General features: G+C 42.4%; 1 protein-coding gene across 1 annotated transcript; it reads left to right on the top strand.

Annotated features, from left to right (window-relative positions):
- The first annotated feature begins 58449 nt into the window (after positions 1 to 58449).
- On the top strand, positions 58450 to 114600 carry LOC115112551 (synaptotagmin-9-like). Its single transcript, XM_029639635.2, has 7 exons — positions 58450 to 59136; positions 75657 to 76161; positions 77549 to 78107; positions 108024 to 108144; positions 108432 to 108603; positions 110498 to 110627; positions 112377 to 114600. Exons 1-7 carry the CDS (start codon positions 58989 to 58991, stop codon positions 112443 to 112445), a joined length of 1704 nt encoding a protein of 567 aa, XP_029495495.2. The 5' UTR covers positions 58450 to 58988; the 3' UTR covers positions 112446 to 114600.
- The last annotated feature ends 29579 nt before the right edge of the window (positions 114601 to 144179 follow it).

Genomic DNA, 144179 nt, shown 5'->3' with positions numbered 1-144179 from the left:
GGCTTTGGGGGTGACCAGAGAGATATACTTGCTGGAGCGTGTGCTACGGGTGGGTGCTGCTATGGTGACCAGTGAGCTGAGATAAGGCGGGGCTTTACCTAGCAAAGACTTGTAGATGACCTGGAGCCAGTGGGTTTTGGTGACAAAACAGATGGCACTGTGATAGACTGCATCCAATTTGTTGAGTAGAGTGTTGGAGGCTATTTTGTAGATGACATTGCCGAAGTCGAGGATCGGTAGGATAATCAGTTTTACGAGAGTATGTTTGACAGGTAGAGTCAGTAAACCAGTAGGTGCCCATCTAAGCCTGTGCCATTTCAATACACTTTGGTCATACATAATACTGTAACAGCATACTTGTCTATCATGACCCATTTTTCTCAACCCATAACCAGAGATATGTGAGTGTCTAGGCAGGGAGCTGCATAAGCAGCACAGTAACACTGGTCTGCAAAAGGATGCGTGATGCAGTACATACACACATTGACCAGACGGTGGCAGAAGATACCTATTTAGTGTTGAGCCTTGAGGCGTTGAGGGTTTTATTTCTTTAGACTTCAGGCAACACTGTGATTAGTGCTGAGTGTGTGTAAAAGTCCACATATTAGGCCACTTCACTCTGTCAGAAATGTATGGAAATCCAACATCAGTCTCATACAGTGAGACATGTGCCTCGTCCCATCGCGAGGGCCATGCTCAGTATCCAAACATTAGGAAACGCTGTAGATATAAATGTCATGAATAGAGCCGACATGATTCCTTATTATACATGTCAGAGAGGCATGTTTGTTCTACATGCTATATTTCTACATGCTATCTGAAAGTTGCACAACAATGTACCTTGCTGAATGCACCCAGGTTGCTCATAGTCTGAGCTTGTCTTCTAAAGATATTCACAGTGACACAATCAGGGACAGTTAGTTGCCAGCTTTGCTCATTAAAGCAACATGCTTTGGTTTCAATTGGTGTCTCCATTAAGTAGTATTTCCCTTAAACCAAGCAGAAGTAAAGAGAGGGGAAATAAGTGAACATAGCTGTCATCCACTGGCAGCCATCTTGAAGAAATGAGTCAGACTGATTTAAATCAACCTTTGACAGCCTGGGGGATATGATGGTGTTCTATGGGTGGTGGACTTCAGAGGGAAAAGTTGAATAATGCAACACAAACACACTTTACAAAGATATACACAATGCCATTGCCATAACAACCACACATTTGGTTGACACTGCAGCTTTGGGAGTCTTCCAACATGAATTGTCAAGGTGATATTTGCTGACATATACACTAAATATCCATGGTGATAGTGGCTAAATGGGAGAAGAGAGATGTGATATAAAGAGTTGCATAAGATCGTTGTTGCCGTCTTTGTACTCAGATGAGTGATGCTGTTGATGTGTGAGTGTGCGTGCGTGTTTGCATGTGTGTGTGAGTGAGTGAGAATGCAGCACACGGCGACTCGCCTCAAAGCGCTGCCCCCGGACCTCATCAGGCCTCGTTTTTTGCATTCACTGTTGCCACAGCAACCACTCACAGCAGATCATAAGCAGCTCTCCAGGACTCGCCACTGCGGGCCTATTTGAAACGTTGCCCACAGTAAATAGGGGCGGTGCTACAGCTTTACACACACAGACTGGGGGCAGTGCAGTGGTCGACTGTGTGGGAGTGTTCCAGAGTACCCATAAGGCATCCGTCAACATGAACGGTCTCTTCTCTGACAGAGGGCCGGCTTTCTTGCCTCTCTCCACCTTCTCTCCTTGTTGGCAACAAGGCAGGATAGGTGGGCTCAAAATAGATGTGATGTCTACCTCTCTATCTCAGACTGCCTTTAGGCTACTGCTGCTGAGATCTCAAGTCGACTGATGAAAAACCTTGAGTCCAATGAGAAGTATTGCTTCGGTATGTGAAGTGCTCTGTGGTATAAACATTGATAAAGCCACTAGTAGGAAGGAAATGGAGCTGGAAGAAACAAAATAGTAAATCTGCCTAACATCATGATGCTGTACTGTAATTGATGACTTATGGTGATATATCATCCCAGAGTAATCTAAAACATTCATTATGAGACATTTAATATGAAATACACATCTTCCCCGGGGTCTTTTGGTGTTATTTGAAAAGTAATTGTGCGCATTGAGATTCAGGCAATAAAGTGTTTTGGTCCTGCATCTGTTTTCAGTGTCTTTCCGAAAACACATCTAAATAAACCCAACACTTGTTTTAAAACACAGCAGGTGGCTGCTTGTACATATGGAGCTTGTACATATGGAGCTTGTACATATGGAGCTTGTACATATGGAGCTTGTACATATGGAGCTTGTACATATGGAGCTTGTACAATTCCTGATATGGAGTCAGTCCGAAAATGCCAAAAGCCCTAGAGCTGAAAGCAATAACTGTTGCTATAGGAGCTGTGATAACACATTGTGATATGGTTTTATTTAACTACCACACAAAGGGGAACCTAGTAGATAAGCAATGGAATTCCAATTTGGCCAATTGCATTATGCAAATGTTGCATGCTTTGAGTGAATATTCATGTGAATACTAATTTATGACCAAACATGGCTATTCTTATTGGGTACTTGTATGAGCTCCGGTCAAATATATCAAATGACTGGAAACCTAATATTACAGGTATTTTACAGTATAAGCACCTTAGACCCTCTCATTTGGCAAATGTGTATTTTCTTTCATTCTCATTTAAAGGGTGTCTGAATTCTCTTTTTAGCTGCAGTGATCAGAATGGCTTGAGCTGCAGAAGCAGGGCATGGAAAGGGTTAACCACATACACATCTCAGTCTAGTGTGTCTAAAAGGAGAGATGTGTCTCTGAGATAATTGTCCTGTGATCTGCCTCACAGGACAATCAGCTGACAGACTGCTGACAGACTGCTGACAGACTGCTGACAGACTGCTGACAGACTGCTGACAGACCGCTGACAGACCGCTGACAGACTGCTGACAGACCGCTGACAGACCGCAAGAGGAAAGAGAAAGAAAAGGAAAATAAAAAAACAATAACTTGATTTTCAATTTTCAAACTGCATTGGGAAATACTGCAGCTCCTTCCTTCCTTCCCTGGCCAGGCTCTCTATCCGTCTGGACAAGGAGTCAGAGGAAATATAACATTTCATAAACCAATAAGCCAGGGTAGTAAAAATCAATACGAAGACCAGACCTCCGGAAGCTCTTTTCCACAAATGTATAGACCTCAATTGGGCTCCATGGCAGTGATATAGTCATATAGGGAGGGGAGGTGATGGTGGGCAGTACGGACTACTGCTGTTCATATGAATATTTTTGCATATGAAGAGTGATATGTGGCATGGCAGAACAGGGCCGATGTCTATAGACTGGCACAGAACTACTGAGCTGCAATTCCATCATTTAATGACAGTGGTGTAAAGTACGTCGTTCTTTTGGTATCTGTACTTTACTTTACAATTCATATTTTTGACGACTTTTACTTTTAATCCACTACATTCCTAAAGAAAATAATGTATTTTTACTCCATACATTTTCCCTGACACCCAAAAGTACATTTTGAATGCTTAGCAGGAGAGGAAAATGGTCCAATTCATGCACTTATCATGAGAACATCTCTAGTCATTACTACTGCCTCTGATCTGGCAGACTCACTAAACACAAACACTTTACTTTTCAAACTTAAGTATATTTTCACTATTACATTTACTTTGATACTTAGGTATATATAAACCAAATACTTTAAGACTTTTACTCAAGTAGTATTTTACTGGATGACTTTCACTTTTACTCAGTCATTTTCAAATAAGGTATCTTTACTTCACATTTACATTACATTTACATTTAAGTCATTTAGCAGACGCTCTTATCCAGAGCGACTTACAAATTGGTGCATTCACCTTATGACATCCAGTGGAACAGTAGTGCATCTAAATCTTTTAAGGGGGTGAGAGGGATTACTTTATCCTATCCTAGGTATTCCTTAAAGAGGTGGGGTTTCAGGTGTCTCCGGAAGGTGGTGATTGACTCCGCTGTCCTGGCGTCGTGAGGGAGTTTGTTCCACCATTGGGGGGCCAGAGCAGCGAACAGTTTTGACTGGGCTGAGCGGGAACTGTACTTCCTCAGTGGTAGGGAGGCGAGCAGGCCAGAGGTGGATGAACGCAGTGCCCTTGTTTGGGTGTAGGGCCTGATCAGAGCCTGGAGGTACTGAGGTGCCGTTCCCCTCACAGCTCCGTAGGCAAGCACCATGGTCTTGTAGCGGATGCGAGCTTCAACTGGAAGCCAGTGGAGAGAGCGGAGGAGCGGGGTGACGTGAGAGAACTTGGGAAGGTTGAACACCAGACGGGCTGCGGCGTTCTGGATGAGTTGTAGGGGTTTAATGGCACAGGCAGGGAGCCCAGCCAACAGCGAGTTGCAGTAATCCAGACGGGAGATGACGAGTGCCTGGATTAGGACCTGAGACGCTTCCTGTGTGAGGCAGGGTCGTACTCTGCGGATGTTGTAGAGCATGAACCTACAGGAACGGGCCACCGCCTTGATGTTAGTTGAGAACGACAGGGTGTTGTCCAGGATCACGCCAAGGTTCTTAGCGCTCTGGGAGGAGGACACAATGGAGTTGTCAACCGTGATGGCGAGATCATGGAACGGGCAGTCCTTCCCCGGGAGGAAGAGCAGCTCCGTCTTGCCGAGGTTCAGCTTGAGGTGGTGATCCGTCATCCACACTGATATGTCTGCCAGACATGCAGAGATGCGATTCGCCACCTGGTCATCAGAAGGGGGAAAGGAGAAGATTAATTGTGTGTCGTCTGCATAGCAATGATAGGAGAGACCATGTGAGGTTATGACAGAGCCAAGTGACTTGGTGTATAGCGAGAATAGGAGAGGGCCTAGAACAGAGCCCTGGGGGACACCAGTGGTGAGAGCACGTGGTGTGGAGACGGATTCTCGCCACGCCACCTGGTAGGAGCGACCTGTCAGGTAGGATGCAATCCAAGCGTGGGCCGCTCCGGAGATGCCCAACTCGGAGAGGGTGGAGAGGAGGATCTGATGGTTCACAGTATCGAAGGCAGCCGATAGGTCTAGAAGGATGAGAGCAGAGGAGAGAGAGTTAGCTTTAGCAGTGCGGAGCGCCTCCGTGATACAGAGAAGAGCAGTCTCAGTTGAATGACTAGTCTTGAAACCTGACTGATTAGGATCAAGAAGGTCATTCTGAGAGAGATAGCGGGAGAGCTGGCCAAGGACGGCACGTTCAAGAGTTTTGGAGAGAAAAGAAAGGGATACTGGTCTGTAGTTGTTGACATCGGAGGGATCGAGTGTAGGTTTTTTCAGAAGGGGTGCAACTCTCGCTCTCTTGAAGACGGAAGGGACGTAGCCAGCGGTCAGGGATGAGTTGATGAGCGAGGTGAGGTAAGGGAGAAGGTCTCCGGAAATGGTCTGGAGAAGAGAGGAGGGGATAGGGTCAAGCGGGCAGGTTGTTGGGCGGCCGGCCGTCACAAGACGCGAGATTTCATCTGGAGAGAGAGGGGAGAAAGAGGTCAGAGCACAGGGTAGGGCAGTGTGAGCAGAACCAGCAGTGTCGTTTGACTTAGCAAACGAGGATCGGATGTCGTCGACCTTCTTTTCAAAATGGTTGACGAAGTCATCTGCAGAGAGGGAGGAGGGGGAGGGGGAGGAGGATTCAGGAGGGAGGAGAAGGTTGCAAAGAGCTTCCTAGGGTTAGAGGCAGATGCTTGGAATTTAGAGTGGTAGAAAGTGGCTTTAGCAGCAGAGAGAGAAGAGGAAAATGTAGAGAGGAGGGAGTGAAAGGATGTCAGGTCCGCAGGGAGGCGAGTTTTCCTCCATTTCCGCTCGGCTGCCCGGAGCCCTGTTCTGTGAGCTCGCAATGAGTCGTCGAGCCACGGAGCGGGAGGGGAGGACCAAGCCGGCCTGGAGGATAGGGGACTTCTACTCAAGTATGACAATTGCGTACTTTTTCCACCACTGTTTAATGCCTAGTCAATCTTTGCTTTGAAAAGCGTGAATGACCATTTGCATCTGCCTTTAGACTGGAGAGAAGCACGATGGGCACATCTAAGGTGGGTCAGTCTCAAAGAAAGTAGAAGAATTTTGGACATTTTCATGGAGTAATGAATAGAGACACTGGAAATGGTTTTGTTTTTCCATGTTCACTGGCCCAGCATATTACATGTATATAATATGCAGTATATCTGCTGGCAAGTGTCATGTAGAGGCTCAGTCAGTCAATATCATGGTTGAGTTTAATTTATCATTTGATATGTATAGTTTGTTTAGTCTTGTTTACATTTTTATATAAAATGTTCTATTTTATTTACTGTCTTTCTTCCCCCATTGCAGAAAGAGAAAAGGAAAGCCCCATCCTGGCGATAGCAGAAAACAAATTCCCTGTCATGTTATCTCGCTGTTGCTTGGGAAACGCATTTCACGGGAATTCACCACGCACTAATCAGAAATTGACTGCCGTTCCACAGCAATGCCAAAGGACTCCAAACAATGTGGCCGTTGCCTTGGTAGCCGCTGGTCATTGTTTAATTAAAGCTAGAGGAATGGATGAGTGCAGAAATAATAAAAGAGTGTTTAATAATGTATTAAATAATAAAGATGATCGTTAGACATAACATAAACCCAAACGATCATTTTCTCTCCCTCAAGCCTCAATCAAATCTAATAATTGAGTTGTTTCCTTTCCACTCGCTATTTGTTTGTCACTCACTCTTTCTGTTAGCCATGATATCAACAAAGTGGAGGTCCATGAAGTCCACAAATATAGAATATTCCATATCTTATTGGACAAGAGAAAACCCAACATGTGGGTGGTCAAGCCTGAGAAAGAATGTATCGGTTAGCCTGAGGGTGTACCCATATGTTGGTGTGTTGGATTCTTCCCCCCGTGGTGTGACACCTCCTGCTCTCACACACACACACACACACACACACACTAGAAACCCACATGTACAGTCATGGAAAGAGTACACACACTCACACCCATTCCTCCTCTCTCCCACACTAACATTCATCCATCTGCTCTTCTGCATTTAGATAAAGAGTGTTTGCTATGTGGCTGTAGGGTCTCTGCCTTACAGCCTCTCCCCACGGTTCTCACTTATACATACCCTCACACTCTGCTGGCTCACCGCTCTTATCTCACCACCCCAACACATAACTGAAACACCAAGAAGGGTGTCTGTTACGGATACAGATATTTTGTGTGTATCCTGTGTGTGTGTATTTATTTTATCTCCGTCTCCCCTCACAGGTGGCAATCATCAATCCCCAATCAGTCATCAATCAGTCGCTAATCAGAAGACACACCTCCTCCTGTTTCCATTACCCTATCACATTCCCTTTCCCTTGGTTTAAAAACCCTGTCTGTTGTTTCCTCTGGAGCTCAATTTCTCTGTCAATGCCATCTGTCTGTAGAGCTCTTGTTTGGTTTTTGCATCTACATGTCACTTTGTCCCCACCTGTGAGTATTGGTTTTGTTATGGTGTTTGTTTGACGGTGGGAAAGGGGGGTACCAAGATAAGTCGCCCATGGGCATAACCTACCCGTAGGAATACTTTGTATAAAAGCACTAGTTAGAACTGGGCGGACCACCCACTGTATTTTTGGTTAGTTAGTTAGCTGTTGGTGAAGTAGGCTAGTCTAGCTTAGGGGTGTTTTTGGATACTTATTATTTCTTTCCTTGGGTCCAGCTCAGCCCCTTTTCCTGCTCCCCCCATTACTGTGTGTTTTCAAATAAACCATGAGTGTTTGACGGTAATTTAATTGTCTGTGATTATTTCGTTCTCACTCTTACTTTTTCACTATAATTTGCATGAGTTATGTTACGGGTCTAGTTACCCCCCTAGACTGTCCGGCCAAAAGGGATTCGTAGCAGTGTCTATGCCCAATCAGGAACCACAAGCTAGTCTGAGGGATCTGGACTCACACCCAGAGTGTGAGTCCAGAAAGTGTAATAGTTTGGCCTGCATATATACAGTATAGATGTACAGTGCCAGTCAAACGTTTGGACACCGAGTTTTTCTTTGTTTTTAACATTTTTTTTACATTGTATAATAATAGTGAAGACATCACAACTATAAAATAACACACTTGGAATTATGTAGTAATCAAAAAATGGTTAAACATTTTTTTATATTCTTCAAAGTAGCCACCCTTTACCTTGATGACAGCTTTGCACACGCTTGGCATTCTGCCAACCAGATTCACGAGGAATGCTGTTCCAACAGTCTTGAAGGAGTTCTCACATATGTTGAGCACTTGTTGGCTGCTTTTCCTTCACTCTGCGGTCCAACTCATCCCAAACCATCTCAATTGGGTTGAGGTCGGGTGATTATGAAGGCCATCGTATGCACAAAAGAAGGTGTAGGCCACTTTCTAAGCATTTATCATAAAACAAACTTGACGGGAGAATATGCGGTCCTCCACATACACTTTGACCTATATGTATGCACAAACTGGAGATACCATTGTGTTAAATAAATCGAAATATTACGTCTCACGTTCTATATATGAAGAGTTCCCTGCAGTGCACACAAAACACACAACATGATTTAGGATCAAAAATACAAATGGAGATATCTACTTTTGCAAAATAACCCCTCAAATGTTGTACAGTTTAATCGGGAAGCACATTTAATTGGATCTGTAATTATTAAACAATACCTGCATGTTATGACATGTATTCTCATAAATAATAAGGTAAACAGTGAGACATATTACATTTAAACTGATGCCGTTTTCGATGCCTCAGACAGGCAGATAGGAGTGCACAGTTTCATATATTGTTATCACATGTTCGTTGCTGTCACACCTTGACCATAGTTTGCTTTGTATGTTTCTATGTTTTGTTTGGTCAGGGTGTGATCTGAGTGGGCATTCTATGTTGTGTGTCTAGTTTGTCTGTTTCTGTGTTTGGCCTGATATGGTTCTCAATCAGAGGCAGGTGTTAGTTATTGTCTCTGATTGGGAACCATATTTAGGTAGCCTGTTTGGTGTTGGGTTTTGTGGGTGATTGTCTCCTGTGTCAGTATTTGTACCACACGGGACTGTTTCGGGTTTTCACGTTTCTTGTTTTTGTAGTTTATTCATGTATAGTTTCTTTATTAAAGAACCATGAATTATAACCACGCTGCATTTTGGTCCGCCTCTCCTTCCCAGGAAGAACACCATTACAGAATCACCCACCAGAACAGGACCAAGCGGCATGGTAACAGGCAACAGCAACAGCAGCGCAAAGAGGAATGGACATGGGAGGACGAATTGGACGGTAATGGACCCTGGGCACAGCCAGGAGATTATCGTCGCCCCAAAGAAGAGCTGGAGGCAGTGAAAGCGGAGAGGCGCTGGTATGAGGAGGCAGCACGGCGGCATGGATGGAAGCCCGAGAGTCAGCCCCAAAACTTTATTGGGGGAGGCACACAGGGAGTATGGCGAAGCCAGGTAGGAGAGCTGAGCCAACTTCCTGTGCTTACCGGAGGGCGAGAGAGACCGGGCAGGCACTGTGTTATGCTGTGAAGCGCACGGTGTCCCCAGTGCGGGTGCATAGCCCGGTGTGGTACATACCAGCTCCACGTATCGGCCGGGCTAAAGTGAGCATCGAGCCAAGTACGATGAAGCCGGCTTTACGCATCTGGTCTCCAGTGCGTCTCCTTGGGCCAGCTTACATGGCACCAGCCTTGCGCATGGTGTCCCCGGTTCTCCTGCATAGCCCAGTGCGGACTATTGCACCTCGCCGCACTGGCAGGGCGACCGGGAGCATTCAACCAGGTAAGGTTGGGCAGGCTCGGTGCTCAAGAGCTCCAGTGAGCCTGCACGGTCTGGTCTATCCGGTACCACCTCCACGCACCAGCCCTCCGGTGGCAGCCCCCCGCACCAGGCTGTCTCTCCGTCTCATCCCTACAGGTGCTCCCGCCTGTCCAGTGCTGCCAGAGCCTTCCTCTCCAGCGCTGCCGGAGTCTCCCGCCTATCCGGCGCTGCCAGAGTTTCTGCCACTCAGTCCAGAGGCGCCAGAGCTCCTCCGTCCAGCGCTGCCGGAGCCTTCCTCCTCTCCAGCGCTGCCGGAGTCTCCAGTCTGCCCAGCGCCGCCTGAGCTACCCATCTGCCCAGCGCCATCAGAGTCTCCCGTCTGTCCTGAGCCGCCAGTGCCACCAGTCTGCAAGGAGCCGCTAGTGCCGCCAGTCTGCAAGGAGCCACCAGTCTGCCAGGAGCCGCCAGTGCCGCCAGTCTGCCAGGAGCCACCAGTGCCGCCAGTCTGCCAGGAGCCGCCAGTCTGCCAGGAGCCGCCAGTCAGCCAGGATCCGCCAGTGCCTCCAGTCAGCCAGGATCCGCCAGTGCCGCCAGTCAGCCAGGATCCGCCAGTGCCGCCAGTCAGCCAGGATCCGCCAGAGCCGCCAGTCAGCCAGGATCTGCCAGAGTCGTCAGCCAGTACGGAGCTGCCCCTCTGTCCCGAGCTGCCCCTCTGTCCCGAGCTGCCCCTCTGTGGTTAGGAGGCCACGGAAGCGGACAATGTGGCGGACTAAGACTATGGTGAAGTGGGGGCCACGTCCAGCACCAGAGCCGCCACCGCGGACAGATGCCCACCCAGACCCTCCCCAATAGGTTCAGGTTATGCGGCCGGAGTCCGCACCTTGGGGGGGGGGGGGGGGTGTACTGTCACCCTGACCATAGTTTGCTTTGTATGTTTGTATGTTTTGTTTGGTCAGGGTGTGATCTGAGTGGGCATTCTATGTTGTGTGTCTAGTTTGTCTGTTTCTGTGTTTGGCCTGATATGGTTCTCAATCAGAGGCAGGTGTTAGTTATTGTCTCTGATTGGGAACCATATTTAGGTAGCCTGTTTGGTGTTGGGTTTTGTGGGTGATTGTCTCCTGTGTCAGTATTTGTACCACACGGAACTGTTTCGGGTTTTCACGTTTCTTGTTTTTGTAGTTTATTCATGTATAGTTTCTTTATTAAAGAACCATGAATTATAACCACGCTGCATTTTGGTCCGCCTCTCCTTCCCAGGAAGAACCCCGTTACAGAAATGTCAATGTGATAATGGCCCTGTCATTGTCAGTTACAATTGTCAGTTATAGGGTAATCAGGGTAATTGACAATCAAATGGGTGGGTATTAAAAGGCATGCAATAACAATGCGTAATGACACACAATGGCTGCTTTGGCACTGTTGGAAGATTTGGCGAATGGAATAATTCGGGGAGAGTGAATTTTCAGAGACCAGCAAGATTTACTGGCCAATGATGATGAGTGGCTTATAAGCCAGTTTCGATTACCAAGAGATGTTCTCTTGGATCTCTGTGCTGTAGTGGGCTCAGCTTTACAGAGAAGCACCCGCAGAAGCCAAGCCGTGCCTGTCCCACTTCAACTCATTGGCAACCTCTAATAGCACCGATGGTGTCTCTTTGCGTTTGCAGGACTACATCTGTGAGGATGACCCCACCGACCCCGCTGGAACACTCAGCTCCTGCTCAGCTGCAGCACCACCGACCCCACTGGAACACTCAGCTCCTGCTCAGCTGCAGCACCACCGACCCCACTGGAACACTCAGCTCCTGCTCAGCTGCAGCACCACCGACCCCACTGGAACACTCAGCTCCCGCTCAGCTGCAGCACCACCGACCCCACTGGAACACTCAACTCCTGCTCTGCTGCAGCACCACCGACCCCGCTCAAACACTCAGCTCCTGCTCTGCTGCAGCACCACCGACCCCACTGGAACACTCAGCTCCTGCTCAGCTGCAGCACCACCGACCCCGCTGGAACACTCAGCTCCCGCTCAGCTGCAGCACCACCGACCCCACTGGAACACTCAGCTCCCGCTCTGCTGCAGCACCACCGACCCCGCTGGAACACTCAGCTCCCGCTCAGCTGCAGCACCACCGACCCCGCTGGAACACTCAGCTCCTGCTCAGCTGCAGCACCACCGACCCCACTGGAACACTCAGCTCCTGCTCAGCTGCAGCACCACCGACCCCACTGGAACACTCAGCTCCTGCTCAGCTGCAGCACCACCGACCCCACTGGAACACTCAGCTCCTGCTCTGCTGCAGCACCACCGACCCCACTGGAACATTCAGCTCCCGCTCTGCTGCAGCACCACCGACCCCGCTGGAACACTCAGCTCCTGCTCTGCTGCAGCACCACCGACCCCGCTGGAACACTCAGCTCCCGCTCTGCTACAGCACCACCGACCCCACTGGAACACTCAGCTCCCGCTCAGCTGCAGCACCACCGACCCCACTGGAACACTCAACTCCTGCTCTGCTGCAGCACCACCGACCCCGCTCGAACACTCAGCTCCTGCTCTGCTGCAGCACCACCGACCCCACTGGAACACTCAGCTCCTGCTCAGCTGCAGCACCACCGACCCCGCTGGAACACTCAGCTCCCGCTCAGCTGCAGCACCACCGACCCCACTGGAACACTCAGCTCCCGCTCTGCTGCAGCACCACCGACCCCGCTGGAACACTCAGCTCCCGCTCAGCTGCAGCACCACCGACCCCGCTGGAACACTCAGCTCCCGCTCTGCTGCAGCACCACCGACCCCGCTGGAACACTCAGCTCCCGCTCTGCTGCAGCACCACCGACCCCACTGGAACACTCAGCTCCCGCTCTGCTGCAGCACCACCGACCCCGCTGGAACACTCAGCTCCAGCTCTGCTGCAGCACCACCGACCCCGCTGGAACACTCAGCTCCCGCTCTGCTGCAGCACCACCGACCCCGCTGGAACACTCAGCTCCAGCTCTGCTGCAGCACCACCGACCCCACTGGAACACTCAGCTCCTGCTCTGCTGCAGCACCACCGACCCCGCTGGAACACTCAGCTCCTGCTCAGCTGCAGCACCACTGACCCCTCTGGAACACTCAGCTCCTGCTCTGCTGCAGCACCACCGACCCCGCTGGAACACTCAACTCCTGCTCTGCTGCAGCACCACCGACCCCACTGGAACACTCAGCTGTGTTAAGACAAATTACTCACTCAATTCAACTTGCCAAGAAACCTACAATCACATAATCTGGACTGATATAGGAAAGGCATATGATCCATACTGTACTTTCTCAGCCAATACAAAAAAGTTCCCATTGTGTGTTTGCATCTTTATTTCCATCTAACTTTGATTTAAACAGGACTTTAAGGTCTTGACTGTTTCACAGCTGGTTAGTGGTCAGGTGTTGAAGTGATTTATACTTAGAATTGGAGAGCTTTGAGACTCTGATATTCAGTTTTAGCGCCAGGTTTTTTCCATGACAACATAACCTGTGTTATACTGTGTCATATCCATGTTATTAAGCACTGTACATGTCCCATGTAGCTCAGTTGGTGAGCATGGCGCTTGCAATGCCAGGGTTGTGGGTCTGATTCCCATGGGGGACCCGTACGAACAAGTATGAATATGTATGCACTCACTACTGTAATTCGCTCTGGATAAGAACATCTGCTAAATGACTAAAATGTTATGTAAATATAATAATCAGGCACTCATCTGCAGTACTTTTCTGAGAAGAACCTGTATGTTAATACAATCATCTGCAGTACTTTTCTGAGAAGAACCTGTATGTTAATACAATCATCTGCAGTACTTTTCTGAGAAGAACCTGTATGTTAATACAATCATCTGCAGTACTTTTCTGAGAAGAACCTGTATGTTAATACAATCATCTGCAGTACTTTTCTGAGAAGTCACCCTATATTAATACAACTTCACATTCACGCATTATTCATAACAAGTCTAAAATGAGTCCTGTCCAGAATAATTACATTTTAATAATTGGATCTAGCTACTCTATAACAAAAATGTATTCTTATGCAATATTGTGATTGCATTTGCAATTTGAGTCCAACCCAATCATGGACTTTCTTTGAGGGAGAGAGGTTGAACATCCATTGTTATAAGACATTGCATCAGTTATGAAGACATTGCACCATGCATCTCCCATCAGTCATCCTGTTATGTTGTGATGAATGTCTTCTTTTCCAACTGATTCATGTTCCTGAGAATCATGTTGTCTTGAGCGTACTGCACAATCAAACAAGCCCAGCTCTCCCCTGCGGCTTGCACCCCTTGGTTTGTGTTTCCGTGGCAACAGCTTCCCTTGTGCCAGAAATTGCGGTGTGTGGGTGTGTCTGTGTGGGTGTGGGTGGGCGTATCAATGTGTCTGTGTGTGGCATGTTTCCGTGGGTGGGAGTGCATGTGTGAGTGGAAGTCCGAGTACCTGTGTGTGTGTGTGTGTCATTGAAGAACACATCTCCGTGTGCACTATTCCACACAGAGGGAGTGTTGGAATCCCACACACCCATATGGAGGCATCGATCGGCTGCTTCCTACGGGCCGGGCTGCCATAGTTCTGAGACAAGGTCACAGTGAATCAGTCCAGCTCAGAGTAGGCAGGAGAGAGAGAGGGAACCAGAACACACTCATCCATCAAACTGATCCACTTAAATGGAGCGGAAAGAGAGGGTTAACCTCTTAACTGGCCCCCACGGCCTGTAGTGAAGCCATAAAAAGACATTCTCATGGTATCATCCCTCCTTCGATAGATTGCTGTTGCTGAGGAAGATTAACAATATATAATATTGATACATTGAAGGAGGTGGAACTCTCTCCAAAGTTAAGTTACCCTAGGTCATTTGGAAACTTCAGTACTGGGATTTTGCTAATCCTTTCCATCTTTTATTTCCATTAATCTGTGTCACAAACTGCCAGGCTCAAGCTCACACTCTCTGTACTGTCTTTGTAAGTCACAGAACACTCCAACAGGGAACTAGCAACAGGACACTACAGAGACAGCCTTTGGACAGAGTATCACTCCACCATGCTGTTACTGTACTATCTTCTATGAGTCATTCAACACACTCCCTATGCAATAGAACACTCTCCCTATGCAATAGAACACACTCCCTATGCAATAGAACATGCTCCCTATGCAATAGAACACACTCCCTATGCAATAGAACACACTCCCTATGCAATAGAACACACTCCCTATGCAATGGAACACGCTCCCTATGCAATAGAACACGCTCCCTATGCAAGGCCTGTTTCTCCCTCTCTAAGTTCTCCCTGGTTGTGTTCCCCTGCTGTGGTTCTCTCTCCTTTAGGTTGCCTCTTCCAGTATCCCCTGTCTCCATAGTGTTTCCCCCATTAACCCGTAGTCTCTGCATACTGCTCCCACCACCCCTAATGTCCCCTATTCTCCCCTACTTTAACCCAGCCTTCCTCAGCCTCACCTTGCCGCCCTCATCCTCCCAGTCTCCCCAGTCTCCCCTACTGTCCTCCATCCTCCCCCAGTCTCCTCAGTCTCCCCTACTGTCCTCCATTCTTCCCCAGTGTCCCACTAGCATCCTCCTGCCTCGGCCAGCACCCCAGCCTTCACCCGCCTACAACAGTCTCTCCCAGCCTCCCCTCTCCCAGACTGGGTAGAGACAGACGGATGAAACATGGACCATGACAGCTCATGCCAGATTGCATCAAGGCTCTGTCAATGTGGATGGCAGGCAGCACAGGGACGGGAACGGAACCACACACTCAGCAGGTAGTCTACTGAGTCTACTCCTTACTACACTACCAGACAGCATAGTAGCCGATCTATGGAGCTGTGTAGGGAATGGCAATGGCTGTGTCTCATCGATCACAAGATCACCTGAAGAAGGCTTTCATAGTGAGATGAGATACGTGCAAAGAGTTCAAGTGAGACATTTTGGAGTTTGGGGATTTTTAAATACATTTCTAAACCAGTAGTTATACGGTACCTGGCAGCCTGTTTAGGTGATGGTACTTGATCACGAATGAACAAGTGTGTGAGGTGTGTTTTCAGTAAATGTGCCATGGAACATCAATGGGGTTAAAGATCCAACCCTTTAGATTGTTTCAAGGATTTCTGTTTAAGTTTTGTGTGTGTGTGTGTGACTTAATACAAAATGACTTATAATAGGTTGGTTGCTATACAGTTATAGTACAGTCCTTAAGTTCATAGTCTGATTTGGAATGTTCTGGATGTTCGACTACATGTGCGCCTGGAGGGAGGGAGTGGAGAGAGATTATCTGTAAATCAAGGTGCAGAGCTCTGTGGAGGAATGGACTATTTTCACAAGGTAATGGCTCCCTTAGCAGAGCCCGGGGACATAAAGCTCTCACTAATGTGTTACTCTCTACTGTGGATAGGTCACTGTCTGTCCATCTGTTAGTTCCATGCAATATCTCAGACAGCAATGGCACAATTTTTATGAAACTTGGGTGAATGATGCGTATTGCCATTGTATTTTACACAAAAGTACACTCATTGGCCCAATGCGAGAGCTATTGTAATTAACAGAAATGTGTGAGTCACACCAGAGAGGATAAGGTGAAGCGAGAGCGATAACTGGGCCCAAAGTCTGTCCTCTCCAGAAGGTGGCAGTTTTTTGTCGGCACATGACATGGAGTACAGGCATTGGAATAGCTCAAGAAACTGCAGGGCTCGACATTCAGGGCTGCCTGCTGGCCCGGCAACATCTGCCAGTTAATCAAGCTTTTATATGGGCCAGTAGGCTACATTTTCAAACTCCAAAACAAATATATTTGTATTTAATCCTTCACAATCTTCCCGACATCTGACACTTCACACGTGTTATCAACCAGCATTCCCTCTCCCTCTCAAGTGAGCCCCGCCTCAGTATGTTTTGACCAGATCCGGCACCTCCGCATGACAACACCTCGCTCCAAAAGATTGACCTCTTCGTGGGTGTGTGCGTAGGCGTGAACCTATTCAAGTATGTACAGGTATTAATAGCTAGCTAGCTAGCTACAACAGACCACTGTGTGTAGGCCAATGAGCTGCTAGCTAGATAGCTAGCTAGCCAACTTTACATAATGTACTAAAGCTAAGTAAAATATCATCAGCTAGCTACACATTAGCTTGTTATCTTGACGTAAGCCTATTTATAGTTGTAAATTATAAACGCATGATCCAAATGCATTTGTAGATAACAGCAATGTAAAAGGATGAAAGGATTTGCTGTTCGAGCTGTCAGAAAAGGAAGTAGGTGTACTAGTTAGATAGGGCAGGTTGTGGGATGACATTATGAAAAGATTCTCAAGTTCTAGTCCCTAGAGAAGAAAACTATGAAGGCAGAGAGAGATAATAGTCAGAACTGTCTAATTGTAATTCTTATCATTTTTAAAAAACGTTTTACCCCTTTTTTGTGATATCCAATTGGTACGGATGGACTCGGGAGAGGTCGAAAGCCATGCGTCCTCCGAAACACGACCATGCCAAGCCACACTGCTTCTTTACACACTGCTCGCTTAACCCGGAAGCCAGCCACACCAATGTGTCGGAGGAAACAATGTACAGCTGGCGACCGAAGTCAACGTGGATGCACCCGGCCTGCCACAAGGAGTCGCTAGAGCTCTATTGGACGAGGTCATCCCAGCCGGCCAAACTCTCCACTAACCCGGACGACGCTGGGCCAATTGTGTGCCGCCTCATGGGTCTCCCGGTCTCGGCCGGCTGCAACACAGCCTGGTATCAAACCCTGGTCTGTACTGACGCCATTACCATGGTGATGCAGTGCCTTAGACCGCTGCGCCAGTCGGGAGGCCTGTCTAATTGTAACATAATGAAGCCTGTTTCTTTGTGATGTTGTCTGTTCTCAGACATGGAGACCTGTGAAAGCCTGTCTGCAGATGAATGTGTCACAGTGAATGCCCCAAGAGACTGCTGGCACATCATTTTATGCAATGGGTTGTATGTATACTTACAGTGCATTCGGAAAGTATTCAGACCCCTTGACTATTTCCACATTTTGTTACGTTACAGCCTTATTCTATTTTTTTTTTTTTTAAATATCCTTCATCAATCTACACACAATACTCCATAATGACAAAAAAAACTGGTTTATAGAATGAACATTTATAAAAACTAAATAACCCTTTACGCAGTACTTTGTTGAAGCACCTTTGGCAGAGATTACAGCCTCGAGTCTTCTTGTGTATGGCACTACAAGCTTGGCACACCTATATTTAGGGAGTTTCTCCCATTCATCTCTGCGGATCCTTTCAAGCTCTGTCAGGTTGGATGGGGAGTGTCGCTGCAGAACTATTTTCAGGTCTCTCCAGAGATGTTCGATTGGATTCAAGTCCGGGCTCTGGCTGGGCCACTCAAAGACATTCAGAGACTTGTCCCAAAGCCACTCCTGCGTTGTCTTGGCTGTGTGTTTAGGGTCGTTGTCCTGTTGGAAGGTGAACCTTCGCCCCCAGTCCAAGGTCCTGAGCGCTCTAGAGCTTGTTTCCATCAAGGATTTCTCTGTACTTTGTTCCGTTCATCTTTCCCTCAATGCTGATTAATCTCCCAGTCCCTGCCGCTGAAAAATGAATGGAATGGTGCCAGGTTTCCTCCAGACATGACATTTTGCATTCAGGCCAAAGAGTTCCATCTTGGTTTCATCAGACCAGAGAATTTTGTTTCTCATGGTCTGAGAGTCTTTTGGCAAACTCCAAATGGGCTGTCATGTGCCTTTTACTGAGGAGTGGCTTCCATCTAGCCACTCAACCATAAAGGCCTGATTGGTGGAGTGCTGCAGAGATGGTTGTCCTTCTGGAATGTTCTCCCATCTCCACAGAGGAACTCTGGAGCTCTCTGAGTAACCATCGGGTTCTTGGTCATCTCCCTGACCAAGGCCCTTCTCCCCCGATTGCTCAGTTTTGCTGGGCGGCCAGCTCTAGGAAGTGTCTTGGTGGTTCCAAACTTTTTCCATGTAAGAATGGTGGAGGCCACTGTGTTCTTTGGGACCTTCAATGCTGCAAAAATGTTTTGGTACCCTTCCCCAGACCTGTGCCTCAGCACAATCCTGTCTCAGAGCTCTACAGGCAATTCCTTCGACCTCATGGCTTGGTTTATGCTCTGACATGCACTGTCAACTGTGGTACCTTATATAGACAGGTCTGTGCCTTTCCAAATCATGTCCAGTCAATTGAATTTACCACAGGTGGACTCCAAAGTTGTACAAACATCTCAAGGATGATCAATGGAACAGGATGCAGCTGAGCTCATTTCGAGACTCATAGTAAATGGTCTGAATACTTATGTAAATGAGGTATTTCAATTTATTTGTCTAAAAACCTATTTTTGCTTTGTCATTATGGGGTATTGTGTGTAGATTGATGAGGATTTTCTATTTATTTAATCAATTTTAGAATCAGGCTGTAACGTTACAAAATATTGAAAAAGGGAAGGGGTCTGAATACTTTCCAAAGACACTGTATGATAGCAAATGTTGTACACAACATAAAAGTCACACAGTGTAGGCTACAAGCGTATCACAACTGTAGCAGTTCAGACCTACTCCTGGAGGTATGCTGGGTTTGCAGACTTCTATTCCCAGCACTAACATACCTGATTCAAATAATCAAACCTAATGAGTTGACAATAATGTGTATTTTTGCTGGGCTGGAATAGACATCTGTTCACCCATTAGATCAGGTAGTGGTACCTGAACAAAAACAAATTATGTTCACCTGAAATTATATTTTAGTAATAATAGCCTTCTTACTAAGATGTTTTAACGTTGAACTTATTTGTCCATTTTGAAATGATATGTTGATTCATTGAAGTCAAGTGTTTAAACTTGTTTTAATTGTTAACTTAAAAATAGTATTTAAGATAACCTAGTGTCAATACTCATTAATCACAGATCACATTTCTGCAATAAAAAGGGTGAAGGGGATCTAATCTTTTTCTGTGTTCCTTTCTCAAATGAACATGACCTTTTTGTCCACTTGTGAGCTCTCCAATCTGTTTCATTTTGTCACTCTGTCTCAGAATATCAGCCATGTGAACCCATTTTGCAGCTCATCATAATGTCATGCATCACCAATGCAGCCATAGGCCTACAGTATGATGGCATTTCTGGCATAATGGTCATGTGCCCCTTGTCATTGTACATCTGAAGCAGAGACTAGCTAAACTCACACGTAATTTGCATATTGTTGAGCTAGCTGCTATATGTCCTCAATTGAAAATGATACCAGTAGATAATGTACATGAAGCTAACCATAAACTACATATTCTACATGATTTTTCTGACATATTAAATTGTTTAGTGCAAATCCAACCCTTGTATTCTAGGTACAGTACTGTACATGAAAATAAGGAGCTGAGAATTTGTAGGATAAAATGACAACAAGGAAAATAATGGGGCGTGGGTAGCGTTGTAATTCAACCTTGTTTATTTACTGAGAATGATTTTAGAATACAGAAACAAAATCAGAAGGTCAGTTGCATGGAGGAGGATTGCAGATTGTTGGTGTTGATGGTGTGTGAAGAAAGATTTCCACAACCATGTTTGCAATTCAAACCACAATTTTCTTTACCCAAAGTACCCATTCGTGTGCATTTTACATGCAGGCCTATGTATTTTACAGGAAGTGAGGTATAATCATCAATGTCATGACACAGGTATAGTGAAAGAGCCATAAGATATAATATATGAGAATCATAATGTTAAAATACCACAATACAATTGGTAGCATATTACATGGGAAATGTATGCTTAGTGTATAATTTGCAATGTTATAATGTGTGCTACTGGTGACCTTTGGTGGTCAAATGTCACAATTGAATTTAGTCAACACATTCACAATGGTGGCTTTGATCACAAGCAAATCTCTCTTCACCCTTCATCAACAACAACAATCTCTGCAATCCTCCTCTGTGTCATTGACCTTCTGATTTTGTCTCATTCTAGCAAAGCGACATTGTTGCTTTTCATCAATATGTTATTGGGCTCATAATTTCAGAAGGGAATATAACATTTTAAAACAGTTTAATATAAGCTATATGTCAACATTGAGAGGGGGATGGTTTCATTTTTGTTTTCCAAACAATCAGTGTAAATATCAGATTTGATGGTTGGATATAATAATATAATGTAGTTGCCCAGACTGCAAATGAAACATGAAATCAACCATGATTGAAATTCTTTGTGCATAACTTGCTGTGATCTTGGCCCAGGCCAATCATTTTCTGGTACTGGCCTGGTGTGCCACTGACAAATTAACCTGAATGTCAAGCCCTGGAATGGTACCCTGGCTAACTGCCTTCCATTTGTAAAGACATTTATTTTAATTGTTAGAAAGTCACATGTGATATCTTAATTGGGGGGGGTGCTGAATCCTTCGTGAGGGACGACACGTTACTTGTTATCTCTGTCTCTCTCTTTCTCTCCCTCTCTCCCTATTTCTCTCTCTCTCCCCCTCTCTCTGTCTCTTTCTCCCCCTCTCTCTTTCTCTCTTTCTCCCCCTCTCTCTGTCTCTTTCTCCCCCTCTCTTTCTCTCTCTCTTCCTCTCTCTCTCTCTCTCTCTCTCTCTCTCTCTCCCCCTCTCTCTCTCTCCCTCCCTCTCTCTCTTCCTCTCTCTCCCCCTCTCCCCCTCTCTCTTTCTCTCTCTCTCCCCCTATCTCTTTCTCCCCCTCTCTCTTTCTCTCTCTCTCCCCCTCTCTCTGTCTCTTTCTGCCCCTCTCTTTCTCTCTCTCTTCCTCTCTCTCTCTCTCCCTCTCTCTCTCTCTCTCTCCCCCTCTCTCTGTCTCTTTCTCCCTCTCTCTCTTTCTCTCTCTCTTTCTCTCTCTCTCTGTCTCTCCTCTTCTCTTCCTCACTTCCCTAGCGCGCATACTGTAATATATATAAACATATTACTATTATTATTGATATTTCCCTTTTTTATGTCCTTATTTGGTTGTGTAATGAAATGCAAAGGGGAAGTCAAAAGAAATGGAGGGGGTTTACGTGGGCTTATAGCCACATTCTTAATCTTATTTTTTATTGTTGGAGGTGTTTATATCCTAGAATAACGTTGAAGTTAATGCCTCTACATAATGGCCCCCAGCACACACTCATTTGTTTATCTTTTATTTATCTGGAGCTACAATTTGTCACTTTGAGGGCTGGTTATTAACAGGAATTAAGAAGTGTGTGTGTGTGTGTGCGTGCGTGCACGCACATGCATTCCAGTGGAGATAATTCAGTGTTTGCCATCCTAGCCCAAGGGCAAACTAGTTCCTGCTATACCCCCTGGGGAGTCTGTCACACACAGGTCAGTGTGAACTGGAGAGTTGTTAAGCCAGGGTGTTGGGCATCAGCAAAATGTCATACAGTCCTCGATCCATCCACTGACTGTCCTCAGATCAGTTGTGATACAATATTAATGCCCTGTTCCTGTGTGTGAGGCATGCTGCCTAATGTGTGCTGTGTTCAGGAACATGGCCAAATTATTCATAGGCCTATGTTTGTCTACAGAGATATATAGTGACATGAGATATGCAGTATCATCACATGATAAGGGAAGTGCGTGAACCCTGGCAAAAGGGCGTCATGTATCCTAGCGGTTAAGAGCGTTGTGCCAGTAACTGAAAGGTTGCTGGTTTGAATCCCAGAGCCGAGTAGGTGAAAAATCTGTTGAGGTACCCTTGAGCAAGGCACTTAACCCTACTTGTTCCTGCTATGTAAGTGGCTCTGGATAAGAGCATCTGGTAAATGATGTAAATATAAGGATACAGGGAAAGGCTAGACATTAATTCAGTGTCAAACTCAAATGTTGCCTGACCGTTGTTTCGTGGTTGCTTCAGTGTTACACTATTGTTGTTGAATTAATCAGACACAGCACATCATGAGAACGCCACCTAAACATACAGGTTGTCTTTGTTCGTCAAAGCAAACTGCAGTGGCCTTTTGTTAGCTAGAACAGATCTGTGAAGGTGGGTAAAAACAAGGACACATTGTCTTCCATTAATCCATATGGTTCTCTCATCTTTTGCAATGTTTTGAGAGGAAAGTGTGTATTTTTACATGCTATGTGATGTTAGAAACAGAAGGCTTGTTGTTTAGAGGAATGGTTCCTTTAGTTCCTTTATGAACATAATTGGTTTCCGCCAAATGTCTCAACAAAGCAAAGAGTGTCAAAATTCAAAGTCCCTAATCGAATTGCGTGTTTCATGCTTTTTCCATCACAGCATGTAGACTATGTCCTGCTGTATGTGACGATAACTAATCCATTGGGTCTAACAATGGAAAACACACACAAACACACAACTCCCTAATCACATGACATTTTACATTTCGCCAAGCACTCTCAATAGCAAGGGAGCCCAAGTAGCCATATTTGAAATATAAATTACACTGCTCACCTCTTGCACTTCTTACACAGCCAGGAATGGCTTGTACCGAGCCCACACTATTCCATAACACCAGGGTTGGAAACATATTATAGAGGCAATATCAGACAGTATGATTTTATCAGTCAACACCTCTCTACTTCAATCTCATATGGTGCCCATTCCTGAGCATTCTGCATCAGTGGTAACCTGTCTACCACTTAGAGAGTGGGCCAACAATCACTTCAACTCGGGAATGGAATGAGACAGGCTTTACTGAGGGGGGGGGGGGGGGGATCTGGAAGACAGACTTTACTGAGGGGGGAATCTGGGAGAGTGAGTGAGGTGCTGATGGGGGTGGTGGCTGCTGGGTTACTATGGCAACGAGAGTGTGGGAAACAACATACAGCGCTATATGGAGTTTTACATGGGGTGTTTGAGGAGATGTGTGAGTCCCCTACACTCTTAGAAGAAAGGGTTCCGAACGGGTTCTTTGGCTGTCCCCATAGGAGAACCATTTTGGTCCAGGTAGAACTTTTTGGTGTTCCATGTAGGACCTTTTGGGGTTCTATGTATAATAGAGGAAAATATGGTTGAAATGACTAATTATGTATACATTCCAATCAGAAACTGACTAGTCCAAATGTTATAATGTACTGTACATGTGAGTTTTCCCTCTTGCTCCTTTTCCCAATTGTATATAATGTAGTCAGGAGTTAGCAACAATGTACGTCTGTTCCTTAGTTCATTCAGTTGTACAAATCTCCAGGTGGTGGGAACGGGCCATCTCCAAATGGTCGGGAATGTTGATTTATTCTGACTGGCCTTGACTTCGTGCTGATAACGCGAAGACTTGAGAGCTAGAGGGGCCCTCTGTTTGTGAAACGGAACGTTTGGAAAACGCTGACGTCATTTTCAGTTTATAACCTGTGGAAATGTGTGTAAGCATTCAGTACTCTCTGGAATTAAACGCTCTTTACCTGGCTTTTAAGACTGGTCTCGATCTACTTCATGCATAATTAATGAACTTACAATTCATTAATGAATTAGAAATGAGTGCTAATTGATTTTGGCAATTAAACCATAAAGGAATTTATAATTCCTCTATCAATTTGGTCCTTCGAAGAGCCGGATCTAAAATATCCCTCTCTGTGCCTGTAGGTAGTATGCTGGAAAATCGTGCACGGACGAGTTTTGACTCGTTTTACTAAAGACCTGACCTCTGAATTGAGGTTAAAATTGAAACAGGCCTGCGTATTATCACAGAGGACAGAGAGGGTGACTAGATTCAAACTAACAATGCTTATCCCAGTCGGCAGCAGGTAAAGTAGCCTTTATTCTCGAATTTGGGAGGGATTATTTAGGATATTTATTGATTAAAATGTTATGAAGGAGTTGAATTTGATCAATAATAGGTGCTTGAATATTCCGAACAAATAAAATGGGTTTCTACCGGGGGTATTAACCAGGATATCGATAAAATGGAAGCAGGGCCGAAATTGACCTGAGGTAAGGTGCGCTACCAACAAATAAACTAGAGCTTAATACGGCCTGGTTTTGCAAGCCAAGGATTATTAAGAAGTGATATAGTACGCATTGGAGAATTAGGACGCTTGTTCCGTACAAATAGGATGGCCAAAAATTCAATAAACATACCTAAATAAAGTTTTTACGTAATAGTCTATCTGTATATGGGAAGCTGACTGTGGAAAGTAGCAGATAGATATGTTAAAACAGGTGAGGATGAATTAGGCTTGGTGAGAAGGCAGGGTAATTCTAGGCGAACAGAATAAATGAACCTGTACAATGCTGAAATAAATTAATATCAAATGATAAGTGATTAGTCTAGAGTAGTGAGATTTGAGACATTTTACGTTGAAAGTCCCAAAAGAAATATCATATGGGTGAAATTTGAATGTCCGATCAAAAGTCTTCTATAGACGTGGTTCACAGGAGAGGTCAACTTAGTCTAGAGAAGTGAGATTTGAGACATTTAACGTTGTCCCAGAAGGAATATCCTATGGGGGAAATGATGTCCGATCAAAAGTCTTCTATGGACGTGGTTCACAGGATGGAAAATACATACTGATTATTTTTAAAGGGACACACACATAGGCAAGCAGAATAGTAACTAGAAGTAACTAAGTAACGGTAAATTACAAATTTATAGAACTGCACGCACATAGAATTTAAAATGATATAGAAAGGCATAGATAAGTGTTTAAAGACCATAGCTACTAGTAACGGTAAGGATTAAGAATGGGGAGAAATGCCTCGAAAGAGGCCCCAGAACTGACGGGAGATCGAGCGATGTATGTATGGGGGGTCTTTCCCGGTTTTTAGTAGTCAGTGTTCTTGATAGTGAAAAGTGATCGTGTGGGTGAGTTAAATGTCAGATTGAACAAAGTATCCAGCGGAGAGACAGAACAAGTGACCCCATAGATATATAGATCTTGGTAATAGATACTGCAGGTTGGTGGTCTTTATTTAGATTATGGGGAACAATTGAGTTGCTTTTCCGTTGGTCATTTTCAATCAACTCTACAGATTAAGCTATATTTGGGTCGATATTTTAGTTCAAAGTCCTATAGGAATAGGGATTACTGTATATTACTGCAGTGATCGCTGTATACGGGTGAAAACTAGTATCAGATTGAACGACGAGTGGACGGAGACTCTTGAGACTCGGTCTATTTGTCTTCGGTCAACCCTACAAGTAGGCTGATTTGGAGCGGCAATCTTAGCAAAAGTCCTAAAGGAACAGTAATGTATTGTATACGGGTGAGACTTAATGTCAGACTTTGGTAGATGAGGATTCCAATAAAAGAGATATTACCCATTTTTATTTTACCTTTATTTAACTAGGCAAGTCAGTTAAGAACAAATTCTTATTTTCAATGACGGCCTAGGAACAGTGGGTTAACTGCCTGTTCAGGGGCAGAACGACAGATTTGTACCTTGTCAGCTCGGGGGTTTGAACTTGCAACCTTCCGGTTACTAGTCCAAAGCTCTAACCACTAGGCTACGCTGCCGCCCTGATTATTGTTTTTTGGTTAAGGTAACCATAAAGTGTTAAATATTGGAATTACTAGACGTAAGTAAATAAGGATTCCAATAAAGAGAAATTAACATAAAGGGTTGAAGATTGGAATTATTAGGGGGGGCAGGAATTTATTATAATGGGTAGTAACCCTTCTAAACTGCTTTCTGCAAAGACGGAAGATTACCGTTATATGAAACAAAAAGATAGAAGGAATGTAGATTTCTGTCCTAAATGGGAAAAAAGGTATGGTTTTGACGGACGCCTAGATGTCGAAAAGTTAGAATCCCTTCTAAAACAGATACAAAGGGAGCGAGATGAATGAGAATCCTAAACTGAGAGAAAACGTTGGGCGTTTAAATTTGGGCTATTTTCTGTTGTCTAGATGTCGGAGTAACAAATACAGATAACTGTGAAAATGGGTATATTTGCGGAGAGTCTCAGTCAATTCCATTGTACTAGTGGGGGAGTGGTGAGCGCGGCAGTCTCACCAACGGTAATCCACGGTTCGGTTCCCGTTTAACTAAAATTGATTTTAGATCGTAATTGACCTATTTGCATGTTTTGCCTGAAAAATACGGTCGCCAGTGTTTGCAAAATATATAACTGAACGGATATTATGTGTTCTAGATAGAATTGATAAAAGAAGTCATTAAAAATAACGGCGAAACATTTTCGATGTAAAACGCTATTTCGCCCAAAATGATCTGGTGGAATAATGTATTGAGATGGGAGTCGTAATTAAATAGATGTATCATAGAAGAGAGTTACCTAAAGTTAAATGGAGGGGATACCGGAGAGATACAATACAATTCCAGCCTGCCTGGACGTTATGGATATTTATGAATCAATTGACATGAGAAGTTAAACACAAAAACATGGTACGTTTAATGTTAGGGTATAGTAAATTGAGAAGTTCGGTTGGGTTTACTCTGATGATTAGAATTTAAAACTGAACTCAATCTGAATAGGGAATATATATTTTACAAAGGCGGGCAGATTTGTGTCTACAGCCAAGCAACGGAATTGCTAGACACTCAATGGGGCTATATAGTGCAACGCTTTGGGCTATAAATTAGGTAAGAATAGTTTAATCGTAAGAAGTTGTGATTGTTTTTCTGATTATTGATTTTTGGTTAAGGTAACACCTGTGAATTTGAACAAAAAGTTACGTATTCTAAAAATGATCTGATTTCCGTTCTCGTTGCGGGGAACAAATGAAAAGTCTTATCTTAAAGGGACAGTGCACGGTAATCACAGTGGTTTGAGTGTATGACAGTGGGAAAAAAATATTGTGGGACGACAATTCGAAGAGAGAAAAATAAGTTACATGATACATCAAGAGATTTAAAACGAACGATGTGAAGGGATCATAAGAATTATTGGGTGTCGTTGTAGGAGTAAATGTTTGGGTTAAGGGGATTTCCCTGTTCCCAGAGACAAGGCATTTTTAAGGCGAGCACTCACTAATGCTGGTCTGAGTTTGTAATTAGACAAGTGAATAACGTATTGGGAATAGAGTTGTAATTAAAATACTAAGTCAAAGACGAGACAGGTATTTAGAGCAAAATGGATTCTACATGATAACAAAGAGACCATTATGATTTATGCCCATCGAAAAGCTTTTATAAAATTGGAGAATTTAGAGATGTTGGTTGGGGTGGTAAATTATAATTCAGGATTTGAACAGATGTGAAAAATTAGGTTTGGTTAATCGAACAAGAATTATTTACAATTAATTTGAAGTCGCTACGAATTGGCAGGTTGAGCGCTTGATGATGACGTCACTAGCGAGACACTTTTGTCACCAGGGACTGGGGATAAGGGAGCAAAATGTATGGCTGTTAGTGTGTGTATCGGGGTTTCGAGTAACCTTTCAGAAGTTGAGATAAAAGTGTTTTGTTTTTTTGTTTATTGGTTATGGTCAATTTTAGGGTTTGATTTAACTTAGTTGAACAATGTGTTCTGGCGGTTTTAGATAGAACTCTTTGTTCCGGAACGGATAAGAGTTACCCAAGATAAGTAAATTAAGGGAGCCATGAGAGAATGCGAATGCATATTTATTAAATATCGGGGATTAAATTACGGATTCCTTACACTGTGAAATGTACGACATTTGCGGCAGAGAGAAAAAGTAATGCATTGGATAATAATGTTATCGGGTTAATTGTATCTAAAGGTAGCATGGTCATTTAAGTAAACATATCCGTAGACGATGTTTAAAACTTATGATTAATGATTTGAGTCAAAGGGGAATTATCATTAGGTTTTAGTTATAGTTCACTTATTGAGTTTCTGATTCGAGGTAGCATTAGTGAATGATAGTTAGGGATGTGGTGTCTCACTTTTAGAGGCCTCCTGGGATTATAATTTTGGGGGAGAGAGCAGCTTTAAACGACCAAATTGAAAAAGGTCTGCAAATTATATATATATAAAACAACTGTTAGAACGATTTGTTTTAGTGCAAGGAGATTTTAAAGAGGCACGCTCACATATGGAACCTTATGAGATGTTTTTTTATGGGTTTGAATTATACAGGTGACTATTTCTATTGTAAGGATAAAAGGGATCTTTATGTCTAATATGGTATGACCCTTTGACCTTGTCATGACTGGCTTCTGAGGTCTGATCAGCCTCAGGGGAGAGTCATTTGTATAATGAATGGGGTCATATTGAGTTACTAGTTTTAAGGTAAATTCATTAGAAATGAAGCAGTTTTGGTTGAGGGTTTAGAATTACTGTTTGAACCGCAAATGAGAAAGTGGTTCAGGATTCTGTCTTATAACATTAGCTGTGAAGTTTTTTTTTTGAATGGGATATTAGGGAGTTGGTATTGTAACAGAGAGAAAGTCATATTCATCATTGAGAATAAATAGGGGAAGATAACATATTTTGAGCCAACAGGGCAGGGAAGGAATTGAGGTATTTTTGTTTGATTTTAACACCCGTGTACAGGAGTGTCAAAAGACGGGGGACATTACCTGTATAATGGGGGAGGGTGTCCGTATGGGGATTACATGATAACCAACTTGGGACAGTTCTGGGACTGGAGAAGAGGATATCCTTATGGCATAGGGAATCCCACAAAGGTGGATAGGTTTCCCATGATATGGGGGAAACCTGGGAGTACTGTTGAACTTTGTAAAGGTGATGAAATCCTACTAACCATCAAAACTATTAAGCTCTCTGATGCAGGCACTTACACCCCCGGACTACAAAGGACCGGGACAGACACGGTGGGTGTGTTTTCTATTAAGGTGCTGCCAAAACCAGAGGTCCCAGGGCCAGGCACACTCCTCTACCACCCCTGGACCGAACCTGCCACCACTGTGTTAAAAATCCCATTCAGGTAATTAATGTTAGACTATTCAGCTATTGATCAATTAGGCACGGAGACTGGTTTTGATGGTAGGGACAAATTGTGGCTGTCTTATACAGAATAGACTTGCTTAGGATATGCTTCTTGCTAGTCAGGGGGGAGTCTGCAAGATGTTCGGCGAACAATGTTGTACGTATATCCCTAATAACACCAGTCCAGATGGTAGTATATCTAAGGGCCTTAATGGGCTTGATGCACTATCTGCTGAGATGAGGACCATGGCGGGGGTAGAGGAGTCTGACTGTCCACCTGGTTGGGAGCCTGGTTTGGTAAGTATACTGGTATGGTGGTTACTGGATTTCTGACCCTAAGTCTTGTATTATTTGTTATTGATGTGATGTGCTGCTTGCATCATACCGTGTTTTAAGAAGTCTGTTACAGATGTGGTGAAGGCTTCAGGCATGATGCCTTTGCTTGATGCTCCAGTTGGAGAGGCTGAGGTGAAGCATGCTTTGAGGGGAGGATAAGACTGACTGAGGATGACCCATGTATGTTTGTTCTCCCTGTCGTGAAGGGTGGCATGGTGCCCACCTGGTGCTGGATAAGCATAGCTGAGAGGACCAGATGGGTTATAAGAATGCTTTGTTCTGCTTTACTCTGTTTTACAGGACCAAAGTTTTATTCCACACTTTGCAACACATTAAATCCATGTTATTGTCAGATAGAATACTGAGGGTCCCCAAGGAGAGGGTTTGTTAGTGTAGGAAGGATTTTTAATATGGTTAGCATTTATTAGATTATAAGTTTTTAAATAGTATTATATTTAACAGGAATATAGGACATCTATGAGGAGTTAGGATTATTGTTAGGATTAAGATAGATTGATTAAGGAATTTGGAGAAAAGCCGCTCATAGACATGTTTTTTTCTAAAAGAGGGTCCATGGGTTTGGATGGAGCCAAACAGTGAGACATGTAGTTCAAATTTGGAAAACATGAGAAACATAGCTTTAGGCAGACAGAGGAGCCCTCCCCCGCACTGCAGAGACCTTGAAGGTTGGAGAGCAGAGAAGTTTTAGAAGGGGGGCCAGGACGAGCAAAGATAACATAGTGGGTAGATAAGTTACTGAGTGGAGACAAAAGTGAGAATTGGACATGTGGAAAATGAAAGGGACACTCCTAAATGGAATTTCAGACATAAGGATAATTCACTAAATCTTATCTAAGTCATTGTATAAGAATAAGGCAAGGTTGTTACCTGGGCAGAGCCAGGTAACAAAAGGGGGATGGGTAAATAGTGTTCTAGAATAGGATGTGACCTACGGGATAATTAACTAATAAAAAAAAATGTGTTAATTGGTTTGACGAATAAGAAACTGTTTTATTAACCAAACCTGTATGTCCAAGAGTTTATGCACCACAGGTGAACTACAGGTGAAGACACTCAATCCAGTCCCGTGGGCCACCCGGATTCATATCGCACTGCGGGGGGGTAAGATACATATATCACTGTCGAACAAATAAACAGTGTTCGGGAGGAGAACTGGAATTGACAGAATTCCGGGGGCCATCTCTCGAATGAAGTAACCCTCCCTGTCCTGTCACCCCTGTTTTTGTTCATAGAAGTGAAGATGTATCTGGCTCTTGCTAAGTGATGTGTTCTCGGGGAAAGGGTGGGGTTTCACATGGAAGCTGTTCGTCTGAGCTGTCTTATCGTGGGTGACGTATTCCTGATACAGCACGCCCTACTAGAGATGTGGAGAGTGGTAATTTGACCCATGGTTTAGACGGTGAGGATTTTGTTCCAAAATAGAAGAGATATCAGTGCAGGTTCCCCATATTGATCGTGGACACAGGTCATAGCTCACACTGAAAGGGATGGCTACGTAAACCCATACACTCAATTTGGGATCAGGTGGAGTATAGTAAGGGTTGGCGTTTTGGACTGTGTTCCCGAGCAAAGGAAGTATTGTATAAAGGTGCGAATTAACATTAAGGCGGTCAATACTCAGGACCTCGGGTTATGGTATGTGGTATATAACCAGTTAAGTTATAGAGGTGGAGACTGGGTTTGGGGAGTCCAACTTATGGTTGGAATGGATTCAATATACGGCCAGATCAGTGGATAAAGAAGAATGTTATGCCTGTGCGAACGCTAAACCCCAGTTAACAACTATCCCTTTCCCACTGAACGGAATTAATTCCCCTAAGGAAATGGCATGTATGGTAAAGCTGTTCATGAAAGCAGGAATGCCAGATAATGACAGTTGTATTGATTTGCACTATTTATATCCCCAGGAACCAAGTTAGTACAGAGAATATGACCACTGACGAGACCATGTCTGAATTGACAGGCTGGTTGAACTCTGGGGATTTCAATAAAATAAAATGGGCCAGTGTCGCCATCTGGTGGTTGTGCGGGGAATGAGTTTGTTATCAGTATTGCCGACTGATTGGACTGGTTAGGAATGCCTTTTACACTCATACAACACCAAGACATGAAGTTAGCCAAACGAGAGAGAAGAGATGCTCCATCTGGGTCTTTTGGCGAAAGAGTATATATTGATAACATTGGGGTTCCACGAGGTGTGCCGGATGAGTTCAAGGCAAGAAATCAGATACGAGCAGGATTAGAGTGGTCTACTCTCAATAAGAATGTAGACTGGATGAATTATAGTTACCAGAAGGGTTATTAAAGGGTTTGTAGAACAGACTGAAGCAATCAGCTGGAAGACCTGACAGAATAGAATTGCATTAGATAAAAGGAGGAAGTGGGCATGGTAATCAGGACCGTGTCTTACATCCCAGGTAGCACGGCTCCGGACGAATCAGTGCCCGAAGCCTCAGCTGGTTTGACCACCCTGGCTCACGGGTTGGCAGAAACTCTGGGGTGGATACTTCTCTGAACTAAATTGGGTTGACAGTATTTATGGAAAAATGTGGTGTTATGGGCCACCTTAACCGGTGTGACTGTGTTAGTCTTGTACGTACGTGGTTGATTGCGTGTATGTATGAAAGTTATTGTTTCCAGGACTCTGGAGAGATCAATGACACTACAGATGGTGCGTTATGGGCCGATTCCAGGTTCTGACCCATGGAGGATTGAAGGCATGTCTACAGAGGAAGTGGACGAATCTGGATCTGTCATTTGTGGGGAATTTATGTTTGATGAGAATAGTGTTGAGATGAAGGGGAATTAGATTGTAATTTGTTTCAATGATTAAACTGTTTTTTAATAAAGACTGTAAAAAGAAAAAAAAAAGAAAAAATCCTGAAAGAGGAGTTATGATTCTGATGTAGGTTTAAAAACAGTTGGAGTTAAGGTTAGATTTGATTAATGATGGGTGAAGAGTCGGGTAAACATTTATAATAATATTTTTATTTTGTAGATTTGAATGTATAATATTTGATCAAAGGGAGGATTGATAGAGGAAAATATGGTTGAAATGACTAATTATGTATACATTCCAATCAGAAACTGACTAGTCCAAATGTTATAATGTACTGTACATGTGAGTTTTCCCTCTTGCTCCTTTTCCCAATTGTATATAATGTAGTCAGGAGTTAGCAACAATGTAGGTCTGTTCCTTAGTTCATTCTGTTGTACAAATCTCCAGGTGGTGGGAACGGGCCATCTCCAAATGGTCGGGAATGTTGATTTATGCTGACTGGCCTTGACTTCGTGCTGATAACGCGAAGACTTGAGAGCTAGAGGGGCCCTCTGTTTGTGAAACGGAACGTTTGGAAAACGCTGACGTCATTTTCAGTTTATAACCTGTGGAAATGTGTGTAAGCATTCAGTACTCTCTGGAATTAAACGCTCTTTACCTGGCTTTTAAGACTGGTCTCGATCTACTTCATGCATAATTAATGAACTTACAATTCATTAATGAATTAGAAATGAGTGCTAATTGATTTTGGCAATTAAACCATAAAGGAATTTAGAATTCCTCTATCAATGTAGAACCCTCTTTGGAAATTGTTCAACATGGAACTCAAAAGGGTTCTACCTGGAAGCAAAATGGTTCTACCTGGAACCAAAAAGGATTCTTTAAAGGGTTATCCTATGGGGACAGCTGAAGAAGCATTTTAGGTTCTAGATAGTAAGAATTTCACGGTAAGGTCTACACTTGTTGTATTCGGCGCATGTGACAAATAGAATTTGATTTGAGATAGCACCTTTTTTTCTAAGAGTATAACATATTGGTGGTAACAAACCCCCAAATAGGTAGCATTTGGTCAATATGGTTTCTATTACCCCTTCACAGTTCCATAGGAGCTGAGGTCCAGGGTTGGAGAGGGACACAGTCACACTGTAAAACTAATCTCCCAAACCGAATAATAATTGATGCTGGCCATGGGGATACTGAATAATAATTGATGCTGGCCATGGGGATAGTGAATAATAATTGATGCTGGCCATGGGGATACTGAATAGTAATTGATGCTGGCCATGGGGATAGTGAATAATAATTGATGCTGGCCATGGGGATAGTGAATAATAATTGATGCTGGCCATGGGGATACTGAATAGTAATTGATGCTGGCCATGGGGATACTGAATAATAATTTATGCTGGCCATGGGGATACTGAATAATAATTGATGCTGGCAATGGGGATACTGAATAATAATTGATGCTGGCCATGGGGATACTGAATAGTAATTGATGCTGGCCATGGGGATACTGAATAATAATTGATGCTGGCCATGGGGATACTGAATAATAATTGATGCTGGGGCCATGGGGCCATGGGGATACTGAATAATAATTGATGCTGGCCATGGGGATACTGAATAATAATTGATGCTGGCCATGGGGATACTGAATAATAATTGATGCTGGCCATGGGGATACTGAATAGTAATTGATGCTGGCCATGGGGATACTGAATAATAATTGATGCTGGCCATGGGGATACTGAATAATAATTGATGCTGGCCATGGGGATACTGAATAGTAATTGATGCTGGCCATGGGGATACTAAATAATCATTGATGCTGGCCATGGGGATACTGAATAATAATTGATGCTGGCCATGAGGATACTGAATAGTAATTGATGCTGGCTATGGGGATACTGAATAGTAATTGATGCTGGCCATGGGGATACTGAATAGTAATTGATACTTTTTACAGACAGTTCCAGCATACCTTAAATCCTGCGTTGACACTGGTGAGAAGATATATTTGTTTCTGAGGCTCATGGTAGCCTATGTCATGCAAGGACACGCACACTAAAACCGTCCATTCGATACGGCGCATACATTTTACATAGCCATTAGACCAACTGACACCAGCTTGATTAATGGGAACTAATGGGCTCATCCATCCCGAACAAATCAAAACCACAAAATGAAAATGATGTGAATCTATATGAAATCATAATTAGTAAATATTAGTAATATAGTAATATCCTCATGCTGCCAAACATACCCTTGTAATACTGACCATCCTACCAATCCTCGATTTTGGCGATGTCATTTACAAAATAGCCTCCAATACCCTACTCAACAAATTGGATGCAGACTATCACAGTGCAATCCGTTTTGTCACCAAAGCCCCATATACTACCCACCATTGCGACCTGTACGCTCTCGTTGGCTGGCCCTCGCTTCATACTCGTCGCCAAACCCACTGGCTCCATGTCATCTACAAGACCCTGCTAGGTAATGTCCCCCCTTATCTCAGCTCGCTGGTCACCATAGCATCTCCCACCTGTAGCACACACTCCAGCAGGTATATCTCTCTCGTCACCCCCAAAACCAATTCTTTCTTTGGCCGCCTCTCCTTCCAGTTCTCTGCTGCCAATGACTGGAACATACTACAAAAAGTCTCTGAAACTGCAAACACTTATCTCCCTCACTAGCTTTAAGCACCCGCTGTCAGAGCAGCTCACAGATTACTGCACCTGTACATAGCCCACCTATAATTTAGCCCAAATAACTACCTCTTTCCCTACTGTATTTAATTCATTCATTCATTTTGCTCCTTTGCACCCCATTATTTTTATTTCTACTTTTCACATTCTTCCATTGCAAATCTACCATTCCAGTGTTTTACTTGCTATATTGTATTTACTTTACCACCATGGCCTCTTTTTACCTTACCTTATCTCACCTCATTTGCTCACATCGTATATAGACTTGTTAATACTTTATTATTGACTGTATGTTTGTTTTACTCCATGTGTAACTCTGTGTCGTTGTATGTGTCGAACTGCTTTGCTTTATCTTGGCCAGGTCGCAATTGTAAATGAGAACTTGTTCTCAACTTGCCTACCTGGTTAAATAAAGGTGAATTTTTTTATTTTAAATAAAAATAAAAGTAGCACACCCAACTACCTCATCCCCATATTGTTATTTATATTTCTGCTCTTTTGCACCCCAGTATCTCTACTTGCACATCCTCATCTACACATCCATCACTCCAGTATTAATCCTAAATTGTAATTATTCCACCACTATGGACTATTTATTGCCTTTCCTCCCTAATCTGCTACATTTGCACACACTCTACATGTAATTTTCAATTGTGTTATTGACTGTACATTTGTTTATGTGTAACTCTGTGTTGTTGTTTTTGTCTCACTGCTTTGCTTTATCTTGGCCAGGTCGCAGTTGTAAATGAGAACTGGCCTACCTGGTTAAATAAAGGTGAAATAAAAAGAAATGTAAAAAAATATAATGAGAAACATCTAGTTCATAGTAGATCAGCAGGACCAGTTTAAGGGACAGACAATATATAGCTGTGTACTCCCTAATTACACCATTATGTCATGTCCCAGAAGCTGAACTGTCTTGTTGATGTAGCTGTCTGTGTATCCTCCTCTACAGTATACTGGCCCATAGGGACACATAGACTCAATGAATTATTACTGATACATCAACACATACACACACACACACACACACACACACACACACACACACACACACACACACACACACACACACACACACACACACACACATTTGTACATCTAGCTCCATAGCCCATCCCCATGAGGCCATTTAGAATGCTCTCTGAGTCAGAAGCCATGAGCCCAGTGATGTGGAGCTGGGAATGTGTCAGACTAACTGTAACTGCACCACTCTGACTACTAACCATTCTTAGGATTAGGATCTTACTTTCCTGTTCTAATGTTTGTCAAACAACATCTAAAGCTCTCTACTCTATATACTCTATATATTGAGTTGCAGGCAGCCACATGAATCGCTGTTCGAATGTAACCTTCCTTGATGAGCTAAATCAGGTCTGTAGAGCTGATGGCATGACCTATGTCATTGTGTGGGATAATGTCAGGTTCCATCATGCTCAAATGGTGCAAGCATGGTTTCAGGCCCATCCACAAGCCACCCGTCTCCAGGCCATGGATAACACATGCAATGACATCACGGCAGACCAGTGTCAGGCCTGGATTCGCCATGCCCGAAGATTCTTCCCAAGATGTTTGGCTAATGAAAACATCCATTGTGATGTGGATGAGAACCTGTGGTCAAATCCACAAGACAGGTTTGAGGGAAATATAGAGGTACAGTAATCAATCCTTTGTTTTGCTTTTTACAGTAAGCCAGGTGAGGAACACTGCAGTTGACGTTTTACTGTATTTAAAAAAAAAATTGTAGTTATTTATTAACCTATGTTGTGATTTTATTGTATTTCATCAATGCATTTCATATTTTGTTCAATGATTCCACTGTGTCTGTAGTATTCTCTCTACTAGTCCTTTTACAGTGATGTATTTACGTGTAGTAGTGTAATGAAACATGTGTCACATATTTTGTACTACAATATTTAATGATTGTATGAACAACTACACAGTGAAACTATCGGTATCTTGTATGTGGGTGATCTAAATGAATGTTCCTTTGGTATTTAATTAAAAATAAGTTATTTGAAACAATGATTCTGCAAGTGCAAGGTTTCTTTAAAGATATGAATGCACAATGCAATGTTTTGAACATTGGACAGCCTGTGTTACAAGTGATGAACATTTTGAATTTTGTGTCTAGAGTTTTGAAAGATGACCACAAGGTTCTGAAATTAGTGCCAAAGTGATTCCTACTCCGGGTTAAGTTTGCACGCACGCATGCATGCACACATACACACACAAACACACACACAGTGGGTGGCAGGTAGCTAGCGGCTTGATCAATTGGCCAGTAACCGAAAGGTTAGTAGATTGAATCCCCGAGCAGACTAAGTAAAAATCTGTCCATCTCCCCCTTGAGCAAAGCGTTCAACCCTAATTGTTCCAGGGTCGCCATCAATAATGACTGATCGCTGGCTGTGTCCCCATTCTCAGGGATATACAATGTTCATTTCACACCACACACTTGTAAAGGTTACCTTTACTGACTTTATTGTCTCCATGGGTTAATTTTGTTGCAGTGTCATGTACACGTTTAAAGTGGCATTTTAAATACAAAAAAATTGACAATACAACTTTCATAACAGTTACATACCAATAAAAATAGACTAGCCTGCTGGCCTTACTGGGTCGATAGGAACATTAGCCCGAGCTATTTAGGAGGGATATCATACCTGGCACAAACTTTTGTCTAGTTCTGTTTTTCCTGCTGAGGGGTGCCCTATACCTGCACCTCTACCTATACCTGTGGCTTGGTCCTGAAATGATTTTATGAGCTTTGTAGTCTGACATGATTAAACAAATCTGAGCAACAGGTAACTCCTCCAAATCAATGCATCCCTTCAAATCGATGCATCCCCCAAACCTTCCCAGCACCTCATCTACAAAGGGCCAATGTGATACTTCAATAAGTGATGAGGCCTTTATGAATGATGCATTCATTTGTTCAATAAAATATACATAGGCAGAACAGTTTTGTTTGCTGTTGCATTTTAGCCCTGTAGAAAATGACTAAGTTGACATCCTGGATTTGTTCCAGTCTCATCCTCTCTAAATGGTTCTGCTTTTAGAGAACAGTAAATAATACATCTATAGAACTAGAGACCATGAGCTTCTAGTGCTTTCTATCAAACCTAGCTGCTAATTAGCTACAAATGTGTCCAACATAATGGTCTGTTTTTGACTAAATGTTTCCATCATGGACAATGATCTTAGCTAGCGTTGCAAAAATCCGGTTACTTTCCCAAAATTCCAAGGTTTTCCAGAAATCCTGGTTAGAAGATTTCCAGAATCAGGAGGGAACAAGAAGAGAATCCAACATTTTTGGAAAACCTGAAGATTTTGGGAAATGTATTGAATTTTTGCAACCCTAATCATAGTCGTTGGTTGTTAGCGGGAATCAGCTAAATATGTCATCTATACATAAAACTCTAGCAAGATTATCACCCAAATCAAAAGTAACATCGAAAAATAGTAATCTATATATAGAAAAACCCAGAATCCCAAACACCAAGCATGATGTAAATCTGTGTTGTGTAGTGTATACACTTATAATGTGTCATTGGAACATGTTTATTTGCCAATTGCAGTTGTACACAATGAGATAATGTCACGCCCTGACCTTAGAGCTTTTTATGTCTCTATTTTGGTTTGGTCAAGGTGTGATTTGGGTGGGCATTCTATGTTCTTTTTTCTATGTTTTTGTATTTCTTTGTTTTGGCCGGGTATGGTTCTCAATCAGGGACAGCTGTCTATCGTTGTCTCTGATTGGGAACCATACTTAGGTAGCTTTTGCCCACATGGGTTTTGTGGGTAGTTGTTTTCTGTATGGTTTATTTTCCTTACAGAGCTGTTAGTTTTCCTCTTTGTTCTTTTTGTTCGAGTGTTCTGAGTTAATAAAATATCATGAACACGTGCCACGCTGCGCTTTGGTCCAGTCATTTACAGGAAGAGGATCGTTACAGAGAATGAGACAGATCTGGGTGTCTGCTGTAGACATGAAACTGCCTGCAATTCGCATGTTTCATCACAGAGATCTAATGTAATATGTTGAACTATGTGGTTTTCATAGTAAAGTGCAGTGCAATAATGATCAGTAATGCGGGATTGTTCCCAAGGGCCGAGGGAGGGAAAACCGAGAACATCAGCCACTGCAGAAACCCCTCCCACTCCCATTCACATTCAAATTTCAGTTATTGTCCACAAATAAGTAACTTCATTTTCACAGCTTGAGGAAAACAACGAGACACATGAGAAACAACAACCGGCAATTTTCCCACAAGGCATTTCAGCATTCCAAGTAGACGCAAACAATTATGTTCCAAAGGATTCACTGCAGTTGATCTAAAATTCCTACGTAGAGATATCCATATTAAACCGAAAGCATAGACTAGAAACATGTCTTCTAGCTAGGGTGAGACACTGAGTTATGTTGTCGTCTGGTATCCCAGTCTGTATCTAGTGTCAAGGATTACTTTTGTATTGACATGTCGAGGTTCAGAGATCCACAGTTAAGACACTGAAGCCTCCAGCCAGCAACTCCTGACTTTACAGGCTAAACCACTCCACTGCAGCCTTAGGTACCCCCACAGCGAGACTAAGACCAGAGTCAATGTGAAGAGATACAGTAAACATTTGGCAAAACGAGTGAAGTGGAAGATGAGGTGTGAGCAGAATAACCTTAACTGCAATGTTTCCTCACTCCGTAAGAGAAGATTTCGTGCTGTTTGTAATCTGCTGTTTGTAGAGACGCCGTCAATCGGGGGAGGTGAGTTCCCTGAGACAGAGGATTGTTGCTTAATGCTTTGAGCTAGGGTATAGGAAAAAACCTACGCACACACACACACACACACACACACACACACACACACACACACACACACACACACACACACACACACACACACACACACACACACACACACACACACACTCCCCCAACACAGCTTTATCCTGTATCCTCCCATGAGGGCCAGGTTTCTGCAGGTCTAACAGGTGTGCACCAGTATCAGCAGGGTTCCCTAACCCCCATCAAGGCTGCTTCCCCCTGGGGTAACACCTAGCCTAGCGGAGCACCAGGTCTCATCCCCTCAGAAGCTCTCGTTCCGTCAATCACCCAGGTGGAGCCAGGAGACAGGCAGAGGGATAGGAGATGGGGGGTCTTCCTCTCTGTGTGAAAGCTGTGGGACTCCTGGGGTGGATGGGAGGTAAGCCAGTGGAACAGCATCAGTTTCAGCTCATATTCAGTCTTTCTCATTAGCATACTCCCAAGCCAATACTGACTACCACACACACACCATGTGGGCTAGCAAGTATAAAGAGAGTACATAGTCATTATGGGTACAAAGATGCTAAACGTTTTGGGAGAATCCATATGAGTGCTGAACAACTCATGTCTGTATAACTCACATGACCCTCAATCTGCTGGAACATGTGTACTTGTTGTCCATAGAGACAGGACAGCATCAAGGTTGGTTATTTTGATCTCTATGCAGATGCATTCGTTTTTGTATTTACGCACTGCGGACGTGACCAAACTCATGAATACAGACACATTAACAATGTGAATGTGAACACGAGCAAAGTGACTTTAGCTAACATGAACATGATTTCCCTCCATTCAGCCTCATGTGTTTCCTTTTCATGTGCACATTACATGTCTGCATTCACCGCTGTAATATGGATGGACACTCAAAAGGTTTGGGCCAGAGCAGAGGAAAGGAAAGGAAAATCATCCCCAGGGATAGGTTTCCATTGTCCTGTCTGCTGTTATGATATAGAGTTGAGTCCAGTACATTACAGTTCTGATATATAGTTGAGTCCAGTACAGTTCAGTTATGATATAGAGTTGAGTCCAGTACAGTATAGTTATGATATAGAGTTGAGTTCAGTACATTACAGTTATGATATAGAGTTGAGTCCAATACACTACAGTTATGATATAGAGTTGAGTCCAGTACATTACAGTTATGATATAGAGTTGAGTCCAGTACACTACAGTTATGATATAGAGTTGAGTCCAGTACATTACAGTTATGATATAGAGTTGAGTCCAGTACACTACAGTTATGATATAGAGTTGAGTCCAGTACACTACAGTTATGATATAGAGTTGAGTCCAATACACTACAGTTATGATATAGAGTTGAGTCCAATACACTACAGTTATGATATAGAGTTGAGTTCAGTACATTACAGTTATGATATAGAGTTGAGTCCAGTACATTACAGTTATGATATAGAGTTGAGTCCAATACACTACAGTTATGATATAGAGTTGAGTCCAGTACACTACAGTTATGATATAGAGTTGAGTCCAGGACAGCACAGTTATGATATAGAGTTGAGTCCTGTACAGTACAGTTAAGATATAGTGTTGAGTCCATTACAGTACAGTTATGATATAGAGTTGAGTCCAGTACAGTACAGTTATGATATAGAGTTGAGTCCAGTACAGTACAGTTATGATATAGAGTTGAGTCCAGGACAGTACAGTTATGATATAGAGTTGAGTCCTGTACAGTACAGTTATGATATAGAGTTGAGTCCTGTACAGTACAGTTATGATATAGAGTTGAATCCATTACAGTACAGTTATGATATAGAGTTGAGTCCAATACACTACAGTTATGATATAGAGTTGAGTCCAGTACAGTACAGTTATGATATAGAGTTGAGTCCAGTACATTACAGTTATGATATAGAGTTGAGTCCAATACACTACAGTTATGATATAGAGTTGAGTCCAGTACAGTACAGTTATGATATAGAGTTGATTCCAGTACATTACAGTTATGATATAGAGTTGAGTCCAGTACAGTACAGTTATGATATAGAGTTGAGTCCAGTACAGTACAGTTATGATATAGAGTTGAGTCCTGTCCAGTTAGTCCACTACAGTTACAGATATAGAGTTGAGTACAGTACAGTTATGATATAGAGTTGAGTCCTACAGTACAGTGATATAGAGTTGAGTCCTTACAGTTATGATATAGAGTTGAGTCCAGTACAGTACAGTTATGATATAGAGTTGAGTCCAGTACAGTACAGTTATGTACAGTTATGATATAGAGTTGAGTCCTGTACAGTACAGTTATGATATAGAGTTGAGTCCATTACAGTACAGTTATGATATAGAGTTGAGTCCATTACAGTACAGTTATGATATAGAGTTGAGTCCAGTACAGTTATGATATAGAGTTGAGTCCAGTACAGTACAGTTATGATATAGAGTTGAGTCCAGGACAGCACAGTTATGATATAGAGTTGAGTCCTGTACAGTACAGTTAAGATATAGTGTTGAGTCCATTACAGTACAGTTATGATATAGAGTTGAGTCCAGTACAGTACAGTTATGATATAGAGTTGAGTCCAGTACAGTACAGTTATGATATAGAGTTGAGTCCAGGACAGTACAGTTATGATATAGAGTTGAGTCCTGTACAGTACAGTTATGATATAGAGTTGAGTCCTGTACAGTACAGTTATGATATAGAGTTGAATCCATTACAGTACAGTTATGATATAGAGTTGAATCCATTACAGTACAGTTATGATATAGAGTTGAGTCCAGTACAGTACAGTTATGATATAGAGTTGAGTCCAGTACAGTACAGTTATGATATAGAGTTGAGTCCTGTACAGTACAGTTAAGATATAGTGTTGAGTCCATTACAGTACAGTTATGATATAGAGTTGAGTCCAGTACAGTACAGTTATGATATAGAGTTGAGTCCAATACACTACAGTTATGATATAGAGTTGAGTCCAGTACATTACAGTTATGATATAGAGTTGAGTCCAATACACTACAGTTATGATATAGAGTTGAGTCCTGTACAGAACAGTTATGATATAGAGTTGAGTCCAGTACACTACAGTTATGATATAGAGTTGAGTCCAGTACACTACAGTTATGATATAGAGTTGAGTTCAGTACATTACAGTTATGATATAGAGTTGAGTCCAGTACATTACAGTTATGATATAGAGTTGAGTCCAATACACTACAGTTATGATATAGAGTTGAGTCCAGTACATTACAGTTATGATATAGAGTTGAGTCCAATACACTACAGTTATGATATAGAGTTGAGTCCAGTACATTACAGTTATGATATAGGGTTGAGTCCAATACACTACAGTTATGATATAGAGTTGAGTCCAGTACAGTACAGTTATGATATAGAGTTGAGTCCAGTACATTACAGTTATGATATAGAGTTGAGTCCAATACACTACAGTTATGATATAGAGTTGAGTCCAGTACAGTACAGTTATGATATAGAGTTGATTCCAGTACATTACAGTTATGATATAGAGTTGAGTCCAGTACACTACAGTTATGATATAGAGTTGAGTCCAGTACACTACAGTTATGATATAGAGTTGAGTCCTGTACAGTTCAGTTATGATATAGAGTTGAGTCCTGTACAGTACAGTTAAGATATAGAGTTGAGTCCATTACAGTACAGTTATGATATAGAGTTGAGTCCAGTACAGTACAGTTATGATATAGAGTTGAGTCCAGTACAGTACAGTTATGATATAGAGTTGAGTCCAGGACAGCACAGTTATGATATAGAGTTGAGTCCTGTACAGTACAGTTAAGATATAGTGTTGAGTCCATTACAGTACAGTTATGATATAGAGTTGAGTCCAGTACAGTACAGTTATGATATAGAGTTGAGTCCAGTACAGTACAGTTATGATATAGAGTTGAGTCCAGGACAGTACAGTTATGATATAGAGTTGAGTCCTGTACAGTACAGTTATGATATAGAGTTGAGTCCAGGACAGTACAGTTATGATATAGAGTTGAGTCCTGTACAGTACAGTTAAGATATAGTGTTGAGTCCATTACAGTACAGTTATGATATAGAGTTGAGTCCAGTACAGTACAGTTATGATATAGAGTTGAGTCCAGTACAGTACAGTTATGATATAGAGTTGAGTCCAGGACAGTACAGTTATGATATAGAGTTGAGTCCTGTACAGTACAGTTAAGATATAGTGTTGAGTCCATTACAGTACAGTTATGATATAGAGTTGAGTCCAGTACAGTACAGTTATGATATAGAGTTGAGTCCAATACACTACAGTTATGATATAGAGTTGAGTCCAGTACATTACAGTTATGATATAGAGTTGAGTCCAATACACTACAGTTATGATATAGAGTTGAGTCCTGTACAGAACAGTTATGATATAGAGTTGAGTCCAGTACACTACAGTTATGATATAGAGTTGAGTCCAGTACACTACAGTTATGATATAGAGTTGAGTTCAGTACATTACAGTTATGATATAGAGTTGAGTCCAGTACATTACAGTTATGATATAGAGTTGAGTCCAATACACTACAGTTATGATATAGAGTTGAGTCCAGTACATTACAGTTATGATATAGAGTTGAGTCCAATACACTACAGTTATGATATAGAGTTGAGTCCAGTACATTACAGTTATGATATAGAGTTGAGTCCAATACACTACAGATATGATATAGAGTTGAGTCCAGTACAGTACAGTTATGATATAGAGTTGAGTCCAGTACATTACAGTTATGATATAGAGTTGAGTCCAATACACTACAGTTATGATATAGAGTTGAGTCCAGTACAGTACAGTTATGATATAGAGTTGAGTCCTGTACAGTACAGTTATGATATAGAGTTGAGTCCAGGACAGTACAGTTATGATATAGAGTTGAGTCCTGTACAGTACAGTTAAGATATAGTGTTGAGTCCATTACAGTACAGTTATGATATAGAGTTGAGTCCAGTACAGTACAGTTATGATATAGAGTTGAGTCCAGTACAGTACAGTTATGATATAGAGTTGAGTCCAGGACAGTACAGTTATGATATAGAGTTGAGTCCTGTACAGTACAGTTAAGATATAGTGTTGAGTCCATTACAGTACAGTTATGATATAGAGTTGAGTCCAGTACAGTACAGTTATGATATAGAGTTGAGTCCAATACACTACAGTTATGATATAGAGTTGAGTCCAGTACATTACAGTTATGATATAGAGTTGAGTCCAATACACTACAGTTATGATATAGAGTTGAGTCCTGTACAGAACAGTTATGATATAGAGTTGAGTCCAGTACACTACAGTTATGATATAGAGTTGAGTCCAGTACACTACAGTTATGATATAGAGTTGAGTTCAGTACATTACAGTTATGATATAGAGTTGAGTCCAGTACATTACAGTTATGATATAGAGTTGAGTCCAATACACTACAGTTATGATATAGAGTTGAGTCCAGTACATTACAGTTATGATATAGAGTTGAGTCCAATACACTACAGTTATGATATAGAGTTGAGTCCAGTACATTACAGTTATGATATAGAGTTGAGTCCAATACACTACAGTTATGATATAGAGTTGAGTCCAGTACAGTACAGTTATGATATAGAGTTGAGTCCAGTACATTACAGTTATGATATAGAGTTGAGTCCAATACACTACAGTTATGATATAGAGTTGAGTCCAGTACAGTACAGTTATGATATAGAGTTGAGTCCAGTACACTACAGTTATGATATAGAGTTGAGTCCAGTACACTACAGTTATGATATAGAGTTGAGTCCTGTACAGTTCAGTTATGATATAGAGTTGAGTCCTGTACAGTACAGTTATGATATAGAGTTGAGTCCTGTACAGTACAGTTAAGATATAGAGTTGAGTCCATTACAGTACAGTTATGATATAGAGTTGAGTCCAGTACAGTACAGTTATGATATAGAGTTGAGTCCAGTACAGTACAGTTATGATATAGAGTTGAGTCCAGGACAGCACAGTTATGATATAGAGTTGAGTCCTGTACAGTACAGTTAAGATATAGTGTTGAGTCCATTACAGTACAGTTATGATATAGAGTTGAGTCCAGTACAGTACAGTTATGATATAGAGTTGAGTCCAGTACAGTACAGTTATGATATAGAGTTGAGTCCAGGACAGTACAGTTATGATATAGAGTTGAGTCCTGTACAGTACAGTTATGATATAGAGTTGAATCCATTACAGTACAGTTATGATATAGAGTTGAGTCCAGTACAGTACAGTTATGATATAGAGTTGAGTCCAGTACAGTACAGTTATGATATAGAGTTGAGTCCAGTACATTACAGTTATGATATAGAGTTGAGTCCAATACACTACAGTTATGATATAGAGTTGAGTCCAGTACAGTACAGTTATGATATAGAGTTGATTCCAGTACATTACAGTTATGATATAGAGTTGAGTCCAGTACACTACAGTTATGATATAGAGTTGAGTCCAGTACACTACAGTTATGATATAGAGTTGAGTCCTGTACAGTTCAGTTATGATATAGAGTTGAGTCCTGTACAGTACAGTTATGATATAGAGTTGAGTCCAGGACAGCACAGTTATGATATAGAATTGAGTCCTGTACAGTACAGTTAAGATATAGTGTTGAGTCCATTACAGTACAGTTATGATATAGAGTTGAGTCCAGTACAGTACAGTTATGATATAGAGTTGAGTCCAGTACAGTACAGTTATGATATAGAGTTGAGTCCAGGACAGTACAGTTATGATATAGAGTTGAGTCCTGTACAGTACAGTTATGATATAGAGTTGAGTCCTGTACAGTACAGTTATGATATAGAGTTGAATCCATTACAGTACAGTTATGATATAGAGTTGAGTCCAGTACAGTACAGTTATGATATAGAGTTGAGTCCAGTACAGTACAGTTATGATATAGAGTTGAGTCCTGTACAGTACAGTTAAGATATAGTGTTGAGTCCATTACAGTACAGTTATGATATAGAGTTGAGTCCAGTACAGTACAGTTATGATATAGAGTTGAGTCCAGTACAGTACAGTTATGATATAGAGTTGAGTCCAGGACGGTACAGTTATGATATAGAGTTGAGTCCTGTACAGTACAGTTATGATATAGAGTTGAATCCATTACAGTACAGTTATGATATAGAGTTGAGTCCAGTACATTACAGTTCAGTAGCGGATGTAATAATAGTGGCCTGGACTTCCTGCTATGTCCCCTGGCTTGTTCACTCAATTATTTAAGAGAGCTCTCTATCTGTGTTTTGTCAAAGGGTCAGAGGACACACAGCAGCCTGACTACAGCCTGTTAATAGTGCTAGTCTCCTATTTCACATTAGTCAGACAGACGGCAGAGTGGACACACACATGCCCATATGCAGATAGGCAATCAGACTGACAGGATGCACACACACACACACACACACAGAAACCATTATACAGGGGTAACATTTGTTTGACTGATGGATGTTTATAATTCTCTTATCAGAGGGGGATGAAATATGCCATAAAACTTCAGTTCCACCTTGTAACGCTATTTAGCTCCATTCATCACAGGCCCATTGATACTGTGTGGAGGTATCTTCCACCCAAGTACTGTGGAAATGGAGAGGCATCTAAATGGTGTCTATCGCTATCAGGTAATGGCATTGAAAGGAGAGATCTAAGGGAGATAGTGTGTCATATCAAATGCTATCTAATCTAATTATCTCTGCTTGTTACACATAAAATAAAAGACGCTGGGTCTATTTTTAGCGTCATTTAGGCCCTTTCCTCCGCGCTGCGCCCTGAAGACACTACCACCATGTGTGAAGAATGCATCCATTCAATTAGCATGGGGTTTTTCAGGGTTGACGGCTGTTCACGGCAAGTTAAAATTGCTTATATTTAATTTGCGTCTTTGGTGCTTCCACGTTCCCGTGTTCCCATCCCCTCCCCTCCCTCTACCAACCCCATTCTCCTGAAAATCTAATGAGGGTTTCATTTTAATTTTTTAAGTGGCCTAGTTTTTAGCAGAGAGCCGAGGAAATGGGGATGCATTGTGTTGCTCGCTCTAACACAAAACTACAGTATGAGAATGGTGGGGGAGGGATTCTGTGTGTGTAACTGTGTCTGTAATACTGGGGTATATCCACATACTTTCTTAGTGTTGACTGTAGGTAGTGTGGGTCCAACAAATCCCGGTCTTGTCACGACTTCTGCTGTAGTCGTTGCCTCTCCTTCTTCGGGCGGTGCTCGGCGTTCGACGTCACCGGTCTTCTAGCCATCATTGATACATTTTTCATTTTCCATTGGTTGTGTCTTGTCTTCCCACACACCTGTTTTCAAGCCCATTCATTACCTGTTGTGTATTTAACCCTCCGTTTCCCCTCATGTCTTTGTCAGAGATTGTTTATTGTCAGTGTAGTGTTTTTGTTGTATAGGTGCGCGACGGGTCTTCGTACCCATATTTGTTTATGTTCTTTTCCTGTTTAGTGTTATGGAGCATGTTACTATGACATTATTAAAAGACTCCATTTTACACTCCGTTTGACTCTCCTGCGCCTGACTTCCCTGCCACCTATACACATATGCCTGAGGTCTGTTATGAGGGTATTGTGTCTGGTAAATGGCCAGGAGAGGAGCTGGCCTGGGGGACTCATAGATTAAGCCTTACAATACAGTGGTGGTCATCTCAGAATGTAAATGAGGCAGTTTTCACCCAAGGGACGTGCTCTGTTCACAGCCATCTGAAGCCTGGGTTAGTTTGAGTCTCTTCTCTGTTTTCTCAGCTCTTGTATAGGGTAGTGAAATGCCTGTTGGATATTTCAAGATGGTTGTGTGTGTATAAGCATGTTTCGATGCAATTAATATACACATCTCACAATAGATATCTTCCTTGTTTTACTATACATTATAAATAAATGTGTTATACATCTATACTGTATTGAGAGGTATGTATACTTGGTGTAGAAGTGTAAGCCTGATATACAATGGAGTAAGCACATCAGCTACTGTGAATAGTGAAGGTTGTGAGATGAGAGAGTGTACCAATCTGCCACACCTCAGGAAGATGGGATAACGAGTGGGCTAAAGGAAAGCTCAAGCCAGCCAGATGATTACCGATAGATCACAGGAGGCTCAGAGTGCTTTACTGTAGAACACAAGGGAGCCATTTTACATCTCTCAGTCTCCTGCTCGCTAAAAAGCCTAGCGCTGAAGATGTGAGTGACATGCAAACAGGTTTGTTAAGACGTGAGGTGAGATGCTAGATCATGTTTTATAGAGACATGGTCATCAGTTTCCACCAATGGGGGAGCGACTCATACATGGAGGAATGTGATGGTGATGTTTGGTTTGCTGGAAGTAATAGAGGTTTCATTCAAGATATGAACTCTGAAGCGAAAAGGTTAGCTAAAGCTTTCAGGGATGCAGGTCTCTGTCATGCATATTAACTACAAACAATACAGCACAGTTATCACAAGCCAAATCAGTAACAAACAGAAACAGCTCATGATGAAGTCTCAATGAGACAGCACTGTCTTTCTTTGGGGCTGAGACACAGAGAGAGGTATCTGCCTACTCATTTGCTTCAGATGTAAATGAAATGCACGATTGTCTGACACATGAGTTCGGATTGCCTCAGAGAAGTGTTCGATGTCGTGTTTTACACAAGGGGATTCGGGCAAACACAGAGAGAGGAGGAAGTAGAGCCTGCTATGCAATGCTCTCTCCTCTGGAGAAGATTGTGTTCCTCATCGCAGCTTCTTTACTCCTTCTCTCGGTCTCTCCAGGGAATACGTTGATGAAAAATATAAATATGTTTACGGCTAAAGCTCTTTGGTTGCGTGTGTGTATTCCCTGGGGTTCCCGCGTTAGCGTGCTGGTCTTCTGGAGGGAGAGAGCAGACGAAAGAACATGTGCTTGTCAAAACACCCTCAGGGCGACTTCTTAGTCCTGAACCACAACGCATGTTTCATAAATCCACAAGCACACATACATACATACACGTAAAGACAAACAAACACGCCTTTTGAAATGTATTGGCATATAAAAAGGGCATTAGAACCTCGGAAGCTGATATGTCCTGAAGCCTACTGTGTCTTTGTCCTTTATCAATGTAACTGATAACAGATGTTTGCACGCTGGCCCTATGCATGTGGCATAGAGTGAAGGCTCTGAGACCAGCAGGAATCAATGGTAGACTATATTTGTATAATTTTCCATTCTGAGCTTGGGAGATAGCCAGGTGCAATGTCGGCCAGATACTCTGAATAGTGATTGGGAGCAAATCACTCAAATTAACTGCAATTACGGCACTGGCACTGCCAGGTGAAGGTCTCATCTCCCTAGTTAATCAGGCAAGGGAGCTGTGGCGAAATTACCATAATGCCTCTAGCCAGTGGGCTCTGAGCATGGACATGGTCATGACCAGCTGTGGTCAATGGTTACTGACTGCTTGCTGCCAGATCAGTGGTCCTTGACTAAGCAGAACAGGTTACCTGTGAAATTCTTCTTCACATATAATTATTGTGATAGAGAACCTGGTGGTTGTGTAACACCAGCCTTTGTTTTAAGACATGGAGTTAAGAGGCTTGGGCACCGCTTGTGCTCTTCTGCTCCCAATAAACAGTAATGAATCATTTGAGTGATGAGATGCAGAACCTTCTCTCTCTCACCTCACTCATCCCCCTCCCCCTCTCTCCTCCCTGCCTGCTACAGATAGACCCTCCGCCAATGGGAGGCTTATAATCCATCCTCTCTTTTTTAGAATGAAAGAGAAGAGGAAAGCCTAGTCAGGCTCTGACAGCGACACCTTTTCATGGCATCCAGACATGCTTCTCTTAGTCACTGTCATCCAAAACATTTCAATTTCTCCATTTGACATTTCAGAATCCCCTCACTCTGTCCTACCTTCTGACAGTGATGGCTTAATTGTGTACTGCACAGAACAGCACAGCCATTTTGGAATAACTTTGTATTTGGAGGGATTTTTTAAATGTATAATTATCCTCTTTCTGCAATTTGCATATGGGTTACATCAAAGGGATATTTGTCATCAACTTTATTTTTGGTCACTTATGTTTATTTGATGCGATGATGCATCAGAGTATTTAAGATTGAACACTTAAAACCATACACACCAACTGCAGTAGAAAAGAGCCAGAGGCACAATACAGCCTAGCTTCCTAGCATAACACACCTTGGAACGGTTGTAGTGCTCAACAGTGCTTAAACCCTATACACCACAGGCCCACAGGATACGAGAGAAGGAAATAGAAAAGGAGAGAGAGCCAAAAAAACAAGAGAAAAAGAGAGAGATCCATAAAACAATATCAAGCACTCATTACAGAACATCGCCATCACAGCAGAATCAATCAGAAAGTGTTTAGAGATGGGCCTGGGGAGCCAGTCTATTGGATTAATGTTACAATAATCAAAACACATGGTCAAAACACTACAGAAAGAGCCATATATCCTGGTTACTAAACTGATTAGTTTTGAATTGATCATGCCATATGCTTTGTTTTAATAAACAAACACCAATTGAACTGCACAATCTGTACATGTATATAATTGATAAAGTAGACTGAGCTTTTTATAATGTCTTCTTGGTTTCCCCTCATATGATTACAGCTTAGATCATCACTTTCTATATTGGCTGGAGCCATATGCTTCCAGTGCCCAGAGTTAAATGTTCTCTTAAAATAGAAACTCCCTCTATCAGCCGAGCAGGGGTATCTCACAGCCTCTGAGAGACTACAGTATGTATGTGGGTTTGAGGGTTTTCTCCTCTATTACTCCATTTCTCATACTTTCCCCATTGCTGGGGTGGGCTGGAGGGGGTTAAGGGTTGGGGTGAAGCAGCGATGAGGATGCAGGCTGTGTGTGCCCAGGGGCTCTGTAATGGGAATGGTTTGTGTGTGTGTGTGTGTGTGTGTGTGTGTGTGTGTGTGTGTGTGTGTTTGCTTGCTTGCGTGCGTGCGTGCGGTAAGGCTCTGCGGGTGCATTCCACCAGCCTTTTATCACTGTGATGCTCTGCCCCATTGAGCTGCTTCTCAGCTAGACTGTAACACACTGCCATTACTGGAGCAGGAGAGAGAGAGGGGTGGAGATTGAGATAGAGAAATAGAGATATGGATACAGATGGGATTATGGATAGGAAAGAGTTGATGAGAAGAAAAAGGAGACAATGTGGATGATTGAGCCTTAGAAAAGCTGGAGGGATGATGGGAGAAGGTGCAGAGGGATAGATAGAGTAAAAAGGAAGAGAAAGGAGGCAGGGTAGATATAGAGAGGAGGGAGATATGGGAGTATGGGTGCAGAATATGCTGTAGAGGAAAAGAAGAGGAGGAGGAGGAGGAAGAGAGGGTAATGGAATATGGAAGGGAGAAGAGGTTGATGAGAGGAGGGAAAACAGAAAGTAGAGTGGGAAGAGGAGTGGGAGTGGGAGGGTAATTCCCCACTTGAGCTACCTCATTTCCCTAAACCCAACCATCATATTGGCTGAACAATAAAGGAGGATAAGTAGCTTACTGTAATAGACAGATGCACATACACATATTTTCTGTGAAAAAGAGAGAGGAAGAGAGAGTGAGAAAGACACTATAGAAGAGACAGACAGAGATTCACAGAGAGGCCCTAGTGTCTCTTAGTTGCCATGGACACCAAGAAAGCTGACTTGAGGCTGTGCAGAAAGAATGTCTCACAATTAACACACACCAACACACACACATGCACACAGCACCATTGCCACCACCCACTTCTCTCTTCAGCTTTCTCCCCTCCTTCAATGGGGGATGGTGGAGTTCTGACAAAGAAAAATACCTGTTTGAGAAATAAAAAATGGTATACAAATTATGTGCTTTTAACAAAACGACTGCGGTAACCGGTGCACAGTTCTCTGCTGTTGTTGTGTGAAGTATGCATTGTAGGATAAAACATTTCTTTATTGAATGCAGGAAAGCACAGCACGTCATTGGAGAAGCGGAGGAGGGCAAAAGCGGGAGTGCGAACACAAACTGGTTACAGTTCACTGTGAGTCGTGCATGTCTTTGATGGCATGAACACTGCTGGAATCTGTGTTCTTATTCGAGAGCAGGCAGAAAGCACATGAAGGCTCACTCATCTCTCCTATACTCCCTCAAATTCGTATATATTCTGTGTGTGTGGGGGAGTGGAGTGTGAGTGTGTGTGTGCACGTGTACGTGTTGGCGGGGTGTGTGTGGGTTGGGTGTATGTTTGTGTGTGTCTGTCTGTGTGGGGTGTGTGTGTGCATATGTGAGTGCGTGTGTGCGTGTGTGTGTGTGTGTGTGTGTGTGTGTGTGTGTGTGTGTGTGTGTGTGTGTGTGTGTGTGTGTGTGTGTGTGTGTGTGTGTGTGTGTGTGTGTGTGTGTGTGTGTGTGAAAAACAATTCAAATGTCACCATATTTGCAAAGCTTATACCTTCACGGTATATCCTACCCGGCAAACGAGGGGCCAAAATAATCATAATTGATGGATGAACATATTGTTTTCTCAATAGTGATACTGCAGTTAGTGTGGATACACAGAGATGGAAGGCTCTGATCATGTGTCTCACTGATTGAACTTCATACAGGCTATGAATTGACCCCCTGATCATTCAGTCTGTTCTGATGTAGGCTATGATTAGACCCTCTGATCATTCAGTCTGTTCTGATGTAGACAATGATTAGACCCTCTGATCATTCAGTCTGTTCTGATGTAGACTATGATTAGAGCCTCTGATCATTCAGTCTGTTCTGATGTAGACAATGATTAGACCCTCTGATCATTCAGTCTGTTCTGATGTAGACTATGATTAGACCCTCTGATCATTCAGTCTGTTCTGATTGTAGGCCACGATTAGAGCCTCTGATCATTCAGTCTGTTCTGATGTAGGCTATGATTAGACCCTCTGATCATTCAGTCTGTTCTGATGTAGGCCATGATTAGACCCTCTGATCATTCAGTCTATTCTGATGTAGGCTATGATTAGAGCCTCTGATCATTCAGTCTGTTCTGATGTAGACAATGATTAGACCCTCTGATCATTCAGTCTGTTATGATGTAGGCTATGATTAGAGCCTCTGATCATTCAGTCTGTTCTGATGTAGGCTATGATTAGAGCCTCTGATCATTCAGTCTGTTCTGATGTAGGCCATGATTAGACCCTCTGATCATTCAGTCTGTTCTGATGTAGGCTATGATTAGAGCCTCTGATCATTCAGTCTGTTCTGATTGTAGGCCATGATTAGAGCCTCTGATCATTCAGTCTGTTCTGATGTAGGCTATGATTAGAGCCTCTGATCATTCAGTCTGTTCTGATGTAGGCCATGATTAGACCCTCTGATCATTCAGTCTGTTCTGATGTAGACTATGATTAGACCCTCTGATCATTCAGTCTGTTCTGATGTAGGCTATGATTAGAGCCTCTGATCATTCAGTCTGTTCTGATGTAGACTATGATTAGACCCTCTGATCATTCAGTCTGTTCTGATGTAGACTATGATTAGAGCCTCTGATCATTCAGTCTGTTCTGATGTAGGCCATGATTAGACCCTCTGATCATTCAGTCTGTTCTGATGTAGGCTATGATTAGACCCTCTGATCATTCAGTCTGTTCTAGGATGATTAGACCTCTGATCATTCAATGATTAGACCCTCTGATCATTCAGTCTGTTATGATGTAGGCTATGATTAGAGCCTCTGATCATTCAGTCTGTTCTGATGTAGGCTATGATTAGAGCCTCTGATCATTCAGTCTGTTCTGATGTAGGCCATGATTAGACCCTCTGATCATTCAGTCTGTTCTGATGTAGGCTATGATTAGAGCCTCTGATCATTCAGTCTGTTCTGATTGTAGGCCATGATTAGAGCCTCTGATCATTCAGTCTGTTCTGATGTAGACTATGATTAGAGCCTCTGATCATTCAGTCTGTTCTGATGTAGGCTATGATTAGAGCCTCTGATCATTCAGTCTGTTCTGATGTAGACTATGATTAGACCCTCTGATCATTCAGTCTGTTCTGATGTAGGCTATGATTAGACCCTCTGATCATTCAGTCTGTTCTGATGTAGGCCATGATTAGACCCTCTGATCATTCAGTCTGTTCTGATGTAGGCTATGATTAGAGCCTCTGATCATTCAGTCTGTTCTGATGTAGGCTATGATTAGAGCCTCTGATCATTCAGTCTGTTCTGATGTAGGCCATGATTAGACCCTCTGATCATTCAGTCTGTTCTGATGTAGACTATGATTAGACCCTCTGATCATTCAGTCTGTTCTGATGTAGGCTATGATTAGAGCCTCTGATCATTCAGTCTGTTCTGATGTAGACTATGATTAGACCCTCTGATCATTCAGTCTGTTCTGATGTAGACTATGATTAGACCCTCTGATCATTCAGTCTGTTCTGATGTAGGCCATGATTAGACCCTCTGATCATTCAGTCTGTTCTGATGTAGACTATGATTAGACCCTCTGATCATTCAGTCTGTTCTGATGTAGGCTATGATTAGAGCCTCTGATCATTCAGTCTGTTGTGATGTAGGCTATGATTAGAGCCTCTGATCATTCAGTCTGTTCTGATGTAGACTATGATTAGAGCCTCTGATCATTCAGTCTGTTATGATGTAGACTATGATTAGACCCTCTGATCATTCAGTCTGTTCTGATGTAGGCTATGATTAGAGCCTCTGATCATTCAGTCTGTTCTGGGGGCGGCTTGGGCCAGTTCCTGCGCGGGGTGCAGAGCTGTTGGCCGGGGTTGTAGTAGCCAGGTGGAAAGCATGGCCAGCCGTAGAGAAATGCTTATTGAAATTCTCGATTATTGTGGATTTATCAGTGGTGACACTGTTTCCTAGTCTCGGTGTAGTGGGCAGCTGGGAGGAGGTACTCTTATTCTCCATGGACTTTATAGTCTCCCAAAACATTTTGGAATTGGTGCTGCAGGATGCAAATTTCTGTTTGAAAAAGCTATCCTTTGCTTTCCTAACTGACTGTGTGTTTTGGTTCCTGACTTATTGTATGGGGTATTGTATGTAGATTGATGAGGGGAAAAAACAACGTAATACATTTTAAAATAAGGCTGTAACGTAACAAAATGTAGAAAAAGTCAAAGGGTCTGAGTACTTTCCGAATGCACTGTATATGACAATGTTCCATTGAAATACACTTGGATCATGGGAATAACCAAACCCTGGTTCCTTTTCAAATGAATTATACGAAACAAAGCCGTCTATGATTTCACTAGATGGCTATTACATAATTTTTTTTGCCCTTTGGTGCCATTTTCACTCTTTCTACAAAACTCAAAACAGATCATCAAAAAGGAAGTTGTTTCAAAACTCTAAGCAAAATTTCAATTGACAAAGTACAATACACAAAATCATACAGTTACTTTTTCACCTAGAAATACATGTTTGACCCTCCAATACATGTTAATAGAAAGTAATTGATTTTTAAAATGCAGTGATCACATTACTTTTGGTATGTTCATATTCTCTTTTGTTAAAATTCATTTTACTATTACTTAATCCGACTGCTCTTAATTGATGATCAGTTAAACGTTTGGTTTAAAATTGCATTACCCATGTCGTCCAAAAAGTTATACTTTTGACTCATCTGTCCATAGAACATTCTTCCAAGTGTCTTGATGATCATCAAGGTGCTTTATTGGCAAACTTGAGTCAGCATTTTGGACTAGAATATGTAGCAAGGACCAGCCAATGAGAGTATACAGAGTACAGAGTGCAGAGTATCTGTCACGAATCCCGCCAAAGATGGTGCCTCTTCCTGTTCGGGCGGCACTCGGCGGTCGTCGTCGCCGGCCTACTAGCTGCCACTAGCTTTTCTGTTTCAGTTAGTTTTGTCTGATTAGTGTCACCTGTTTCTTGTTTGGGTTTTGTTTTGGGCTATTTAAACCCGGTAGGCCCACAGGCTTGTTTTTCTGTTCATGGTGTGTGGATTATTGTGGATAACGTTTTTCCGGACAGTTTCGTCCTGTTTGTTGGACTGGGTATTTATGCGCCCTTGTGTGTGGCGTGACCGTTACTCTGTCTCGGAATAAAGATCCACGTTTTGAACTACCCTGCTCTCTGCGCCTGACTCCTCCACCCACTACTCCTAGAAGCCATGACAGTATCCCATTATGTCTGGCGAAACCCAAACACTGCATTCCACAGTAAGAACCTCATATCAACGGTGAAGCATGGTGGAGGAAGTGTGATGGTTTGCCTGTAGCATATTACATCCAAAGGGCAATTTATCTTAAAAGTTTTGCTGTTTGATGAACTGGTTGTTAAAATAACGACATTGAGAAGATATTATGTTGTGTTTTGGTGATTAAACCAATGTACTCATTATATTTCACATTAAACATTATTTTGGATTGTTAAGTGTTAAAGTGAAAAATTCTTCAGTGAAAATAGTACCAAAGCGACAAAAACAATATTAACATGTATCCGATGGTGCTAAGCTGTACAGGTCCAATTGTTGCTCTTTATGAGGTAACCATGCCCTCCAGCATGGAAAGGGTTTGCTCTCATTCATTATGGAGTCTGATTCGACTCCTGTATAAGGCTCTATGGGGCTGGTAGCTTTAGCTCCATTGTGCTGCTTAAATAACTATTTGGTGAACAGGCTGTTTTCATTCATCTTTACAAAACTGTCTGGACAAGGGTTGGACAGGAATGTATTACATACACCTAAATTCCCCTATAGTTCCATCTTTAAATCTATATATCATACATATACTGTACATGCATGCACACATATGCACACACACACACACACTCATACAAACACACATTTCCACATGGTTAATACAGTGCTTGTCAATCACTGAAATGGATTGAGAAATGATTAAATTGACTGCACAATTAAAGAGGTGCATACTGATCAATTGTGCAAATCTATAATATAATTAGTTATCAACCAGCCTCACCATGCAGCCCTTAATGGCATTGACATACTGTATATCCCAAGATAAATAGGTAGAACAACAATCCTACCTGGCCAAAGCGATAAACAGAACAGTATAGAATATAACTGAGAAAAACAATACGAATTAATGCAGTAGCAGAAAACATGCACTTAATACTAAACAACGTGCACAGTCAACACCCCTAATTAGTTCGTTCTCAGGGCCAGTTGTATGGAAAGCCAGTTGGGCGTCACTCTTGACGTGCATTTGGATGCCAGCCCAGGGGTCTCCGCGCAAAGAGAGCATTGGGGGTTTAGTGTTGACGGCGCAGTTAATAAGCGGAGCGCTTTGAACCGTGGAGAGTCGGGATCGCGCTCGCTCATTGCGTTGATGGTGAATTGAGCGACTGGCTGCGCGGCGCCGGTCATTCACGCATCGAGAGGACGCATGCACTTTTTCATCACCAATTGAGTGTGGTTAGCGCACGGCGCCTCATAGCCTCCTGTGAGTGGTCGGACATTCAACCTGTGGCTAAATTGTACGATAGGCTACTTTGATGGGGAAAACCCCACAATTGAATACTACACACTCGAAAAGGGATGCCCGACGTTTGGAAAGAAACAAAGGAATATTATGTTTTTTTGACCTACTATACTTACCTGTTCCTCCTCCGCTACCCTGGTTGGTTTTTCAGACAGCCAGAGTGGTGCTGAGCTGCTGGGTGTTGGTGACTCCGCTTCGGGTGGAGTGGTGCGCTGCTACTGGGGCTTTAGTTGACTCTCTGCCGGGAGGATTAGTGTGATTCTGCGGGGGCTAGTCGAATCTCTGGTGGGCGGGGTGGTGTGGTGGTGCCATAGGAGCCCCTCTATTCAGAAGGATGCTGGTGGGAAATGCCTGGCGACAGAGAGGACGAGATTTGTCAAAAAGCACTAGAACTACTGTCTGATCTGTGCTCTAAAGGGGAAGTACAGAACGAAAACTGTCTGGATTTCATTTACCATTTCCGGGACCTCGCCAGACCACGCTACACGGACTCAGGTATGCACCAGTCAATCCTATCCAATTAATCGGACCTGAGAGCAGTGTATGTGTATGCAATGCGTGTGCGCTTTTCGGTTTGAATTATACAGACGTAACTTGCTCTGAAACACTTTGATCTAAATATTTTTTTTTCACACATTAAGTTTGGAGAGAAAGGGTTCAATTTCTGCACAGAACTTGTTGCATGGAGATTAGGAGTGGGGTAATTATTTTATATAGGGTTTTGCAGGAACACATGTTTGATAAAATAAGAAAAGCCAGTAGGTTATATTCAACCTTGCCAATACATGTAGTGTGGGATATGCAGTGCGCACTATGGATTTGTTATATGTGCATTTATTTCTGGTGCACCTGAGGTGGATGGGGTGTTGGGAGTGGGGGATGGGGACTGGCGCGAGTTTGCGGAATCTTTGGTCGCATTCATTGAAGCTTGAGCATACGTGATACCCAATGCTATCTCATTTTTTTGCATTGGCACATGCGATGCAACACTCGGCCACACTAAAGTTCTCAGCGGATTTTTAATCCCTGACCCATGAGTGCATGCATATACGTGCTAGCCAATGCAAGAGAGGGAAGCAGTGCTTATAGTGGAACGGGAATTTTGGGGAAGCTAGCACGCCGTGCGAGTGCGTCTGGAGACGAGGGAGGAGTGCATTCTTAGTAATACAGTATCACACTAACCCACGCGAGCTGTTTGTGTGTGTGTGTTTTCCACTCTACCCACTGATCATGGGCTGCCTGTTGCAGACCTTGGTGATTACTAGAAGGTTCACAGGAGGTTTCTGGAAGGCATAACATTTTACATATTGTGAACACTTCTGCATTTCGCACATGCCCCTGATTGATGAATTGTTCAAGATGTGGTTCGTAACCCCACCCCCATCCTTTCAGTCAAAACCTCTCTTCACTCACCCATCTCCTTGCTCCCCTCTCCCTTCTTCTTTCTCCTCTCCTCTCCTCTCCTCTCCTCTCCTCTCCTCTCCTCTCCCCTTCCCCCTATACCCTCTCTCCTCTCCCCCCCTTCCCCCTCTCTCCTCTCCTCTCCTCTCCTCTCCTCTCCTCTCCTATCCTCTCCCCTCCCCTCCCCTTCCCCCTATACCCTCTCTCCTCTCCTCTCCTCTCCCCTTCCCCCTATACCCTCTATCCTCTCCCCTCCCCTTCCCCCTATACCCTCTCTCTCCTCTCCTCTCCTCTCCTCTCCTCTCCTCTCCTCTCCTCTCCTCTCCTCTCCTCTCCTCTCCTCTCCCCTTCCCCCTATACCCTCTCTCCTCTCCTCTCCCCCTCTCCTCTCATCTCCTCTCCCCCTCTCCTCTCCTCTCCTCTCCCCTTCCCCCTATACCCTCTCTCCTCTCCTTTCTACTTTCTGCTTACTATCTGTCCCTGCTCCTCTCCCCTATGCACCATTTCTTCTCTCTTCAGCACTATTCGCTGTGCACTCTCCCTTCTCCTCTCTCCACTCTCCCTTCTCCTCTATCCACTCTCCCTTCTCCCCTCTGCATTGACAGCCAGGTGGAGTGTATGGTGGGGTTATTGAACTGCGATCAGAGGCAGATTCCCTTGAGTCCACAGACCCTGGTTTTATTAACATATCCAGCTGAGCCATGTCATCCTGTCCTGGATGACTGGCACCTCAATAAAACCAGAGAGAAATAAGGATGAAAGAGAGAAGAGAAAAATATATAGGAAGATTGACAAGTCTTTTTGCGTTGGTCTCTGGCATTCAAAGGTAATATGTGACCCAAAAGGAGAGGAGTGTGTGTGTGTCTGTTTCTGTGTGGAGGGTTAAAAACCAACCATGGCTAACACATTTGCAGTGTTTGTACAGGCCAAGCGACTCCCTCAAACCAGATCAGGTCAGAATGAATGTCTGCCCATACTCAATGTTAATGCCACTGTGAAGCTAACTATTTTAAATCATCTGGAGAATGAAAAATATATCTTACAATAGATCTCTCACCTTTACCAAAATAACTTCATAGACATCTGCCTGCTGTCTATACATTAATGTAGTGCTGAGCATGTTGCTAAGCACTCAGACCCATTATGCACAATGGTGTGATTCTGAGCTATATGTATAACATATGCCATGTTGAGTCCTCAGTAATAGCAACCCCGGGGGAAATGAAGCTATTCTATCTTAAGCCAGATCATGGCCATACAGCGAGTGGCTGGGGGAAGAGAGTTTTCCAGGAACATGTCCCCCTGCTGTGTCACCTTGTAGACTGAGACTCCCAACTACTCGACATTGTTTCGGTGTCATTGCCACAGTATTATCAAACTGTACTTATACAGTTGAAGTTGGAAGTTTACATACACTTAGGTTGGAGTCATTAAAACTCGTTTTTCAACCACTCCACAAATTTCTTGTCAACAAACAATAGTTTTGGCAAGTCGGTTAGGACATCTACTTTGTGCATGACACAAGTAATTTTTCCAACAATTGTTTACAGACAGATTATTTCACTTATAATTCACTGTATCACAATTCCAGTGATTCAGAAGTTCACATACACTAAGTTGATTGTGCCTTTAACCTGTTGCTTCTACTCGGGACGCTTGCGTCCCAACTAGAGCTCTGGAAATGCAAATGCGCTACGCTAAATGCTAATAGTATTAGTTAAAACTCAAAAGTTCATTAAAATACACATGCAGGGTATCGAATTAAAGCTACACTCGTTGTGAATCCAGGCAACAAGTCAGATTTTTAAAATGCTTTTCGGCGAAAGCATGAGAAGCTATTATCTGATAGCATGCAACACCCCAAAAGACCCACAGGGGACGTAAACAAAATAATTAGCATTTCGGCGTTACACAAACCGCACAATAAAATAGAAAACATTCATTACCTTTCACCATCTTCTTTGTTGGCACTCCTAGATGTCCCATAAACACTATTTGGGTCTTTATTTCGATTAAATCGGTCCATATAAAGCCTAGATATCGTTATATGTAGACTGTGTGATAAACGAAAAAAACATTGTTTCAAAACGTAACGTCATTTTTTAAAATTCAAAAAGTCGACGATAAACTTTCACAAAACACTTCGAAATACGTTTGTAATGCAACTTTAGGTATTAGTAAACGTTAATAAGCGATAAAATTCGAGGCGATGTAAAGATCATTAGCTGTCCGTCTGGAAAAATGTCCGGCTAGAAACTCAACGAAAATATCCGGTCCTAGACCGGAGGAGATACGGTGTCCTGTATGTGTTTGACCAAGAAAAAACTCGAAGGGAAATGACAAGACTCTAGACACCGTGTGGAAGCTGTAGGTACTGCAACCTCAGTCAATTAATTGTGGTTTACGTTTATCAATGGGTTCAAGTAGCGCATGGATATATTTTCCCATTTTCAGTGATCAGTTTTTCCTGTGCTTTTCGATGTAAATGCCGTTCTGGTAAAGCCACAGCAGTGATTTAACCAGTTTTTTAAACGTCTGAGTGTTTTCTATCCACACAGACTAAGCAAATGCATATACTATATTCCTGGCATGAGTAGCAGGGCGCTGAAATGTTGCGCGATTTTTAACAGAATGTTCAAAAAAGTAGAGGGTCGACTTAAGAGGTTAAACAGCCTTGAAAATTCCAGAAAATTATGTCATGGCTTGAGAAGCTTCTGATAGGCTAATTTACATAATTTGAGTCAATTGGGGGTGCACCTGTGGATGTTTTTCAAGGCCTACCTTCAAAATCAGTGCCTCTTTGCTTGACATCATGGGAAGATCAAAAGAAATCAGCCAAGACCTCAGAAAAAAATTGTAGACCTCCACAAGTCTGCTTCATCCTTGGGAGCAATTTCCAAACGCCTGAAGGTACCATGTTCATCTGTTCAAACAATAGTACGCAAGTATAAACACCATGGGACCACGCAGCCATCATACCACTCAGGAAGGAGGCACGTTCGGTCTCCTAGAGATGAACGTACTTTGGTGCGAAAATTGCAAATCAATCCCAGAACAACAACAAAGGACCTTGTGAAGATGCTGGAGGAAACGGGTACAAAAGTATCTATATCCACAGTAAAACGAGTCCTATATCGACATAACCTGAAAGGCCGCTCAGCAAGGAAGAAGCCACTGCTCCAAAACTGCCATAAAAAAGCCAGACTACGGTTTGTAACTGCACATGGAGACAAAGATCGTACTTTTTGTAGAAATGTCCTCTGGTCTGATGAAACAGAAATAGAACTGTTTGGCCATAATCACCATCGTTATGTTTGGAGGATAAAGGGGGATGCTTGCATCATGAAACCTGGGGGTGGCCGCATCATGTTATGGGGGTGCTTTGCTGCAGCAGGGACTGGTGCACTTCAGAAAATATATTGCATCATGAGGAAGGACAATTATGTGGATATATTGAAGCAACATCTCAAAACATCAGTTAAAGCTTGGTTGCAAATGGGTCTTCCAAATGGACAATGACCCCAAGCATACTTCCAAAGTTGTGGCAAAATGGCTTAAGGACAACAAAGTCAAAGTATTGGAGTGGCCATCACAAAGCCCTGACCTCAATCCCAGAAAATGTGTGGGCAGAACTGAAAATGTGTGTGCGAGCAAGGAGGCCTACAAATCTGTCTCAGTTACACCAGCTCTGTCAGGAGGAATGGGCCAAAACGTATTGTGGGAAGCTTGTGGAAGGCTACCCAAAATGTTTGACCCAAGTTGACTTCTTACGGCTGAGATCCCGTTAACGGGATCGATATGACAACAGCCAGTGAAAGTGCAGGGCTCCAAATTCAAACAACCGAAATCTCATAATTAAAATATCTCAAACATACAAGTATTTTACACCATTTTAAAGATAAACTTGTTGTTAATCCCACCACCGTGTCCGATTTCAAAAAGGCTTTGACAAAAGCACACCATCTGATTATGTTAAGTCAGTAACTAGTCACAGAAAAACACAGCCATTTTTCCAGCCAAAGAGAGGAGTCACAAAAAGCAGAAATATAGATCAAATTAATCACTAACATTTATATAAAAAAAATCTCAGTTTACATTGGCGCGTTACGTTCAGTAATGTTTTGCTTCCAAAAGCCACATCAATTTACATAAATACTCATCCTAAACATTGATAGAAAATATGTATGAAACTTTAGATAAACTTCTCCTTAATGCAACCCTTCTGTCAGATTTCAAAAAAGATTTACCAAAAAAGCACACCATGCTATAATCTGAGTACAGCGCTCAGAGACCAAAACAAGCCATACAGATATCCGCCATGTTGTGGAGTCAACAGAAGTCAGAAATAGAATTATGAATATTCACTTACCTTTGATGATCTTCATCAGAATGCACTCCCAGGAATCCCAGTTCCACAATAAATGTTTGTTTTGTTCGATAAATACACAACGGGCAGGCCAGGCGAAAAGTACAAAAATTACATTGCAGTTCGTAGAAACATGTCAAACGATGTATAGAATCAATCTTTAGGATGTTTTTAACATAAATCTTCAATAATGTTTCAACCGGAGAATTCCTTTGTCTTGAGAAATGCAATGGAACGCAGCTACCTCTCACGGGAGCGTGCCTGAATGAGCTCATTGTCACACCCTGACCTTAGAGAGCCATTTTATTTCTCTATTTGGTTAGGTCAGGGTGTGATTTGGGGTGGGCCTTCTATGTTGTCTATTTATTTGTTTTTGGCTGAGTATGGTTCCCAATCAGAGGCAGCTGTCTGTCGTTGTCTCTGATTGGGGATCACACTTAGGCAGCCCTTTGTCCCACTTTCTGTTGTGGGATCTTCTTTTTGTTAGTTGCTGGTTTAGTTACTTCACATGTTGTTTATCTTTCTTGTTTTTTGGTGTTCATTTAATAAATTCATAATGTACGTCCTCCACTCTGCACCTTGGTCTCATTCCGACGACAGCCATAACACTCATGGCCTTCTGGCAGATCTCTTACTCAATCAGCTCTCATTCTCTCCTCCTTCACAGTAGAAGCCTCAAACCAGGCTCTAAAGACTATTGACATCTAGTAGAAGCCTTAGGAAGTGCAATCAGACCAATTTTACACTGTATCTTGGATAGGCAAAGAGTTGAAAAACTACAAACCTCAGATTTCCCACTTCCTGATTGGAATTTTTCTCAGGTTTTTGCCTGCCATATGAGTTATGTTATACTCACAGACATCAGTCAAACAGTTTTAGAAATTGCAGGGTGTTTTCTATCCAAATGTACTAATAATATGCATATTTTAGCTTCTGGGCCGGAGTAGCAGGCGGTTTACTCTGGGCACCTTATTCATCCAAGCTTCTCAATACTGCCCCCAAGCCATAAGAAGTTAAACATTTTAAAGGCAATTCTACCAAGTACTAATTGAGTGTATGTAAACTTCTTACCCACTGGGAATGTGATGAAAGAAATAAAAGCTGAAATAAATAATTCTCTCTACTATTATTCTGATTTTTCACATTCTTAAAATAAAGTGGTGATCCTAACTGACCTAAGACAGTGCATTTTGACTAAGATTAAATATCAGGAATTGTGAAAGACAATGAGTTTAAATGCATTTGGCTAAGGTGTATGTAAACTTCCGACTTCAACTGTAGATAATGCCTGTGATAGACAATGCCTATGAGGTTTTTGGTTGGTAGCAGCTCACTCATATTCACATACAGTAGCTAATTTACACTGAGTGTACAAAACATTAAGAACACCTTCCTAATAGTAAAAATAGTAAAAAAAACACGTTGTCTTGCCCATTCACTCTCTGCATGGCGTACATACACAATCCATTGCTGCTGATGACTTATTGAGTAGAGGTGTAGGTAATGTAGATTATTACATATCAGTTTGCTATAGGGGCACACTAATTAGTGCCTCCTAACTAATCTCTCACTAATTCAACACCAAACAATCTGTAAGGCACCTTAGAGCAACACAAGGGAGTACAGTAGGTACAAGGAAGTGTTTAAATTGGCAATATCCCCCCTCTCTCTTTCTGTTGGATGTTTTTGTTAGCTATCGGGGTTATTTGAGTATTTTCAAATATACTATGAATCTAGACCTCAGGCAGTACCAGGGCAATGTGCCAAACAAACCACCACTAGGCCTCTGGATCAATGTGCTCTCAGGCTACAGGGCAGCCCATGTCAGTCTATCGCCCTCATCTCTGAGCTCAATAGCCACCGTCCAATCAGATGCCACATTGTGGTCTAAACACAGCTCACCCCTGGTGTACCATGTCTTTGGCTGGTTGTGACATGGCCTGTGGTTTCACTGATTGACTTATTTCATCAGGAATAGTGACTGATGCTATCAGTAGCTTTGTGATTCAGAGAATGGGATTTGTGTGTTGAAAGCCTCCCCCATTCATGTTCAATAGCCAACTGCAGGTCTGTGACAGTCACATGTGCTGTGTGTACAGAGGACATCAGGTGGACATATGGACAATGCTCTCCATCACTCCAGTATCTCTGCACATTATACATATTGTATTGGAACTGCATGTAGCTTACTTACTTCTTGGGTGTTCTACCTTATATCATTTTCAATACTACATTGATATTGATTACTGCATTGTTAGGTTTAGAGCTGGCAAGAAAGGCATTTCACTTGACATTAAAACTTGAAAATTGAAACATGTGTCCTACACAGATAAAGAGGAGCTTCATCACAGGTGACAGGAGTGGCATGGCATGAATTTTACAACAGCAAAATGGCCACCCTGGTTAGTGGCATTTCAATGGCATTACTGTCATGAAGCACTCAATCAACTGATACAAATAATGCAGGTAACATACAGTATATGAACGCAGAGGTACATTTTCACACAGTTGGTTCTCCATATTGCAGTATTTTATGATCCTGGATCATGTTTATAACAGCTTGGAGGAGCTTGAACGGAGGGATCAGCCCAAGAAGATTCACGATTGTTTATGACGTTTTTTGATCTTCATAATAGCCTAGAAACACAAGTTGAGATATTATGTGTGTGGTATGTTGGTATGACATCCTCAAAGCAAGACAAGTCAGAGTGGCCTTGTCCCATTTACCACCATGTACAGTGTCGACTATACACATGTTTTGATGAGGTTTTTGCAAGTGCTCTGAGAAATGCAAGAGCGGTCATGGCTCTGAAGATAATATTTCAGGGCAGACTTCATCATTCACCTTCTTCACACTGTCACAACGTAGGCCAACTCACTGCAATATTTGAAGTGGCTCATTTAAGGGTACATTTATTTTAGACCGCTGTGGACTATAATCTATTATTTTAATCAACTGTTTGATTACCGATTGACGTGACAGCTATCGGAACAGTATAATTCTTGACTTTGATGTGTAAAAGGAGTTATATCTCTGACATATCAGAGGGGGAAGCATGGGTGAGGTTAAGGAGGAAGAGGGGGATGGTAATAGAAAGTTAGGAGACAGCAATAAGAGGAGGAAGAAGAAGGGTAGGTGGTGTGCAATACTAGGCTCATTAAGGAAGCCCCAGACTCCCAGCTTGCTTTGCCTTAACATTGTGAAGGAATATGTAATGGAAGAGGCCATGTCAAAAACAACCCCTTTGCTTTTTACTGCAATCAAAGGTGATCAGCTGGCCTTTTACCCTGCATGTGATTTCCCTTGGTCCGCCCAGCAGATTCCACATCCATTAGTGCTGAGCGATTACTGCTTTTTGAGGTCGGTTTGGTATATGTTCTATTATTTGGGTGGAATGCTGTAAAAACACAGAATAAAACAATTAATAAAAGTCCCATGATGGTAGTGACTGCACATGACTGCTTTTCTCTTATTAACCATCATTTATGCATATTACTTTAATAAAATATTTTGGTTGTGTATATTACATTTGTTTTATTTGATGACTTTATTATTTCATTCCAAGTCATCCTCTCATCTCTGTATAGTTGCTGCCTATGCTGTCTGACAAAATCACTATTTTAGTAGTTCTTCAAAATAAATAAGGCATACTTTTATGACTGCTGAATACTAAATATCAATCACTTAGATCATGTATTTTCAGGTAGAGGTACCTGGCTAAGCAACAGCTGCGCTCTATATCACCTCAAGATCGCACATTCTTCTCTCTTCCGTAGCAGGAGTAAAAGAAACACAGATTGGCTAAGTAGATTCACAATGGATTATGGTCATTGTAGTTAATTACTACTGTTTATACTGAGCAAAAATATAAATGCAACATGTAAAGTCTTGGTCTCATTTTTCATGAGCTGCACAAAAAACGTATTTCTCTCAAATTGTGTGCACAAATTAGTTTATATCACTGTAAATCAGAATTTCTCCTTTGCCAAGATAATCCATCCACCTGACAAGTGTGGCATATCAAGAAGCTTATTAAACAGCATGATCATTAAACAGGTGGACCTTGTGCTGGGGACTCTAAAAGGCCACTCTAAAATGTGCAGATTTGTCACACAACACAATGCCACAGATGTCTCAAGTTTAGAGGGAGTGTGAAATTGGCATGCTGACTGCAGGAATGTCAAACAGAGAACAGATCATTTGATCATTTAATGTTCATTTCTCTACCATATGACGCCTCCAACGTTGTTTTAGAGAATTTAGCTGTACGTCCAACCGGCCTCACCATTCTTTTTATTTTGTAATATTCTGATTGGCTGGGCCTAGCTCCCCAGTGGTTGGCCTAGCTCCATGGCTGTGCCCCTGCCCGGTCATGTGAAATCTATAGATTGGGTGATAATGAATTTATTTATATTGACTGATTTCTGTCTATAAACTGTAACTCAGTAAAATCTTTGACATTTTTGGATGTTGTCTTTAAATTGTTGTACAGTATAGAATATTGGCCTGTTGGAAACTACATCGGACAGTTCAGGCTGGATCTGATTTGTCTTTAGAGAATTTGCGCAATTTGTGCATTGAGCTCACAGAAGAAAAAAAAAAACTAAATGCAATTAAAATAATTGAACCGATGTTGTTTAAAAAATGAAAAATAACCAACATTTTGATTACTCGCTCAGCACTAAAATCCATGAAACAGACCTCGCAGCAGAAGCCGCAGCTCTCGACCTGAATGGTAATTCAATTTCAAGAGATTTGCCATGTGTTTGTAATTTTGTCTTTCCACGGCTGCACATCATTTTTACTGTTACTGATGATTGCCAAACAGCTGTCTTCACTTTTTTCACTTTCACCCCTGTGGAGGTACAGTATGTAAAGGGTCTACGATAAGATTTCATTAAGATGTGGTCACTGAGATCCAGAGAAACATGGTATCTCACAAATCCAGACCTTGTTTAAGACAAGATAACATCCTGAGTGTTCTCTTGCATAGCCCTATCTGTGCTTAGTCATTTAGCATACATATATAATTAAACAAATAACTAAAAAAGCTTTCTCCCAGTGGATTAATTACACAAATCATAATTTCTTAATTTCCTACGCCTCAGTTGATGTAAACCCACAGGGTTTCAGTAACAACGGACAAACAGGGCTGGAGAATGGGAAAGCATATGGCAAATTATGGTGAACTACACGGTACAATACTGTATGGTACAATACTGTATGGTGCAAAACAATTTACAGTTGAGTGTTTTATAAATGCCTCATTTAACACCTGTAAAGATAGTTAGGAAAAATGCACGGCCTCTGTAGGTTTGCCATTATGTGTAGTAGTGATGAGTGGGGGAGTGCTGATTTGCTCTGCAGTTCGGAAGGTGTACGTTAGTTAGGTGTCATGCATTGTGTTACATTGTGTGACCCTAATCTCTGAGAGTTTGCCAAGTCCTCCAAGTTCAATGGGTGACAGCTGTGCAAAAATGATGAATTCCCAATGACACTGATTCATCTCTTTGAAGATCTCTCTGGCGGAACTTCATCCTCTTCAGAAGAATTCCCAGAGAGGGAGATCTCATCATTACTTCACTTCCTGGGATTGCTTTGGAGGCAAACGCCAAGATGAATCAGAAGGCTCTTCGTGATTGTCTTTCTACCCCCCCCTTCCGCGATGACTGGGGGACCCTGTGCCAGTGTGAATGAGCACACTTAATTATTCATCACAACACTTTGAAATCTTAATCTTTCATTTGTGATATTTGAGGCTGCCTTGATATGGCCAAAAAGTGCCTGCAACCCATGTTGCATGGAAACATGGGAACACAGTAAACCCTAAACAGTCTCTTTAGCTCTCATTCTGAATGTGAGCAGTACCGCGATGCTCTGTAATTCTGATGACGTTGACACTATTGTAAAGACACATTTCACATTCATAGGACTGTCACTGCTTCCTACAAGACCGTTATGGGGACAACAAAGTACAATACATCAATAGCATCATCAACATACAAGTACACAACATGTTGCAAGTCATGCTGAAAATATAATTACAGGATTACTTGCAGCATTTTCACAAGGCTTCTCACACTGTATACATACGTGTAGTATCTTAGTTTAAACCGTGTAGAGGATGAGGACCAGCATAGATATAGGGAGATTCTCCATTGGGCATAAATCCATCCTCTCCTCAACTCCTCCGTCCTCCTCCCCTCCTGACCCGGAAGGAAACCGATAAGTCGTTACCATATGTAGGAGAATATCATTTTGTTAAGAGGTGAACAGATGAGTTTGTACTTCTCCTCGATAGCCTCTCACGGCTGAGAATTCTTGCGTATATCCTTCCAGAGTCCTACCAGGAAGAGTTTTGTTTTGTAATCAGAGGAGAAAAGTACCCACACGTTTTAAAACGCCCACTTTTAGTCTAGAAAATGTCTGGTACAACTAGCAAAATCTGTTTGAGCCACTTTATACACAGTTTGCCTGATGACGAGCTTGTGGAGGGGAGTCTCATTTCATCAATTGACATTTTTCAAAAGGAGACAGGAGACGAAGGAGAGAGGATAGCATCCTTGCATGATTCACAATTTCTTCGAAAATAAGTTGAAATTTAAAACGTTGGTGTTCACATGTGTATTTGCCTGATTTACAATGACACAGGACCAAATGTTTTTATTAAAATAAGTACTGAAATTGAGATTTTTCACTTCAAAGTCCAAAAATTATTTAAAATTCTAATTAATTTAGTTGGAGGCAAGTGATTCTCAGCAAATGTAATTTATCTCACCTGCAGTAATTTGCATGGCCAATGTGGCAAAAATAGCCAGCCAGTTGGGTTGAAATCTGGTGAAAGAGACGGCCATGGCATATGGTTTTCATCATTTTTATACTCATCAAAGCTTAATTAACTCAGTTACCACACCAGTGTGGAAGCGCATGCTTTCAATACACTTTGTATCCCTCATTTACTCAAGTGTTTCCATTTACTTTGGCAGTTACCTGTATGATGTGATTAGTTGGTACATAAAATACGTATCCAGGCGTAAGATCTGGCAGGCGTCAGCAACGCCTGGGCAGAGGAGCCCAGCTCTCCTTGGATGAGGAGGAGACGTTGGGCATCGGTAAAGGACCTGGCATAAACCATTCAAACCTCTAAACAGGTATTCTGTTCACTATGAACATAGCATCACATCACATCACGTCAGTCCAGGATACCTACACCACCCGATGTTACAGGAAGGCCATAAAGATCATCAAGGACATCAACCACCCGAACCACTGCCTGTTCACCCCGCTATCATCCAGAAGGCGAGGTCAGTACAGGTGCATCAAAGCTGGGACCGAGAGACTGAAAAACAGCTTCTATCTCAAGGCCATCAGACTGTTAAACAGCCACCACTAACATTGAGTGGCTGCTGCCAACACACTGTCATTGACACTGACCCAACTCCAGCCACTTTAATAATGGGAATTGATGGGAAATGATGTAAATATATCACTAGCCACTTTAAACAATGCTACCTTATATAATGTTACTTACCCTACATTATTCATCTCATATGCATACGTATATACTGTACTCTACATCATCGACTGCATCCTTATGTAATACATGTATCACTAGCCACTTTAACTATGCCACTTTGTTTACTTTGTCTACATACTCATCTCATATGTATATACTGTACTCGATACCATCTACTGTATGCTGCTCTGTACCATCACTCATTCATATATCCTTATGTACATATTCTTTATCCCCTTACACTGTGTATAAGACAGTAGTTTTAGAATTGTTAGTTAGATTACTTGTTGGTTATCACTGCATTGTCGGAACTAGAAGCACAAGCATTTCGCTACACTCGCATTAACATCTGCTAACCATGTGTATGTGACAAATAACATTTGATTTGATTTGATTTGGTTAGTGTAAACCTTTATACTGTATATACGGTCTATCTCTATGGCATAAACATTAGAGTTTCCAATACTAAGGCTAAACACTTCAAATTAAATTACATTATAAGAAGACATATTCGCCGTTTGTTATTTTATATTACCCTACAAAGCACAATGCGTTATCTTGAATTGGATATACAGTTGAAGTCGGAAGTTTACATACACTTAGGTTGCAGTTATTAAAACTTGTTTTTCAACCACTCCACAAATTTGTTGTTAACAAACTATAGTTTTGGCAAGTCGGTTAGGACATCTACTTTGTGCATGACACAATAACTTTTTCCAACAATTGTTTACATACAGATGATTTCACTTATAATTAATTCACTGTATAACAATTCCAGTGAGTCAGAAGTTTACATACTCTACGTTGACTGTACCAGAAAATTATGCCATGGCTTTAGAATCTTCTGAAAATTAGAATAATTTACAAAATTTGATTCAATTGGAGGTGTACCTGTGGATGTTTTTCAAGGCCTACCTTCAAACTCAGTGCCTCTTTGCTTGACATCGTGGGAAAATCAAAAGAAATCAGCCAAGACTAGTTCATCCTAGGGAGCAATTTTCAAACGCCTGAAGGTACCACGTTCATCTGTGCAAACAATAGTACGCAAATATAAACACCATGGGACCAATCAGCTGTCACACCGCTCAGGAAGGAGATGCGTTCTGTCTCCTAGAGATGAACGTACTTTGGTGCGAAAAGTGCAAATCAATCCCAGAACAACAACAATGGACCCTGTGAAGATGCTGGAAGAAACAGATACAAATGTACCTATATCCACAGTAAAACGAGTCCTATGTCGACATAACCTGAAAGGCCGCTCAGCAAGGAAGAAGCCACTGCTCCAAAACTGCCATAAAAAAGCCAGACTATGGTTTGCAACTGCACATGGAGACAAAGATCGTACTTTTTGTAGAAATGTCCTCTGGTCTGATGAAACAGAAATAGAACTGTTTTGCCATAATGACCATTGTTACGTTTAAAGGAAAAAGGGGGATGCTTGCAAGCCGAAGAACACCATCCCAAACATGAAGCACGGAGGTGGCAGCATCATGTTGTGGGGGTGCTTTGCTGCAGGAGGGACTGGTGCACTTCGGAAAATAGATGGCTTCATGAGGAGGAAAATGATGTGGAAATATTGAAGCAACATCTCAAGACATCGGTCAGGAAGTTAAAGCTTGGTCGCAAATGGGTCTTCCAAATGGACAATGACCCCAAGCATACTTCCAACGTTGTGGAAAAATGGCTTAAGGACAACAAAGTCAAGGTATTGGAGTGGCCATCACAAAGCCCTGACCTCAATCCTATTGAACATTTGTGGGCAGAACTGAAAAAGCGTGTGCCAGCAAGGAGGCCTACAAACCTGACTCAGTCAGGAGGAATGGGCCAAAATTCACCCAACTTATTGTGGGAAGCTTGTGGAAGGCTACCTGAAACATTTGACCCAGTTAAATAGTTTAAAGGCAATTCTACCAAATACTAATTTATTTTTTTACCTTTATTTAACTAGGCAAGTCAGTTATGAACAAATTCTTATTTTCAATGACAGCCTAGGAATAGAGGGTTAACTGCCTGTTCAGGAGCAGAACAACAGCTGTACCTTGTCAGCTCTGGGGTTTGAACTTGCAACCTTCCGGTTACTTGTCCAACACTCTAATCACTAGGCTACCCTGCCGCCCCAATTGAGTGTATGTAAACTTCTGACCCACTGGGAATGTGATGAAAGAAATAGAAGCTGAAATAAATCACTCTACTATTATTCTGACATTTCACAGTCTTAAAATAAAGTGGTGATCCTAACTGACCTGAAATAGGGATTTTTTTACTGGGATTAAATGTCAGGAATTGTGAAAAACTGAGTTTAAATGTATTTGGCTAAGGTGTATGTACACCTTCGACTTCAACTGTAGCTAGTATGTTTGTGGCAAACAATTTAGCAAACAATGAGTTCTGTGAGGAGAAATTAACAGAGAGGTCCGACGTCGTCACACCAATTTAAACTCTTACAGATGATCCATCACATACTTTAATTAATTGCTCAAAATGGCTGTTAAATATCTCCTGCTCCCCAGGTATATCTAAATATTGAAGATTTAAGCCTGAAGAGTGGCTTGGAACTTGTTCAAGTTGGGTCAATTGATTCCCATAGAATGTTTCTCCACAACACATTTTCTTGCTCTATTCCTATCGGTCAAGGACAGTGGATTACAGCAGCACTAAAATCAGGACCCTGGCCGCATGTGGGACTCCAGAGGAGATAATTAAACAACTTTGGATAATTCCTAATTAAGTTTGTCACACTCTCTCTTTATTAAGAGAATATTAAGGGAGAATGAGAAAAGTTCCCGCAAAGCACACTTGTAATTGACCAAGCCATGTTTTTTAAAATTAGTGCACAGTGATTTAAATCAGTCTTAGGCCGTTCCTTGTGGTGTGTCTTTAATGGCACACAGCTAGAGAAGCTATGACATACACTACATGAACAAAAGTATGAAGACACCTGTTCGTTGAACATCTCATTCCAAAATCATGGGCATTAATATGGAGTTGGTCCCCACTTTGCTGCTATAATAACCTCCACTCTTCTGGGAAGGCTTTCCACTAGATGTTTGAACATTGCTGCGGGGACTTGCTTTAATTCTGCCACAAGAGCATTAGTGAGATCATGCACTGATGTTGGGCAATTAGGCCTGGCTTGCAGTCGGCATTCCAATTTATCCCAAAGGTGTTCCATGGGGTTGAGGTCAGGGCTCTGTGCAGGCCAGTCAAGTTCTTCCGATCTCGACAAACAATTTCTGTATGGATCTCGCTTTGTGCATGGGGGCATTGTCATGCTGGAACAGGAAAGGGCCTTCCCCAAACTGTTGTCACAAAGTCGGAAACACAGAATCGTCTAGAATGTCATTATGTGCTGTAGCGTTAAGATTTCCCTTCTAAGGGACCTAGCCCGAACCATGAAAAAGAAAACCAGACCATTATTCATCCTCCATCAAACTATGAATTGGGGCAGGTAGCGTTCTCCTGGCATCCGCCAAACCCAGATTTGTCCGTCGAACTGCCACATGGGGATGCATGATTCATCACGTGTTTTCAATGGCGGCGAGGTAAAAAACGTGTTAAATGATGATGTGATGATTAATTCTCTCCCAAGCCTCTGTCTTGTACATGTGTAATTGATCTTTGTTTGTCTCACTGTGCCTCTCACATCCTTGTATAAGTAAAATTACCCTACTAGCTCTCTCCCTTTCTTTCCTCCCTCTCTCCCTATTTCCACCCCTCCCTGCATTCTGTAGATGTGTCAGTGAGCCTGCTGTCCCTGGTGGTGACAGCCTGTGGCCTGGCCCTGTTCGGGGTCTCAATCTTCGTGTCCTGGAAGCTCTGCTGGATCCCATGGAGGGAGCGTGGCCTCTCCCCCAGCATCAAGGAGCCCACCCATGGGCACCACGATTCCCCCATGGCACCTTTACAACCCTACGTCCCAGCCAGGGAGCCAGTCTACACGGCCGTCGACCCCCCCGTCCCCGCCCTCGACCGCCGTGAGTCACATCGCTGCTCCATTGTCCCTGTGGCGTCTGGGACAGTGACGGGGCCGGTGACCCCCGTATCACCGCCCCCCATAGCGGCGATCATTCCCATCCCAGAGGCGGCCATGAAGATTAGCCACACATCTCCAGACATCCCCCTGGAAACCCAGAGTAAAGGCCGCGAGAACGGGGTCCACACCAACCCTCGTACGCAGAGGCAGACCACTGAGCCCTCACCCTCCGTCCGGTCAATGTCTATACACACAGAGATTGGGTGAGTACTATATCACAGTCCTCTACTATGATGAAGTCACTATTGTGCTATGTACTGTGCTTGTATATTGTAGTACCTACTATACCAAGTTCCCTTACAATATAAGACTGCTACTAAGACTGCTACTTTGCTTTCATAATACATAGTATTTAATTAGTTCACCACAATGGTTATCAAGTAGGAATAAAGATTTCAATACTGTACATTGCCAGTACATGAGTACCACAGTCCACCAGGATTGGAGTTAATTCCACAAATGTAATTCTAATTCAATTCTCTCTCCCTTTAAATTCCATTTAATTTGATTCGAATTCCAGGTCAGTCTTTGAATTCAGAGATAATTACATTCCTCTAAATTCCAATGTTAGGGTTAAATTCCAAGAATTCCACAAATGAAAATTAAATTCCCTCAGGCTTTCAGGCTGATCATGTCAGAAATATAGGAATGCAGGTTGAAATTATTACAAATAATCCTACAGTAAATTTGCTATACTATTTGTGATCATTCCTTTAACTGCGTAATGTAATAATACTGAATTCCAATTAAATTCCAGAGGTTATATGTTTTTACAATTCCAATTCCATTCCAATTAAAAAAAGTCCAAACAGTTACGGAATAATTCCGTAACTTGAAGATTTTTAACATTTCAATGTCATTCAATGTCAATTATCCACCATGAGTGAACTTATGAATTGAATTGGAATTTCTAATTAAATTGAAATTTACCCCAACCCTACTGTACAAATATTTATACTGTCCTTCTGAAGTACAGGCATCATAATTGGTTTGCAACTTTGGTTTGCACAATATTTTGCACGAGTGAAATACACCCCGACAGCCCATTCATTCATTTGAAATCATTTTCTCCAGATTCTTAATTTCACCTTCAGAACACTGTAAACTCTTCCACACATAGGTATAAACCATGACTCACTACGTTGTTAAAGCCCTGTGTGACACAAAAGAGGCAGTTGGGAAGTTCTAGCATTAATCAGGTTTAGAGTACTGAACAGAAGCTCAGACATTGCAACCCAGCAGCTGTAGGGCAGCTATCCCATTGAGTCTTGTGGAGTCACGTCCTCTACAGCAAACAATGTTCTATGAGTAATTATAACCAGACACTCTTTATATCAATGAGTTTCACTTTAGTTTTAAGTAATTTGTTTGTGTTTGAAGGAAAGTCTATCCACTGCTATCCACTGTACAGTGAATTGTTATTTTTGTCGATTGTTGCTTGAGCCGTAATGGTCATATTTGCAGAAAGCCTTTGTCTATTTTATTCAGGTACTCTGTTGTATCAAATACACATTTGCTGTCTCTCTGTGTGTCTCCTCTCACCTATGCTGACAATGGTAATGTGTCTCTTTCTGTCTGTCCTCTCCACAGGTCTGACTCTATCCGTAGATTATCCGTAAACAGGTCCAACCCGGACTTTAACGTGGCCCAGTTCCAGAGACAGGACTCTCTGACTGGGATGGGCCTGGGTCTGGGCCGTCTCAAACCAGAGCTTTACAAGCAGCGCTCCCTGGAAGGGGATGAGGGGGGCCGGCGGGGCGGAGGCTGTGGACGTCTACACTTCATTCTTAAGTTCGACTGTGACCTGGAGCAACTAATCGTCAAGATCCATAAGGCGCAGGATCTCCCCGCCAAGGACTTATTGGGCACCTCGGACCCCTACGTCAAGATCTACCTACTACCGGACCGGCAGACCAAGCACCAGACCAAGGTTCACCGCAAGACGCTCAACCCCGTGTTCGATGAGGTATTCCTGTTCCCCGTGGAGTACGCTGAGCTGCCGACGCGCAAGCTGCACTTCAGTGTCTACGACTTTGATCGCTTCTCGCGCCACGATATCATCGGACAGGTGGTGGTGGACAACTTCCTGGATCTGGTGGACTTCCCTGCAGAGACGAAGCTTTGCCGGGACATCCAGTACGTCTCCACGGTGAGTCAACACGTTCTGTTTGATCACTTCCTGTTTCCGGCTTGTAGGGGAAGGATTGTTCTGCTTAAACGCTGTAGATTTACTAAGATAAATGGTCAATTATAACTATAGCAGGATATTAATTTCAGATTAGCCATTTTTACGGCACTTTCCTCTGGTTGAATGCCTCATATACATTTTTCAAGATGAGCCACAGTAAGCTTCATCTGCAATAAAGAAAATGGGCTCTATTTCCGGCGGCGCTTGTGGCAAACGTGTGTTAGTTTACAATTTCGTCATGTAAAAACTGTCGCACTGGCATTTTCCAGCCCTAATGCCGGGTTCGGCAATTTACCTGCCTTAAATCAGCTTGCTTGTGCTCCGATGGGAGGGGTGGAAATATTTGAGGTGTGTCCTTAAAAACATGATCCAAAGTGGTAATTTGAGGCAGCACTCAAAGAGATATTTAAGACCAATCAAAAGCTGGTTTTAGCATTAACGCAGTTGGTTATGGCATGTATTTTGACAGCAGAAACTCAGCCTATCCAGCTGTGACACACACTGCCCATATGCACATGGCACAAGATTAGCCTAATGTGCTTTTCCCGCCTGCATATACTTCGTATTCAGAGACAGAAAAAAAACATTTATAGTTTTTTTTCATTTTATTTGGTTAGAAACCAAGCATGGCCTCACCTCCTCTCAAATCAAGGCTTTTTGTAGTCCTGCCTAATGCAATTGCGATGTAGTCGAAACTCGATAAAGGGTTTGGCTCATGAGACCGCTTGGTTATAAATCTTAATTACCAAAACTTTATTAAAATGTAAAGTTTGAGAGGAGTAAAACTGTGAGCTGACATTCCCTTTTCATATATGCATTAGAGGCAAGCCCATTTTATTTTAGCTATGCAAGTCCCGTTTGGACATGTTTCAAAATAAATGTATGATATAGGCTATGTGAATGCCCATCATGAATAGAGAGATGAGAACCTTGGTGAATACCGGTGAACCTTGTATTCAGAAGTTATCTGTACCTGAAAAGTGCTTGTTTTCCGTTTTCTATGTTTAAAACACAAGCCCTCCCTTAGGCCGACTATAAGGCTGGTTCCAGATTTTATGATATCATTACATTTCATATTTATTTATTGTTGTTATTTTAAAAAACGGATTGCTATTTTTTTTCTCGTTTCATTTTCTGGTTTAATGGTTACAATGTCTGTGGCTATTGACATCTAGTGGAAGCCTTAGGAAGTGCAATATGACTCAGATTTTCCACTTCCTGGTTGGAGTTTTCTCAGGTTTTCGCCTGTCATATGAGTTCTGTTATACTCACAGACATCATTCAAAGAGTTTTAGAAACTCTTTATCACAATATACTAATAATATGCATATATTAGCTTCTGGGCCTGAGTAGCAGGCAGTTTACTCTGGGCACGCTTTTCATCCGAACATGAAAAGGCTGCCCCCTATCCCAAACAGGTTTAGCTGCAGTAACAGTGTCCAGCCAGAATAATCATATTTGTTATATTCTAATTCATTGGCTGCCTTCCACTCGGTGACTCCTCTGCTGGATTCTCGCAACTCACAACTCCTCAGCTTGTGCTAGCAACTTCATTCTTTACTGATCTATCCAGTTGAGATCTTTCTATTATTCTCCAACAGTGAGGCATGGAGGTGAAGACTTATTGTGGTCCATTTAGCTAATGACATCCTGCGGTACAGAAATTACAGCATTGCTGTTTACAGCAAGTGGGCCAATTAGCACATATTGTATGTCCATTTTACAAAGCTCTTTTACGAAATGGGACTGTGCATCTCACTGAGTAATTATGAGGTTGTATCTGTTTTTTTCACACTGTAACATTAACAGGAGGCACTGCTAGTGTACATCCATTGTATCTTCAGGATATTGATTTTGTAGCTTGTACTTTAGACACTGTTACCTTGAATAACCTACAGACTTCCATAAAATCATAACCATCTATAATTCCCATCCAGTCATAACACTGGGAGTTTCCAGAATACTCAGAAGGTGATGTTCCTCCATTTCTGGTGCTCTGATTTTGTGCTCCAATTTGGTGCTCTGATTTGGTGCTCTGGTTAGTGGGCTGATTTACACACTGACTTGTGAATAGTAACTAACCTTTTACACTCTGATTCAAACTACTGAGTCGATTTCAATCATGACTCCAGAAAGCACCATGGTTCCAGATCTCATAGCCTCAAATATGGGTGAAAATAATATTATTTCCTAGTCTGTGCAATGACTGATATTAGACTTTAGCATTGTGCTCACAATAATGGAATAATGGAAATGTCTCTGCTTAAGTGTAAGGTGTGTACACTATATTAGACAGTAGAGGCCACTTTCTGCTTGTCTCAATGCATGTCCACACTCATCTCCCTAGCCTCAAAGACAACCAATCACAGTACTGTACATCCAGCTAGCTAACGAGTCATATGTCTTTGTGGATGTAAAAGGCACCAGGCCTCAACATACATGTTCTCAAATAGTCTTTAACAATAGCTCTAACACGTTTCAGCACTGCAGTGATTCCATGGCACATGGTTAATGAACTTATACACAAAATGACACCGGATTCGAAACGTAGAGTTTTTCAATAAAAATGATTAGAATGTTATACTGTATATATGGGGGATACAACCATCCCAGCTCTGCAGATTTTACTGCGAAGAGACAGAATAATTAGATCATTTGTTTTTTTACTGTCCATAAGTAGCTTCATATGTAGCTTGTTTTTGGTTGCAGGTTCAGGAATGGCTGAAGAATTGCAACATTTACTTGGAGCTAACTCTGCAAATAGCACTGCTGGGGGATTTGACAAGTCCTAGTCAATCGATCAATAATTTAATAATACACTTAGCAAAAATGTTTAATTTACAATCTGTAGAAACTATGAGAATAGAAATGTTCAGAACTTTTGTAAAACATCACAGTTGAAAAATATATGACAAAAATAAATCAAAACTGGATGGTGTTCAGAGATTTGAGGGAGGCTGTAGGGAGGGACTAAAAATAAAAAATAACTAATGTAAAATATACTCTGTCCATAAAATGTACAGTTGAAGTTTACATACACCTGAGCCAAGTACATTTAAACTCAGTTTTTCACAATTCCTGACATTTCATCCGAATAAAAATTCCCTGTCTTAGGTCAGTTAGGATCACCACTTTATTTTTAGAATGTGAAATGTCAGAAAAATAGTGAAATAGAAAAATGGAATGATTTATTTCGGCACATTCCCAGTGTGTCAGAAGTTTACATACACTCAATTAGTATTTGGTAGCATTGTTCAACTTGGGTCAAACATTTCGGGTAGCCTTCACAAGCTTCCCACAACAAGTTAGGTGAATTTTGTCCCATTCCTCCTGACAGAGCTGGTGTAACTGAGTCAGGTTTGTAGGCCTTCTTGCTCGCACACGCTTTTTTAGATCTGGCAAAAAAAATCTATAGGATTGAGGTCAGGGCTTTGTGATGGCCACTCCAATACTTTGACTTTGTTGTCCGTAAGCCATTTTGCCACAACTTTGGAAGTATGCTTGGGGTCATTGTCCATTTGGCTGACCCATTTGCGACCAAGCTTTAACTTCCTGACTGATGTCTTGAGATGTTGCTTCAATATATCCACGTAATTTTCCTTCCTCATAACGCCATCTATTTTGTAAAGTGCACCAGTCCCTGCTGCAGCAAAGCACGCCCACCTCATGATGCTGCCACCCCCGTGCTTCGTGGTTGGGATGGTGTTCTTCAGCTTGCAAGCATCCCCCTTTTCCCTCCAAACATAACAATGGTCATTATAGCCAAACAGTTCTATTTCTGTTTCATCAGAGGACATTTCTCCAAAAAGTATGATCTTTGTCCCCGTGTGCAGTTGCAAACCGTAGTCTGGCTTTTTTATTGTGGTTTTGGAGCAGTGGCTTCTTCCTTGCTGAGCGGCCTTTCAGGTTATGTCGATATAGGACTCGTTTTACTGTGGATATAGATAATTTTGTACCTGTTTCCCCCAGCATCTTCACAAGGTCCTTTGTTGTTGATTTGCACTTTTCACACCAAAGTACGTTAATCTCTAGGAGACAGAAGCCGTCTCCTTCCTGAGCGATATGACGGATGCGTTGTCCCATGGTGTTTATACTTACGTACTATTGTTTGTATCGATGGACGTTGTAGCTTCAGGCATTTGGAAATTGCTCCCAAGGATGAACCAGACGTGGAGGTCTACAATTTTTTTCTGAGGTCTTGGCTGATTTATTTAGATTTTCCCATGAGCAAATAGGCACTGAGTTTGAAGGTAGGCCTTGAAATACATCCACAGGTACTCCTCCAATTGACTCAAATGATGTCAATTAGCCTGTCAGAAGATTCTAAAGCCATGACATAATTTTCTGGAATTTCCCAAGCTATTTAAAGGCACAGTCAACTTAGCGTATGTAAACTTCTGACCCACTGGAATTGTGATACAGTGAATTATAAGTCATATCATCTGTCTGTAAACAATTGTTTGACTAATTACTTGTGTCATGCACAAAGTAGATGTCCTAACCGACTTGCCAAAACTATAGTTTGTTAACAAGATATTTGTGGAGTGGTTGAAAAACAAGTTTTAATTAATGACTCCAACTTAGGTGTACGTAAACTTCCGACTTCAACTGTACCCAAGAAAAAGTGTTTTAACGTGGAGAAAACAAAAATGACTGCTAGCCAGCACACTGAGCTGACAGTTGGGGAGAAATTAGAGGAGTTAGCTTGTGCGTGGAGTGAATGGATCTCCACTTTTTCAAAGAGGATTTATTTTATGATGACTTTGTTCTGTCTTACTGGTGCTGGTGAAAATAATGTTTCTTCAACATGGAGTATAGTATCAGATCATTGTTACTACACTGAGCCTAATGAGAGACTCTGATGTATTATTCTGACAGGTCTGGGGCAATATGAAGTTCATATATTTGGGCAGATATTTAAATACCTAGTCTTGGAATCCCACAAAGGAAAATAGGAGTCATTAATCCATATGGTGCAAACATGTTATTAAATTGAGTCTAATTTCAGTTAGCCTACACATCATTGTGTTTCTCCTCAGATTTTGCCTGCACATATGTGACTGGTTACAGGATCCTATGCAGTTGACGCTAGTTCCTACTTCAAAAGAGAGCCGTTTGAAAAAAATTCATATAGGGAGAAATACAGGATTCTTCCAGGCTAGCCATGATTGGCTGAGATAGTGGAGGGGCTGGAAATGCCGAGAGATGAGTCCTTATTGGTGTGTCATGTCACAGGCTTCTGTGTAAAAATGAATGGGGGCTCCCCTGGTCAGTATATAGATAATCTTTTCTATAACATATTTTTGGGACTATATAGCTTTTTTTTATTGAACCTTTATTTAACTAGACAAGTCAGTTAAGAACAAATTCTTCTTTACAATGACACCCTACCCCGGACAAACCCTAACCTGGATGACGCTGGGACAATTGTGCGCTGCCCTATGGGACTCCCAATCACGGCCAGTTTGATACAGCCAGGAATCAAACCAGGGTCTGTAGGTACCCCTTTAGCACTGAGATGCAGTGCCTTAGACCGCTGCACCACTCGGGAGAATAGATAAAAAATGAATAGGAAAAGAGACAAAAAATAAAATAAGAAGTAATTTGTAATTTTTTTTTTTTTAAACACCAAAATGGGCAGGTGCCCCAGGACCCCTAGCGCTCTACCTGTACACGTGCTTGCTAGTATCTCATCTCTCAATAGTGAAGCATGGTCTCCTTCAGGAAGATAACTCATCACTTTCTCTGCATTGTTCCATCCAGTGGACCCTGGTGAAGGACACAGGCATTTCCATTAGTATTAGCATGAAGCACTAATCTTCCCAATTCACCCCATCTCAGCTCCTTTCCACCAGGTCCTAACCTCATTCAGCAGAGCTAAATGGGCCCATGGTGATGATGCCTGAGGTCATCAGGAATGAGTGCTCATCACAGTGCCGCGTAAATTAGACAACTGACAGCTTTGTGTGTGTTTGTGTGATGGAAAGTTCAGTGTGTGTGTGTGTAAAAATACACTACCATTCAAAAGCAGCCAACAAGTGCTAAGCGTATGTGGAAAAGCATTCCAGGTGAAGTTGGTTGAGAGAAGGCCAAGAGTGTACAAAACTGTCATCATGGCAAAGGGTGGCTACTTTGAAGAATCTCAAATATAAAACACATTTTGATTTGTTTAACACTTTTGGTTACTACATGATTCTATATGTGTTATTTCATAGTTTGTATTTCTTCACTATTATTCTACAATGTAGAATAATAGTCAAAATAAAGAAAAACCCTGGAATGAGTAGTTGTGTCCAAACTTCTGACTGGTACTGTATGTCTGTCACTCTTAGGGCTGGCACAACTACAAGTACTGTATAACCTTGTAACCGACAGTTATGGATGAAGACCATGAAAATAAAAGAACTGTCTTAAGAAAAAAACAGATGGGATGGGACAGCCGGGCATTTTTGCGGCTGAGTCAATTTCTGCTGGAACATTTTTATTTATTTTTTATTTCACCTTTATTTAACCAGGTAGGCCAGTTGAGAACAAGTTCTCATTTACAACTGCGACCTGGCCAAGATAAAGCAAAGCAGTGTGACAAAAACAACAACACAGAGTTACACATAAACAAACGTACAGGCAATAACACAATAGAAAAATCTTTACAGAGATCGGAGTTCCCTCCGATCTGGCCGAAGTTGACCGGTTCCTGACGCATAGCCCGGTAGAAACCTGAGACATGAGAGCAAAAGGATAATGAGAACCTTTCTTTTAAAAATGGTTTGGGATGTGAATGGTCTTTTAACATAGTCTAGAGATCATTGTTTCCCATAGTTAACCCTGAAACAGAAATCTTTAGTAGTCATTGAAAAGTGAACAAGAAACTATTGGCCAGCACTACTTCCGGGTTGGAGCGAGCGGTCGCATTCGCACTTCGGTCTGCAGGTAGTATAACTTTTCATTACATTTCATTATTTCATTATAGTACAACGGTTTGATTTGTCTAATCTTAGCAATTTCTTCTTAGCTAGCTACATAGCCGTCTTTGTATCAAAGATAATTGCGTAATTATCGTATTTCGTCGTCCTAACGTAGTCTACACTGCTATCTGCCCAGCAGCTAGCCAGCTAGCCAGCTAGCAAACGTCCATAGCAGCACTGTAAAAACTATTACACTCAACTGAACGACTTGATTAGTGTAGTGTTAGCTAGCTACATAGTTGTCTTTGCTGTCTTCGTATCCAAGATAATTGTGTAGTTTAGAGTGTGTAGTCTTAGAGTGATTATCTTAATTTACCGAGGTTAGCTAGCCAGCTATCTGTCGTCCTTAACGTAGGAGACACTGCTAGCTAGCCAACAGCTAGCCAACGTCTACCGAATAGAACTTCCTCACTCAACAACCCGGTCGCATTCCGCTTCGCTCCACAGGTAGTATCACATTTTCATTTCATTTCATTACAGTACAACGGTTTGATTTGTTTGATCGTAGCTAGCTACATAGCTAGCTACATAGCCGTCTTTGTATCAAAGATAATTGTGTAGTCTAGAGCGATTTCCTAGGTTAGCTAGCCAGCTATTGTCGTTCTTTTAACGCAACGTAACGTAATCAACACTGCTAGCTAGCCAGCTAGCCCCCGAATAGCAGCACTGTAGAAACTATCACACTCAACGGAACGACTTGATTAGTGTAGTGTCAACAACGCAGCCACTGCCAGCTAGCCTACAAAGTCAACAACGCAGCCACTGCCAGCTAGCCCCACCCAGCAGTACTGTATCATTTTAATCATTTTAGTCAATAAGATTCTTGCTACGTAAGCTTAACTTTCTGAACATTCGAGACGTGTAGTCCACTTGTCATTCCAATCTCCTTTGCACTAGCGTAGCCTCTTCTGTAGCCTGGCAACTATGTGTCTGTCTATCCCTGTTCTCTCCTCTCTGCACAGACCATACAAACGCTCCACACCGCGTGGCCGCGGCCACCCTAATCTGGTGGTCCCAGCGCGCACGACCCACGTGGAGTTCCAGGTCTCCGGTAGCCTCTGGAACTGCCGATCTGCAGCCAACAAGGCAGAGTTCATCTCAGCCTATGCCTCCCTCCAGTCCCTCGACTTCTTGGCACTGACGGAAACATGGATCACCACAGATAACACTGCTACTCCTACTGCTCTCTCTTCGTCCGCCAACGTGTTCTCGCACACCCCGAGAGCTTCTGGTCAGCGGGGTGGTGGCACCGGGATCCTCATCTCTCCCAAGTGGTCATTCTCTCTTTCTCCCCTTTACCCATCTGTCTATCGCCTCCTTTGAATTCCATGCTGTCACAGTTACCAGCCCTTTCAAGCTTAACATCCTTATCATTTATCGCCCTCCAGGTTCCCTCGGAGAGTTCATCAATGAGCTTGATGCCTTGATAAGCTCCTTTCCTGAGGACGGCTCACCTCTCACAGTTCTGGGCGACTTTAACCTCCCCACGTCTTCCTTTGACTCATTCCTCTCTGCCTCCTTCTTTCCACTCCTCTCCTCTTTTGACCTCACCCTCTCACCTTCCCCCCCTACTCACAAGGCAGGCAATACGCTCGACCTCATCTTTACTAGATGCTGTTCTTCCACTAACCTCATTGCAACTCCCCTCCAAGTCTCCGACCACTACCTTGTATCCTTTTCCCTCTCGCTCTCATCCAACACTTCCCACACTGCCCCTACTCGGATGGTATCGCGCCGTCCCAACCTTCGCTCTCTCTCCCCGCTACTCTCTCCTCTTCCATCCTATCATCTCTTCCCTCTGCTCAAACCTTCTCCAACCTATCTCCTGATTCTGCCTCCTCAACCCTCCTCTCCTCCCTTTCTGCATCCTTTGACTCTCTATGTCCCCTATCCTCCAGGCCGGCTCGGTCCTCCCCTCCCGCTCCGTGGCTCGACGACTCATTGCGAGCTCACAGAACAGGGCTCCGGGCAGCCGAGCGGAAATGGAGGAAAACTCGCCTCCCTGCGGACCTGGCATCCTTTCACTCCCTCCTCTCTACATTTTCCTCTTCTGTCTCTGCTGCTAAAGCCACTTTCTACCACTCTAAATTCCAAGCATCTGCCTCTAACCCTAGGAAGCTCTTTGCCACCTTCTCCTCCCTCCTGAATCCTCCTCCCCCTCCCCCTCCTCCTCTCTGCAGATGACTTCGTCAACCATTTTGAAAAGAAGGTCGACGACATCCGATCCTCGTTTGCTAAGTCAAACGACACCGCTGGTTCTGCTCACACTGCCCTACCCTGTGCTCTGACCTCTTTCTCCCCTCTCTCTCCAGATGAAATCTCGCGTCTTGTGACGGCCGGCCGCCCAACAACCTGCCCGCTTGACCCTATCCCCTCCTCTCTTCTCCAGACCATTTCCGGAGACCTTCTCCCTTACCTCACCTCGCTCATCAACTCATCCCTGACCGCTGGCTACGTCCCTTCCGTCTTCAAGAGAGCGAGAGTTGCACCCCCTTCTGAAAAAACCTACACTCGATCCCTCCGATGTCAACAACTACAGACCAGTATCCCTTCTTTCTTTTCTCTCCAAAACTCTTGAACGTGCCGTCCTTGGCCAGCTCTCCCGCTATCTCTCTCAGAATGACCTTCTTGATCCTAATCAGTCAGGTTTCAAGACTAGTCATTCAACTGAGACTGCTCTTCTCTGTATCACGGAGGCGCTCCGCACTGCTAAAGCTAACTCTCTCTCCTCTGCTCTCATCCTTCTAGACCTATCGGCTGCCTTCGATACTGTGAACCATCAGATCCTCCTCTCCACCCTCTCCGAGTTGGGCATCTCCGGCGCGGCCCACGCTTGGATTGCGTCCTACCTGACAGGTCGCTCCCTACCAGGTGGCGTGGCGAGAATCTGTCTCCTCACCACGCGCTCTCACCACTGGCGTCCCCAGGGCTCTGTTCTAGGCCCTCTCCTATTCTCGCTATACACCAAGTCACTTGGCTCTGTCATAACCTCACATGGTCTCTCCTATCATTGCTATGCAGACGACACACAATTAATCTTCTCCTTTCCCCCTTCTGATGACCAGGTGGCGAATCGCATCTCTGCATGTCTGGCAGACATATCAGTGTGGATGACGGATCACCACCTCAAGCTGAACCTCGGCAAGACGGAGCTGCTCTTCCTCCCGGGGAAGGACTGCTCGTTCCATGATCTCGCCATCACGGTTGACAACTCCATTGTGTCCTCCTCCCAGAGCGCTAAGAACCTTGGCGTGATCCTGGACAACACCCTGTCGTTCTCAACTAACATCAAGGCGGTGGCCCGTTCCTGTAGGTTCATGCTCTACAACATCCGCAGAGTACGACCCTGCCTCACACAGGAAGCGGCGCAGGTCCTAATCCAGGCACTTGTCATCTCCCGTCTGGATTACTGCAACTCGCTGTTGGCTGGGCTCCTGCCTGTGCCATTAAACCCCTACAACTCATCCAGAACGCCGCAGCCCGTCTGGTGTTCAACCTTCCCAAGTTCTCTCACGTCACCCCGCTCCTCCGCTCTCTCCACTGGCTTCCAGTTGAAGCTCGCATCCGCTACAAGACCATGGTGCTTGCCTACGGAGCTGTGAGGGGAACGGCACCTCAGTACCTCCAGGCTCTGATCAGGCCCTACACCCAAACAAGGGCACTGCGTTCATCCACCTCTGGCCTGCTCGCCTCCCTACCACTGAGGAAGTACAGTTCCCGCTCAGCCCAGTCAAAACTGTTCGCTGCTCTGGCCCCCCAATGGTGGAACAAACTCCCTCACGACGCCAGGACAGCGGAGTCAATCACCACCTTCCAGAGACACCTGAAACCCCACCTCTTTAAGGAATACCTAGGATAGGATAAAGTAATCCTTCTCACCCCCCTTAAAATATTTAGATGCACTATTGTAAAGTGGCTGTTCCACTGGATGTCTTAAGGTGAACGCACCAATTTGTAAGTCGCTCTGGATAAGAGCGTCTGCTAAATGACTTAAATGTAAATGTAAATGTACACAGTGTGTGCAAATGAAGTAAGGAGGAAAGGCAATAAATAGGCTTTAGTGGCGAAGTAATTACAATTTAGCATTAACACTGGAGTGATAGATGTGCAGATGATGATGCGCAAGTAGAGATACTGGGGTGCAAAAGAGCAAAAAGATAACAATATGGGGATGATGTAGTTGGGTGGGCTATTTACAGATTGTCTGTGTACAGGTGCAGTGATCTGTAAGCTGCTCTGACAGCTGATGCTTATAGTTAGTGAGGGAGATGTAAGTCTCCAGTTTCAGTGACGTTTGCAATTCGTTCCAGTCATTGGCAGCAGAGAACTGGACGTAAAGGAGGCCAAAGGAGGTGCTTTGGGGATGGCGAGAGAAATACACCTGCTGGAGCGCGTGCTACGGGAGGGTGTTGCTATGGTGACCAGTGAGCTGAGATAAGGTGGGGATTTACCTAGCAAAGACTTATAGATGACCTGGAGGCAGTGGGTTTGGACTCTACAACGTGAAGAAATATTGTTGCTCCTTGCTGAAACATGCAAGGTGTTGTAGCAAACACGTATTTGGTTGCTTAGGCAATGACCCCTTTCCTGCTGCAGCACATGCAGTCGAGGAGAGGAGAAAATGTGCAAGTACATTTAAAAATTACAAATTAAGTTCTCTCTACTTTTTTCTGTAGACTGCTGTCTCCTGCAATTTTTTATATGACATTCTCCAACCACTTCTCCCCATTATGTCTTCTTAGAATAGAGATGTTTAATCATCTCCTCACAGCAATCCTTTTCAAAGCTGTGTAAGATCAGACAGACCTGTCTTGTTGTGGACAATCACAGGTAGGCCCTGTCTTCAGTGATCTCATTGATGGACCAGCGCCTTTCTCAGTGTGTGAGCTACAGTAGCTGTGATGTGACCATTGATCCTGTCTGTGTTTTTCATGTCACATGGAACTGGCATTTATCAGAGCTCTGCCCTCCCATTGATTATAAAATATGATTCATATTATTCCAGGGAGGTCAGTGCTGAATCAATGAGGCGGAGCTGATGAAGAGAACACCCTCACACACACTGATATATGATGACATTTGTCACAAAGGATTTAACACCCACTCAGAGCATTCCTGTGCACACAGGTTTGCAATACAGTCACAGAGCAAGGAAAGCATGCAAATGTTGACAGCATGCATAATAATAATTCATGAGCCGGTTATTCTGTCCTCTGTGTCGGGGTTTAGGTGATTCTGTGCCTTTAATAGTGATACAAGTCTTGTAGTTTGTCTGAACAGCGACCATTTTGACTTTCATGAGTTTGGAACCCAGGTGACCTGACTCTAGGTGACTCATTATTCCTTCAGGATGACTGTGTTAGAGCCCTGTGCCCTGTTGCCTGGAGAATAATAGGGATAGCTAATGACCTGCCTTTCCCTTCAACCCATATCAATGGAACTCAAAGGCACTTAGACCAGGGGTGGTCAATCCTACTCTGGCCCTGGCTGTCGACTTTTGTTCCAGCCAATGTGGCTGGTTGGATAGTGTAAGTCAGGGCTGGCCAGCCCTACTCCTGCGAAGCTACATAGAGGGTGTGCAGACTTTTCCAGTACTGATTCAACCAATGCCCTGCTGAATCCTGTGTTAGTGCTGGGCTACATTCACAAAGAGATCTTTTATTGAGGCCCTGGGGTTTTGGATGTAAAGGTTGGGCTTCAGAGTGTACTCAGTGGTAATTATCTGAATGCAGGCCCTCTGCTGCCTTGTTAACATCAGCCGTCCTCTCCTGTCCTCTCTCCTACTCTGCTCTCTCTCTTCACTGCTCTGCTCTCCTCTCCCCTCCACTGCTATCTTCTTGTCTCACATAATTGGTTGTCTAACATATTGGCCACATGTGTGCGTGTGTCTGACTGTCTCAGTGTGGTTTAATTGGATGCTCTGTGACACAACTGAACCCTACCTCCATCCCCTCACCTCCTCTGCCTCCTCTCTCTCACCTCCCTCCTCCCCTCAGCTCTGCCTCCTCCGCCTCCACCTCACCTGTCTGGTAATCAGGCAATTGGTTCTCTCTCTCTCTGGGTGATGACGGTGAGATGACGGTGTACCCACCATCTCTGATGAGCTCTACTTTAACCATGAATACTAATGTTCGACTAAATAATAATATGAATACCCTCTTATAAAAAACAGTTCTACCTGGAACCAAAAAGGGTTCTAACTGGAATCGCAAAATATTGTTTTTCTAAGTGTGTACAGTTGGACACAATGAGGGTGGTAATAGGCTGGGCAGAGAAATAAAAGTATATAGTGGAGGGCAGACTCAGTGTAGGTAGTAATTAATAAATGGCCACTCATATTGGGTCTTTGATAAGTTTAATTAGACTTCAAATGTATTTGCCACTTTGATCCAGCCATTATTTAGGAATATGACCTAAATAATGTGCCAGTGAGGGGTTGTCTGGTAACATGGGTCATTAGCTCTTAGTATATCTATATTTGGGAAGGACAAAAATATCAGTCTCAAGCTCATGGTATTTCATTTGACAGCAGGCACATAATTGAGAGCAGTGGTATTTGGATGTATGTGTGTGTGTGCATGTGTGTGTGTGCGGGAGTGTGCGTGTGCATGCATGTGCCACATGTGCTTCTGTGCATGTTTATGTTTGAATACACATAGCAGGATGGAGGGCTTCATTTCAGAGGGGAGTGACGTACATCTCGGCTGTCAGTGAGAGGGAGGCAGCTTTGACAGGTTGACACAGAGATGGTGATGGCATCCATTAATCACTAGAGCCTGTCTAGGGCTGGACTGGGCCTCCCACTAAGTCTGGAGCCCCAGCAACCACAGGGAGCAGCCCTAACCAAGACCAAGAAATCATACATCCCTCATGACTAAGACCAGGAGTTTTCCTGACCATGTAACCTGACCAGGAAAAACTCTGGGCCTAGTTATAGCCTGTAAGTTATACATTTATATATTTTTGTCTTTATATTTTATTTTCACAATGATATTACAATTGGATTGCAGTAGTCTTGTTTGTGTTGAGCTGTCTGTGGTTAGCATTCCTTAGCCTGAGGGCACATGAAGCTCTCTGGAACAGTTCAAACCCAATCCAAACCACATGATATCTGTCTAAGATGCTCTGTCAAGCTAAGGACCCTGGGACTAAACACCTCCTTCTGCAACTGGATTCTGGACTTCCTGACTGGCCGCCCCCAGGTGGTAAGGGTAGGTAACACTCTGCCACTCTGATCCTCAACAAGGGGGCCCCTCTGGGGTGCAAGCTCAGTCCCCTCCTGTACTCCCTGTTAACTCACGACTGCATGGACAGGCACGACTCCAAGACTATCATTAAGTTGCGTACAACAACCTCTCCCTCAACATTATCAAAACAAAGGAGATGATTGTGGACTACAAGAAAAGGAGGACCGAGCACGCCCCATTCTCATCAACGGGGCTGTAGTGGAACAGGTTCAGAGCTTCAAGTTCCTTGGTGTCCACATCACCAACAAACTATCAAGGTCCAAACACACTAAGACAGTTGTGAAGAGGGCACGACAAAGCCTCTAGTCCTCAGGTCCTCAAAAGGTTCTACTACTGCACCATTGAGAACATTGGTTGCATCACTGCCTGGTATGCCTGCCTGGTATGGCCTCCGACCGCAAGGCACTACAGAGGATAGTGCGTACGGCCCAGTACATCACTGGGGCCAAGCTTCCTGCCATCCAGGACCTCTATATCAGGTGGTGTCAGAGGAAGGCCCTAAAAATTGTGAAAGACTCCAGCCACCCTAGTCATAGACTGTTCTCTCTGCTACCGCATGGCAAGCGGTACCAAGTCTTGGTCCAAAAGGCTTCTTAACAGCTTCTACCCCCAAGCCATAAGACTCCTGAACAGCTAATCAAAGGGCTACCCAGAACCCTCTTTTACACTGCTGCTACTCTCTGTTCATAATCTATGCATAGTCACTTTAACTCTACCTACATGTACATACTACCTCAATTACCTCAACTAACCAGTGCCCCCCCCCCCCCCACATTAACTCTGTACCTGTACCCCCTGTATATAGCCTCCACATTAACTCTGTACCTGTACCCCCTGTATATAGCCTCCACATTAACTCTGTACCTGTACCCCTGTATATAGCCTCCACATTAACTCTGTACCTGTACCCCCTGTATATAGCCTCCACATTAACTCTGTACCTGTACCCCCTGTATATAGCCTCCACATTAACTCTGTACCTGTACCCCCTGTATATAGCCTCCACATTAACTCTGTACCTGTACCCCCTGTATATAGCCTCCACATTAACTCTGTACCTGTACCCCCTGTATATAGCCTCCACATTAACTCTGTACCTGTACCCCCTGTATCGCTTGTTATTTTACTGCTGCTGTTTCATTATTTGTTACTTCTATTTTCTCATTTCAATTTTTTTATTATCAATTTTTTACTTAGCACTTATTTGTATTTTCTTTCTTAATTAACTTCGTAAAGCATTGTTGGTTAAGGGCTTGTAAATAAGAATGTCACTGTAAGGTCTACACATGTTATTTTATTTTATTTTATTTGAGAACAGTTCACAGACCCAGCCCAGTGAAATGGCTTTCTCTTGACTTTCATAAGCAAGCACATGGCCCCAAACACAACAATTTATTGCAAATGACAGACTCTGACTGGCTACATGATATCTTTGAAGGTAATGCGTTACTTATAACTGGAGGATCTCTGCTCATACAGAGTCTAGCTACAGTATATTATGTACACTTGGGTTAACCGCTCACTGTGTACTGTGACATGAATACATCTGCATATCGGAGGAGGTTGTTAGGGTCTTGAAGGTAAAACTGTTGTGGCTGATGAGGGGGCTTGAACCAGAGATCCTCCAGTTATAAATAATGCATTACCTTCAAAGCTATCATGTAGCCAGTCAGAGTCTGGACCCAGTGAAAAATGTCAGAGCACACTTATATAATCATAGATCAGAAGAAACAAAGAAACCTGACAGGACTACTCTCTAGTGTCTATAACACTCTGTGTCCAACCAATATATTCTATCTTCCCTCTCTCTGAACCACTAGTCGAGGCGAAAATAGAAAGAACAAAAAACAGAGTGAGATGAAGGGTGAGATAGTATGAAACAACCCCGCTGAAAGTGTTACTGAGAAAGAGGGAGGAGTGTGTCTCATAGAGCTGACAAGATCATTCATCTCTCCCTTCTTTCACAACCTGAGGCAATCAGATCCACATCTCCTCACATAGCTGACAGAATCACACAGGCGAATCCTCACTGACCAGCTGTATCAGTATGTATCAGTATCGGTATGATGGGGAAGATATACATGGGGACGGAATGTTATTCTCTACAACATGCCAGTTGCACTGAAATATCACAGTTATTGTAAGATAACAACACGCCTCAATTACTTTGGAAATGTAGCAGTTTCTCTGAAATGGAACAGTTATTGTAAGATAGCAACTGGCCTTGAATGACAAAATAACAACTCCTCATCCCTTTCATCATTAGCTAGCCACAGTTGTATTGTTCAATGTTATTTTCACAGCCTTTCGGATCTGTTGTAACCTGCTGTTATGTTTACCAGCTGCGTGTTAACTTTGAATATGTGTAGACAGAGTGTGTGTTACTACTGCACTCTGATACCACTGCACACCAAACATAGACGAAGTTGATGACAGTCATGGCTCCCGAAATAGTAGAGCAGTGATGTTGTTCAAATGACATCCCAGAAAGCCTCAGAGAAACAGTGAAAGTGCAGTTTTATTTGTAGCTTGGCCTATTTCGAGTACGTCAAACAACACATTGTTGGTTGGTGGATATAAAGTCTCAGATCTTTGATAGGCTGATGAAGAATTTGTGCCAGGATATAATCAGTGCCACCTATTGAGGTTAGCATAGGGCTAACATGTGCCATATTATCTGATGGGACCAGCTGTAACTTACCGTTCTGTAATGTGCAAGTAAATCGACAATTTTAATTGGCTGATACGCATTTTGTGCCGGAGAACCTGTTTATATTTAAATGGTTCCTTGTGGTCGCAAGTTGCACCCTGTGTGTTTGCACTTATGTGATGAGCATTGCTATTGTGATTTTCTAACAGTGAAAAAAAGTAATTTTCACAAATCCATCTTTCTTGGAGGAATAGCCTTGATAAGGCTAGATTGTGGTTGCCATATAAAGACAATACAAGGTGGTTGTGGGGAACGTGACCTGTTATTTGTGTTGTTTGCAGATGAGTGGCCCCCATTAACTCCCATATGATTGTGGGGGTAGCGTGATGTATCTGTCTGCCTGACAACCAATCAGAGGGAAGGATTCCTGATGGAGGTCAATAAGAGTGACTGACAGAAAGATGGAGCAGAGATGGGGTAGGAGGGAGATTCAGGGGTTACATCTGACCTCTGCTTATAGTTTCAGTACACAAATTGTTACTCGAACAGGCTCCTGTGGGATACATTTATTATGTTCATATTGATCTGTTACCCCGGGTATTAAGTTTACCTGGGATTTTAAAGCAAAGTCTTTCGAAATACATTGCTTGTTGTGTGGCCTTAGTGGCATTTCTGCCCATTTCTATTCACTGTCTTGGGACCAGCCCAGTTTGACAGGGATGATTGAAGACTGTAGAGGAAAACCATAACAGAGACTGTAAAGTCATCTGGATGTATTCCTGTGTCTTCCTCTCACTGGTTTTCCTCATCAAGCAATGTGAACATGGGAGGCTGGTGGGAGGAGCTGTAGGAGGACAGGCTTATTGTAATGGTTGGAATGGAATGGAGTCCAAACTGGTTTCATTATGTTTGATAGCATTCCATTCCAGCCAGTATAATTTGTCCATCCTCCTATAGCTCCTCCCACCAGCCTCCTCTAAATGTGAAACATCCTGTATTTTAGTCTTTGACACATTCACTCTTCCTTATTCCCTCCTTCAGGTTCTCTACAATCCTTTGGGGGTTGTCTCAACCAAGTCTGGCTTTCTGATGTTTGCCAATGCATACTTTTACATTTTAGTCATTGAGCAGACACTAATCCAGAGCAATTTGGGTTAAGGGACAGATTTTTCACTTGGTCGGCTCAGGGATTTGAACCAGCAACCTTTCGGTTCCAATGCTCTTAAGTGCTAGGCTACCTGCTGCCCTGCACACACATACACACACAAGGACAGGAATGCGCACACACACACACACACACACACACACACACACACACACACACACACACACACACACACACACACACACACACACACACACACACACACACACACACACACACACACACACATACATACACGAACACACACACAAAACCAATATCCGCTTAGTTGACGTATAACTGATTGTTAGACTCGCGGGAGAGCAGCCCTGCTGGTTATAGAGGGGTGTTTGCTTATCTGCTGCAATATTGGCCATTTGTCAAAATCACGGCACAGCATAGGCTTCTATTGATGGTGAATGCAGAGTCATTGTTATAAATGAAGCAGAGACAGCTTGCCTGTATAACTGACTGGGTGCTATTTCAGGTTTGTGTTCCTCTGCTCAGGGAAGATGCAGCACCAAGGAGGCAGCAGCATTGTCACATTGTAATGATTTAGAGCTATGAGCACACAATAAGAAGACGTCTCTAACAAACACAGGATCCAGTACACTTGTTGTTTGTCTCTAGTGTGAAGGGCCTATACAGTTCAATGGAAGTGCAGCTACTGTATATTCCACATCTGTGCTGAGGCCATGACCATAGAAGAAATCCGTTTATATGTCATTTTGATGTTCTGAAACAAAGAGGTATGACTGCACAACTGTAGGACTCACTTAGCTTCTCCTGTGCAGAGTAGTAGCTACTGTAAGTAGATTATGTTACCTGAAACCATGGCTATTTCTTTGATCATTGGCGTTAGCAGTGTATTGTCTCTACGAGGCTGTACTTTAGCTGGGATGTGTAAAGCCAGTGAGACTTGGGGCTGTGAGGCGACGTGATGACCAGAGACTCTCAGTGGAGCACAGTCGTCACCTTCTCCTACACCCGCTGTTGCCTCCTACACCTACTGTCACCCCCTTCCCACCCGTGCCCTCTTAAAATGCTATTTCCTGCTGGCGAAGGCCCTACGGGGGTCCCCGGGTGCCTGGGACACGGATCTTGCACCCCTGAGCAACCTGATAGGAAGACAATTAGGGGGAGGCGTGTAAATGTCACAGGACGCAGGGACCTCATTACGGAACACCACAGGGGGTTCTGGGAGAAAACAACCCCCCCCCCCCCATCGGGCATGGTAGACGGCAGAGAGAGACCAGCAGAACGCACTGCTATTAACAGTCTGAGGGGCATTCTGTTTGTGTTCACTAATCTAGTTTGGGAAGGAGAAAGTAATTGTAAAAAAAAAATGCTTCCGAGTTTTTTGATGGAGTGCAAGGCTGCATACACATTAAGATGCCTTAGGATTGCCTAGTTGTATTCATTAGTAGTACTACAGTACTATATACAGTGGTTCCACCTTTAAAAGTTGACACCTTACACTTAGAGGTAATTTTTGGTTTAGTACGGTACCCTGCATCTCAAATCAAATCAAATCAAATTGATTTATACAGCCCTTCGTACATAAGCTGATATCTCAAAGTGCTGTACAGAAACCCAGCCTAAAACCCCAAACAGCAAGCAATGCAGGTGTAGAAGCATGGTGGCTAGGAAAAACTTCCTAGAAAGGCCAAAACCTAGGAAGAAACCTAGAGAAGAACCAGGCTATGTGGGGTGGCCAGTCCTCTTCTGGCTGTGCCGGGTGGAGATTATAACAGAACATGGCCAAGATGTTCAAATGTTCATAAATGACCAGCATGGTCGAATAATAATAAGGCAGAACAGTTGAAACTGGAGCAGCAGCACGGCCAGGTGGACTGGGGACAGCAAGGAGTCATCATGTCAGGTAGTCCTGGGGCATGGTCCTAGGGCTCAGGTCCTCCGAGAGAGAGAAAGAAAGAGAGAAGGAGAGAATTAGAGAACGCACACTTAGATTCACACAGGACATCGAATAGGACAGGAGAAGTACTCCAGATATAACAAACTGACCCTAGCCCCCCGACACATAAACTACTGCAGCATAAATACTGGAGGCTGAGACAGGAGGGGTCAGGAGACACTGTGGCCCAATCCGAGGACACCCCCGGACAGGGCCAAACAGGAAGGATATAACCCCACCCACTTTGCCAAAGCACAGCCCCTACACCACTAGAGGGATATCTTCAACCACCAACTTACCATCCTGAGACAAGGCTGAGTATAGCCCACAAAGATCTCCGCCATGGCACAACCCAAGGGGGGGCGCCAACGCAGACAGGATGACCACATCAGTGAATCAACCCACTCAGGTGACGCACCCCTTCCAGGGACGGCATGAGAGAGCCCCAGTAAGCCAGTGACTCAGCCCCTGTAATAGGGTTAGAGGCAGAGAATCCCAGTGGAAAGAGGGGAACTGGCCAGGCAGAGACAGCAAGGGCGGTTCGTTGCTCCAGAGCCTTTCCGTTCACCTTCCCACTCCTGGGCCAGACTACACTCAATCATATGACCCACTGAAGAGGAGTCTTCAGTAAAGACTTAAAGGTTGAGACCGAGTTTGCGTCTCTGACATGGGTAGGCAGACCGTTCCATAACAATGGAGCTCTATAGGAGAAAGCCCTGCCTCTAGCTGTTTGCTTAGAAATTCTAGGGACAATTAGGAGGCCTGCGTCTTGTGACCGTAGCGTACGTGTAGGTATGTACGGCAGGACCAAATCAGAGAGATAGGTAGGAGCAAGCCCATGTAATGCTTTGTAGGTTAGCAGTAAAACCTTGAAATCAGCCCTCGCTTTGACAGGAAGCCAGTGTAGAGAGGCTAGCACTGGAGTAATATGATCAAATGTTTTGGTTCTAGTCAGGATTCTAGCAGCCGTATTTAGCACCAACTGACGTTTATTTAGTGCTTTATCCGGGTAGCCGGAAAGTAGAGCATTGCAGTAGTCTAACCTAGAAGTGACAAAAGCATGGATTAATTTTTCTGCATCATTTTTGGACAGAAAGTTTCTGATTTTTGCAATGTTACGTAGATGGAAAAAAGCTGTCCTTGAAATGGTCTTGATATGTTCTTCAAAAGAGAGATCAGGGTCCAGAGTAACGCCGAGGTCCTTCACAGTTTTATTTGAGACGACTGTACAACCATTAAGATTAATTGTCAGATTCAACAGAAGATCTCTTTGTTTCTTGGGACCTAGAACAAGCATCTCTGTTTTGTCCGAGTTTAAAAGTAGAAAGTTTGCAGCCATCCACTTCCTTATGTCTGAAACACATGCTTCTAGCAAGGGCAATTTTGGGGCTTCACCATGTTTCATTGAAATGTACAGCTGTGTGTCATCCGCATAGCAGTGAAAGTTAACATTATGTTTTCGAATAACATCCCCAAGAGGTAAAATATATAGTGAAAACAATAGTGGTCCTAAAACGGAACCTTGAGGAACACCGAAATTTACAGTTGATTTGTCAGAGGACAAACCATTCACAGAGACAAACTGATATCTTTCCGACAGATAAGATCTAAACCAGGCCAGAACTAGTCCGTGTAGACCAATTTGGGTTTCCAATCTCTCCAAAAGAATGTGGTGATCGATGGTATCAAAAGCAGCACTAAGGTCTAGGAGCACGAGGACAAATGCAGAGCCTCGGTCCGATGCCATTAAAATGTCATTTACCACCTTCACAAGTGCCGTCTCAGTGCTATGATGGGGTCTAAACCCAGACTGAAACATTTCGTATACATTGTTTGTCTTCAGGAAGGCAGTAAGTTGCTGCGCAACAGCCTTTTCTAAAAAATTTGACAGGAATGGAAGATTCGATATAGGCCGATAGTTTTTTATATTTTCTGGGTCAAGGTTTGGCTTTTTCAAGAGAGGCTTTATTACTGCCACTTTTAGTGAGTTTGGTACACATCCGGTGGATAGAGAGCCGTTTATTATGTTCAACATAGGAGGGCCAAGCACAGGAAGCAGCTCTTTCAGTAGTTTAGTTGGAATAGGGTCCAGTATGCAGCTTGAAGGTTTAGAGGCCATGATTATTTTCATCATTGTGTCATCTCCACTTCCTTGCTCCAGACCAGCGCAAGGGAGAGTTAGAGCACTGATTATGCTTTTGGGTCCTACTGTGCCTCTAACTGACAATGAATCGGCGACATAAACCTAAATAGAAAATGATAATTGTGCACAATTTCAGTATTACTTACTAAAACTATTGTTACACTAAGGTTTTTATTATTTTATTTTTAGGATTATTTTGCTCTTACTGTAGTACTGTATGCTTCTCCCGGCCAGTCATGTTGTATAGCACCTGAGTGGTGCAATGGTCTAAGACACTGCATAGCAGAACAAGCTGTGTTGCTACAGATTCTGGTTCAATACCTGATTTGTCCTTGACTGGGAAACCCATGAGATGACTGTAGGTTTTTTGTTTTTCTCCATCTAAAAACAGAAATAAATCATTCTAAATAACCAACTGGCTTTATTTACAAATGAGAAATTAGCCCCATGTTCAAGAATGGCCTTTTTCTCACTCATTTTACATTATTTGAAAATGAAATAATCTCCAAAATGTTGTTATTTTTTAAACAAAGCGATTATTATTATTATTATTATTAATTTAGAATGATATAAAATCCTGTTGGATATCCTCACATGTATATATTATTAATCCTGTTATTAGCAGAACAATATATATTGATCATGGCTCCCGAGTGGCGCACAATGGGACTGCCTTGCAGTTCTACAGCTGTATCTACTGAAAGAGTGCAAGGTTCAAGGCATGAGGGCAGGGGGCACGGGATGGGCCGCAGAGCCGCGCACAGAAGACCTACCTAGCCCATGGGGAAGGGGGTGGACCCCCACCCCGCCACACTGGCAACACTTTAAGGGGCATTGCATTTATAATGGCGCTGACTAGGGAAACGTTCTCGCTGTTCTGTTCTTAGTGCCAGTCTGCAGGTTCACACTGAAATGATGTAACTAATAATGACATCTTTATGCTTTCATTGATAAAATAATGATAAAAATACTCTTTCAAAAGGCTGATGTTTAGTTAGTTGGATAGTTGGATCCATAACGAATTACTATGGGAATAAATATCGCTGAATTACAGAAATATCCTCCAATCCTCTATATGTAATTATTGTAATTACTTAACTACGCAAGTCATTTTACAATGACAGTCTACTCCTTCCTCCCTGTTGGGGAATTGAACCCCAGTCTCCCGTGTGCCTGCAGGACACTGCATTTTTAGCTAAATAGCCCAGTACAGTACTCCTGACCGTCCGTTGTACAGATAACGGAAAACCAGAGGCTTTTTCATTTTCCTTGGAATAGAAACACCATAATATTAATCAAATTAATCCCAAACTCTAAATGTAATTGGAAAGGTAGATACAATTATTTGTGACATTGTGGTTACAATAAAGAATGTAAACAAAATGTAAACAATATGCTGTGTTTTTATTTACAGTCGTGATGGACAGCTGGTGGCATTTTGAAAACAGGTTTTCAAACACTTGGAGCACGATTAGCAGGACAATAGACTTTTAATAGCCCGGCTACTGTAGGTGTGGACATCCCCCTACCTGCAATGTATTCCATGCTTAAGTACTCTGAAGTGTTACATTTCTAACTTAAAACAGCAGTACAGTATTTTTTCATCAACATCTTTACACTTTAGTAAATAAAATAATAATAAAAATACTCTTTCAAAATGCTGATGTTTATTTAGTTATGGATCCATAACAAATTACTATGGGAATAAATATCACTGAATGACAGAAATATTGGAACAAAGTTGTTTAATGAAGGTAAACAAACGGTTGCTTACTGAATACTCTTTCAAACACGTTGTACAGCACCATTATGGCTATTTGCAGGGCTATATTTTGTGTAAGTTTGGTAACGTTTTTATGAAACCTTTCATTGGGTTAATCAATTTAAATATTGCATTGAAAGTTATTGCTCTCCCATTAAAATGTTCCAGTGGAATTCTCAGTGTGTAAGAGAAGATCACCAGGAGGAGATCTCACCAACTCTACAGAGTTATTTTCAGAACAGGGTGATAATTGAGCTGTTGCTTTTTACAGCCGAACAGAAGTCTTCTCACTCGCGTAGCATCATTGTTTATTATTGGAAATATGAGAGGGAGTTTTCCAGACAAATGACTGGGAAGGGTTTCAGATATATCTATCCTGACATCTTTGCTACTACACCATTACCTGTGAGCGAGTTTTACATTTTTGATTTGATCTTTATGAGTTAGTGATGATACTTATGTCGGTGATGAGTTCTCATATAAATTAGCAACATATTAGTTATAAAGAGAGTGAGGGAATTTGCCATTGTTAATCTCATAAGAAAAAGCTTTTCCTACCCTTCACCGAAACCAACTAGAGAGTTGCCATGGGATTTTTGGTCAACATGTTGGCTCAAGTCCTTGTAAAATCCCAAGGCAATGGTTTGTGCTTGATATGATCAGAGCTTGTTGTGATAGCATTCTATTCCATACTTATTCTAATGATATTGAGGGTAAGAACAATAAGTATCTTCTCCTTGAACGATCCTGACCGTATGTTGATTATTTTGAGATGATTTATTTAGTGGTTGATATAGTGGTGTTGTGTTTCCACCCTGCAGGATACAGTGATTGATATTGTTGTATTGTGCTTCCACCCTGCAGGATACAGTGGTTGATATTGTTGTATTGTGTTTCCCCCCTGCAGGATACAGTGGTTGATATAGTGGTGTTGTGTTTCCACCCTGCAGGATACAGTGGTTGATATTGTTGTATTGTGTTTCCACCCTGCAGGATACAGTGGTTGATATTGTTGTATTGTGTTTCCATCCTGCAGGATACAGTGGTTGATATTGTTGTATTGTGTTTCCACCCTGCAGGATACAGTGGTTCATATTGTTATGATGTGCTTCCATCCTGCAGGATACAGTGGTTGATATTGTTGTATTGTGCTTCCATCCTGCAGGATACAGTGATTGATATTGTTATGATGTGCTTCCACCCTGCAGGATACAGTGGTTGAGATTGTTGTATTGTGTTTCCCCCCTGCAGGATACAGTGGTTGATATTATTGTATTGTGTTTCCCCCCTGCAGGATACAGTGGTTGATATTATTGTATTGTGTTTCCACCCTGCAGGATACAGTGGTTGATATTGTTGTATTGTGCTTCCATCCTGCAGGATACAGTGGTTGATATAGTGGTGTTGTGTTTCCACCCTGCAGGATACAGTGGTTGATATTGTTGTATTGTGCTTCCATCCTGCAGGATACAGTGGTTGATATTATTGTATTGTGTTTCCCCCCTGCAGGATACAGTGATTGATATTGTTGTATTGTGTTTCCCCCCTGCAGGATACAGTGGTTGATATTGTTATGATGTGCTTCCACCCTGCAGGATACAGTGGTTGATATTGTTGTATTGTGTTTCCCCCCTGCAGGATACAGTGGTTGATATTATTGTATTGTGTTTCCCCCCTGCAGGATACAGTGGTTGATATTATTGTATTGTGTTTCCACCCTGCAGGAGTACAGTGGTTGATATTGTTGTATTGTGCTTCCATCCTGCAGGATACAGTGGTTGATATAGTGGTGTTGTGTTTCCACCCTGCAGGATACAGTGGTTGATATTATTGTATTGTGCTTCCATCCTGCAGGATACAGTGGTTGATATTATTGTATTGTGTTTCCCCCCTGCAGGATACAGTGGTTGATATTGTTGTATTGTGTTTCCACCCTGCAGGACACAGTGGTTGATATTGTTGTATTGTGTTTCCACCCTGCAGGATACAGTGGTTGATATTGTTGTATTGTGTTTCCCCCCTGCAGAATACAGTGGTTGATATTGTTGTATTGTGCTTCCATCCTGCAGGATACAGTGGTTGATATAGTGGTGTTGTGTTTCCACCCTGTAGGATACAGTGATTGATATTGTTGTATTGTGTTTCCACCCTGCAGGATACAGTGGTTGATATTGTTGTATTGTGTTTCCATCCTGTAGAATACAGTGGTTGATATTGTTGTATTGTGTTTCCATCCTGCAGGATACAGTGGTTGATATAGTGGTGTTGTGTTTCCATCCTGCAGGATACAGTGATTGATATAGTGGTGTTGTGTTTCCATCCTGCAGGATACAGTGGTTGATATTGTTGTATTGTGTTTCCACCCTGCAGGATACAGTGGTTGATATTGTTGTATTGTGTTTCCACCCTGCAGGATACAGTGGTTGATATTGTTGTATTGTGTTTCCACCCTGCAGGATACAGTGGTTGATATTGTTGTATTGTGTTTCCACCCTGCAGGATACAGTGGTTGATATTGTTGTATTGTGTTTCCATCCTGCAGGATACAGTGGTTGATATTGTTGTATTGTGTTTCCACCCTGCAGGATACAGTGGTTCATATTGTTATGATGTGCTTCCATCCTGCAGGATACAGTGGTTGATATTGTTGTATTGTGCTTCCATCCTGCAGGATACAGTGATTGATATTGTTATGATGTGCTTCCACCCTGCAGGATACAGTGGTTGAGATTGTTGTATTGTGTTTCCCCCCTGCAGGATACAGTGGTTGATATTATTGTATTGTGTTTCCCCCCTGCAGGATACAGTGGTTGATATTATTGTATTGTGTTTCCACCCTGCAGGATACAGTGGTTGATATTGTTGTATTGTGCTTCCATCCTGCAGGATACAGTGGTTGATATAGTGGTGTTGTGTTTCCACCCTGCAGGATACAGTGGTTGATATTGTTGTATTGTGCTTCCATCCTGCAGGATACAGTGGTTGATATTATTGTATTGTGTTTCCCCCCTGCAGGATACAGTGATTGATATTGTTGTATTGTGTTTCCCCCCTGCAGGATACAGTGGTTGATATTGTTATGATGTGCTTCCACCCTGCAGGATACAGTGGTTGATATTGTTGTATTGTGTTTCCCCCCTGCAGGATACAGTGGTTGATATTATTGTATTGTGTTTCCCCCCTGCAGGATACAGTGGTTGATATTATTGTATTGTGTTTCCACCCTGCAGGATACAGTGGTTGATATTGTTGTATTGTGCTTCCATCCTGCAGGATACAGTGGTTGATATAGTGGTGTTGTGTTTCCACCCTGCAGGATACAGTGGTTGATATTGTTGTATTGTGCTTCCATCCTGCAGGATACAGTGGTTGATATTATTGTATTGTGTTTCCCCCCTGCAGGATACAGTGGTTGATATTGTTGTATTGTGTTTCCACCCTGCAGGACACAGTGGTTGATATTGTTGTATTGTGTTTCCACCCTGCAGGATACAGTGGTTGATATTGTTGTATTGTGTTTCCCCCCTGCAGAATACAGTGGTTGATATTGTTGTATTGTGCTTCCATCCTGCAGGATACAGTGGTTGATATAGTGGTGTTGTGTTTCCACCCTGTAGGATACAGTGATTGATATTGTTGTATTGTGTTTCCATCCTGTAGAATACAGTGGTTGATATTGTTGTATTGTGTTTCCATCCTGCAGGATACAGTGGTTGATATAGTGGTGTTGTGTTTCCATCCTGCAGGATACAGTGATTGATATAGTGGTGTTGTGTTTCCATCCTGCAGGATACAGTGGTTGATATTGTTGTATTGTGTTTCCACCCTGCAGGATACAGTGGTTGATATTGTTGTATTGTGTTTCCACCCTGCAGGATACAGTGGTTGATATTGTTGTATTGTGTTTCCACCCTGCAGGATACAGTGGTTGATATTGTTGTATTGTGTTTCCACCCTGCAGGATACAGTGGTTGATATTGTTGTATTGTGTTTCCACCCTGCAGGATACAGTGGTTGATATTGTTGTATTGTGTTTCCATCCTGCAGGATACAGTGGTTGATATTGTTGTATTGTGTTTCCATCCTGCAGGATACAGTGGTTGATATTGTTGTATTGTGTTTCCATCCTGTAGAATACAGTGGTTGATATTGTTGTATTGTGTTTCCATCCTGCAGGATACAGTGGTTGATATAGTGGTGTTGTGTTTCCATCCTGCAGGATACAGTGATTGATATAGTGGTGTTGTGTTTCCATCCTGCAGGATACAGTGGTTGATATTGTTGTATTGTGTTTCCATCCTGCAGGATACAGTGGTTGATATTGTTGTATTGTGTTTCCACGCTGCATCATAATGTGGTTAATATTGTTGTATTATGTTTCCACCCTGCAGGATAATGTGGTTGATATTGTGGTGTTGTATTGTGTTCCACCCTGCAGGATAATGTGGTTGATATTGTGGTGTTGTATTGTGTTTCCACCCTGCAGGATACAGTGGTTGATATTGTGGTGTTGTATTGTGTTTCCACCCTGCAGGATAATGTGGTTGATATTGTGGTGTTGTATTGTGTTTCCACCCTGCAGGATAATGTGGTGTTGTATTGTGTTCCACCCTGCAGGATAATGTGGTTGATATTGTGGTGTTGTATTGTGTTCCACCCTGCAGGATAATGTGGTTGATATTGTGGTGTTGTATTGTGTTTCCACCCTGCAGGATAATGTGGTGTTGTATTGTGTTTCCACCCAGCAGGATACAGTGATTGATATTGTTGTATTGTGTTTCCACCCTGTAGGATACAGTGGTTGATATAGTGGTGTTGTGTTTCCATCCTGCAGGATACAGTGGTTGATATTGTTGTATTGTGTTTCCATCCTGCAGGATACAGTGGTTGATATAGTGGTGTTGTGTTTCCATCCTGCAGGATACAGTGGTTGATATTGTTGTATTGTGTTTCCATCCTGTAGGATACAGTGGTTGATATAGTGGTGTTGTGTTTCCATCCTGCAGGATACAGTGGTTGATATTGTTGTATTGTGTTTCCACGCTGCATCATAATGTGGTTAATATTGTTGTATTATGTTTCCACCCTGCAGGATAATGTGGTTGATATTGTGGTGTTGTATTGTGTTTCCACCCTACAGGATAATGTGGTTGATATTGTGGTGTTGTATTGTGTTTCCACCCTACAGGATAATGTGGTTGATATTGTGGTGTTGTATTGTGTTCCACCCTGCAGGATAATGTGGTTGATAGTGTGGTGTTGTATTGTGTTTCCACCCTGCAGGATAATGTGGTTGATAGTGTGGTGTTGTATTGTGTTTCCACCCTGCAGGATAATGTGGTTGATAGTGTGGTGTTGTATTGTGTTTCCACCCTGCAGGATAATGTGGTTGATAGTGTGGTGTTGTATTGTGTTTCCACCCTGCAGGATAATGTGGTTGATATTGTGGTGTTGTATTGTGTTTCCACCCTGCAGGATAATGTGGTTGATAGTGTGGTGTTGTATTGTGTTTCCACCCTGCAGGATAATGTGGTTGATATTGTGGTGTTGTATTGTGTTTCCACCCTGCAGGATAATGTGGTTGATATTGTGGTGTTGTATTGTGTTTCCACCCTGCAGGATAATGTGGTTGATAGTGTGGTGTTGTATTGTGTTTCCACCCTACAGGATAATGTGGTTGATAGTGTGGTGTTGTATTGTGTTTCCACCCTGCAGGATAATGTGGTTGATATTGTGGTGTTGTATTGTGTTTCCACCCTGCAGGATAATGTGGTTGATATTGTGGTGTTGTATTGTGTTTCCACCCTGCAGGATAATGTGGTTGATAGTGTGGTGTTGTATTGTGTTTCCACCCTGCAGGATAATGTGGTTGATAGTGTGGTGTTGTATTATGTTTCCACCCTACAGGATAATGTGGTTGATAGTGTGGTGTTGTATTGTGTTTCCACCCTGCAGGATAATGTGGTTGATATTGTGGTGTTGTATTGTGTTTCCACCCTGCAGGATAATGTGGTTGATATTGTGGTGTTGTATTGTGTTTCCACCCTGCAGGATAATGTGGATCTGGGAGACCTGATGTTCTCTCTGTGCTACCTGCCCACCGCCGGCAGACTGACCATCACCATGATCAAGGCCAGGAACCTTAAGGCCATGGACATCACTGGGGCATCAGGTAGAAGTCAACACTACCTCACACCATAACAATACTACCACAAAAACACATAATATCTCACTGTGTATTTCTATTCAGCACATCACTATAACACTGTGTGTTTCTATTCAATACTACTTAACATCAACATATGCTGTAGACAACAAAAATAGCACAGCAGACTCTTTCTCAGTCTCTATGTCTCGGTCTCAGTCTGTCTCGGTCTGTCTCGGTCTCAGTCTCTCTCTCTCTTTCTCTTTCTCTCTCTCTCTCTCTCTCTCTCTCTCTCTCTCTCTCTCTCTCTCTAGACCCGTATGTGAAGGTCTCTCTAATGTGTGACGGTCGGAGATTAAAGAAGAGGAAGACCTCCACTAAGAGGAACACTCTGAACCCTGTCTACAATGAAGCCATAGTCTTTGATGTCCCCCCAGAGAACATTGACCAGATCGGCCTTATGATCGCCGTCATGGACTATGACCGGTGAGTAAATGAGCTTTAACTCAGAGATCCAGTAGTTGTTAACTCCGTGACTCAGTAGCTTTTAACTCAGTGACTCAGTAGCTTTTAACTCAGTGACTCCATAGCTTTTAACTCCGTGACTCAGTAGCTTTTAACTCAGTAGCTTTTAACTCAGTGACTCAGTAGCTTTTAACTCTGTAGATTTTAACTCAGTGACTCAGTAGCTTTTAACTCAGTGACTCAGTAGCTTTTAACTCAGTGACTCAGTAGCTTTTCACTCAGTAGCTTTTAACTAAGTGACTCAGTAGTTTTTAACTCAGTAGCTTTTAACTCAGTGACTCAGTAGCTTTTAACTCAGTAGCTTTTAACTCAGTGACTCAGTAGCTTTTAACTCTGTAGCTTTTAACTCAGTGACTCTGTAGCTTTTAACTCAGTGACTCAGTAGCTTTTAACTCAGTAGCTTTTAACTCAGTGACTCAGTAGCTTTTAACTCAGTAGCTTTTAACTCAGTGACTAGTAGTAGTAGTTTTTACATTGTGGTTCTTATGCAGTATATACCTTTGTGCTACTTGTCAGTCTATCAGGCTTCTTATAGCCCCTTGAGAGAGTAGGTACCTCCAGTCAAGAAAATACTTATTCAGAATTGATGCAAGGCCTACAGAGGGTTAAAAAGCGTTCAATGCCGATGGGAGTGAAATAGAGAAGGTTACGTTACTCTAGGGCCTCCTATCTTGTGGGTAGCAGTCCAACATTTCCTCGTCTTTATCTTCTTTCTATTCTTTCTCTTATCAATTCTCATTTTAGTACCGCTATGTTTTTCCACCATGGCAAATGTATCATCATTACTGTGAAGGCAGACATATTCACACGATCACCTAGTTTTGCAAACCCACCTGTAGCACGCGCTACAGCAGGTATATTTCACTGGTCAAGCCAACACCTGCTTTGGCCGCCTTTCCTTCCAGTTCTCTGCTGCCAATGACTGGAACGAATTGCAAAAATCACTGAAGATGGAGACTTATATCTCCCTCTCTAACTATAAGCATCAGCTGTCAGAGCAGCTTACCAATCACTGTACCTGTACACAGCCAATCTGTAAAAAGCACACCCAACTACCTCATCCCCATATTGTTATTTGTCTTTTTGTTCTTTTGCACCCCAGTATCTCTACTTGCACATGGGTTAACCCACTGTTCCCAGGCCGTCATTGAAAATAAGAATTTGTTCTTAACTGACTTGCCTGGTTAAATAAAGGTAAAATAAAAAAATAAAAAATAAACACATCATCATCTGCACATCTATCACTCCAGTGTTAATGCTAAATTGTCGTTTTTTCACCTCTATGGCCTATTTATTTCCTTACCTCCCTAATCTTCTACATTTGCACACACTGTACATATATTTTTCTATTGTGTTTTTGACTGTACGTTTGTTTATGTGTAACTCTGTAACTGCTTTATCTTGGCCAGGTCGCAGTTGTAAATGAGAACTTGTTCTCAACTGACCTACCTGGTTAAATAAAGGTGAAATAAAAAAAATGTTACAAAATAATGACTGTTCTGTCACACCGTTATTGAAAAGATACTCTCATTCTGTCACATCATGTTGCTCTGTCACACCATTCATACAGACGCAATATGAATGTTCTTTCCTGAGATTTCACATCCCATCATACATTTTGGTTGATGTCCTAATTATCACTGAATTCACACATTTTCAATTAGACATGTGATTCACTTTTAGATCCACACAGGGTTACTGTAATGTTACTTTAATGTTCTGTCTAAAGTTAGGACTAAACTTGTAGGTTTAACTTACTACCCAAATAAAGGTTCAGTTTAGGTCGAGACAGTACTCCTTCATCTCCTGTCCAAAGGCAGGAGTAATGAAGGCCTCTGTGTGTTTCCCTATCCAGTGTAGGCCATAATGAGGTCATCGGGGTGTGTAAAGTGGGCAACGATGCAGAGCACCTGGGCCGAGACCACTGGAGCGAAATGCTGTCGTACCCACGAAAACCCATCGCCCACTGGCACCCGCTCATAGAGGTAAAGCCGGTGTTCGTTTGTGTGTGTGTGCGTGCCCACATATGTCTTTGTTTCCAAATGCAACATTTTCAAGGTCTGTCTCAGCTGAAATAGGTTTGTATTGCATATTGTCAAAATTACTCAAATACCCAACATCTTGAAGTTGACTAGTTTGACCTTATGTCTGGTGGTTTTAGACTTCAGACGGTAGTGTTGTTACCTGCCACAGAAACTCATTCATCAGAATTATCCTTCTCTTTTCTAAGGCCTCATTCTTCTCAATAATCAATACCCTAAGAGGCTCTCAACCTCTCTACCTCCCAGCGCAAGAAAATCCTCCATTGTTAAAAACAACCACAGCTGAGAATGCCAATGCTTTCAGCGAGTAGAACTACCTTGATTTCTTGTTGTTGTTATTGAGCCAAATCTACTAGGGAAAAATACAATTAAAATCAGACTTTCATGTGTACAGGTGGTTAGTGGTCAAGAATCAAGGCCTTTCTACATTTCATTGTAGCTGAACCACGGTATACATACAATAGCTGACATTAATTGGAAAGATATAATAATACATCTATTTTATTATTATTATGGATGATAGATTGAGTGGAGAGGAGTGTTGAGGAGTTGAAGGAGAGACCGTGTGACCTGTGCACTCAGCCTTGCGTAATTGCTTTATTGTGTTGGCAACAAAGGAGACTGTCTTCCTTTAGAACACAGCTGAGTGAACCACCAATGTTTAGAGAGGGAGCGAGGGAGAGAAAGAGAGAATGAGTCAGACAGATAGGGAGAGACATACTGCAGATTAAGTGAAAGAGACAGCACGAGAGCAAGAAAAGAGATAGACAGACAAGAGGAGGATTTGAGAAAAGGAACAATTAAGCAGACTATTCTGTTTGCTTCAGGGTTACTTACTTAGTTAGTTACATTATGTGACTATGCTTTGAAATCCTAATTTGAGCCCCCAGGAAAGCACATCTATTATTTAGCAGTCTGCCTCACCAGCCATTTGAATCAATGTTGTTCTGCCTTCACAAGGCCCTCCCCTAAAAAGTCACATATTCAGAACACGCCCGGGACGCAAAAGGACTGTGTTTGTTTGCTCTGTAAACCATCACTCTCTCCCTCACTCTCTTTCTGTAATGGCTTCTGTCTTTTTGCTTTTTAGCCAGCAAACAAAACAATTACTGTCAAGAAGAACTGACCCTTTCACTGGAAAATAGATCTGACCTCGATGAGATGAAAAGAGAGGAAGACGTTTTTCTGCTTGCTTAACTAACCGATTCTGAGCGGCTAGATTTCTGCAAGCGAAATAATCAATCAAGTGCTTTCATGTTGAAGTGCTGGGAGTTTGAGAGAATCTCTGTTTCACTACGGGTGTTTTAGAGAGTAGTTCTGTTTGGCAGTCCTCTAAGGAGGATTCAGAGGCAATAAAGATTCTTTCCAAAACAGATTTTAGTTTGGCACAGCTTGTTGCTTATCACCTACAATTAGTGAGAGAGTCTTGAATTTGTGAGCTCTTATTAATGTCTTTAGGTCACAATTGCTGCTATTAAGCTTTAACTACAGTGCAGTGAACTTCACCTACAAACAGAACTCACAATTGACTCGGTTTATCAAAGTAGCAGATTTGGTCAATACACTGACCCGAAATGATCTGTTATCTTCTTCCCTTTTACAGAATGTCTCTAGGACTACTAATCTACATGTACACAGCTATCTTTATTGGAGGTTTATCGCTCTCATCTCTCTTCTCTCTCTCCCCCACAGTACCAAGGCACCACAGGCGGGAGCCAGGCAGGGTCCTGTAATTCCCTGAAGACTCCTCCGTCTCCGTAAGCTTAACCGTCTGGTCCCTCCCGGAATACGACCACAAGGAGAAGGGGCAGGCGGCCCAGCCCAATCGTAGGAGTACCGTCCTGCTGAGTGGTCGACATACTGTTATACGTCATGACAGTGTGCGGTCGATCTTATGGTTATCAGAGACCAATCATTGTCAGCTCTGTGTCTCTGGGACAGGGCGTTTGCATGAGGAGTAGGATTGATTCAGTTGCATGTTGAGTGACCACATAATATGGTTGTTGTCTTTTTATTCAGTCCCAAAAAGAAAATGGATGACAAAAACAAACCAGGAGGTTTTAACAGTTTGGTCTAAGCCTGAGTTTGAAGTAACCGTTTTTTACATTAGTCTTGCTCTACCTGTTTTTAATGGGGTGTGTCTGTATTGCACAGTGTACTTGAAAACAACCAGTCGAACTGATATACATATTTCATTTGGAAACAGTGCATGAGGTCATGGTTTTTGGTGGAATATTTTCTCCTCAGTTTCTTTCGGTTTCTGTTCTTGGAATAGAATGTTCTGTCGCATGATCACATGACATGTGCAGTGGCAATTCATTTCTTAGACTTAGTACCTGTACGTAAAAATGTCCTTTCAAATGTTATCAATAAATATTTATTGATAAAAACACAGCTGGGTGGTCAATGTTAATATTACTCACCTGTTGCTATGACAACCGCAGATTATCGTGAGGCGATAAAAGGCAAGTGTAAAACCAGATGGTAATGAAACCCAACATGCCTAATCTGATCATGTAAATTAATACAATTATTGTGTGTAATTGGGGGACGGTGATTCTATTAAGTTATTACAGTAAGCTAAATGTCAAAATAAAATAGGAAAAGGCACAAACTGAGTGACTGTGAAATACTGTAGAGAGAGGGGGAGAGACGATCAAGACCAGAGAGAATGGGTATAAAGAGATAGTCATATGACATAAAAATAAAAAAAACTGTGAAATGTGTAAGTGTGTGTGTGTGTGTGAGTCTAAGTGTTTTCTGAGAGATGTAGATGGGGTCTAGTCATTTGTTTTGTATCTTGTCGATGATTCGTTGTTTATCTTTGCATATTACAAATCCAATAAATGAGATTGCAGCCGAATGAATAACCATGACAGGAAGAAACACCTGTATTTGTGAGAAGGTTACTAATGAATCCACATAGAAACCAATGCCAAATGAACATCTGCTCGGAACATTCACAGATGATTTATCAATATGGTTTAGAATCATCTGGATACATGCCTAGTTGCTAACTACTGTTTGACTTTATCAGCTGGGTTTAGCCAATAATACTGTGTGGCTATGCATACCTCTTGGGGATACATGTACTTGTACATTTGAAGCTCTGACAGAATATTGACTCCGCTGTTTCCTTCAGTATCATACAGGTTCGTCATTTTTAGAGCAAGCTGATTGGCTATTGAACCATTAGCTCCTTATTGCGTAGGCTTTATGTTCTGGGGCTAAATTGGTCCACCGTTGCTCTCCATGGATTAGCTGCCTCCAGTGATGATGAGCTGTGATTTGTCACTGTCAGAGAGGGTGTTTTCAATTAGACATGCCTGCCCCTCACAAAGTGCCAGAAATCAGAGTTGTACCTACTCCATATGCTGTTCTCAGGTCAATTTAGCATGTTCCTCCAAATGGTAAAGTTAGGGATTAGGAGGGTAAACTGATCCTAGATCTGTGCCTGCTACCCGCAGCACTAGAAGTGTGGTGTTCTAAATCTAATCAATTGTACCTCGTGTATTGAGCCAGTTTATCAGATATACTGTAGATCAGAAGAGATCTACTGTGACTGTCTGTTGAATATCCATGTTTCATTATCTGATGCTTTTTGTGATTAATGACTTTATATGTTGAACTCTTCTGGAATGATGGCTGCCATTGTATTGACTTTAGTCATGGGAATTACGTAACGTCTGTTGTACTATGGACTTTTACCATTTCTGGCTACTGTGAAGGTTACCCACATTTACCAGCACGACTTCATAGCGCCATACACATCTATAACAAGCCAACATTGTGTACATTTTAAATATGACAAGATAGAACACTAGGAACTGGAGCCATCTATTTCTTTTTTAGCTGAGCATGTCATCAGCAGTGGTGTAAAGTATTTGAGTAAAAATAATTGAAATTTCCACTTAAATATTTTTGACTACTTTTTCTTGACTACATTCCTAAAGAAAATAATGTTCTATTTGTTCCATACATTTTCCCTGACACACAAAATACTCATTACACCCAAAATACAGTGCTCAGCAGGACAGGAAAATGATCCAATTCACTCACTTATCTAGAGAACATCACTGGTCGTCCCTACTGCCTCTGATCTGCCAGACTCACTTAACATACAGTACATGCTTTGTTTGTTAATTATGTCTGAGTGTTGGAGTGTGCCCTGGTTATCCGTAAATAAAATTTAAAAAACTAGAAAATGGTGCTGTCTGGTTTGCTTAATATAAGGAATTTTAAATGATACTTAGGTATATTTTAGCAATTACATTTACTTTTGGTAAACCAAATACTTTTAGAATTTTACTGAAGTATTATTTTCTGTGTGACTTTCACTTTTACTTGAGTAATTTTCTATTAAAGATATCTTTACTTTTAGTATGACAACTGGGTGCTTTTTCCTCCACTGGTCATCAGCCGATACATTCTCTCCCTGCATATGGGACACTTCAGAAGATGACGCGTGACACCGTTTAGTTGATGATGATGATGATGCAACGTTCGCTATAAACATGGCAATTTCCCCTTTCTGTGTAACCTACAGGATGCGTTGGAAATAGAATTAGGAATTAGAACGCTAGAATGGTTATGAACCTTCTTATGATGGTCTAAAGGGTCAGCCATTTTGGTCAGGGAGGTGGTCAAACATGGTTTGCCAGTGCTGTGATAAGATAGTGTAAAACAATGCATTTGAAGATTATCTGCATTGTATGTTTGTTAGCTATAGCCAAACAGTTTTATAGCAATGATTCCATACATTTTTCAAATTATGCCAACATTCCATTTAAACAATGCAGTCAATCCACAGCTATGCACGGGCTGAAATCAGTTGATAATTGGATTTAGACAAGTTGTAAATGCAACAAGTACTGATATTGTATAATATAATAACAAACACAGTTTCCAAGAAAATAAAAATGTTGAAATGTATGGGTCTGTTTACATATATTTTAGAGGCTATTTATACCAAAAATTGGTATAAAAAAGTATTTAAAATTATACAACAATATTCTGGGGTTACAACTGCCCTATCCCATTTGGACAAGAGGAATACCTATGTAAGAATAATGTTCATCGACTACAGCTCAGCATTCAACACCATAGTACCCTCCAAGATAATCATTAAACTGGAGGCCCTGGATCTCAACCCCGCCCTGCAATTGGGTCCTGGACTTTCTGACTGGCCACCCCCAGGTGGTGAAGGTGAGAAACAACATCTCCACCCCACTGACCCTCAACACTGGGACCCCACAAGGGTGCGTACTCAGCCCCCTCCTGTACTCCCTGTTCACCCACGACTATGTGGCCATGCATGCCTCCAACTCAATCATCAAGTTTGAGATGACACAACAGTAGTGGGCTTGATTACCAACAACGACGAAACAGCCTACAGGGAGGAGGAGAGGGCACTCGGGGTGTGGTGTCAGGAAAACAACCTCTCACTCAACATCAACAAACCAAAGGAGATGATTGTGGACTTCAGGAAACAACAGAGGGAGCACCCTCCAATCCACATGAAGGGACAGTAGTGGAGAAGGTGGAAAGTTTTAAGTTCTTCGGCGTACACATCACAGACAAACTGAAATGGTCCACCAACACAGACAGTGTGGTGAAGAAGGCGCAACAGCGCCTCTTCAACCTCAGATGGCTAAAGAAATGTGGCTCGTCACCTAAAACCCTGACAAACTTTTACAGATGAGAGCAATTGTGAGCATCCTATCGGGCTGTATCTCCCCCTGGTAGGGCAACTGCACCGCCCTCAACCACAAGTCTCTACAGAGGATGGTGCGGTCTGCACAACGCATCACCAGGGGCAAACTGCCTGCCCTCCAGGACACCTACAGCACCCGATGTCACAGGAAGGCCAAAAAGATCATCAAGGACATTAACCACCCGAGCCACTGCCTGTGCCGCTCAGCCATCGCTCAACCTTGTCTTTACATTACCATTCAAAAGTTTAGGTTCACTAAGAAATGTCCTTATATTTTTTAAAGAAAAGCACATTTTTGGTCCATTAAAATAACATAAAATTGATCAGAAATACAGCGTCAACATTGTTAATGTTGTAAATGACTATTGTAGCTGGAAACGGCTAGAATATCTACATAGGCATACGGAGGCCCATTATCAGCAACCATCACTCCTGTGTTCCAATGGCATGTTGTGTTAGCTAATCCAAGTTTATCATTTTAAAAGGCTAATTGATTATTATAAAACCCTTTTGCAATTATGTTAGCACAGCTGAAAACTGTTGTGATGATTAAAGAAGCAATAAATCTGGCCTTCTTCAGACTAGTTGAGTATCCGGAGCATCAGCATTTGTGGGTTCGATTACAGGCTCAAAAGGCCAGAAGCAAAGCACTTTCTTCTGAAACTCGTCAGTCTATTCTTGTTCTGAGAAATGAAGGCTATTCCATGTGAGAAATTGCCAAGGAACTGAAGATCTCGTACAATGCTGTGTACTACTCCCTTCACAGAACAGCGCAAGCTGGCTCTAACCAGAATAGAAAGAGGAGTGGGAGACTACGGTGCGCAACTGAGCAAGAGTACAAGTACATTAGAGTGTCTAGTCTCTTTGTCGTCCTGTCCACCACAGATTAAGATTTTTACATTTGGGGCTTCTTCATGCTCCACCTGCCACACAGTGATGATATCTCTGTTATCTCTTCCCAGCTAGGGAGGCCAATGGAAATGTTTTTTTTCTTCCATGATTTTTACTGGATCATTATATCAAGGCAAGACATTGCCTTTTACTTCAGGTCCCACATCCCATGGGATATAAAACACACCATCTCATGGTCTTACTGCTTTAACGCAGCTCGTCAATACTGCTCCTTCACAGGTCATTAACATACGGCTTTTACACAGCCATACACTATGCTATATAGCACATAACACTGCTAAGCAGGGCATTGACATGGACCACCATAAAGAGAGAGCGTGTATCACCTCTACCACTAGTGCTGGCAACAGACAGAGACTGGTGCTACTGCACTGCTACTGCACTGTAGAACATCCTCTTCCATATCTGCTCCCCATTACATTCAGCTAGCTGCAGTCTTTTTCTTTTCTATTGTCCATGATCCCTCTCTTCTCCTCTGTCTAGAATATAGCATCACTCAGGCCATTGGTTAGAGTTGCTGTGATGTAGATAAGGCCTCTCATCCCTGACTGATATAAACCAGGCCATTAGCTAGCTGCGCTGCTGTTGGATGTTGCCGTGCTACAGATGAATAATTTAGTTACCATTAGTATGCGCAGTGTCACAGGTTTCTCTGCGCGCCTTTATGACAGCCAGCCTGCTGTCGCCTCTCGTCTGGTTAACAACCATGACCCATGGTCCCGCAGTCCACCTACACCAACCATTACTGTATGACAATAGGGTGTGTGGTTGTGACGCATCTGTCTGTCTCTGTCTCTCTGTATGTGTGTGTGTCTCTCTCTCTGTGTGTGTGTGTGTGTGTGTGTGTGTGTGTGTGTGTGTGTGTGTGTGTGTGTGTGTCCGTGCGTGTGTGTGCATGTGGTGTGTGTTTGTGCGTGCATACCTGCAAAACTCTCGTTAGGGGTCTGAGTGAAGTGGATAAACTACTGTGATCCATCCAGGTGCCTACAGAGGTGTTAGCCTATCATGTTGTGTGAGCTTTTATCACTAATCGCCTCAGCGGATGACACACAGAGTAATTATCAGGCTGACATGTAGCACTTAAAAGCTGACACTAACAGGCGCTGAGCCAGGGATGCTTGCTATCTCTTACGCTACATGTGGCGGCGATTTGCTTTTAATAGTGCAGACATAGAGGAGGTATGAATAGACGTGTTGCCATGACTCTTGCCCACTGGGCTGCATGTATTCACTGAGTCAACTCCTGGACTACAACAAGCATTTATTCTGATTGCCAACAGTAGTAGTCTGTTGAATGTGGCACTTGATAATCAACTGTATAATCATACTCATTGTGGAGTGATTGACCTGTGCTCAGCCACCCTCTCCTTGCAACATGATGCAGGCAAATGATGAGAAAATAAACTGCTGCAATAGGGTGAAGGCAGAGGTTGAAAATGAGTACAGGCAGAGAGAGAGAGGTATAGAGAAGGAAAGAGAGAGACATTTGTACATAGTTGTAGGATTTTAACTTGAGCCAGTTTGCTACAGCAGGAAAATAATTCTGCAGCAACAGGAAATGTGAATTATTATGTTATAATTATTATAATTAAGTAAGATTTTTTTGTAGGGGTTGATACATTGTTTATTTGTGCAAATCAAGTCTGACCTTTTAAAATGGAAATTACAAACTTACAAAGCCTTTTGTAATACAATACATCTTCGCATTTCTTGTTCTGCAGTACAATTCTCAGAAACAAAAGAATGATCAAATTAAGATCCTTCATCTGTACAGACAGACAGACATACAGGCATACAGGCAGACTAGGTCTATAGAAATAAGCTGTTCCAGTGTTTTGGGTGGATATGCGGATAGGTAACTAACCTGATGATGTCACAATGCCCCTTTACCAGGGATGGAGCACTAATTATAAGGGAACATTATGAGGTAACATGTTGCCACGGAAACACACTTATGTCATAATCTCGGACCACATTAAAACTGTCAGACAAGCTCAGGTAGAGGCATTAGCTACATTTGAACGATCTCTCGACTAATAAGTGATCTGATTGATTACAACAGTACACTACCCTGGCGTGACATGGGTCAGAGACTAAGTGACCCTGTCCCTGAGGTATCCCATAGGGAGAAACCAAAGGAGACCCAGGAACATAAAGATAAACCCAAGGAGAAGAGGATCCCTCCAGCCCTGAACTTTCTTCAGCTGTTTACGCTGCTGAGCTGCGTCAAGGTGAAGAAAACACCCTTTGATCCCTCCCAGAGTGGTGAGGGGAGAAGGGGAACAACGATAAACGATACGAACAACAATAATGACTCTGATACTGGTGAGTGTTAGGAGGTGTATATTGATTAGTGCTGCTACGTAGTGCAATTATTTAGGCTTCACTTGGAGAGAAAAACACATCATGTGTCTTAGAAATGTTTCACTTACAGGCTTGGACAACTCTGCAGGTGACGTGAAAAGGATCAAGGACCAGAGTAAAGGAAAGGTTGGGGGAGAGAAATATTGCAATATTGCATTGAATCTCAGACAGCACTAACACTAGTTATTAGGGTGTAACATTTGGACATGGAAACACACTTATGAAATCATATTGGCTGCTAATCAAGCTAGAGCTCATTTGCTACGTATATTCAACATTGATATTGTAGTTTGAAAAGTCAGTAGATTTCTAACTGATGTACTGATTGTGACACTGAGGTCTCCCCTGAGGAGAAAGCAAAGGAGATCCAGCAGAAAGAGAAGAAGAAGAGCATCCATCCAGCTGTGGCGGCCCTGCAGCTGTTCACTCTCTTCTGCTGTGGTGGGAAAGTCAAGCTGAGGAAGTCTCGTCCCTCTCAGAACAGACAGAGTAGAAAGGACCAGGACAAAGATAATGCATCTGATACTGGTGAGGGTTATGGGGTGTCTGCTGATTAGATACAAAATGAGATTGGCTCCACTTGGAAGAACGTGTCTTCAAAATCAAAATGTCTAATCTACACAGGTTCAGACTTGTCTGGAGGTGATGTTACAACCAACAGGGTCAAGGACAAGATTAATGGAAAGGTGGGGAGGGAGAAAGACCGGACTAAAGTTCAGCTGTTGAAATCATCTCAAGACCACAAACCCAGAAGTACAACACCAGAAACAGACAAGGGAACTAGTTCGGGACAAAGACCTAACTCTGTGAGACAACCAAACATGCTGTATCATATTTTACTTTGAGCAAAAGAACCTTCCCATAATGCTGCATTATCGTTGGGTGTTATGCAGATAAATCGAAGGACACCACGGCAAGTGAAGACCCCTGTGGAGGAAATGTACATAATACCTGACTCTCCAACTTTACCACGTGCCCACGTAAGTTACTGAAACCTTAATTACTATGCGGACAGACAGAGATTCAAACATCCAGACAGTTTCCCCTCTGACCTCAACCTAACCCCCCTTTTCCTCCGCGTAGAGCTCCCTCTCCCAGTTTTCCCTGGCTAGGAACCTGGCCGTCCTCCCGCTGGAGTGGCAGCTACCTGGAGTCCCTCTGACCACCTCGTCTATGGCAACTAGGACAGAGAGAACGCCATCCTCTACCAACACTTCGACACAGGCACAGACGGAAACACAGACAACAGATATGAACACAGACACACAGACTACTGCCACCTCTCAGAGCCAGATCTCCATGGTCTCATCGAAGACCATGACAGAGGTTCACACATCAGAACCCCTTACCCAGACCTCCACTCCTGACATGGCACTGACTCCTGAGAGCACTAAGGACATGATCACTACTGATGAGGATGTAAAGGATGACTCTGCTAAAGATTTGATCTCCATCTTAAAAGACACCTCTATGGAGAAATCCATCAGTGAGACCAGCCTGAAAGACCTCATCGCTGAGGATGAGGAAGATGACAATGAGCTGAAGGATATGGCTGCCTCCGCTACCCCTGTTACTGATAATGCTAATGAGGATGCAAAGCCGCTGGAGCTCGCAGCACTTTATGACTACATGTTGACAGCAGAGACAGAGTTGCCTCTGCATCTCTGAAGTGCCAGTTGGCCTAATGAACATTTCAATATAGCAAAAGCTATACTATGATCAATTAATAAAAACATTTTCACTACTGTTGATATGTGAAGCAACTTGTTTAGATTAAGCCTATTTGTTTGAATTCACCAAAAATAATAAATATTACTGGGAACAATCAAACAACTACAGGTAGGGGAGAGTGAATACATCAGCATACAGTTCATTTGGACAATGATCCATAGGCATATTGCATTCTGTACTGTATGAAATAACATTCACCCAGAGCGAAATCAGATGTGTTCTATTTTCTCCCTCTGTCCTTCCCTCCCACGTCCTGATGAGGTTTAGATCGTCATGTTATCCAGCCCTTAAACTCAGGGCCTAATTACCTTTGTTTCACATCAAATAGAGTCCTCCTGTCACCACATATCTGAGCCACCTGAAGATGCTGTGTTACTGGTCGGTTTCCAACAGACTACAGGGAGATTGGTTAAGTAAGTCAACCTAAATAAGGATGGACTACCTGACATGATGACTCCTTGCTGTCCCCAGTCCACCTGGCCATGCTGCTGCTCCAGTTTCAACTTTCACCTGACTGTGCTGCTGCTCCAGTTTCAACTGTTCTGCCTTATTATTATTCGACCATGCTGGTCATTTATGAACATTTGAACATCTTGGCCATGTTCTGTTATAATCTCCACCCGGCACAGCCAGAAGAGGACTGGCCACCCCACATAGCCTGGTTCCTCTCTAGGTTTCTTCCTAGGTTTTGGCCTTTCTAGGGAGTTTTTCCTAGCCACCGTGCTTCTACACCTGCATTGCTTGCTGTTTGGGGTTTTAGGCTGGGTTTCTGTACAGCACTTTGAGATATCAGCTGATGTACGAAGGGCTATATAAATACATTTGATTTGATTTGATGGTGGGAACATCCGCATACTACAGCACATCATTCTCTTTGCCTATTTTACAGGAGGGGAGGACATATTGGTGTCAGAGTTGTAAGGGTTTTCTTGTGGTGAAGGAGAGGCGGACCAAAACGCAGCGTGGTTATGTTGATTCATGTTTAATAAAAAAAAGATAAACACAAACACTACAAAACAATAAACGTGGAAAACCAAAAAACAGTCCTATCTGGTGCAAAACACAGAGACAGGAACAATCACCCACAAAACCCAACACAAAACAGGCTACCTAAATATGGTTCCCAATCAGAGACAATGACTAACACCTGCCTCTGATTGAGAACCATATCAGGCCAAACATAGAAATAGACAAACCAGACACACAACACAGAATGCCCACCCAGCTCACGTCCTGACCAACACTAAAACAAGGAAAACACATACGAACGATGGTCAGAACGTGACAAGAGTAATTGATTAGCACACATACCGTGTGTGCCTCATGTTTTCACACATCATGACGTAGTCCCTGTACGATAACTCTGGAGCGGGATCTTGTCGTTTTATCACCTTGACTGGTGACAGAATAGAGAGCTTTGAAACTATTGAATTAAGTGTTAAAATACCAGGTGAAAAATGCTCCGTTAGAAAATCACTTTGAGAATTTAGGTATTTTACGAATTCTCGCAGGTAAGATTTCTGTCAAACTGCACTTTTCTGTCTCTGTCATGCCTGCGGTCGCCAGCTGTACAGCCTCCCCAGAGATGCATATTCCAGTGGCCTACATGCATGGATAATGAGCTGAGAGAAGTAGTAGCAGCACATAGTTTAGGGCTACAGCCAAGCTGTCTTTCACCTGAGAAACCCCCTAGTTGTACATGACTGTACTCTCCACAATAAAGATCAGCCTGACATCAACATACTGTTGACCAAGTAGACATGGAATTAAATCAACATAACATAGATACTGTACATGTATGCAATTAAACATAACGTTTTTGATGATTGTTAATCTAGAAAAGATGCAGAACATATTAACTCTGAAAGGGGAGGGAAAGAATAGAGAGGGGGATGAATGGGGGAATATAGAGGAGAGACAGTAGGGGGGGATGGTGAGATGTATCCATCTGTGAATTCCAATATTAATCTACCCAATAAGGAGATCAACGTGTCTCTCACTCAGGTGTACACACAGACATGCATGTACACACACAAGAACACACACACACACGCTCACACCCAGTCCTCTATCCAAATGAAGTGGTCAGGGCATCACAGTGATCTAGTTACAAGAATATTGAGAGAAGCCATTTCTTTCCTCTAGAGACTAACATTGATGAGGTTCACTGGACACTCAAACACAACTCCAACAAGTCCGTGAAACAAAAGATTTCATCATCATTTTACAGTTTTTTACAATCACTAGGACCCATTTCTCGATACTTAGGTCACATTTTCAAAACTCTTCACACAGTTCTCCTCCTAACTTTCAGCTTGGCACAGCAGTTAATTTCACGCTCAAATTGCCCTAAAACTACCAAAACACTTCATATATGTCTCAAATCAACTCGTTCTTCCATAACACTAGCAAAGGTTGCCACCCAACAAGCACACATTGTCACTCAAAGAACAATGACCTAAACAACACTAACAACAGGTAGCATTACACAATGTTTTCTTTACAAAACAAGAATGACACCTCTCTACTGTTTAGAATTCACTGCAGTTTATGTTACAGGAATGTATCAGACATGATGCAATATGCTTCAATATGTTTTATGTCATTTTCTGGCATTGAGTGATTCCAAAATACAAGAATTTGTATAACTACTGATACAGATACAGTAGCAATACTAGTCAATACTGTCTTCTGCATTTGGCCACAGGTTCTCATCCACATCACATCTTATGTCATCTTGGGCAATACCCCTAGGAAATAATATTTTGGCATGCCTGATCCATCCCTGGCAATCTTCTGCAGATATGTCCAGGCATCCAGCATTCATTGTGTCCAGGAGGGACATTTGATCATGTGGATGGTGGTCATAAACCTTCCACCTCCATGAGTAAAATAATTCCTCTATGGGGTTGAGGAACGGAGAGTAAGGAAGGAGGAAAAGTGACATCATCCTGGGATGGGCTGCAAACCACTCTGACTGCACGGGAGTGATGAAATGCCACATTGTCCCATACAATTACAAACCATGACTGATTTTGCCTCACTGCAACCCTTTCCTCACCTGACCCAACCCTTCCATAGAGGTCACCCAGGAATTAAATGAGACGCTCGGTGTTGTATGGCCCAATTAGCGGTTTGCAATCCATCAGAGGATATTGCTGCACACATTGTGATGTTGTCACCCCTCTGGCCTGGGACATCCACTGTGGCTCTTTTCCCAATCACATTCCTTCCTCGCCGCCGTGTTTTGGCCAAGTTGAAACCAGCCTCATCCACAAAGATGAATATGTGGGGTGTTTGCCTTGCTTCAATCTCCATGACTCTCTAAAATAAATCCACAAGGCAACATAAGAGTTAGGCTATTACAGTAGTTTACATTATACCTTAAAACATGCCATTTTGTGCCTCGGCCCTGTTTGATTTTTTTTTAAACCAGTTCTGTATTTTATAGTCATCTTACCTGGACATATTGGTTCCTGAGTTGTTTGACTCGTTCAGAGTTCCTCTCAAAGGGGACAGTGTACAACTGCTTCATCCTGACTTGATGTTGTTTCAGGACTCTAGAAATATTTGTTAAGCTTACATTGTCTGCCAACACTCGTCCAACACGTCCTGCACAACAGTGAAAATCCTACCTCTCCCGCCTGTAGGAAGGAGGTAACCGTTGGGTCCTAAGCAGCAAAACAGTTTTTTTTACAATTACACACAAGTAGGTTTGGAGGCTTTGCTCAATTTACTTCTGTAATGTGCAGTTCAGTCAGATGCAGAATACACTTCTAACTGTTGTTTTGCCGGAAATTTTTCACAATAGATGCCACTGTTGAGCGTTGCAGATTTGTCTGCACTCTCAGACCAGCCTCTCTCATTGATGGACCATGATTTATTACATGATCAATTATGGTAGCCCTAATCTCAACTGAGAGGACAGCTCTTGATCTTCCTCTCAGTCTTCCTCTTCCACACATACTTACTCCTCTCCCTCTCCCAAGATCTCTTCTTCCTCTGTCAGCCACTTCTCTATCTCTGGCTGGGTCCATGTTTACATTACAGTACAGCATTATTCCTAAAATGTCCTCCAATGTAGAGATGGTAATGTAATTGAAAGACTAACACCTGTATAGGTGTTCAGCTACAATGGGAATCAGCTGTGGTTGGTCTAACTGTTTTGATAGTATTTCATTTTTTAGATTTGGAATATATTTCAATACAGTATTATTGTAGAAATGTAGCAAATGTATGTCTTATTCAATGTTGTGTTATTTTTAGGTTTTGAACTTAAGTTTAACAGTTTTGAAAAGAGTATGTCAACATGTGCAAATTGGCCTGTAGGTACATAGAGTTTTGGTGGTGGTTGTGTCTGAGTGAGAAAAGAGTTCATGAAAATTGATAGATGTAGTCATTGCATTTTGTGCCAACCATAGTTTAGCCCACATAGACTGCTGTTATGCTCACTGTGTGAAGGGTTTGAAAAGGTGACCTAAGTATTGAGAAATGGGTCCTAGCGATTGTAAAAAAAAACTATAATCCAAGTACTTTTCATATGACTGCACAGTTAGATACGTATTACTACAGTGAGGACCATTAATAGAGATCCACACTCTTTTCACACTTCGGAAGGCTATCTATGCCAGGGGCTATTCTAGATCCTGAGCTATGAGTATCCATTGACCTGGCCCATCATGGCTTTAAGTGACCAGTCTATCCTCAGGGGGATACTACTGACAACACACTGAAAGCCAGGCTCTATTAAGATCTGTCAGCTGCTGTCTTTGCTGTCCCTGTCTTTACCCTGATGGACATGATGGATAGTGTGTGTGTGTCCATGTCTGCATTAATGTGTGTGTGCATGTGTTCCTATGCATGCACGCATGGTTGCAAATACATATCTGTGTGTGTGTGTGTGTGTGTGTGTGTGTGTGTGTGTGTGTGTGTGTGTGTGTGTGTGTGTGTGTGTGTGTGTGTGTGTGTGTGTGTGTGTGTGTGTGTGTGTGTGTGTGTGTGTGCGTGCGCGTGTGCGTGCGTGTGTGCATGTGTGTGTGTTTTGTAGTGTACAACTGAGGGTTGGAAACAGTCAACTGTTTCTCAGTTGCGCCTAGATGCAGAGGGAGAGCAATAAGACACTGATGTTTGAATATCCCGTTAGCAGTCAGAGACATTATAAGCCATCATGGGAAGAAACAGGGGAGAATATATACAGCTTGGTACGAGATACCTAAACAAAAAAATGGAAGTTATACTCTACTTCAGTGTTTCCCAACTCCGATCCTCGACCACCCCCAACCAGTGGAGGATGCTGAGGGGAGGACGTCTCATTTTTTATTATTTTTATTATTTAACCTTAATTTAACTAGGCAAGTCATTTAAGAACAAATTAATATTGACACTGACAGCCTACACCAGCCAAACCCAGACGATACTGGGCCAATTGTGCGCCGCTCTATGGGACTCCCAAATACAGCCTGTGATACAGCCTGGATTTGAACCAGGGTGTCTGTAGTGACACCTCTAGCACTGAGAGCACTTAGATCGCTGCGCCAGTCGGGAGCATAATAATGGCCGGAATGGAATGGTATCAAATGCATCTTCATGTGTTTGATACCATTCCATTCACTCCATTCCAGCTATTCAGCTCCATTCCAGCCATTATTATGAGCCGTCCTCCCATCAACAGCCTCCACTGCCCCCAACAATACACATTTTTGTTGTGGCGCCGGCAAGCACACCTGATTCTAGTTGTCAACTAATCATCAAACCCTTGACAAGTTGAATAAGGCGTTTTTGTCCAGGGTTATAATACCAATGTGTACTGTTAGTGGTACTGGAGGACTGGAGTTGGGAACAACTGCTTTGCTACAAAACTATTGAACAAATAAGTGATTGTGAAGCTGACTTCTTGTAATAATATGATACTATTTGATACTGATACTCTTTCTCAGCTCTATCTTTCTCCCTTCCTCTGAACCATAGAGTTGTATTGTTAATTACACAGACATTGCTCTGTCAGTGAGAGCGCATGGAACAGACATAGCATCTTTCCATCCCTACACTGGGGAGTAGGGAGCCCTGAGGACCTACTTTGAAGTTCTCCACAGACTAGTTTATTGGTGGAGCACACTGATGGAAGGTAGAGGGAGAGGGGGAGGTATGGAAAGAGAGATAGGGAGAGAGAGAGCGAGAGCAGCCAGTGGAATGTCAGTTCATCGCTATGATAGGATTATTATAGGACGATGATAGAGATATTAAAGTAATCCATCGGTAGAGCTAGTGTTTTTCCACACCTTCCACTCCTGTTACAGGAAGACACAGTGAGTGAGGTTGGCAGTATTAACCCCCCATCTCTTTAAATCCTCCTCATCAACAGCAAACAGCCATTCCGAGACACACTTAGATCATTCCTTTGATGATACAGCAGTAGCAATAGAAGGATATAACATCTATAGAAGAGACAGGCATGCTTATGGAGGAGATGTTGCTATATATTTTCAGAGCCATTTCCCTGGTCGTTTGTCAAGTGTTATTGAAATGTTATGGTTGCAGGATCACTTTGCAGATCTAAAGCCTTTCCTCTTGAGGTGCTGCTATAGGCCACCAAGTGCTAACAGTCAGTATCTAAATAATGTTTGTGAAATGCTTGATAGTGTATGTGATGTAAACAGAGAGGTCTACTTTCTTGGGGACCTGAATATTGACTGGTTTTCATCTAGTTGTCCACACAAAAGGAAGCTTCTCAATGTAACAAGTGCCTGCAATCTGGTTCAGGTTAATAATCAACCTACCAGGGTGTTTACAAACACCACAGGAACAAGATCATCCACATGTATTTATTATTACATTTTTACTAATACTGTAGAACTTTGTTCTAAAGCTGTATCCATACCATTTGGATGCAGTGGCTATATCCAGGAAAGCCAAAGTTCCAAAAGCTGGTCCTAAAATAATGTATAAGTGATCATGCAAAACGATTTTACGGTGACTATTACAGGTATGTAAATGATGTTAAAAATATCTGTTGGTCTGATGTGATTCATAAGGAGCATCCAGATGCTGCACTTGATGAATTTATGAAATTGCTTCTTCCAATGATTGATAAACATGCAACTGTTAAGAAACTGACTGTTAGAACTCTATGGATTGATGAAGAATTACAAAACTGTATGGTTGAAAGAGATGGGGAAAAAGAAGTGGCTAATAAGTCGGGCCGCACATCTGATTGGCTGACTTAATTCAAATTGAGAAATTATGTGACACGTAACTTGTACTGCTATGACACAAATTATTGATGATTGGTTTAAAGAAATTGATAATAAGAAGATAATGGGAGCTGTACTGTTAGATTTCAGTGCAGCCTTTGATATTGACCATAACCTGTTGTTGAGAAAACGCATGGCTTTTCATCCTCTGCCATATTGTGATTCAGAACTATCTATCTAATTGAACTCAGAGTGTTTTCCTAACCTCTTGCAGCTCCCCCCCTACTTTGTGCAATTTCCCGCCTGAAGACATACCCAAATCTAACAGCCTGTAGCTCAGGCACAGAACCAAGGATATGCATAAGTTTGTGTAAATGTGAATTGAATGTAGGAGAATGTAGGAGAATAACACACAATAGATGCAGTGCTGGTTTAGATAAAACATACGTTTTTTTTCTTTTTCTTTTTGTATCATCATCTTTAAAATGAACAAGATAAAACAAACATTCAGATAGGTTTATGCGGACAATTTCAGTGAAAAATATAAGAGGGCAACAGTACGTGTGCAAAGTTTCAGAATGATAACTTCCAAAATGAGTGTGCTTACATGACATTTATCATGAAGTCACCCAGGTGTCCCACACAAGTAGCCCAAATGTACCCGAGTGGCCAAATTGGTGAAGGTATACATTTTGGAACAAATAACTATATACAAAATACCAAAATGGTATTCTAACACACCCCCCCAATTATTTTTATTAAAAATAAAAATAAAATAAAAAAATTGAAAAAATAATAATCATTGATTAAAAATATGAAAAAAAATATATATATATATATATATATATATATACATTTACAAAATAACATGGGTAACTATTTACACACTTTCAATATTTGGAAGACCCTCAGTCCTCTATCAAATCAAATCAATTTATAGAGCCCCAGCCTAAAACCCCAAACAGCAAGCAATGCAGGTGTAGAAGCACGGTGGCTAGGAAAAACTCCCTAGAGGCAAAAACCTAGGAAGAAACGTAGAGAGGAACCAGGCTATGAGGGGTGGCCAGTCCTCTTCTGGCTGTGCCGGGTGGAGATCACAGTGGTTGTTGAGGGTGTAACAGGACAGCACCTCAAGAGTAAAAATGAACCGTTTAGGGTTCAATAGCCGCAGGCAGAACAGTTGAAACTGGAACAGCGGCAAGGCCAGGTGGACTGGGGACAGCAAGGAGTCATCATGCCAGGTAGTCCTGATGCATGGTCCTAGGGCTCAGGTCCTCCGAGAGAGAGAAAGAGAGAATTAGAGAGAGCATACTTAAATTCACACAGGACACCGGATAAGACTCCCATTCGGAGTCAGTGTCACTGTGAAAGAAAATGTTCAGTTAGAATAGTTTCACATATGAGCCCTGTATCAACAGGTATAATAAACAGATATATATAGAGAGTTGAAGGTTGAATATATTATTATATTATTATTACCTGCTAGATCTACTGCTTCTAAAATAAATAAAAAATCACAAATAATATTTTAGATTATTAATTTCAAACAAGGGCATTAGCATGATAAGAACTTACCAGTCCAAAACGATGTCCTCTCCCGTTCAAAAAATATTCCTCCACAATCGCTAAATGAAGCGTCCTACAACAATCTCTGTCTCACCTTCCCAATCAATTTATTCTAAAGTTGTGTTTACATCTGTATATCTAGACTTGACTTAGTTGCCATAATGATTGATATATAAACAGCTGAATCTGCACGTTCACCAAACAATGCATTGCGTAATATGTGTTTCTCCTTCCGGTATGAAAATTCAATAGCGCATGACTCTCTTTACGCTGGAGCTTACTACATGGGTTGGTCTTGCAACACATAAACATGGCGTATTGCCGTATAGCTCAGCTCATTGGCTATCTACCCAGCTAGATTTCAAGACGATCAGTGGTCATTGGGTTAAAAGACAGTCAATCAACGAAACAGCGGGCAAATCATTGGTGCACAATGATGTCATTACTTGTTGTCTTCAAATCGGTTTCTTTCAGTCCATACGTCCCGCGAAATGGCCCATCATTTGATTGTGTTACAAACAAACCAGTTGATTGCAGTGAAACCAAACATGACTGGAAAAGTCACGTTCTGTGTGGGTGATTTACCTGGAATGTGTCGTCGAAAATGGAATGAGACGGAATTCACTACACAAGCGGTTCACAAAATGTTTCGTGTTAGGCTATAAAAACGGATTTTATCAAACAAAAGATCATTCATTGTCTAACAATGAGCATTGGAATTGCAAACAGACGAAGATCGTCAAAGGTAAATGATTTATTTTAATGCAGTTTGTGATTATGTTACCCCTGTGCTGGTTAATTTTTTTATTTCTATGGGGCTCTATGCTCAGATAATCGCATCGTATTCTTTCGCAGTAAATCCTTTTTTGAATCTGACAACGCAGTTGGATTAGCAATATTCTAGGCTTTCGATACATGTGGGACACTTGTATTTTCATGAATGTTTAATATGACTATTTATGTAGCGATCACCGTATGTTGTGGAATTTCAGCCCGCTACCGGGTTCCGTGCGCAGAGAGGTTAATGGATGCTTCTCTAATGTCAAACATGTCAATTGCAGTGTACCACAGGGCAGCTCTCTAGGCCCTCTCACCTTTTTCTATTCATACCAATGACTTGCCACTGGTGTTAAACAAAGCATGTGTATCCATGTATGCTGATGATTCAACAATATAGGCATCAGCAACCACAGCTAATGAAGTCACTAAAACCCTTAGCAAAGAGTTGCAGTCAGTTTTGGAATGGGTGTTCAGTAATAAACTGGTCCTGGACATCTCTAAAACTCAGAGCATTGTATTTGGTACAAATCATTCCCTAAGTTCTAGACCTCAGCTGAATCTGGTAATGAATGATGTGGAGGTTGAACACGTTGAGAAGACTACATTACTTGGTGTTTCCTTTGTCAGGATTTGGCCAGGGTTGTTCCGGTTTTTGGTCACTAGATTCCCCCATTGTGCCTTTTGACCTTTTGTTTTCCCTTGATCCCCATTATTATTTGCACCTGTGCCTCGTTTCCCCTGATTGTATTTAAACCCTTTGTTTTCCTCAGTCCTTTGCTCTGTGTTTGTATGTTAGCACCCAGCCCTAGTATTCTGTGAACTCTTGTTGATCCCGGTGGACGCTCTTGTGGAATTCTGTTTTTTTTGTTGTTGTTTATTTATTTTTGAGTATCTTTTGAGGCTTTTTGTGCTATACCTACCACCTTGTGGATTTACCTTTTTGTCTTGGAGGATTACCTTTGTTCTTGTGGAATTCCTTTTGAGGTTGTGGAGTTACATGTTTTCCTGAAGGACCTCACTTTTTACTTCATTAAATACACCGTCTCAAGTACTGCTGTGTCTGCCTCATCTTCTGGGTTCTGCCGACTATTCGTGGCTCAGTTGGTTAAGTGACTGTTTCTCACTCCGGAGACCCGGGTTTGTAACCGGGTCCTGAAATCCTTAGATTGTAAATTATCATGGTCAAAACTTATAGATTCAATGGTTGTAAAGAAATGTCTACTATTTTGACACCACACTCCACAAAGCAATTCCTGCAGGCTATAGTTTTATCTTATCTTTATTATTGTTCAGTCATATGGTCAAGTGCTGCAAAGAAAGGCCTAGTTAAGCTGCAGCTAGTCCAGAACAGAGCAGCACATCTGGCTCTTCATTGTAATTAGAGGGCTAATATTAATACTATGGATGCCAGTCTCTCTTGGTTGAGGAAATGCTGACTGCATCACTTCTTGTTTTTAAAAGAAACATTCATGTGTTGGAAATTCCAAATGATTTGTATAGTCAACTTACATACAGCACTGACACACTTACTCTACCACTTACCCTACCAGACATGCCAACAGCTTTTATACATTTCCCGGGTCCAGACCTATTTCAAGAAAGCGTACAGTATCATACAGAGCCATGAGTGCATGGAACTCCCTTCCATCTCAGATAGCGCAGCTATAGTGAACAGCAAACCTGGTTTCAAAGAACAAGTAAAGCAAAACCAGTTGGCAGAACGCCTCTCCCCCATGTGACCTACTTGTTGTACTGACATGTATGTGTAACTGATAGATGCACACACATACGACATGTTCATATTTCTACATTTATTTTGGCTGTAATATCTTGTTCGTTATATGTCGGAACCCAGTAAGACTAGCTGTCGCCATTGGTGTCGGCTAATGGGGAACCTAACAAATCAAATCAAATCAAGAGGTGATACGCTGTGCTCAGTGCAGCAGTCAGTAAACTGACCATGGTGAACCAGTCCGCCTCCTGTCCTGACTGAGCAATTGATTTCTCCACTCTCTGGGAACTGCATTAGACAGAACACATTGGTGGAGAGAAGGTCAGTGTCATCATGATGACGGAACGTCAAGTTCACTAAACCCAGCAGTCAATCACACAGGCGTACTCATGCACGTACACACAAGCACAAACACAGGCTAATAGGCAGGAATGACTGCATGCACATACACATATATTTGTGCATTGATTCTGTTATTACAACACCTTGCAACATTCACTGAGATAACACTTCTAGACCAAAGTCCCAATGTACTGTATATGATTCCCCACCCTAACTAGGTCTGCTTGGTTTCATGTTTGAAGTTAAAATGTTGATCCTGTGACCACAGTGGTGGAGGTCGTAACACAGAGACATGGCCTTTATTTGTTTAGCTAATGTCCATCACTAAAAGGAATCCAATAAGCCATCAGGATACACCCTGTGGCCATACAAGTGTCTAGGGGTCTGAAAGGAAGACTGGGTAGAGTGCATGAACACACTGACAGACACACATAGAAGAAAACACACATCGTCCCTCTACAAAACACTTCCTACCAACACACCCACATGTACATAAACCCTATGAAACACACACACACACCCTGCATTTATCTGGCAGCTAATGGTCTTAGCTGGAGGGTGAAGGCATTTGTTATGGTATTCAGGAGAGGCCAAGGTTTGTACATCATCACTACCCAGGAGGCACCACTCTGATCTCTCCGCGCCAGTCTTTGTGTGCAGCTCTCTGAGGATTCACCCAGGCTCACTGCCCTGAGAAGCAATCTAATCTTCACTGGACTGTATGAGCCGTTCTGCCTTTACAGAGAGCTGCATGGCCAAACTGCAACCGAACACTGAACTGGCAGTTTTGATCATTTTCAAATTAATGGCAACATTAACTGTCATTGGATATAAAACATATTACACGTGTAACAGCCTTGGGAGGATAAAATACCCTGCAACCATTTAAAAGAGAGTGAGAGAGAGAGAGAGAGAGAGAGAGAGAGAGAGAGAGAGAGGGAAAACACGAGGAATCAATGGATAAATGGACTGACATTTTTAAGCGAATCAATTCAGTTACCCCACTCCATCTTGCACTTGTGTGTAGTCTATGTTATGATGTGTAGCCTATGTTAACATGTGTTTACTATGTTGTGATGTGTAGACTATGTGTGTAGACTACGTTATTATGTGTAGATTATGTTATGATATGTAGACTATGTTATGATGTGTAGCCTGTTATGATGTGCAGTCTATGTTATGCTGTGCAGTCTATGTTATGATGCGTAGACTATGTTATGATGTGTAGCCTATGTTATGATGTGCAGTCTATTTTATGATGTGCAGTCTATGTAATGATGTGTAGACTATGTTATGATGTGTAGACTATTTTATGATGTGTAGACTATTTTATGACGTGTAGACTATGTTATGATGTGTAGCCTATGTTTTGATGTGTAGACTATTTTATGATGTGTTTTTTGCTAAACAGTATATTAGACAGAACACCATTCTTGATTGCCATGCGTACAACATTTGGTCATTGACATAGTGTATCTAGTCATTTGATGCTCTCTGGTGGCTTTGTAAGGCATAGCAGCACATCACTGCCTCCCCATGCTCTCCTATCTAGATAGCAAAGATGGTGGATAATGGAGATGCTACATAAAGACTGTTTACCATAAAAACAAAAAGGTCAAGGTTCCTGTCTGTGTAAGTGGGCGTTCCCTTTCTTACGTGAGAATGCTTTCCGGCATTCATTCTCAAAGATGGTCACAAACGAGAGGCACAGCCCACTTACACAGACAGGAACCTTCACAATTGTTTTCAACAGGAATCTGCCCGATAACAGCTGGCTCTGGTCTACCTATTCCCCCTTCACCCCCGCTCACCCCACCCTGCCCAATCAGGAAAATAAATTGCCTGTGAGATGTTTCGCTTTCTCTACCGTCTCTGCTGATAGGACACGTACACTATCAAAAGAAAACACAGGTGAATGCAAATGGAACAGAGAGGCAACAGAGTAACATAAACACTATATTACAATGAATCTGCAACACAATACCATTTCAAGTGGGTTATGTGAACACATTACACTACAGAAGATAAACAGATCCACATACAGTATGTTGCGATAGTGTGTAATGTACCATTAATTGTAGCAGCCCGCTGGCTAAATGTACATTATAACACTGTTAATGAGCCATCCAGCCCCCAACAGATGCTACCCATGGGGCAATATCACGGCGAGTGAACATTCTCCCAACGGCATATGTCAATGTAGGTCAAATGAAATAGAAATGATGCATTTCAGTCAATACCGAAGACAGATTCATGGTTACAGTGTATGGAATGGGATTCAATTTAAAAACCTGTACTTACTTGAAAGGAAGGAAACTCAACTGGAGATGTAACAGCAGAAGGTATGTTTTGTCGAGCCTGCGGGGCCGGAGAGGGGAGAGGACAGGGAAGGGATAGAGCAGGTGGTAGGCGAGGGTGTGTCGATAATATCTCAAATTCTCCAACTGTAGAACAATGTTATGATGCCGTCTTCCCCACTATAACAGCTATCTGAGCTGTGTTTTTCACAGGACACCCAGAAGGTTGTTTCTTTCCTCTTGGATTGTGTTGAGCGGTGCAGAGGTTTGTGGGAGCAAACACAGTGTAGGTACCATATAATTAAAGTGATTTTGTAATTCCCTGGACAGAAATAAAAGCATTTATTTAGCCAACAACCGAATGGCTGTGACTAAAATAGGCCTATAAGTCAAAACGTTCAGAGTGGATGTCATTATAGACTCTTAGAAAAAAACGTTTAAAAAAGTGTTCTTCGGCTGTCCCCAGAGGAGAACCCTTTTTTGGTTCCAAGTAGGACCCTTTTGGATTATATGTAGAACCCTCTGTGGAAAGGGTTCTAATTGGAACATAAAGGGTTCTTCGAAGGGTTCTCCTATGGGGACAGCCAAATAACCCTTTTAGGTTCTAGATAGCACATTTTCTAATATACCAAAGACCTTGAATTAACTATAAAATAGGATGGTAGGATGATGCAGCACTCTGGTTCTGGTCAAGGACTTGATAAAATCTGACTAATCTGATAGATACATTTTGTTGTGGTGCAGTTCAGTTGGTAGGTTATCACTCCTCCAGTGATTGCATCTCTGCCACTATGGAGCCAGAGTGCTATGAAGTAACAACCTTATCTGTGATTCAGTAAGCAGTCTACGTATCGACCCTTGGATGTGTGTGATTACAACACATTGGCAAACAACAGTACCGGTCAAAAGTGTGGATACACCTACTCATTCAACGGTTTTTCTTTATTTTTATTATATTCTAAATTGTAGAATAATAGTGAAAACATCAAAACTATGAAATAACACATATGGAATCAAGTAGCAACCAAAAAGGTGTTAAACAAATCAAAATATATTTAATATTGAGATTCTTCAAAGTAGCCACCCTTTGCCTTTTCTTAACCAGCTTCACCTGGAATGCTTTTCCAACAGACTTGAAGGAGTTCCCACATATGCTGAGCACTTGTTGGCAACTTTTCCTTCAGTCTGCACAGGTGCACCTCAGCCATGCTCAAGGTACTAAACGATATCATAACCGCCATCGATAAAAGACAGTACTGTTCAGCCGTCTTAATCGACCTGGCCAAGGCTTTTGACTCTGTCAATCACCGTATTCTTATCAGCAGACTCAATAGCCTTGGTTTCTCAAACTGCCTCGCCTACTTCGCAGATAGATTTCAGTGTGTAAAATCGGAGGGCCTATTGTCCGGACCTCTGGCAGTCTCTATGGGGGTGCCACAGGGTTTAATTCTCAGGCAGACTCTTTTCTCTGTATATATCAATGATGTCGCTCTTGCTGCGGGTGATTTCCTACGCTGACGACAACATTCTGTATACATCTGGCCCTTCTTTGGACACTGTGTTAACTAACCTCCAAACGAGCTTCAATGCCATACAACACTCCTTCTGTGGCCTCCAACTGCTCTAAAACGCTAGCAAAACCAAATGCATGCTTTTCAACCTTTTGCTGCCCACACCCACCCGCCCGACTAGCATCACTACTCTAGAATACGTGGACAACTACAAATACCTATGTGTCTGGTTAGACTGTAAACTCTCCTTCCAGAATCATATCAAACATCTCCAATCCAAAATCAAATCTAGAATCGGCTTTCTATTTCGCAACAAAGACTCCTTCACTCACGCCACCAAACTTACTCTAGTAAAACTGACTATCCTACAGATCCTCGACTTTGGCGATGTCATCTACAAAATAGCTTCCAATATTCTACTCAGCAAATTGGATGCAGTCTATCACAGTGCCATCCGTTTTGTTACCAAAGCACCTTATACCATCAACCACTGCGCCTTGTCTGCAGACCCACTGGCTCCAGGTCATCTATAAGTCTATGCTTGGTAAAGCTCCGCCTTATCTCAACTCACTGGTCACGATAACAACACCCACTCTTAGCACGCGCTCCAGCAGGTATATCTCACTGGTCATGCCCAAAGCCAACACCTCCTTTGGCTGCCTTTCCTTCCAGTTCTCTGCTGCCAGTGACTGTAACGAATTGCAAAAATCGCTGAAGCTGGAGACTTACATTTCCCTCACTAACTTTAAACATCAGCTATCTGAGCAGCTAACCCATCGCTGCAGCTGTACATAGTCCATCTGTAAATAGCCCACCCAATCTACCTACCTCATCCCCATGTTGTTTTTATTTACTTTGCGGCTCTTTTGCACACCAGTATCACTACTTACACACCATCACCTGCTCATCATCATCTGCTCATCTATCACCCCAGTGTTAATCTGCTAAATTTGAATTGCTTTCTACTATGTCCTATTTATTGCCTTACTTCCTCATGCCATTTGCACACACTGTATATAGACTTTCTTTTTTTAATTGTGTTATTGACTGTACGCTTGTTTATTCCATGTGTATCTCTGTGTTGTTGTTTGTGTCGCACTGCTTTGCTTTATCTTGGCCAGGTCGCAGTTGTAAATGAGAACTTGTTCTCAACTAGCTTACCTGGTTAAATAAAGGTGAAATAATAAAAAATTAAAAAATAAGTCTGTTGTCCAACTCATCCCAAACCATCTCAATTGGGTTGAGGTTGGGTGATTGTGGAGACCAGGTCATCTGATGCAGCACTCCATTACTCACCTTCAAAAAGCCTTTAAAAAGTCTGGAGGTGTGTTGGGTCATTGTCCTGTCTAAAAACATATGTCCCACTAAGTGCAAACCAGATGGGATGGTGTATCGCTGCAGAATGCTGTGGGAGCCATGCTGGTTAAGTGTGCCTTGAATTCTAAATAAATCACAGACCAGTGTCACCGGCAAAGTACCACACCATCAAACCTCCTCCATGCTTCATGGTGGGAACCACACATGCAAAGATCATCCTTTCACCTACTCTGCGTCTCACAAGGATATGGCGGTTGGAACCAAAAATCTCAAATCTGGACTCATTAGATCAAAGGACAGATTTCTACCGTTCTAATGTCCATTGCTCGTGTTTCCTCTTCTTATTGGTGTCCTGTAGTAGTGCTTTCTTTGTAGAAATTCGACCATGAAGACCTAGTTCATGGAGTCTCCTTTGAACACTTGATGTTGAGATGAGTCTGTTACTTGAACTCTGTAAAGCATTTATTTGGGCTGCAATTTCTGAGGCTGTTAACTCTAATGGACTTATCCTCTGCAGAAAAGGTAACTCTTGGTCTTCCTTTCTTGTGTCGGTCCTCATGAGAGCCAGTTCCATCATAGCTCTTGATGGTTTTTGCGACTGTACTTGAAGAAACTTTAAAAGTTCTTAAAATATTCCATAATGACTGACCTTCATGTCTTAAAGTAATGATAGACTTTCATTTATCTTTGCTTATTTTTAGCTGTTGTTGCCATAATGTAAGTTTCCAAAACCGTTAAAATAATGTCTGTGAGTATAACTGATATGGCAGGCGAAAACCTGAGGAAAATCCATCCAGGAAGTGCTTTTATTTTGCCCCACAAGGGTGCGTTCTGAGCCCTCTCCTGTACTCCCTGTTCACCCACGACTGCGTGGCCACGCACGCCTCCAACTCAATCATCAAGTTTGCGGACGACACAACAGTGGTAGGCTTGATTACCAACAACGACGAGACGGCCTACAGGGAGGAGGTGAGGGCCCTCGGAGTGTGGTGTCAGGAAAATAACCTCACACTCAACGTCAACAAAACTAAGGAGATGATTGTGGACTTCAGGAAACAGCAGAGGGAACACCCCCCTATCCACATCGATGGAACAGTAGTGGAGAGGGTAGCAAGTTTTAAGTTCCTCGGCATACACATCACAGACAAACTGAATTGGTCCACTCACACTGACAGCGTCGTGAAGAAGGCGCAGCAGCGCCTCTTCAACCTCAGGAGGCTGAAGAAATTCGGCTTGTCACCAAAAGCACTCACGAACTTCTACAGATGCACAATCGAGAGCATCCTGGCGGGCTGTATCACCGCCTGGTACGGCAACTGCTCCGCCCTCAACCGTAAGGCTCTCCAGAGGGTAGTGAGGTCTGCACAACGCATCACCGGGGCAAACTACCTGCCCTCCAGGACACCTACACCACCCGATGTTACAGGAAGGCCATAAAGATCATCAAGGACATCAACCACCCGAACCACTGCCTGTTCACCCCGCTATCATCCAGAAGGCGAGGTCAGTACAGGTGCATCAAAGCTGGGACTGAGAGACTGAAAAACAGCTTCTATCTCAAGGCTATCAGACTGTTAAACAGCCACCATTGAGTGGCTGCTGCCAACACACTGTCATTGCCACTGACCCAACTCCAGCCACTTTAATAATGGGAATTGATGGGAAATGATGTAAATATATCACTAGCCACTTTAAACAATGCTACCTTATATAATGTTACTTACCCTACATTATTCATCTCATATGCATACGTATATACTGTACTCTACATCATCGACTGCATCCCTATGTAATACATGTATCACTAGCCACTTTAACTATGCCACTTTGTTTACTTTGTCTACATACTCATCTCATATGTATATACTGTACTCGATACCATCTACTGTATGCTGCTCTGTACCATCACTCACTCATATATCCTTATGTACATATTCTTTATCCCCTAACACTGTGTATAAGACAGTAGTTTTAGAATTGTTAGTTAGATTACTTGTTGGTTATCACTGCATTGTCGGAACTAGAAGCACAAGCATTTCGCTACACTCGCATTAACATCTGCTAACCATGTGTATGTGACAAATAAAATTTGATTTGATTTGATTTGATTTGATTTGATTTGATTTATTTTGAAAGGCTGTTTTTCCATTGAAAGCCTACCACCATACAAAGACTTAGGACCCAGTTCACGATCTCTATGGCTTCTTCTACATCTGGCCAGTCTTTAGGCATTGTTTCATGCTTTTACTTTGAAAAATGAGGGAGATACAGCACTTTCAATGAGTGGACAGTGGACATTTCCATACATGAGTCCAGCGTGTGACCGAGAGCGCGCCTTTCTTGTTTCTCATGGAGTCTTCGGAGTGCAACCATATGAAGATCATCAAAGGTAAGTGATACATTTTATCGCTATTTCTGACTTTTGTTACTCCTCTTCTTGGCTGCTAACTGTGTGCAATGATTTGTCTGCTGGGCACTGTTCTCAGATAATCGCATGGTTTGCTTTCGCTGTAAAGTCTTTTTGAAATCTGACACAGTGGTTGGATTAACAATAAGTTTATGCAATTTCACTGGATGTTGGCCAGGTGGGATGCTAGTATCCCACACCCCCTAGAGAGGTTAACCTGTTGCTTCTACTCGGGATGCTTGCGTCCCAACTAGAGCTCTGGAAATGCAAATGTGCTACGCTAAATGCTAATAGTATTAGTTAAAACTCAAAAGTTCATTAAAATACACATGCAGGGTATCGAATTAAAGCTACACTCGTTGTGAATCCAGGCAACAAGTCAGATTTTTAAAATGCTTTTCGGCGAAAGCATGAGAAGCTATTATCTGATAGCATGCAACACCCCAAAAGACCCACAGGGGACGTAAACAAAATAATTAGCATTTCGGCGTTACACAAACCGCACAATAAAATAGAAAACATTCATTACCTTTCACCATCTTCTTTGTTGGCACTCCTAGATGTCCCATAAACACTATTTGGGTCTTTATTTCGATTAAATCGGTCCATATAAAGCCTAGATATCGTTATATGTAGACTGTGTGATAAACGAAAAAAACATTGTTTCAAAACGTAACGTCATTTTTTAAAATTCAAAAAGTCGACGATAAACTTTCACAAAACACTTCGAAATACGTTTGTAATGCAACTTTAGGTATTAGTAAACGTTAATAAGCGATAAAATTCATCAGGAGGCGATGTAAAGATCATTAGCTGTCCGTCTGGAAAAATGTCCGGCTAGAAACTCAACGAAAATATCCGGTCCTAGACCGGATTAGATACGGTGTCCTGTATGTGTTTGACCAAGAAAAAACTCGAAGGGAAATGACAAGACTCTAGACACCCTGTGGAAGCTGTAGGTACTGCAACCTCAGTCAATTAATTGTGGTTCACGTTTATCAATGGGTTCAAGTAGCGCATGGATATATTTTCCCCATTTTCAGTGATCAGTTTTTCCTGTGCTTTTCGATGTAAATGCCGTTCTGGTAAAGCCACAGCAGTGATTTAACCAGTTTTTTAAACATCTGAGTGTTTTCTATCCACACAGACTAAGCAAATGCATATACTATATTCCTGGCATGAGTAGCAGGGCGCTGAAATGTTGCGCGATTTTTAACAGAATGTTCAAAAAAGTAGAGGGTCGACTGAAGAGGTTAAGGATTAACCCTTACCTTCAATTTTCTCCTAAAATGATATACCAAAATCTACCTGTAGCTCAGGACCTGAAGCAAGGATATGCATATTCTTGATACCATTTGAAAGGAAACACCTGGAAGTTTGTGGAAATGTGAAATTATCGTTGCATAATTTAACACACTAGAACCTTGAAAAAGAGACTCTGTGTCCCAATTGGCTTTTCCTGGTTAAATAAATGTGAAATATATATATTTTTTAAATAAGATGTTTTTTTCCCCATCATCTTTGAAATTTAAAGAGAAAGGCCAAAATATGACTTAGGAATCTAGGCGCAATTTAGATTTAGCAGTTTATGTGCACATTTTTAGACTGATCCATTGCATTGCATTTCTGTTCATAACGTTGCATCAAGACTGCCCAAATGTGCTTAATTGGTTTATTAATATATTTTCAACTTCATAACTCTGCACTCTCCTCAAACAATAGCATTGTATTCTTTCACTGTAATAGCTCATGTAAATTAGACAGTGCAGTTAGATTAACAGTAATTTAAGTTTCCTGCCCATATCAGATATGTATATGTCCTGTGAAATGTTATTGTTACTTACAACCTCATGCTAATCACATTAGCCTACGTTAGCTCTACCATCCCAAGGGGGGTGTTCACCTTTTCTTTCACATTTTCAAATATATTTTCCAACGGGGCTGTACATTTGGGTGAAGCTTGAAAGACGTTTTGGACACTACAGTTAAAATGGTTAACCTTGTTAAAGCAAGGCCCCTGAACTCTCGTGTATTTTCTGCACTATGCAATGATATGGGCAGCGACCATGTAACGCTTTTAAAACATGCAGAAGTGCGCTGGTTATCAAGGGGCAAAGTATTGACACCTTTTTTAACATTGAGAGACGAGCTTAAAGTTTTCTTTACAGATCGTAATTTTCACTTGTATGATGACGAGTTTCTCACACGACTGGCCTATGTGGGTGATGTTTTTCTTGCCTGAATGATCTGAATCTCGGATTACAGGGACTCTCCACTACTATATTCAATGCATGGGACAAAATTGAGGCTATGATTAAGAAGTTGGATCTCTTCTCTGTCTGCATTAAAATGACAATACAGGTCTTTCTGTCATTGTAGGATTTTTTTGTGAGCAAATTAATTCAAGCTTACAGACAATGTCAAATGTGATATAGTTGTATATATAGTTGTAAATGAGAACTTGTTCTCAACTAGCCTACCAGGTTAAATAAAGGTGAGATAAATAAAAAATATTTAAAAAATAGCGAAGCACCTGAGTGAGTTGGGTGCGCAATTTTATTTTATTTATTTGACCTTTATTTAACTAGGCAAGTCAGTTAAGAACAAATTCTTATGCAGATCGACAGATTTGTACCTTGTCAGCTCGGGGGTTTGAACTTGCAACCTTCAGGTTACTAGTCCAACGCTCTAATCACTAGGCTACCCTGCCGCCCCATTTATGCAGGTACTTTCCTGAAATGGATGACACAAACAACTGATTCATTATCCCTTTCATGCCCTGCCTCCAGTCCACTTATCGATATCTGAACAAGAGAGCCTCATCGAAATTGCAACAAGTGGTTCTGTGAAAATTTAATTTAATCAGAAGCCACTGCCAGATTTCTGTATTGAGCTGTGCCCAGAGTATCCTGCCTTGGCAAATCGTGCTGTTAAGACACTGATGCCCTTTGCAACCATGTGCCTATGTGAGAGTGGATTCTTGGCCCTCACTTGAGTGAAAACTAAATACAGGCACAGACTGCTGTGTGTGGAAAATGATTTAAGGCTAAGACTATAATACAACCCAACACTGCAGAATTATGTGAATCCTTTCAAACACACCCTTCTCATTAACCTGTGGTGAGTTATTCACAATTTTCAATTAACAAATAAAGTTGAATTTGTAAAATGGCTAAATAAAGACCAAAATTGTTGATTATTGTTGTATTATTATTTGTGCCCTGGTCCTCTAAGAGCTCTTTGTCTCTTCCCACGAGCCGGGTTGTGACAAAAACTTACACTCATTCTTTTGTTTAATAAATGTATCGTATAGTGTGTGTGTGTGGCAGGCTTACAATGATGGTAAAGAACAACATTTTAGAGTGCGCTGATCCTGGTGCTAGAGGGGGTACCAGATGGAGGTTGAATGTTTGAAGGGGTACAGGACTATAAAAACCTTGGGAACCACTGGTGTAGAGGAAAACAGTTTCTACCCCCAAGCCGTAACACTGCTGAACAACGAAACAAATGGCCACCCAGTTATTTGCATTGACCCCTCCCCCCCTCACTGCTGCTACTCTCTATTTAATATCTATGCATAGTCATGTTACCCTTACCTACATGCACAAATGACCTCGACCATCCTGTACCCCA

This window comes from Oncorhynchus nerka, linkage group LG27, assembly GCF_034236695.1.
Source record: "Oncorhynchus nerka isolate Pitt River linkage group LG27, Oner_Uvic_2.0, whole genome shotgun sequence".
Lineage (NCBI taxonomy): Eukaryota > Metazoa > Chordata > Actinopteri > Salmoniformes > Salmonidae > Oncorhynchus > Oncorhynchus nerka.
This window is presented reverse-complemented; position numbering and strand designations above follow the sequence as displayed.

Bases quoted from the DNA above. Each gene is read 5' to 3' on its own strand.
- LOC115112551 (XM_029639635.2), top strand. From the start codon at position 58,989: ATGCCTGGCGACAGAGAGGACGAGATTTGTCAAAAAGCACTAGAACTA. The intron at 76,162-77,548 runs GTGAGTACTATA...TCCTCTCCACAG, and splicing joins TCTATACACACAGAGATTGG to GTCTGACTCTATCCGTAGAT. The intron at 108,604-110,497 runs GTGAGTAAATGA...TTCCCTATCCAG, and splicing joins GCCGTCATGGACTATGACCG to TGTAGGCCATAATGAGGTCA.